General features: G+C 38.1%; 5 protein-coding genes across 6 annotated transcripts; 3 read left to right on the top strand and 2 right to left on the bottom strand.

The window, feature by feature from the left end:
• Window positions 1–975: 975 nt before the first annotated feature.
• LOC131160970 (UPF0481 protein At3g47200-like) lies at window positions 976–3,644 on the bottom strand. Its single transcript, XM_058116838.1, has 2 exons — window positions 3,516–3,644; window positions 976–2,439 (listed from the first exon to the last, which is right to left on the bottom strand). Exons 1-2 carry the CDS (start codon window positions 3,642–3,644, stop codon window positions 976–978), a joined length of 1,593 nt encoding a protein of 530 aa, XP_057972821.1.
• Window positions 3,645–15,335: 11,691 nt separating this feature from the next.
• Window positions 15,336–18,355, bottom strand: LOC131160175 (UPF0481 protein At3g47200-like). 2 transcript variants are annotated; one of them, XM_058115560.1, is made up of 2 exons: window positions 18,025–18,355; window positions 15,336–17,176 (listed from the first exon to the last, which is right to left on the bottom strand). In XM_058115560.1, exon 2 carries the CDS (start codon window positions 17,031–17,033, stop codon window positions 15,627–15,629), a length of 1,407 nt encoding a protein of 468 aa, XP_057971543.1. In that variant the 5' UTR covers window positions 17,034–17,176; window positions 18,025–18,355; the 3' UTR covers window positions 15,336–15,626. The 2 variants fall into 2 exon arrangements, with proteins under 2 accessions (XP_057971543.1, XP_057971544.1); XM_058115561.1 differs by having other exon boundaries at window positions 18,008–18,340.
• Window positions 18,356–35,260: 16,905 nt separating this feature from the next.
• On the top strand, window positions 35,261–63,199 carry LOC131160109 (uncharacterized). The gene is made up of 3 exons (XM_058115452.1): window positions 35,261–35,297; window positions 35,878–36,965; window positions 62,912–63,199. Exons 2-3 carry the CDS (start codon window positions 35,879–35,881, stop codon window positions 62,947–62,949), a joined length of 1,125 nt encoding a protein of 374 aa, XP_057971435.1. The 5' UTR covers window positions 35,261–35,297; window position 35,878; the 3' UTR covers window positions 62,950–63,199.
• Window positions 63,200–71,509: 8,310 nt separating this feature from the next.
• On the top strand, window positions 71,510–131,655 carry LOC131160062 (uncharacterized). Its single transcript, XM_058115377.1, has 21 exons — window positions 71,510–71,863; window positions 71,961–72,045; window positions 75,233–75,272; window positions 75,381–75,629; window positions 77,959–78,058; window positions 78,140–78,214; window positions 78,798–78,896; window positions 80,981–81,097; window positions 81,210–81,325; window positions 81,490–81,589; window positions 92,309–92,667; window positions 93,074–93,404; window positions 102,012–102,226; window positions 116,056–116,274; window positions 117,529–117,715; window positions 121,271–121,521; window positions 125,063–125,155; window positions 125,228–125,329; window positions 125,652–126,009; window positions 130,492–130,629; window positions 130,709–131,655. Exons 1-21 carry the CDS (start codon window positions 71,732–71,734, stop codon window positions 131,231–131,233), a joined length of 3,891 nt encoding a protein of 1,296 aa, XP_057971360.1. The 5' UTR covers window positions 71,510–71,731; the 3' UTR covers window positions 131,234–131,655.
• A 6,410-nt stretch (window positions 131,656–138,065) lies between these two features.
• Window positions 138,066–139,914, top strand: LOC131159807 (UPF0481 protein At3g47200-like). The gene is made up of 2 exons (XM_058114979.1): window positions 138,066–138,897; window positions 139,095–139,914. The coding sequence occupies exons 1-2, from the start codon at window positions 138,168–138,170 to the stop codon at window positions 139,766–139,768; spliced, it is 1,404 nt and encodes a 467-aa protein (XP_057970962.1). The 5' UTR covers window positions 138,066–138,167; the 3' UTR covers window positions 139,769–139,914.
• Window positions 139,915–144,179: the final 4,265 nt, after the last annotated feature.

The following is a 144,179-nucleotide window of genomic DNA, read 5'->3' as shown; positions in this document are numbered from 1 at the left end:
AAGATCATTATTATGCTGAATTATTGTGCTAGTATGTTCAACAATTGTGTTGAATCATTGTGCTGGAAGAGTTGATTAATTCAGCATCTATTCAGCATTATTGTGCTGAATCATTGTGCTGGTGAGAGTTGATTAATTCAGCATCTATTCAGCATTATTGTGCTGAATCATTATGCTGGTGAGGGTTGATTAATTCAGCATCTATTCAGCATTATTGTGCTGAATTATTGTGTTGGTGAGGATTGATTAATTCAGCATCTATTCAGCAGTATTGTGCTGGGTTATCGTGATGGTGAGGGTTGATTAAATGCATAAAACATAAAACTCAAATACACGGCAACATAACCAATTAAGTACACGATTAATTATAACCTAGGGGTAAGTGCACATGAAATGACACTAGGTGACTTGGTCATCCCAATTATCAGGCTAGTTAATACTGTCAAAAATTATGAAAAAAAAATAAAAATTATAACTCAAATTCTCTACACTTAATTCGCCATATCCTGTTCTTACAGATGACCAAGTTCCCAGATTCCTACTCCATAGAGCATCTCAAATTTAATCCCATGTCAAGTATGTAAATGCTTAAAAATTTAGGTCCTACTTCTGCATAGTGCACTTAACTGTATACATGAGAAGAAGACGAATAAATAAAAATAAAAAACTCACGCTTATAATCCAAGCCAATATCGATCCAAACTCAATTTTTTTTATTTATTTATGTTTTTACAATAATTTGTCAAACTTAATTTACATATAGAAACTTGAGAAAGCCATATTCTCTTCTGTATACAAGTCTCATGTTGAACAAAAAATGGCACTGTATGTATACATAATATCTATACATAGGCTTCCAACTGTCAACTTCCAGAGGTGGCAATCTCATTAAGCCCCTCTCAAGGCTTCTAACTGTCAACTTCGGGTGGCAATCTCATTAAGCCCCTTGCTCTTCTTCTGATCCCTACATGGCCATTATCCTTGGCGGGGATAAACAGTGAAATAAGTTTGGGTGGAAGTCAAGAAAATGACATAAGCAGCTGCAAATAATGCAACAACAGTCCAGGGGCTGCTGAAATAATCATGCCACGCCTGAGCTATCCAAGTCCTGAGCCTACTATCGTAGTGCTCCTGAATCCTCCTGCTAACATTTGGAACAACAGACCAGTCCGGTGAAGCCTCTGCACCCATGCAGCAAATCATTTTTGACACTGTTTCATCGCACGAAAAGGAGCTGAGAATCTTCTGTGATCGCAGCTCTTTCACATCGTCAGCGCCATCCACGAGCGAATCCAGAAAATAGATGTAAGCAGAAACCTCGAAACCATCTGTTGCGTTCGGGGCTGTTTCATAGGCTATCATATTTAGAAAGAGATGCACTGTTACATCGTCAACTACCATTCGAGGAAGCGTTAGCTTCCCAAAAAGGCTCCAGTAATTGGAGGTGAAAGTAATGTCTCCCAAAAAGTTCGTATTGCTGCATTTGAAGCAAATCCCTTTTGCTTTGAGCTCCACGGCTGAGCGGAAGGAGTTAAAATATGTACATTTGTCATTTTTATATGCATGGTTTTCTTTCTTTTCTCTCTTGCCAATAAATTTTCTCCTCAACAATTGTAGGAGATGAATGGGTTCTTCAACAGCTGGTTTATGACTATAATCTTGTTCTCCATGCCTTGCCACTTCTACTGTTGCATTGAACTGCTTTAGGAATTTAGTAATAAGATTTTCCAAACTAATGCTCACTTTTCCCCTTTCATTTTCTTGTTTCTTCACGCTCATGAGTGCCATGAGAATGGCATAGGGCAGTTGGTTCTCCAGCAAAATGATGTCCATGAAGAATGATCCAAAACCTTTCAAGCCTACTTGTTTAACAAAAACATCCAAACAATGAAATTTATTATGTGCAACACTGTCGATAAACTGCAGAATAAAGCAGCCATCAAGAAACATCATGTCTGCAAATTCTTCATCATTGTAATCTCTGATTGAAATATCAACATACCTTTTCCTGGCCTCGTCACTCACCTCTAAAATCTTGTTATAGAATTCATGAGCTTGGCGTCCACTGCTGGAGATGAACTCCAATACCACTCTAGGCTTTAGCCCTTCTGCTACCTCAAGCTCTTTCTTTCCATGGTGATAGGGGCCGATGGAAACCACTGAGGGGTTAAAGTATTTGTCGTTCTCTTTGTTCCTTCGCATCAATGGGCAAACTTTCTGCATATGGCATTTTTGGCAGGCCTGAGTTCCTCTTTGCTCCAGTCCATTGATCATTTCGGATTGAAGCCGCCTACTGTAGATTTTGTCTATATTGATCACTGGATCTCCACAACCACATGAAACAATACTGTCTTGACGCACACGGGCAGCCTCTATTCTGATCATTTTTCTCTTCTCATCAGATTTCTCTTCTTTGGTAGTAAAATCCCCAATTCGTTTCTGCCTTCAATATTAGCTTTTATACCAATATGAATGGACTAATCCAATGTGTGGCTAGAAGAGTTTGATGATTCACGTGCAGCAACTCCTGGTCGGCTGGGGTCATTTATTAGCATGTGAATTGCCATACTCATACCTGAAAGTTGCATCAAAACTTAACGTTGATTCAGACAGGAGAGCCCCATTTGAAATCTGAATCTGGCATCGGTCTCACGGGATATATATGTCTGCATAATCTACTCTAAGCAAACATACAATTATTAAATGCTACTTGATATTAACTAAATTTTCATTTATTTAATTAATTTACCCTTGAAATTATACACAATCATTCACCCATTAAGCGATTTGTTTTGCTAACTACAGATTCCTTTTAGGCTATTTTGCAAAGGCTGTGTAGTAAATATAGATCGTGATTATAACAAGTAATTGCTCTGTGCTACGGATGATGTTGTTGCAAAGCATCTTTTCCATATTTTTGCCGGCAGAAACATTTCATGCCAGAAAATCAAAAGGATTTCTTGTAGAAACATAGTTTTGTGCTATATATTTTGCAAGTAACCTATTGATCCTGTTAGGGTGTGACTGGTATTGGTTAGGCAGCCACACCACCCAGCAGCTTATGTTGATTTTGTTGAGAAGACCAGCAGCCCTCCACCAAACTCTGCCTCCTTCTGTGACTTTCCCCCTCCCATTTGTGTATATATATGTGATGTATGTGTGTGTAATTGATAGTGGCAAGGTTGTGAGTTGCATGCTGTGGTGTGTGCAGAGAGAGGGAGTTGCAGAGTGTGGTGTGGTGGTGTGCTGAGTAGTGTGAGGCAAAGTGTGTGTTGTAGAGAGAGAGAGAGTGGAGTTGAGGGCAGTAGCCTCCTCCTCCTCCTTGTAATTCTCCTAGTTATAGTGGATTGTGTGTGCTTCCGTAGACATAGGTCACAGTGGACCGAACCACGTAAATCTGGTGTTGTATTGTGGTTGTGTATTTTTCTTGTGCGATTGTTGCTCATAGATCCACCCCTCAACAATTGGTATTAAAGTGAGGTTGGAGCAAAATCGCCAAATCGGAGAAAAATTGCCGGATTGGAGCCTCTGCCCACTAGCTCAAAAGTCAGTTTTGAGACCACCATCGCGTTCCTCTCATTAAGACAAAGCCAACGGCGGTAACCGAAGCTCGAATGGAGCTCAGCCAACGCCGCACGTGCCATCACGCGCCACCAACGTTCAAAGGATGCCACCACGCACCCCCACGCACCGATAGGTGATCGGCAAGTGGGCTCATGCGCCCTCACGCACCGGCAGGTGATCGGAAGGTGGGTCACGCGCTACCACGCGCCCGCGAGCGTCTGAAGGTTGAAGACGCTGACGTCAGTGTGGCGCCATCCGAGATTCGTGACACATCAGCAACTGGGACCCACGGTGGGCCCCATAGGACACGTCAATAGGGGGCTGGTGCCACATTAGTAGGTGGGCCCCGGTGCCACGTTAGAAGATGGGCCCCACAGGAAGGTGGGCCTTACAGTGTCACGTCAATAGACAATGTCAAGTAACGGCGTCAGTGATAATTAACTAGGTCAAGAATATTCCATTACACGAAGCAATATTCCGTTAAGTTTGACCCAAATTGACCATGACCGAGCTTTTCGTAGCCATTTCGGGTTCTTTTTTCGAACGAATTGTACCATTTCAAAGGTTTTCAACCGTTCTAGAGCCATTGGCGGTGTCTGGTTTGTGATATTTGAAGCAGAATGGCAAGTGTTGGCACTTCATAATTTGAGGTGGAGAAGTTTGATTGGCGAAACAACTTCAGCTTGTGGCAGAGCACGGTGAAGGATATTTTGGTTCAACAAGGCTTGATCAAGCCGTTGATCGGGAAGAAGCCAGATGATATCAAAGATGATGTTTGGACCGATTTGGAGATGAAGACGGTCAGTACTGTAGTGACCTGAAGAATAATAGCATTTTAATAATAATAAGAGGGAGAGAAAATAGATATAGAAACAGAAGGAGGTAGTAGACTTCGTCGACGAATACAGGGACTCGTCGACGAATTTACTGAAAGACTCGTCGACGAGGTGACATGTCTCGTTGACGAATCTCGGAGTATAAATGGAGGGAAACCGAGATATTTTATCATTTTTCACCGAGCTCTCTCTCTCCTCTCTCTCTCTACGCCACTCTCTCCCTTCTCTCTTTGATTCTGACCCCACCAGTCGCCGAATTGACGATCTGAAGCCACCACGACACTTCTGACGGAGTTCTCTGCAAATTTATAGAGCAAATCGTCGGGAAAATAAAGTTGGATTTCATCCCAAATTCAGGGTAAAGCATTTTAATCCCTTTTTGGCCTTATGGTAGTTATAAGAAATAATGTAGGCAGGAAAATATTGATATTATGTTCTGGCATATGTTGGTTTTAGGATGTTGTGTAGGAGGCCCTACGTGTGTTAGGCCAATTTATCATAGGGGTTTTTCAAAGTTAAGGTAAGGGAAATATGCTATATTAGGTATTTCTTAAAATACTATACAGCTTATTTAATTATGAAAATTATGTATTTATGTATGGTGTGGCTTGTGAATATAAATATGGTACGAGTATATGTTTTACGAATGCTAGTTTCATGATTTTATGGATTTCAGTACCATGATTATGTGAATTTCAGTACTATAATTTTATGGATTTTTAGTACCATGATTATACGGATCTCAGTACCATGATTACACGAATATCAGTATTATGATTATGCAGTTTTAGTATTATGATTATTCAATTTTCAGTATTACGACATATGAATTACAGTACAGTTATGCAGCATGGTTATTATGAATACTTCAGAATCATGGTAAATCAGATAGATATATATAGAAATATATTATATGATATCAGACCCTATTGGACTTGCAGTTACAGAGCACGGTACCGTTGCTACAGACATTATGTTACTTTATGAGTGTAACCACCTATTCAGATAATATGTGGTAAGGTCGACCACCTAGGCCCTTGAAGAGGTTAGGCTCCCCATCCAGATATAGGTTGAGGTGGGCAGGTCGACTGACGAAGTACAGTGATTTATTCCTGGTTGGCCAACCAGGGTAAATCCAGCCTACGAGCCGCATAACCTTGTCATGAGGGGGCATGTCATGACACAAATAGCCATAGGGAACAGTTTCAATTACTATTAAATACGTACTAATTTACAGAAACAGGGACCCTACTTATGTACACTAGAAGTATTTTGAATTATAACCTAAAATACTGCTATGTTAAGCAACATGGGAAGGGGTGGTGTATTTTATTATTTATACTATACTTTTGTATTCAGATATTCATGTTTATATGAAAACAGATTTCATGATATATATAGTAGCTCATTTGCCACACACTAATAATAGCATATTTCTTCTTACTGAGCATTGGCTCATCTCAGTATTGAAACATTTTTCAGGTGATCCAGGTAGGCGAGCAAACCAGGCTCGCCGATATAGGAGCGTCTGTAATGCCCTATCAGCGAAGTGAGTATGTTTTGGGAGGATTTTTGTATACCCTAGCTAGTTAAGGGTAATTTGGGGATTCAGTGATATGTGTATATTTTGGGGAACATGGTAGTACTTTGGTATTGAGTGGTATTGGTTTTTGTATCATGTACATATTTTCATATGATTATGTCTATGCGATTTATGTTTCTCGCTGCTTAGGTTTATAGATGAGTTTATCTCAGTAAGGATATCAGAGCATGTAGATTATCATAGTATATAAATAAATAAATAACAGTTTATTAAGCAGGTTGTTACAGTTTGGTATCAGAGCCTAGGTTTGCTAGGTTCTGTAGACTTTAGAGTGCAGCAGAAGCAATACTAAAGTATAGGAAAAGAATTTGAGTTTGTTCTGTGTCTGGGTACAGGATTACCGTGGTGGTTTCTGTGTTTTTCCTGTGGTGACGATTTCAGGAAAACCATAGTAAACTATTGTCGGGTCATGTGTCTAGGTGACAGAACTGGATATTGAATTAAAGTCAGGGAAGGAAGTTAATTGTGAGTTGGTACAGGATAGGTCTGTATAGGAAATAAAGTACTTAAGTGTGTTTCTTGTTTTCAGGATGGACCCAGGAAATAGTGGCACGAATGCTGGGGAGGACATGCCAAGACCTTCCAGCGTAGGTGGAGGAGATACAGATGTTGTACTGCGTAGTGTCACTCAACAGGTGATGGCTGAGATGGCTAGGAGCTCTGGGGAGCGTGGCTATTCGATTGAGCAGTTTACGCGTATGAAGCCCCCATCCTTCGCTAGAGGAGATGACCCGAATGTAGCTGAGAATTGGGTCTAGAATATCAAGGAGACGTTGGCAGTGCTTCCATGTACGAACGAGCAGAAGATAGCATTTGCCACATTTAAGTTGACAGGGGAAGCGAAGCGCTGGTGGAGAGCAGCGCGTCTGATAAAGGAGCAGAGGCTGGTTCCAATTCCAGTGACGTGGGACCGATTCAAGGATATGTTCTTCTAGTAGTATTTCACTGCTATCGTTCAGAGTGCGAAAGCAGCAGAGTTCTTACATTTGGTATAGGGGCAGATGTCGGTATCCCAGTACGTGGCTTGGTTTGTTGAGCTGTCGCATTTTGCTCCACATCTAGCACCTGATGAAAAGAAAAAGAAGAGAAAGTTTGAAGAGGGACTAAGACAGAATTTGTTTGAGCAGGTGATTGGTTTCAAGGCTCAAACATTCACTGAGGTTGTAGATAAAGCTGCGATCATTGAGAGTGGTATTCAGAGGGGTGTGGCAGCTTAGAGTCAAAGGAAGAGGCCTGCGCCTTAGGGTTTTCAGGCTGGCTCCAGTAGGGGTCCATGGAGAGGAGGCCGTGATAGGGGTGACCAGAGGCAGATGGCAGGACCTCGTGGGAACCAGGGTGCGCAGACATACCCGGTTTGTCAGATATGTGGGAGACATCATTTGGGAGAGTGCCGGGTACGCAAGGGTGTATGTTATCATTGTGGGAGACCCAGTCACGTGATGCGTGAGTGCCCAGGTTAGCAGGAACAGGTCCCAGCTCCCAGACCCTATCAGGGAAGACATCAGGCAGCACGGGGAGGATACCAGACACCTCGTGGTGGCCAGTAGAGGAATGTGGCCCCAGAACGAGTATACGCTCTGACGCCAGGAGATGCAGAGGCTGCTACGGATGTGGTGACAGGTACATTTACTGTTTCATCATATCCGGTTATTATTCTCTTTGACTCGGGTGCTACTCATTCTTTTATTTCTGCATCTTATGTTAAATTATGTGAGAGTGAGACCCAGTCATTAGATATAGCATTGTCGGTAGCTACGCCATCGGAATCAGTGATCAGATGTCAGAGGGTACTTAAAGGCTATCCGATAGAAATTCAGGGGAAAGTACTACCGGCAGATTTTATTGTGTTTGATATGTGTGGGTTCGATATAATATTGGGCATGGACTGGTTGGCTGCCAATCACACTAGCATTGATTGTTTCTAGAAAGAAATAATTTTCAAACCTCCTGGAGAGTAGGAATTTAGATTCATTGGTTCACGGGTACGTGCTCCAACACAACTGGTGTTCACCGTGCAGGCAGGCAGATTACTCTTGGATGGAGGTCAGGGGTTTATAGCTTTTGTGAAAGAAGCATCTGAAAATGAATTGAAGATTGATAGCACTCCAGTGGTACAAGAATTTCTAGATATTTTTCTAAATGAGCTACCAGGGTTGCCTCCTGTGCGCGAGGTAGATTTTCCTATAAATTTACCTCCAGGGACTACGCCGATCTCTAAAGTTCCCTACCGTATGGCTCCAACAGAACTGAGAGAATTGAAGGAGCAGTTGCAGGATTTGTTGAACAAGGAGTTTATACGACCCAGTGTATTGCCATGGGGAGCTCTAATGTTGTTTGTAAAGAAGAAAGATGGGTCCATGAGGATGTGTATTGACTACAGGGAGATAAACAAGGCTACTATTAAGAATAAATATCCTCTACCCCATATAAACGATTTGTTTGATCAGCTCCAGGGTACGCGAGTATATTCCAAGATTGACCTCAGATCTGGGTATCATCAAGTGAGAGTAAAAGCGGAGGACGTTGCGAAGACAGCCTTTAGGACCCGGTACGGGCACTATGATTTTCTCGTTATGCCTTTTGGTTTGATGAATGCCCCGGCTGTGTTCATGGACTTGATGAATAGAGTTTTTCACCAGTATCTAGATCAGTTTGTAATAGTTTTCATCGATGATATATGATTACGCGTGCAAACTACGTAATTGGGCACTTTAACCCGGTCTTTACAGCTTATATTTTTAATTAAATATCCAAATTTGTCCAATATTTTAATAAAGTGCCGAAATTATCATTCTTGAGTTTTATTGTGTAATTCACGAGTTTTTGATAATTTTTTATCGCAGTCCCGGGAACTAAAACTGACACCTGTTCGTATTTCATGCATAACTTTTTCGTCCAAACTCCGATTGAGGCGATTCAAATTTATAGAGAAAGAGGAAAAGATTATATACAACTTTTGTGTTTTGAGTTTTGTGAGAAACTATATTCAAAAGGGTCAAATATTGCGGTGAACAAAGAGCAAAAATGTGACTTGGCCATGCAGGCCGGGTCGGGTCAAGTTGTCGGGTCGGCTTGGCTAAACCGGGTCTAGGGCTTCCCCCAATCTCTTTTAAATTCTTCTTCTTCTCCCCCAGCTTTCCTAGGCAGCCCGAGGGCTTTCCTCCTCTTCTCCCTTCTTCCAATTCCCTTTCTCTTTATCTTTTCCTTCTTGGTTTTCTTCCTGTCCTTCTGTTCTCGCTCTCTTTTTCTCTTTTCTCTATTCTCTGCTCCAACCACAACACTGCCTCATCCTCTACAAAACACCAGCAGCTCCAACTCCCTCAGCATCCCGAGCACCAGCCACCAGCAGACCCCTTGCGGCCACAACACGACACCAACTTCTCGACCACCACAGCAGCGGCTCTTCTCCAACAACTTACTGGCAGGCAAAGCTCAAGGCTTCCCTCTGCAGCAACCAAAGCTCCATCTCCAGCCCCTCCATAGTACCAGCCGAAGCCCACACCAGCAGCAGCAATACCAGCAACAGCAGCAGAGCTTTGAAGACCCCAGAAGCTCCTCCATAGCACAGCCAGGCTAGCCGAGCACCACTCCAACTGCAACTCCCATGGCTCTCTCTATCTCTCTCTCTTTTTCTGTCTCTTTCTTTTATTTATTTATTTATTTACTTTTTTGTATTGAAAGTTGGACATGGTTAAATTAGTATTAAGGTTTATTTTAGATTTTAAATAATTGTTAAGTTGTTTTTGCCTTTGGAAAATTAAATTAGTTGTGTTTTTTTGTTCAAGATTTATTTTTATTTTTTTGTAGAAACTCAATTTAGATTAGGTTCGGTTTTATCAAAGTTTGTATTTTTCTTATGGTTTTTCGTTTTATTGTTGCAGTGAGCCACCGTGGAATTAATTTGACCCCAAAATTGTGTATTGTGAGCATGAGTGGCTGAGTTCGGTAACTCAGGTTGTGGGTCAAAGTCGTTTGCTTTCTATGGTTTGTTAGTTTCCCTAAAATATTATTGCTAAATTTTTATTTGGTTAGAACCGAAAATTGATGGCATCGTTGATTAATCACTGGCTCTTATTTCTTGTTTTGTTGTTGACGATAGGCACATCAAAACCTTGATTTAATCTAGGATTTTAATCAACTAATTTTTACATAAAATTCGGTTGATGCTTAATGAGAGTTTTTATTTTCTTCCATTTGGATGTGACCAATTTACTCGATCTTTAGTAATAAAATTTCATCTTATTAATGCCTTGATTGGATTAACAAGAAGAGGAGTAAGACCTAAGAAATTAGTAAACGGTGGAAGCAAATAGACGTTGAACCCATAACCCGAGTGTTTCGTAAAATTGTTTCAGTTAATCTGTTTAGTTTTGGTTACGTTATTAGATTACATTTTTGGAAAATTGATAAAATTTCAGTTTCATTTTGATAGTTTACTCAAGCTTCTCTCACTTTGTTTACTGTTTTCAAAATCGTAAAAGATCAAAAAGATTTTCAAACCCCATTTTTCAGCAACAGGATTTCATTAAACTTGCATAAATACTTTGATACTCAGTGGTCCCTATGGAATACGATCCTGGACTCATCCTTGATACAACTTGATACTTCTGCAATTGGAAGCACAACTCAGAACGAGTCAAGTTTTTGGCTGGTGTACTCGAGGAGTTTTGAGGAGCATAAGGTGCATTTGAGGCAGGTGCTGCAAACTCTCAGGGAGGAAAAGCTTTATGCTAAGTTTAGCAAGTGTGGTTCTAGCTTGAGAAGGTAGCATTTTTAGGCCACATCATTTCAGGGGATGGTATTGCAGTGGATCCCAACAAGATTGACGCAGTGGTAAATTGGGCTAGGCCGAGAAATGTGCAGGAAGTCAGGAACTTCTTAGGACTAGCAGGTTATTACCGTCGTTTTGTTGAGGGATTTTCAGCCTTGTCAAGTCCTCTCACGCAGTTGACTAGGAAAAAGGTCAGATTTGTGTGGGATGAAGAGTTTGTGCAGAGCTTCTAGGAATTCAAGCAGCAGCTCGTCACTGCACCAGTTCTGACGATTCCATCGAGAGGTGATGGTTATGTTATCTACAGTGACGCATCCTTGAAAGGGTTTGGTTGTGTGTTGATGCAGCAGGGTAGGGTGGTGGCATATGTGTCCAGACAGCTGAAAAAATATGAGAAGAACTACCCTACTCACGATCTAGAATTGGCTGCGGTGGTACATGCACTGAAAATCTGGAGGCATTACCTTTATGGTGAGAGGTGTGAGATATTTTCTAATCATAAGAGCCTAAAATATATCTTTACACAGAAAGAGCTGAACATGCGGCAGAGAGGTGGTTGGAACTCATTAAGGATTACGACAACACCATCAGTTACCACCCAGGTAAAACAAATGTGTTAGCTGATGCATTGAGCCGTAAATCAGGAGACACAGCACAGTTAGCAGTGGTAGTTCAGCATCCAATTCAGATGGACTTAGAAGGACTTGGTGTGGAGTTGGTAGAGGATGATCCTCAGGCGCTTATGGCCAATTTAGTTATACAACCCACGTTATATGAAAAGATTAAAGCTACTTAGAGAGATGATCCAGAGTTAGTGGAGGTGATAGCTAGAGTACAAAATGGTCAGGGGGAAGAGTTTAGTATTTCTGATGATGGAGTTCTAAGATTTCGCACCAGATTGTGTGTGCTACAGATGATAGCACTAGGAGGACGATTCTAGAAGAGGCATATAGATCTCTATACACTGTTCATCCTGGCAGTACGAAAATGTATAGGGATTTGCGAGATTCTTTCTGGTGGAGTGGCATGAAGAGGGAGATAGCAGAGTTTGTGCAGCAGTGTTTGGCATGCCAGCAGGTTAAGGCTAAGCACCAGAGGTCGGCTGGTCAGTTGTAGCCACTTTTCATTCTTGAGTGGAAGAATATCAGAAGGATTGGATCTATGAAGCTGAAGACGCTTGTTGGAGCAGTTTGTATTTTGGATGACGTAAACTTCATTTCAAGGATGCGAAAAAATTTGATCTCCTTTAGTCGGTTGGATTCTAAGGGTTGTCAAATCTCTATCGCAAGTGGAGCAATGGAGGTGACCCGACGTGATTTGATGATATTTACTGGGAAAGAGTCTCATGGGTTGTATCAGTTGATGGGAACCACAATGGTTGGTGGTTTCACCTCAGATGATGATAGCTGCACGCCATCAGAAAAGAACAGACGAGTTTGGTTTGCCGATGAAGAAGGCGGTACTCTTTGCATGGTTTAGACGTTTGAACCAAGTTATGACGATTTTCCTTGATCGAGTTTGTATCAAGGTGGAGTTGTGGACTTGGGAGTTGATATTCGCCAAGGTGAAGATTGTTAGGGTGTGGCTCATATTGGTTAGGCAACCGCACCACCCAGGTGCTTATGTTGATTTTGCTGAAAAGACCAGCAGCCCTCCGCCAAACTCTACCTACCATCTTTGAAATTGCGGCCACCTTCTATGACTTTCCCCCTCCCATTTGTGTGTGTATATATATATATATGTGATGTATGTTTGTGTAATTGATAGTGGCAAGGTTGTGAGTTGCGTGTTGTGGTGTGTGCAGAGAGAGGGAGTTGTAGAGTTCGGTGTGGTGGTGTGCAAAGTAGTGTGAGACAGCGTGTGTGTTGTAGAGAGAGAGAGTGGAGTTGAGGGCAGTAGCCTCCTCCTCCTCCTTGTAATTCTCCCGGTTATAGTAGATTGTGTGTGCTCCCGTGGATGTAGATCATAGTGGACCGAACCACGTAAATCTGGTGTTATATTGTGGTTGTGTATTTTTCTTGTGCGATTGTTACTCATAGATCCATCCCCCAACAGATCTGATTAACAAAGAATTTGAAAATTATATTTGCAAATACAGATACTTCACAAACCTGCTATTGCCATCAGCAAAGGCATTTAATTTCAATGATTCAATCTGCATTTTGTAATTTATGTCTTAAAATAGTGCGCGTAAAAATAGCACAATTGAAGAATTGAAGAGTTGAAGAAGGAAAAAGGGAATCGAAGACTGGGAGTTACATCTCAAACAAAACTTTGGAACAGATTTGTCTCATTGCCATCGATTAGGAATGTGTTTTGTGCTTCCTTTCTCAAGATCAATCCGAAAACGAATCAATACTTCCATTTTAGCTGAGCAGCCCAACAGATTCATATGCTTCATTTCTCCATTTCTGTGTATTGTACGAGATTGGAATCCCCAATTATTTTAAATATATATATATATATATATATAAATTTACTTAAATATTTTATAAATGATTTGGCTAAGTTACATTCTAAATTACTAAAATATCAATTATAATTCTTGTAATTCAATAAATGTATTTTTATATAAAATTTAGTAATATAAATTATTAAAATATATTTATAGTTGTTAAAATAATAATTTTCAATTAAAAGTATGTAAAATTATATATTTAAGTTAATTTTTTATATTTTTTTAATAATATATGAATGAAAATAATTAAATTATAAAATATAGGAATAATACTAAAACTAATAGCATATTTTGTATTTCTGTTGAAATAATATTAATATGTAAAATTATATATTTATCTATAATTTTTTAACAATATATGATTGAAAATAACTAAATAACAAAATATAGGAATAATACTAAAACTAATAATATATTTTATAATTATTACCATATAATAAACATATTTATCTATAAAAGTTAATTGTATAGTTTATTAAACTATAATTTATAAATTAGAACGAAAGTCGATTCTAATTTTCCTAAAAGTTTTTATCTGCAATTGGGAAATTGGATATATGCATCTTCTTCCCAAAGGCAATGGTTCTATGGGTCTTGGTTTGGTAAAGGTCAGGGATCACTTAGGGAGATTTGAGTGAGAAGAGTGAGCATGGTGAGAGATTGGTGGCTTCTCCTTGCATCGTTGTTCTATCGATAAATGCTAATATAAAATTCATCAATTTTACGAGAAAAAGGCTGGGTGTTGACATTATGGACTTCTATGACAATATCAAGATGGGTGAAATAGAATGGATTCCACCTACTTGATCCAACCTTATCTTGCCACATGGGTCTGTGCTAATCACGGGGTCTTGGCATTAAGCATTACTCATTTCTTCATTACTATTTGAGACCTATAAATAAACACATATGCCAAGTTTGAGTAGCCGCCCTTCCCATAGCGATAGCAACCAATGGAAACCGAGGACTAGTTGGTATATTTATCACTTATTTTTGCACCAATGCTATGACCATCTCTCATCAGGCGATTTTTTTAGATGCAATTACTATGTTGTTGACTGCATTCTCTATGCTGAACTGTAAAGGCTTGTTAGGGACTAGGATCCTATCTAACTTGGTCGAGGTAGATGCAAGGAGTGTAAGTGAGTTAAGCTTACTTGCGAGTTAGTCAAACTTGACTCGCCCCTTGACTCGATTTGATTCTACTTGAGTTGAGTTGATTTCGATTTACTTGAGAATTTTAATAAGTTGAATTCGAGCTTACTAATAGTATTCAAGTCGAGTTTTCAGCCTAATTGAGTTTATAATTTTATAATTTTTATATTTATATCATATATATTTTATAAATATATTTAATGCTTTATTTACAATATATATCTATATATGTTTTTAATATAAATTTATAATCAAGTTCAACTTAATCGAGTTGAGCTCGAGTTTTATGAACTTGTAGCCGAGTTGAGTTTGAATTTAATAATTATGAAATCAATTGAGTACGAGTCGAATTTCAAACTTAGCATTTTCAAGTTGAGTTTGAGTATTTTACTATGTCGACTCGACTCGACTCGAATACGCTTCAAGGTAGGTGGCTTGACACTTGCCTTGCAAAAGACGCACAATATCTTCTCGAGTTAAGTCGCCATATTTTGCTCTTAAGATGATGGTCTATGAAACTCAAATCCATTGCCCCTGCCATTATTTATGAATACAAACATGAAAAGGGTTGTTCTTTGGCACCGCAAACATTATGGCCTTCCTGTTTGTGGTCTTCATAAAGCAAATGGTTGGTATAGTACATGCATATGAACTTAGTAAGTCTGCAAATTCGGAATGAAGTGGCTCCTGCCATTGTTTTTAAAACACAAGTATGAGATACACAGTTCTTCAACGCTGCAAACATTATGAATTTTCATATAACAAAGGCATGGTACATGCAAATGAACTTGATAAGACTGCAAGTTTAGAATGAAGTTGCTCGTCAAAATAGGACACGCTTAAAGTTTGGGAGGATATAACTTCATTCCCTTGTCGAGTTTAGTATAATGAATGAGAAGAAGGGGAATAAATAAAAATAAATTTATGCTCATAGTCCAAGCCCATATCAATACAAACTCAACTTTTTTAATTTTATTTAAATTTTATAAACTTGTAGAAAATTCTTAATACTCTCTGTTGCAGAAGAAATACCATACAAGACTTTTGTTGTATAACAATAAAAGAAAATAAGAACTTGTAGGCTTCTACCATACAAGCAAATTAAGTGCGTCTATACAGATGCCTCCAATATTTCATTAGCAGAATAATATTAGACTTACACACAGGCTTCCAATTGTCAAATTCCGTTAGTGACAATCTCATCAAGCCCACACTCTTCTTCCGACTAATACACAGCCACTAGCCCTGAGGGGGATAAACCGTGAAATAAGTCTGGGCAGAAGTCAAAAAAATAACAAAAACAGCCACAACCAGTGCAACAACAGCCAAAGGGCTCCTGAAGTAATAATGCCACGCCTGCGCCATCCAAGCCCTGAGCCGACTATTATAGTGGTCCTGAATCCTCTTACTAACACTCGGAACAGTAGACAAGTCTGGCGAAGCCTCTGCACCCATGCAATAAATCATTTTTGACACTGCTTCATCACATGAAAATGAGCTGAGTATCTTCCGCGATCGCAGCTCTTTCACATCATCAGCGCCATCCACTAGCGAATCCAGAAAATAGATGTAAGCAGAGACCTCAAAACCATCTGTTGTGTTTGGGGCTGTTTCATATGCTATCATATTTAGAAAGAGATGCACTGATACATCGTCGATTACAATTCGAGGAAGCATTAGCTTCCCAAAACAGCTCCAGTAATTGGAAGTGAAAGTAATGTCTCCCAAAAAGTTGGTGTTGCTGCATTGAAAGTGGATCCCTTTTGCTTTGAGCTCCAAAGCTGATCTGACGGAGTTAAAATATGTATATTTGTCATTTTTATGTGCATGATTTTCTTTTCCTTCTCCCTTGCCAATAAATTTTCTGCGCACCAATTGCAGAAGATGAATGGGTTCTTCAACAGCTGGTTTTTGATTATAATTTCGTCCTGCAAGCCTCACCATTTCTACAGTTGCATTAAACTGCTCTAGGAACTTAGTGATAAGATTTTCCAAACTAATGATCACTTTTTCCCTCTCATTTTCCTGGTCCTTTACACTCATGAGTGCCATGAGAATGGCATAAGGCAGTTGGTTCTCCAGCAAAATGATGTCCACGAAGAATGATATGAAACCTTTCAAGCCTAATTCTTTAACAAAAACATCCAGAAACCGAAAATCATCATGAGCAACGCTGTCAATAAACTGCAGAAGAAAGCAGCCATCAAGGAACATCATATTGGTAAATGCTTCATTGTCATAATAACCAATTGAATTCTCGAGGTAGCTTTTCCTGCTGTCGCCTGTCACCTCTAAGATCTTGTTATAGAATTCATGAGCTTGGCGTCCACTGCTAGAGATGAAACCCAATGCGACTTTAGGCTTCAGTTCTTCTGCAACTTCAAGCTCTTTCTTTCCATGGTGATAAGGTCCGATGGAAACCACCGAGGGGTCGAAGTACTTGTCATTCATTTTGTTCCGTCTCATCAATGGGGAGACCTTCTGCATACGGCACTTTGGGCAGGCTTCAGTTCCTTTCTCCTTAAGTCCAGAGATCAATGCAGACTGTAGCCGCTCACTGTTGATCTTCTCTATGTTGATCACTGCCGCTCCAGAAACATACGGACCACTGTCTTCACTCACACGGACAGCGTCTGGTTTGATCATTTTTCTCTTCTAATCAGACCCCTCTTCCTTGGAAATCAAATCCTTGATTCATTTCTGCCTTCAAAATTAACTTGTATACCAATACCAATGGACTAATCCAATATGTGGCTATGAGTGCTTTGCTTATCCATGTGTAGCAACTCCTGGACAGTTGGATTAACCATTAGCATGCAAATTTGTCATACTCATGTCTAAAAGTTACATTAATTTTGATTCAGACAGGAGAGACTTATCCAAAATCTAAAAGCTCCTTTGCTTGTGATGGCATTGGTCTCACGGGATACATATTTCAGCATATCCACGCGGAGCAGTTATACAAGTACAAATGCATTTAATTCAATCATTAGATGCTGCTTGAAATCAAATTAATTCTCATTTATTTAACTAATTTACCCTTGAAATTGTACTCCATCTTTCACTCAGAAATTCAACAACAACATCAACAAACCAAACCTTAAGTGCCAGTAAGTCTGGTAGGCTACATGAATCCTTTCACCCAGAAATTTAAGCGATAAATGGATTAACATGCTATAAATTGCAGAAAACAACCATTAGGCTGTTTGTTTTGGCGACTACAGATTCCTTTTAGGCTATTTTACTAAGGCTGCGTGATGGCTATAGATCTTGATTTTAACCATCATTTGCTCTGTGCTACTGCCGTGGTAAGCTGGTAGCTAAACATCTTTTTCATATTTTTGCCCAAGGCAACACTCCAAGTTAGAAAATTAAAATTATTTATTTCAGTAACATATTTTTGTGCTAGATACTTTGCAGTTACCTAATACTACCGATTGATCCAATAAACAAATGATTTGAAATTACATATATCCTGAAAATACATAAAATTCGCAAGACCAGCAAGTGCCATCAGTAAAAGCATCCAATTTCACTCTACATTTTGAAGTTTATATCTTAAGATAGTACTCGTAGAAATAGCAGAATTGAAGAATTGACCGAGAAAAAGATGAATCTACAGGGAATTAGAAGTTACGGGGACTTGGCATCTCAGAACAGAGTTTTGGATCAGATTTGTCTCCCTGCCCCCGTTTTGGAATCCGTTTGTATGATTCCTTTCCCTTGCAATTCGTCCAAACTGTGCTGCGCAAACCAAACTCTCGTATAATCTATTTTTTAGGTCTGATTGAAGAATTTGAGAAATTTGAGACGCATGCGTAGACTCGTCGAGTGTTATCAAGCTTCCATGGCCGCCTGAAAATGCCGCCGGGTAGCTCTTAATCCATCCAAAATATCTAGCACAAAAACATCTTACTGAAATAAATAATTTTAATTTTCTAACTCGGAGTGGCGAGGCCGACCACAGCGATGGGAATGCCATAATTTTAGATATTTTGTCGGACCTGAAGGTCTATAGTCACTACACGGCCTTAGTAAAATAACCTAAAAGGAAGTTACCAAAACAAACAGCCTAATTATTAATACCATGTTAATCTATTTATAGCTTATTAAAATAGCTTGAAATGAGATAATAATTAAAGATTTAATAATTCTGCATTTGTCAAGTGTTTTCAAGCTTCCATGGCCGCCTGAAAATACCACCGGGAAGCTCAAAAATCATCGTTGAGTCGGAGCTCCATTTCTTCTGGAAAAGGTAGAAAGAAAATAACCGCACCTGGGGAGATGATCGACCTATTTCGTAGTTGTACATAAGACAACGTCAGTTACATAAACAGCTCCTTGAGACGGCTTCTACCACCGTTTCCTCCTCCACCAACCAAAAAATGCTTATACAAACTTACCGCTTAAAATAAGTATTATTTAGTTCTAGCCATATGTACACACACTCCACGACTTTCTATTTTGAAATTTTTTTTAAAAAATATGAATTAAATAGTATAAATATATTTTGAATTAGTTGTAGATGGATATAGGAATATTTTGAGATAATTATGGGTAGTTGTATGAATAAATTTGACATAATTATATGAGTATTTTGGAATAATTATTAGTAGTTAAATGAATATTTTGAAATAATTTTTAATAGTTATAGGGATAAATTTGATATTTTTGAAAGATGACGGTATTCTTAACATAAAAATTTTCATTCCTTAGTCACAAAGATATGTGGCCTTTTCTCTTTTCATGCTTTTCCCGGAGGTCTGGAGAATGTCCCTTGGTGGAAAAAAAAAAGTGAATGAAAGATCAAGACTTACTACTGAATAGATACCTTTGGCAACAAATTTTTCATGCTTTTCCCAAAGGTTTGTAATATAGAAATTGCTTAAGTAAGTTTCATTGATACGAAGATGTCCTATATATAAGGACTATACAACGGTTACAAATTCAAAATTCAAAAATATTCAAATAACATAACAATAAGATCTCACGCTATCGGATATAAAAAATATTCAAATAAAGTAACAAGAAAATCCTAGGCTATCGAATAGCAGATTTACAAAAGATAAAATACAATGAATCTGGTCAAGGAAATCAAGATGGTTACAATTACATGATTTCCTTTATATGTCCCCGCAAGATAGATGTGTCATTAGATAAATCGATCTTGGTGCACAAATTTTGATATTTCTGGCGTGAAAAAGCTTCAGTCAAGAGATTTGCAAGTTGGTCGTGTGTGTTGACATGGGAGACTTGTAGCATTCTTATGGAAACCAGATCACGAACAAAATGAAGATCAATAGCAATATGTTTCATCCTCAAATGCATAACGAGATTAAGACTTAACTGAGTAGCACCAATATTATCACAAAAGAAATATAGAAGCTTAGTTATCTAAATACCAAGCTCATGAAATAATGAGCGAATCCAAATAAGCTCGGAGGTAGCTAAAGCAAAAGCCCGGTACTCTGCCTCGATAGAGGAAATGGCCACTGCATGCTGCTTCCGCGTGCTTCGGGAAATGGGACAATCACCCAAAAAAATAAGGTAGGCAGAGGTGTAGGATCTAGTATCCCTATTACCTACCCAATCTGCATTAGAGAACCCTTGAAGAGCGAGATTTCCAGTGTGTTTGGCAGCAGTCCAATGAAGCTAGGGCGATTTATGCATGAATTGAGCCAACTTGTTGACTAGGAAAGCAATGTCAAACCGACTAAAAGAGAAATTGGAGAGATACTATAACTCGGCGGCACTCGGTCTAATCAGTAGAAGAAGATCCATCATGAAGTTGAAGAAGATCCTTGGTGATAAGTGGAATCATCACTGCCTTGGCACTGTCCATCTTGGTGCAAGAAAGAAGATTCTGAATATATTTTTATTGGGTCAGGAACAACCCAAGTTTGACTGAAAGCACCTTGACACCAAGAAAATAATTTAAGGATCCAAGGTCCTTCGGAGAAGCACAATGACCAAACTGATGAATAACTTTAGAGATAGCAACATAATTACTTCCAGTGAGTAAGAAATCATCTACATATACCAAAAAAAATAGTGTAACTCCATCACAATTATAGATAAATAAAGAGGAGTTAGATTTGGACTGCTGAAATCCCAACTGAAGAAGACAAGTGCTCAGTTCTTGATACCAAGCGCGAGGTGTTTGTTTCAAGCTATTGACTTTTTGAGTCTCATCCCGTTTTGATAATGACAAATCACAACATCTCATTTGTACGTTAAGTGAATGAACATGTTTAAGTTTTAGTAAGCACAAATGACCGATGCAAAATGGAAGCCATGAAGCACTTACACAAGCACCTCATTTGGCATATTCCATGGATATTTGATAAACAAAGCTTGAAGACTTGTATTTTTCAGTTGTATTGTACTTAGGTTTAAAAATTGCATGCATAAACATTTGATTTAATGTGAAGCTCTCCAATGACCATAGATTGACCCTAGGAACTCAAAATCTCATGGAAAACTTTTTTTTTTATTAAAAATGATAAACAAAATCAAAAGGTTTGAAATGGTTTTTGAAGTTGAAAGAAAGCTTAAACTCAATTTTCTTACTGAAGTGAAGAAATGACTAAAACCTTAATTTTATAAAGAGCTTAGTCGATCGGATCATAAGCTCAGTCGACCAGCATTCATGCAAGGATGATTCAGCAGACCAGATCATACGCTCAGCTGACCGAATTGCACTAAAAAGAAAATCGCCCTTGGGTCGGTCGACCAAACCTCGGGTCAGTCAATTGGAACTCTCGGGTTTAGGCTATTTTGAGCCTCAAATAGTCAAAATTTTTGAAATAAAATTATATTTTATTCTCCAACGGTCATATAACAACTATAACTTGGTTTTGCCCATAAATACCTTGCCAATTCACTTGGAGAAGGTTAGAAAAATCACATTGAGAGTCTGCTTGAATATTCTTTGATTCTTGTTCATATTTCAAACTCATTTTGAATATCAAATTCAAATTTGTCCTACTCTTATTTTGAAAACATTTTTGGAGAAAATCTTTTAAGTTATTCTTGAAAGCCTTGAGCATATTTTTACACTCACATCTATTACATCAAAACCTTACATTTGATATTTCAAAAGGTTATTTTTGAGAAAATCATTTCCATAATACTCCATTGAGCTTCATATTTCAAATCATTTGAGAATGCATTTAGAAAGATTTTCATTGTACTAATCAGCTATTGAAGGAGCATTCATTGTACGCAAAAATTATTTTAAATCATTTGTATTTGTGGTTCGGGTTTTGAACCGTGCCAAGTGAGGGTATATTACTTGGAGAGGTATCTCCACCTATAAGGAGGGATTATGGTGTGTATCGTACCGAGTGAGGGGATATTGCTCGGAGAGGCTTCTCCGCCTGTAAGGAGGGATTGTAATGGCAGCTCTGCCCTGGTTTAAAGGAGTAAGATAGTGGAAATCCTCAGGCGGTTTGCTTGAGGCAAGGACGTAGGCGGATATAGCTGAACCATGTAAATCTCTGTGTCATTCTCTCTAACCCTACACTCTTTATATTTCTGCATGTGTATGGTAATATTTATATTGTTGTGAATGTTGTACATGTTTTATATCTATTGTTGATATTGACTGAAAATAAATAGTTAGCTAAAGTTTTTAATAATTCAATTCACCCCCCTCCCCTCTTGGGATTACACCAATCCTCACACAAGCCATACAAAGACTTCTTTAACTTGCAAACATGAGAAGACATATCAGGATCAACAAAACTCGGAGGCTGAACCATGAAGACGAACTGAAGTTAGCCATGAAGAAATGCATTATTAACGTCTAGCTGTTGAAGTGACCAATTTTCCTTAACAACAATGGAGAGGACAGCTCGAATAGTCACCGACTTCACAACAAGGTTGAACATCTCATTATAATCAAAATTATGTCATCGATGAAATCTTTTGGCCACCAACCTCTTTATTGCAAGAAATACTACCATTAGGATTTCGTTTGATTTGAAAAACCCATTTGCATCCAACGGGTTTGACGGTTAAGCTTGGTGGAATAAGCTTATATGTGTCATGTTTAACCAAAACAGTGAACTCCTCTGACATAGCATGCCGCCACTTGGGATCCTTCAAGGCCCGAGACACACACGTGGGCTCTACACGTTAAGGAAGAGGATGTTTTGTGGCTAGGTAAAGGTGTTTGGTGTTACGACCCGAAAATTATGCTATTATTATTATTATTATTATTCCACATATTAAACTTTGATACCATAAAATATAACAAAGTCAACTCGGACCAAAGTGGGATACCAGAGATATACCTATCCACACATACATATTATCTATGCAGCGGAAAACTTAATGAACATATCCTCATATACAATACCAGAGTTCTATTGTCTCCATAAATATACATGTACATCCCAAAAAGAAACCATAGAATATCCTAGGGACACAAAAAATCCATCTCCCAACTCGAACACTTACCTTGCAACTAGGGCAATACTAAAGTCTCCTCTATCTCGGAGCTCACTCCGCTCGTCGGCTTGAATTTCCTGAAATGTTTGAATTTTGGGGGAGACATCTCTCAATAAGTGGGATAGATTAACATCAGTATGTGGCAACATGAGTTCTATTGTGTTATAAATATATTCTGTACATAATTAACTGCATCTGATAAATCAAGTAATTCCGTTCTGTATAAGTTTGAAGAAATCATATTTCAACATATGTATATTGTGTCATAATAAATTTTTGTATACATGTAAATCGTCTATTATATCTATATAATATTGAAATTATCCCCTGGATGGATAGCTAGTTGTTATCATATATTACCCTCACATTATTAGGTTATGCAGCCTGTAGGCGGGACCTAGCAATGGTTAGCCTACCATGCTAAGAAAAAATTGACTCATCTGTAAGTACAATTGGCTTGTCCTACCTAGTCCGGACTGCCAGGGGGCACACTACTCTACACTGGGCTCAATCGACTATCCATTCACTAACACTCTATATGAGACGTGTGGTGGCACTAATCACAACTGGTAGCGACGGTACCATGCTTTGAAATTAAACTAAACCATTAGGGTTCTGCTATCATATAGTACATTTCGTAAAAAACTGTAATATAACTCGTTTCATGTTTTTGTGTAAAATCCGTCATATTAACATTTCTGAATAAACTATTATATATATACATATATATATATATATATATCTAATTACGGTACTGGGCCCGCTGAAATATCAGGGCATCTGAGCCGGCTGAAATATCACAATATACTGAAAATATCATAATTTATGTACTGTTTATAGTTTTTATAAAAAAAAATCATTATCAAATCATGTTTGTTCTGTGTAATCATAAAATAATGTGACATACTAATATTTGCAATGAAATATTTATACTCATGCCACACAATTTGAGTATTATTCTATAATATGCTAACTGTTTAGGAAGATTATATTTTTCTGAAAAATAATATTAAATCTGTTTCCAAGGTTTACTGTCATGACCTGCTCATTTTTACACATTTCTTTTTTTTTTTAAATAATAATATCAATAGCACATCTTCCATATTCTAATTCAGCAGCTCACAATCCACTTGGACCCATGGGTACCAGGGATATATCAGAACATACAGTAGAAGCCCTAGCAGCAGAAAACATACAATAATGTACATCTCAATACCATATATTACAATATACCAGAGTTGCTATAATCCACAATGTTTCCCTATATACATCCCAAAATAAATCTAGGGACATTTCCCACCAAATATAACTATCCCTACAAAAAGAAACTTACCCTTCAAAAAGGACAAATATCCAGCACTAGGTCAGCGGGGCTTTTCCCGCTCTCCTATCAGGGGCTCCTGAAAAGTTTAAAAAATTAATGAGTGAGACACCTCTCAATAAGGGAAATAAACTAATACTAGTGTGTGGCAACATGAGTATACCATGTTCTACATATACCATACATATCATATTCAGTACTGTTTATCAAATCTGAGAAAACATATGTATATCAAAACATGGCAAAACATACTGCATTTCATAAGCATATCTCATCTCATATCATAATAATAACATAAAAACATCCTTGGTAGGTTAGCTGGCTGTTGTCATGTATTACCCCCACATGACTGGGTTGTGTGGCCCGAAGGCGAGACCTGACAATGGTTGGCCGACCACTGCCAAGTCAAATAGTAGTCTGTAAGTCCGATGGGTTTGCCAGACCTAGTCCGTACACCAGGGGCGATAATAGCCGAAAAATTTTGGCAGAGTGCCGTTTGTAAATTGAACTTTCCAAAAGATATCCGGTATAAGTATAACCTATTTGAGTTTAGATTTCCTAGCAATTTATCCACAACTACTCAAACAGTTCAATATGATCCTGTTACAGCAAATAAAATATGAATTATAAACATGAATTGGACAAGTTGTGCAATAAAGGTATACGGTGTGCACATAATCAATATAACTGGTGATTACAAGGTTCAGATGACATAGCAAACCTGATTAAACCAGAAATATACACAAACCATTTAACAATGAAACATATCATAAGACCCATGAAATCTCTATGTTGAGGAAATACGTCCCAGACCCTTCCCATGTGATTAGATATGAAGCACTGGAATTGAGCGAAACTTTAGTTTACGAGGAAGTGCCAGTGCAGATTCTTGACTGGAAGGAACAGGAGCTACGCACGAAGAAGATTCCACTGGTAAAAGTTCTGTGGCGCAACCATGCCATTGAGGAGGCTTCTTGGGAACTAAAGGATCAGATGCGCCAGAGATATCCGCACTTATTCAGTGGAGTTAGAGTTGAGCCAGTTAAGTGAATGGAATATTGTTGTAGTTTTTATTTGTATAGTGTAACATAAGATAGATAAAGTTTTTAGTTTTGAAACATGAATGGTTTTGGGAGAATTTTGACTAGTTGTAATCTTCCAGAGCCCTCATTGTAACCACGGTATTCCTTCGCCATAAGTGAGGGTAATCAATAAAAATTGAAAGTATTTTCACTAAGAAAGGGAAATAAGGGAATGGCAAATTTCGAGGACGAAATTTTTATAAGGAGGGGAGAATGTAAAAACTCCAAAAAACAGAGATATAAAAAAATTAGTGGATTAATTTCAAAAAAAAAAAATTAAAAATTAAATAAATAAATAAATAAATAAATAAATAATTAAATTTTTAATTAATTAACTAATTAATTAATCGGATTTAAAAGAAAAAGAAAAAAAATTAATTAATTAAAATTTATTTTTATTTTATTAATAAAATATATTATTATTAATATTAATTAAATATATATGTTATTATTATTATTATTATTATTATTGTTATTATTATTATATCCTTCCTTCAGGATCATTACTGAAGGAAGGAAAGAAACTTTTCTTTCTTTCCTTTGTGCAGGATCTGTGTCAGGACCCCATCTTTCTTCTTCTTCTTTCTTGTTTTTTCTTTTCTTTTTTTTTTATTTCTCCTGCAACGTGAACTCTCATTCTCTCTCCCTCTCTCTTCGATTTCGTGACAGATTTTCGCCCGATCGAAAATCCGAAGATACCACTGGACTCCATTCGCTGCTGCCGTCATTTTTACCGAAGCAGATTGGTGGTAGGAGCGGCATAAGCATATTCCCTGGGGTAAGCCATTTCCCCCTTTTTCTTTAATTTCTTGCAAAATATAAGCCCAATTGACGAACGGACACCACCACGAGAATCTAGGGATGATTCTCTACAAGTCTAGTGGGACGGAATTCTCATGGGGGTGTCGGGCCAAAACTCCAAATTTGGGGTGCGGCGATTATTAAGGGGCTTATTTTTAATTAATTAGCATTAATTTAGAAATGCTAAAATATTAAGCATCTGCGACTGAAATAGGATTTCTGAAATTTAGGGCTCGGGTGAGCGCCGCGGGTGTAATTTTGGGACCCGCAGGCAAAATTTGGAAAAATTAAGTAGGAATATTAAATAATAGTTTAAATATTAATTTGAGGTATATGGAGCCTAAGGAAGGCTAGATGAGTATTATTTTGGAGAAATAGATTAATTAATCTGGGGAAAAATGTAAATTGCAGGAATTAAATTTCGGGCGCTAAGGGCGTGAAATTTTGGGTCCTAAGGAATTTCTCAATAGTCAGGTAAGGGAATAAACTAAAACAGTAATTTTTCATACAAATTATTATTGATTATGAGTAAATTTATTTTCAGAAAAGCATATGTTATATTGTGTATTACGCATGAAATGTACGATTGAGAAAAATACTGCTATGATGATTAAAATGTATATGTATGTATGAGATGTAAATAATTCACGTTTTTAGAATATGAAGTATGACTTTTAACAGCATTTGTGTGGCATGAATATTATTTTATGTGAAATGTATTATGATGTGAAAGATTTTACGAACCAAGCATGATTTCAGGCATTTATGAAAATATGAGTTATGTTGTGATGGTTTTGACGATTGTGTGATAAATGAGATATTTTCAGTATATATATATACCTGAAACAATTTTGGCGCGAGGCCATATATTTATGTTATCGGCACGAGGCCGTATTTATGTTTTTGGCGCGAGGCCATATATTTATGTTATCGGCACGAGGCCGTATTTATGTTATCGGCACGAGGCCGTATTTATGTTATTGGCGCGAGGCCATGTATTTATATTTTCGACACGAGGCCGTATCTATGTTTTCGGCACGAGGCCGTAATGATGTTACGTATGATCATGTATTATATGTTTTCACAACCAGGATGTTAGTTTAGTTCAGACCAGGAGCTCGGTACCGTAGTTATGGGTTCATTTTGGCACGAGGCCTTATTAGTGCTACCGTCCCACGAGGGGATGGGAGATGGATAGTCGATGTGGCTTTGAGTAGAGTGTGGACGTCCACCTGGCAGTCCGGACCAGGGTGTGGCGGGCTCATCGTACTTACAGAGATATTTGATTCGGCAGTGGTCGGCCAGCCATTGTCGGGTCCCGCCTTCGGGCTGCACAACCCGTCATGGGGGGTAATACATGACACCAGCTAGCTAGTCATCCTGTGTTTATTTTCGGTACTACAGTTATAACAAATGATTTTATGTATGATATGAATTATTAACAGATGTGAAAATATATGTTTACCCAGTACGATATGATGATGTTTATGGAGTTATGAAATGTACTATATACGTATAAATGCATTAAATATTCATGTTGCCACACAGCTGTATTTAGTTTATTTTCCCTTACTGAGAAGTGTCTCACCCCCAATATTATTACATTTTTCAGGAGTCCCTGAGAGACCGGCGGGTCAAGGCCGCCGTTGAGATTAGTGAGATTACCCCGTGAGGAGGGTAAGATTTTGTACTAGGGTTAGAATTATTTTGTGTTTGACCCTAGAGATATTTTGATGTGTATGAGGATGTATAGTAGTACAGTATCATAATGTTATAGAAAGCTCTGGTATTATGTTTTATGATTGGATGTTTGAGATTTTATGTTTACTGCTGCTAGGTTTTCCGCTGTGTTTGACAGGTGTCCCCGCTACCCACGGGTTCGGGTTGACCATTTTATTTATTATATGATATTTTATGTTAAGAAATTGAGGGACGTTTCATTTGGTATCAGAGCCTAGGATACTAGGTTCTGTAGACTCTAGAGTGCAGCAGTATTAATACCAGAGTATAGGATAAGGGGATTTGAGGTCTGGTTTTGTAGTCTAGATGCAGGACTTCCGTGGTGGTTTGTATGATTTTCCTGGGGTGACGATTTCAGGAAATTCATTGTAAACTATCGTCGGGTCGAGTATCTAGGTTGCAGGATTGAACCTTGAAATAAGATCAAGAGTGACGAGTTAATTAGGAAAATATACCATATGAGCTGAGTGATATGTATAGAGAATAAGGTTTTGAGTTAAGTTATTTATTCTTTCAGGATGGACCATGGTGGAAATAGTGCCCACGCCAGTGGGAGTGAGGGTGCTGGACCCTCAGGCGCTGCGGGTAGTGATTCAGATGCAGTCTTACGCAGCGTAACACAGCAGGTTATGGCAGAAATTGCCAGGAGTTCGAGAGAACAGGGTGGTCCGTCTGTAGGCCACGGTTGTACGATCGAGAAGTTCATAAAGATGAATCCTCCAGTTTTCTCAGGAGGAACGGATCCTGCAGTCGCTGAGAATTGGGTGCAGGAGATGGAGAAAATATTTGCAGTACTGCAGTGTTCAGAGGAGCAGAAGGTGCTGTTTGCCACCTACAGACTGATTGGAGAGGCCGAGAGATGGTGGTCAGCAGTGAGATTGTTAGAGCAGCAGAGGACTATACCTGTAGAGATGACTTGGGAGCGATTTAGAGAGATATTCTTCGACAGGTATTTTCCAGCCTCTTCCAGGGAGGCTAAGATTACGGAGTTCCTGAATCTGAAGCAGGGACAGCTGTCAGTACAGCAGTACGCGGCGAGGTTCATCGAGCTATCTCGCTTCGCCCCGTACATTATTCCAGATGAGACGAAGAAGGTACGACAGTTTGAAAGAGGCTTGAGGAGAGAAATTTACAAGCAGGTATCGATATTGAAGTTGCAGGACTTCACCGAGTTGGTTGACCGAGCCACTATAGCAGAGATTGGTGAGCGATTGGAGGCTGAGGAGCAGAGGCAGAAGAAGAGATCCATACCTTCTGATTTCCAGCAGGGAGCTGACCGTGCTGCGTGGAAGAAAGGTGGCTATTATAGGGACCGGAGACAGAGGACAGGGAATCGCGGTTTCCAGGGTGTACAGCCATCTGCCGCTTGCCCTTCTTGCGGGAAGAGACACCTGGGAGAGTGTCGTGCTGGGCGAGGTGTCTGCTACAGGTGCGGGGAGCCAGGACATATGATGAGGGAGTGTCCGACACAGATTGGTATTGTTCCTAGACCTGCACGAGGAGGTTACCAGGCACCACGAGGAGGCCAGCAGAGGAATACGGCCCCAGCCAGAGTTTTTGCTTTGACACCGGGCGACGCTGAGGCGGCAGGAGATGTGGTGACAGGTACTGTTTCAATACTGTCATTTAAAGCTACTGTTTTGTTTGATTCTGGGGCGACGCATTCATTTATCGCCTGGGATTATGTTAAATTGTGTGGGTTTGAGCCTCAGCAGTTAGAAATTAGTTTGTCTGTTGCTACGCCAACTGGGACCGTAGGGGTGTGTAGGAAGGTACTCAGGGACTGTCCAGTGGATATTCTAGGGAGGTATTTGTTAGCTGATCTGGTGATTTTAGACATGTATGGGTTTGAGGTAATCTTGGGCATGGATTGGCTAGCTGCCCACTACGCTAGCATTGATTGTCATCAGAGAGTGGTAGTGTTTAGACCTCCAGAGGGACAGGAGTACAGATTCGTGGGATCACGTGTGCGCACCCCACCTCAGTTATTATCTGCTATTCAAGCGTGTAGATTGCTATCAGAAGGTTGTCACGGATATTTAGCCTATGTGAAGGCTGTATCAGAAGGGGAATTGAGGGTGGAGGATATCCCAGTGGTGAGAGATTTTCCTGATGTATTTCCAGAGGATTTGCTGGGACTACCTCCTGATCGTGAGGTAGAGTTCGTTATTGATCTGGTTCCGGGGACAGCACCGATTTCGAAGGCGCCGTATAGAATGGCACCGGCAGAGCTGAAAGAATTGAAAGAGCAGTTGCAGGAGCTGTTAGATAAGGGGTTCATTCGGCCCAGTGTGTCACCCTGGGGAGCACCAGTTTTGTTTGTGAGGAAGAAGGATGGCTCGATGAGATTGTGCATCGACTATCGAGAAATAAATAAAGTAACTATCAAGAATAAATACCCGCTCCCGCGTATTGATGATTTGTTTGACCAATTACAGGGGACACAGATCTTTTCAAAGATAGATTTACGCTCCGGGTACCATCAGGTGAAAGTCAGGGCGGAAGATGTTCTGAAGACGGCATTTAGAACACGGTATGGTCACTATGAATTTCTAGTTATGCCGTTTGGGTTGACGAATGCTCCTGTGGTGTTTATGGATCTTATGAACAGGGTTTTTCACCAGTACTTGGATCGGTTTGTGGTAGTATTTATTGATGATATACTGGTATATTCGAAGAGTGCAGAGGAGCATGAGGAGCATTTGAGTATAGTGTTGCAGGTGCTGCGAGAGAAGAAGCTATATGCAAAACTCAAGAAGTGTGAGTTCTGGCTGGAACAGGTTACCTTCCTTGGACACGTTGTATCCAAGGGTGGTATTTCTGTTGATCCGAGTAAGATTGAGGCGGTAGTTGACTGGGTACGACCAAAGAACGTGCACGAGATCAGGAGTTTCCTAGGATTGGCTGGGTACTACCGCAGGTTTGTTGAGGGCTTTTCTCGATTGTCAGGCCCGTTGACCAGATTGACTAGGAAAGGAGCGAAGTTTGAGTGGTCTGATGAATGTGAGCAGAGCTTCCAGGAGTTGAAGCAGCGACTCATCACTGCGCCTGTGTTGACAATTCCTTCAGGAGAAGAGGGGTTCGTAATTTACAGTGATGCGTCCCATAAAGGGCTCGGATGCGTGTTGATGCAGCGGGGGAGAGTGATAGCCTATGCCTCACGACAGTTGAAAGAATATGAGAAGAACTACCCTACCCACGATCTGGAGTTGGCGGCGGTTGTTTACGCGCTGAAGATTTGGAGGCATTATCTATATGGGGGTAGGTGTGAGATATTTACTGACCATAAGAGTTTAAAGTATTTCTTCATGCAGAAGGAATTGAATATGAGGCAGAGGAGATGGTTGGAGCTAATAAAGGATTACGACTGCACTATTAGCTACCACCCGGGAAAGGCTAATGTCGTTGCTGATGCTTTGAGTCGGAAATTAGTGGAATCATCTGTATCTGCAGTGGAGATTCAGCATCCGATTCAGATGGATCTGGAGAGGCTCGGTGTGGAGCTGGTAGAGGGTGATCACCAGGCATTCATTGCTGACTTGGTTTTGCAGCCGACTCTACAGGAGAGGATTAAAGCAGCTCAGAGGAATGATGCAGAACTAGTAGAGCTTATGGAAAAGGTACAGGATGGTCAGGAATCAGAGTTCAGCATTTCAGATGATGGAGCCCTGAGGTTCCATACCAGGTTATGTGTTCCTGCCGATCCTGAGATCAAGAAACTCATTCTGGAGGAAGCACATCGATCCCTATATACTGTACATCCGGGTAGCACTAAAATGTACAGGGATCTCCGAGAGTCCTTCTGGTGGTGCAACATGAAGAAGGAGATAGCTCAGTTTGTGGGTCAGTGTTTGACGTGCCAGCAAGTGAAGGCTGAGCATCAGAGACCGGCGGGATCGTTGCAGCCACTCCACATTCCTGAGTGGAAGTGGGAGCATATAGCGATGGATTTCGTCTTAGGATTACCGCCAGCATTGCATGGACAGGACGCTATTTGGGTAGTGGTGGATCGATTGACGAAGACTGCCCACTTTTTGCCGATTAGAGTTAGCTACTCCATGGACAGATTGGCTGAGTTATACATCCAGGAGATAGTTAGACTCCACGGCGTCCCAGTGTCCATAGTTTCAGATAGAGACCCACGGTTTACATCTCGTTTTTGGAAGAGTCTGCAAGAGGCCATGGGTTCTCAGTTGTCGTTCAGCACAGCTTTTCATCCTCAGACAGATGGACAGACAGAGAGGACGATACAGATTTTGGAGGATATGCTGCGAGCATGTGTGCTGGATTTTGGAGGTCGTTGGATGCAGTATTTGCCATTAGTTGAGTTTGCGTATAACAACAGCTACCAGGCCAGCATTGAGATGGCACCATATGAGGCACTGTATGGCAGGAGGTGTCGATCCCCATTGTACTGGGATGAGGTTGGTGAGAGACAGGTATTGGGGCCAGAGCTGATACAACAGACTCAGGATAAAGTCAGACTCATCAGAGACAGGATCAGGACAGCGCAGAGCCGGCAGAAGAGTTATGCTGATACTCGTCGGCGAGAATTGGAGTTTGACACAGGAGATCACGTGTTCCTGAAGGTGGCACCGCTGAAGGGTGTTATGAGGTTCAGGAGGAAGGGTAAGCTGAGCCCTAGGTATATTGGACCATTCGAGATTCTTGAGAGAGTGGGTCCAGTTGCCTATCGTTTGGCATTACCACCGGTCCTATCTAGGATCCATGACGTATTCCACGTTTCTATGTTGAGGAAATACGTCCCAGACCCTTCCCATGTGATTAGATATGAAGCACTGGAATTGAGCGAAACTTTAGTTTACGAGGAAGTGCCAGTGCAGATTCTTGACTGGAAGGAACAGGAGCTACGCACGAAGAAGATTCCACTGGTAAAAGTTCTGTGGCGCAACCATGCCATTGAGGAGGCTTCTTGGGAACTAAAGGATCAGATGCGCCAGAGATATCCGCACTTATTCAGTGGAGTTAGAGTTGAGCCAGTTAAGTGAATGGAATATTGTTGTAGTTTTTATTTGTATAGTGTAACATAAGATAGATAAAGTTTTTAGTTTTGAAACATGAATGGTTTTGGGAGAATTTTGACTAGTTGTAATCTTCCAGAGCCCTCATTGTAACCACGGTATTCCTTCGCCATAAGTGAGGGTAATCAATAAAAATTGAAAGTATTTTCACTAAGAAAGGGAAATAAGGGAATGGCAAATTTCGAGGACGAAATTTTTATAAGGAGGGGAGAATGTAAAAACTCCAAAAAACAGAGATATAAAAAAATTAGTGGATTAATTTCAAAAAAAAAAATTAAAAATTAAATAAATAAATAAATAAATAAATAATTAAATTTTTAATTAATTAACTAATTAATTAATCGGATTTAAAAGAAAAAGAAAAAAAATTAATTAATTAAAATTTATTTTTATTTTATTAATAAAATATATTATTATTAATATTAATTAAATATATATGTTATTATTATTATTATTATTATTGTTATTATTATTATATCCTTCCTTCAGGATCATTCCTGAAGGAAGGAAAGAAACTTTTCTTTCTTTCCTTTGTGCAGGATCTGTGTCAGGACCCCATCTTTCTTCTTCTTCTTTCTTGTTTTTTCTTTTCTTTTTTTTTTTATTTCTCCTGCAACGTGAACTCTCATTCTCTCTCCCTCTCTCTTCGATTTCGTGACAGATTTTCGCCCGATCGAAAATCCGAAGATACCACTGGACTCCATTCGCTGCTGCCGTCATTTTTACCGAAGCAGATTGGTGGTAGGAGCGGCATAAGCATATTCCCTGGGGTAAGCCATTTCCCCCTTTTTCTTTAATTTCTTGCAAAATATAAGCCCAATTGACGAACGGACACCACCACGAGAATCTAGGGATGATTCTCTACAAGTCTAGTGGGACGGAATTCTCATGGGGGTGTCGGGCCAAAACTCCAAATTTAGGGTGCGGCGATTATTAAGGGGCTTATTTTTAATTAATTAGCATTAATTTAGAAATGCTAAAATATTAAGCATCTGCGACTGAAATAGGATTTCTGAAATTTAGGGCTCGGGTGAGCGCCGCGGGTGTAATTTTGGGACCCGCAGGCAAAATTTGGAAAAATTAAGTAGGAATATTAAATAATAGTTTAAATATTAATTTGAGGTATATGGAGCCTAAGGAAGGCTAGATGAGTATTATTTTGGAGAAATAGATTAATTAATCTGGGGAAAAATGTAAATTGCAGGAATTAAATTTCGGGCGCTAAGGGCGTGAAATTTTGGGTCCTAAGGAATTTCTCAATAGTCAGGTAAGGGAATAAACTAAAACAGTAATTTTTCATACAAATTATTATTGATTATGAGTAAATTTATTTTCAGAAAAGCATATGTTATATTGTGTATTACGCATGAAATGTACGATTGAGAAAAATACTGCTATGATGATTAAAATGTATATGTATGTATGAGATGTAAATAATTCACGTTTTTAGAATATGAAGTATGACTTTTAACAGCATATGTGTGGCATGAATATTATTTTATGTGAAATGTATTATGATGTGAAAGATTTTACGAACCAAGCATGATTTCAGGCATTTATGAAAATATGAGTTATGTTGTGATGGTTTTGACGATTGTGTGATAAATGAGATATTTTCAGTATATATATATACCTGAAACAATTTTGGCGCGAGGCCATATATTTATGTTATCGGCACGAGGCCGTATTTATGTTTTTGGCGCGAGGCCATATATTTATGTTATCGGCACGAGGCCGTATTTATGTTATCGGCACGAGGCCGTATTTATGTTATTGGCGCGAGGCCATGTATTTATATTTTCGACACGAGGCCGTATCTATGTTTTCGGCACGAGGCCGTAATGATGTTACGTATGATCATGTATTATATGTTTTCACAACCAGGATGTTAGTTTAGTTCAGACCAGGAGCTCGGTACCGTAGTTATGGGTTCATTTTGGCACGAGGCCTTATTAGTGCTACCGTCCCACGAGGGGATGGGAGATGGATAGTCGATGTGGCTTTGAGTAGAGTGTGGACGTCCACCTGGCAGTCCGGACCAGGGTGTGGCGGGCTCATCGTACTTACAGAGATATTTGATTCGGCAGTGGTCGGCCAGCCATTGTCGGGTCCCGCCTTCGGGCTGCACAACCCGTCATGGGGGGTAATACATGACACCAGCTAGCTAGTCATCCTGTGTTTATTTTCGGTACTACAGTTATAACAAATGATTTTATGTATGATATGAATTATTAACAGATGTGAAAATATATGTTTACCCAGTACGATATGATGATGTTTATGGAGTTATGAAATGTACTATATACGTATAAATGCATTAAATATTCATGTTGCCACACAGCTGTATTTAGTTTATTTTCCCTTACTGAGAAGTGTCTCACCCCCAATATTATTACATTTTTCAGGAGTCCCTGAGAGACCGGCGGGTCAAGGCCGCCGTTGAGATTAGTGAGATTACCCCGTGAGGAGGGTAAGATTTTGTACTAGGGTTAGAATTATTTTGTGTTTGACCCTAGAGATATTTTGATGTGTATGAGGATGTATAGTAGTACAGTATCATAATGTTATAGAAAGCTCTGGTATTATGTTTTATGATTGGATGTTTGAGATTTTATGTTTACTGCTGCTAGGTTTTCCGCTGTGTTTGACAGGTGTCCCCGCTACCCACGGGTTCGGGTTGACCATTTTATTTATTATATGATATTTTATGTTAAGAAATTGAGGGACGTTTCATTTGGTATCAGAGCCTAGGATACTAGGTTCTGTAGACTCTAGAGTGCAGCAGTATTAATACCAGAGTATAGGATAAGGGGATTTGAGGTCTGGTTTTGTAGTCTAGATGCAGGACTTCCGTGGTGGTTTGTATGATTTTCCTGGGGTGACGATTTCAGGAAATTCATTGTAAACTATCGTCGGGTCGAGTATCTAGGTTGCAGGATTGAACCTTGAAATAAGATCAAGAGTGACGAGTTAATTAGGAAAATATACCATATGAGCTGAGTGATATGTATAGAGAATAAGGTTTTGAGTTAAGTTATTTATTCTTTCAGGATGGACCATGGTGGAAATAGTGCCCACGCCAGTGGGAGTGAGGGTGCTGGACCCTCAGGCGCTGCGGGTAGTGATTCAGATGCAGTCTTACGCAGCGTAACACAGCAGGTTATGGCAGAAATTGCCAGGAGTTCGAGAGAACAGGGTGGTCCGTCTGTAGGCCACGGTTGTACGATCGAGAAGTTCATAAAGATGAATCCTCCAGTTTTCTCAGGAGGAACGGATCCTGCAGTCGCTGAGAATTGGGTGCAGGAGATGGAGAAAATATTTGCAGTACTGCAGTGTTCAGAGGAGCAGAAGGTGCTGTTTGCCACCTACAGACTGATTGGAGAGGCCGAGAGATGGTGGTCAGCAGTGAGATTGTTAGAGCAGCAGAGGACTATACCTGTAGAGATGACTTGGGAGCGATTTAGAGAGATATTCTTCGACAGGTATTTTCCAGCCTCTTCCAGGGAGGCTAAGATTACGGAGTTCCTGAATCTGAAGCAGGGACAGCTGTCAGTACAGCAGTACGCGGCGAGGTTCATCGAGCTATCTCGCTTCGCCCCGTACATTATTCCAGATGAGACGAAGAAGGTACGACAGTTTGAAAGAGGCTTGAGGAGAGAAATTTACAAGCAGGTATCGATATTGAAGTTGCAGGACTTCACCGAGTTGGTTGACCGAGCCACTATAGCAGAGATTGGTGAGCGATTGGAGGCTGAGGAGCAGAGGCAGAAGAAGAGATCCATACCTTCTGATTTCCAGCAGGGAGCTGACCGTGCTGCGTGGAAGAAAGGTGGCTATTATAGGGACCGGAGACAGAGGACAGGGAATCGCGGTTTCCAGGGTGTACAGCCATCTGCCGCTTGCCCTTCTTGCGGGAAGAGACACCTGGGAGAGTGTCGTGCTGGGCGAGGTGTCTGCTACAGGTGCGGGGAGCCAGGACATATGATGAGGGAGTGTCCGACACAGATTGGTATTGTTCCTAGACCTGCACGAGGAGGTTACCAGGCACCACGAGGAGGCCAGCAGAGGAATACGGCCCCAGCCAGAGTTTTTGCTTTGACACCGGGCGACGCTGAGGCGGCAGGAGATGTGGTGACAGGTACTGTTTCAATACTGTCATTTAAAGCTACTGTTTTGTTTGATTCTGGGGCGACGCATTCATTTATCGCCTGGGATTATGTTAAATTGTGTGGGTTTGAGCCTCAGCAGTTAGAAATTAGTTTGTCTGTTGCTACGCCAACTGGGACCGTAGGGGTGTGTAGGAAGGTACTCAGGGACTGTCCAGTGGATATTCTAGGGAGGTATTTGTTAGCTGATCTGGTGATTTTAGACATGCATGGGTTTGAGGTAATCTTGGGCATGGATTGGCTAGCTGCCCACTACGCTAGCATTGATTGTCATCAGAGAGTGGTAGTGTTTAGACCTCCAGAGGGACAGGAGTACAGATTCGTGGGATCACGTGTGCGCACCCCACCTCAGTTATTATCTGCTATTCAAGCGTGTAGATTGCTATCAGAAGGTTGTCACGGATATTTAGCCTATGTGAAGGCTGTATCAGAAGGGGAATTGAGGGTGGAGGATATCCCAGTGGTGAGAGATTTTCCTGATGTATTTCCAGAGGATTTGCTGGGACTACCTCCTGATCGTGAGGTAGAGTTCGTTATTGATCTGGTTCCGGGGACAGCACCGATTTCGAAGGCGCCGTATAGAATGGCACCGGCAGAGCTGAAAGAATTGAAAGAGCAGTTGCAGGAGCTGTTAGATAAGGGGTTCATTCGGCCCAGTGTGTCACCCTGGGGAGCACCAGTGTGATACATGGATATCTTATATCATTAATTATCAAATTAATCATATCATTTTACACAAATACATATATCATGAAAATCATCGGCCCCTACGCCAGTATTACACATTTTAACATAGCACGGCCCGTACGCCAGCAAAACATAGCACAGCCCGTACGCTGGCAAATCACAGTCACATAGCACGGCTCGTACACCGGCAAAACATAGCACAACTCATACACTGGCAAATCACATCAACACAGCACGGCCCGTACACTACAAAACATATAAAAATCTTAGCCCGTACGCCGGGAAAACATATAAAAATCTTGGCCTGTACGCCGGTTTTCCATCATAAAAATCCATATCATCCACATTCCTAGAAAACAGTATTTCACAATGTTTTTACTCATGCCACACAAACGGATTTTCACATTTTCAACATACGATCATTTTCACAGTATTTTGCAAATATAAAACATATATATATAAATATTTATTTTTCCTGAAATCAGATGTTATATATATATATACATGCATTTTCTCAAAACAAAACTAGTTTAGTTTATCCCCTTACCTGATTCCTGAAAAGCCCTTAAGAAAATCTTCCTCGCACCCGCAGGGTTCTCAACTCAATACCCCTGAAAATGAAAACTCCCAGTATTAAAGTTCAGTATTTTCGTACGTACAACATTTTCTATAACTACCACAAAGTCAAATTTGCCTTAAAAAGTCTTATCTCAATTTAGGGATGATTCTTGACTTGATTTCACCAACGATCCGCTCCAGCAGGTTTGGAGAGAACTTCCCCAGGAGCGTCGTGGTGACTTCGGATTGTCGATCTGGAGTAAATTTGGCCCGGAATCGAAGAGAGAGAGAGAGAGAGAGAAAACTGAAGGGGAGAGAGAGAGAGAAAAGAGGTAGCTTCGTTGGTAAGTTAAAAAAATTCGGAGTTTTGTATATATAGATAGGGGATTTCGTTGACAAGCCCGTCCTTCGTCGACGAATTCTTTATTAATTTCGTCGAAGAAATTCAGTCCTTCATCAACGAAATTCAGTCGGCTCATACCCCCCTCTCGATATTTCTTTTTCGACGAAATTCAGTCTTCGTCAACAAATTTTCTTAAGCCTTCGTCAACGAATCCCCTGTATGCATCGACGAAGCCCTGCTGATCCCCTTTCTGTTATTCCTTCCAAAGTTCAATGTCATCTTCCGGTTTCCATTTCCCTTTCTTTATTATTTAAATTTCATTTTAAATTCGGGTCGTTACATCTACTCAATTCAAACATCAGATTTTTCCCAAAAACTTACATTAATACATAAATATGATTCTCATAAATTTGAATATCCAGATAATTCATATATATAGTTTCTGAATCAAATGTTGTATTTTAACCGGTAAACTTTCTAAAAATACTTGACATAATCTATCCCCTTACCAAATTCCTAGAATTTTGCCTGCAGAGAATTATATATTATGCCTACGGTGCCCGCACAAAGCATGTATCCATGAATCCTAATTCAATTAGCTCAATCCCATCATATTTACCATTTTAATACTCCTAAGCCCATACTCCTTCAATAATTAAAAAAACTTGAAAAACAGCTTCCTTACCCTAGTTTTGGAGTGGTGCCTGAAATGCCCGATTCATGAAACTACTCCGGTTAAACTGCGAAGAATCGCCGTCGGGATCCAAAAATCACATTTATCAGCTAATTTGGGCTAAAATTAGAAGAGAAATCGAGGTAAGAGAGGGAGCTAGCCGCAGCCCTTGGAGAGAGAGAGAGAGAGAGAGAGAGTGAGATTTAATTTTCCTTTAAGAAAATAAGCTGCAGGACCTTACATATAAGCTATTGAAAGACATAACTATCGGCGGTTTCCTCGAAACCGTCGACGATTTGGATTTTAACCCTTCTGTTTTTCATCGTTTTACTGTTACTCGGTCGCGGTTACACAAAATCATTGACGGTTTTCTACGCCCCCACTAAACCGTCGACGGTTTGGTCTACACCAAACCATTTTCCCTTTTTTTGCATAATTGTTTTATTAATATTATTCTCTAGGTCTCTACATTTGGGTTTATGAATATTATTCATAGATTGGTTAGTCATGGTATGGGTACAAGTGGGTCAGGTTTAGGGGTGGAAAAATAGGTCAAGACTCGATGGGTGACTCATGACCCGCTCGTTTAAAACAGGTTCGAGTTTTATACAAGTTGACCCATTTATAAATAGGTCAACCCAGAACTGACCCATTTATAAACGGGTTAACTTGGGTTTGGGTCGATGCCACCTACCGAGTGACCCGTTTATTTGTCTGGCCCTGCTATATAAACACCCCTTGCACATAAAAACCTAATTGCTAATTTGCTATCTCGCCGCCTGCCTATGAGCCTATCCACTATTTCACATTTCTGAATAAACTATTATATATATATATATATATATATATATATATCTGATCACAGTCCTAGGCTGGTTGAAATATCACGGCATTTGGGCCAACTGAAATATCACATCTTGCTGAAATATCACGATATACTGAAAATATCATAATTTCTATATTGTTTATAGTTTTTCTAAAAAAATCGTTATCAAATCATGCTTGTTCTGTGTAATCATAAAATAATATGACATGCTAATATCTGCAATGAAATATTTATACTCATGCCACACAATTTGAGTATTATTTTATAATATGCTAACTGCCTTAGAAGATTATATTTTTCTGAAAAATAATATTAAATCTGTTCACAGGGTTTACTTAGTTCAAAGATCTGATTTTCCCTAATAAATTACATTAGTACATAAATATGGTTCTTATAAGTCTGAATATCCAGATAATTCATATATATAATTTATTAATCAAATACTGTATTTTAACCGGTGAACTTTCTAAAAATACCTAACATAATCTATCCCCTTACCTAATTCTTGGAACTATGAATGCAGGGAATCCAATACTATGCATGCGGCGCCCACACAAAGTCTGTATCCATAAATCCTAATTCAATCAGCTAAACCCCAATATATTTACCATTTTAATACTCCTAAGCCCATTCTCCTTCAATAATTAACAAAACTTGAAAAATAGTTTCCTTACCCCTAGTTTTGGAGTGGTGCCTAAAATGCCCGATTCATGAAACTACTTCGGTTAAATTGCGAAGAATCATCGTCGGGATCCCGAAATCACGTTTATTAGTTGATTTGGGCTAAAATTAGATGAGAAATCAAGGTGAGAGAGGGAGCTAGCCGCAGCCCTTGGAGAGAGAGAGAGTGAGTGAGTGAGTGAGATTTAATTTTCCTTTAAGAAAGTGAGCTGCAACACCTTACATATAAGCTACTGCCAGACGAAACCGTTGATAGTTTGGTTTTTAACCCTTCTTTTTTTCACCGTTTTACCATTACTGGGTCACGGTTACACAAAACCATCGACGGTTTTCTGCGCCCACACCAAACCGTCAATAATTTGGTCTACACCAAACCATTTTCCCTCTTTTTCCATAATTATTTTATTAATATTATTTTCCAGGTATCTACATCCTCCCCTCCTTATAAAAATTCCGTCCTCGAAATTTTCTATCCAATACTATTGTCCTTACTTAAAACAAAACCATCAAAAATTTATTAATCGCCCTCACTTATGGCAGAGGAATAGCGTGGTTACATTTACGGTTCTGGGAGATTACAATAATAAAATCAAAACTCTCCCAAAAACCATCAAAACCAAAAAATATTACATTCCACTAATTAACTTGCACAAAAATTTACTTACATACAAAGAATTCTTACCTGAACCATTACCTTTTCCAAGCTAATGTTGGATCCCACTAAATAGATGCGGGTACTTCTAACGCAGTTCTTCCTCTAGCTCCCACGAGGCTTCCTCAACTGCATGGTTCCTCCGTAATACTTTCACTAGTGGGATTTTCTTGGTGCGTAATTCCTGCTCTTTATAATCTAAGAGTTGAACTGACACTTCATCATAGGATAAGGTATCACCAATCTTCAGTGCCTCATAACTTATTACGTGTGATGGATTTGGGACGTATTTCTTCAACATGGACACATGATGAAATACATTGTGGATTCTGGATAGTGTTGGGGTTAATGTTAACCTGTAGGCAACTGGGCCAACTCTTACCAATATCTCAAACAACCTAATGTACATAGGGCTTAGCTTTCCCTTCTTCCCAAATCTCATTACCCCTTTCATTGGTGCAATTTTCAAAAACACATTATCACCTACATCAAATTCCAACGCTCGTCGACAGGTATCTACATAGCTTTTTTGTTGGCTCTGAGCTATTTTAATTTTTTCCTGAATAAGCTTGATTTTATCAGAAGCCCGTTGTACCATCTCTGGCCCCAATATCTGCTTTTCACCAATTTCATCCTAATATAGTGGAGATCGACACCTCCAACCATACAATGTCTCATACAGGGCCATCCCAATATTGGCTTGGTAGTTATTATTATAAGCAAACTCCACTAGTGGTAGGTACTAAATCCAGCTGCCTCTAAAATCTAGCACATAAGCACGCAGCATATCCTTCAATATCTGTATAGTTTTCTCTATCTATCCATCGATCTGAGGATGAAAGGTCGTTCTAAAAGTCAATTGGGATCCCAAAGCTCTCTGTAAACTTTTCTAGAACTGAGATGTGAAACATGGATCTCAGTTAGAAACGATGGACATAGGCACTCCATGCAGTCTGACTATTTCCTGTATATATAGCTCTGCCAATCTACCCATGGAGTAGTTAACTCTAATGGGAAGAAAATGGGCAATCTTTGTCAATCTATCAACGACTACCCATATGGCATCCTGTCCATGAAGTGTTGGTGGTAACCCTGAAATAAAAGTCTATAAAAATATGCTTCCACTTCCATTCGAGGATTTGAAGTGGTTGCAATGGTCCCGCCGGTCTCTGATGCTTAGCCTTCACCTACTAGCATGTTAAACACTGCACTATGTATTCAGCAAATTCTCTCTTCATATTGCTTCACCAGAAGGATATCCACAAGTCTCTGTACATTTTTGTACTTCCTGGATGTATTGTATATAAGGAGCGGTGCGCCTCTTCCAAAATAGTCTTTTTAATTCCGGCATCATCGGGTACACACAACCTACTACGAAACCTCAGAGCTTCATTATCTGAAATATTAAAATTAGCTCTCTATCCACTTTGCACTCTATCTATGATCTTTACCAATTCTGCGTCTTACATCTACACAATCTTAATTCTCTCCAGCGGAGTCGGCTAAAGTACCAGATGAGCAATTAATGCTTGGTGATTACCCTTTACCAGCTCTATACCAAGTCTTTTTAAATTCATCCTGATATGAGGTGCAGTTACTATTGTTGATACGGATGCGCACTCTGATTTACGGCTCAACGCATCAGCTACCACATTAGCCTTCCCTAGGTCATAACTCATGGTAAAATCGTAATCTTTAATCAATTCCAGCCACCTCCTCTACCTCATATTCAACTCCTTCTGTGTGAAGAAATACTTTAAACTCTTATGATCTGTAAATATTTCACACTTTCCAACATACAGATAATGCCTCCAAATCTTTAATGTGTACACCACTATAACCAATTCTAAATCATGCGTAGGGTAGTTCTTCTCGTACTCTTTAAGTTGACGAGAAGCATAGGCTACAACTTTCCCCTGTTGCATTAGCACACATCTGAGCCCCTTCTAAGATGCATCACTGTAGATTACGAATCCACCATCTCCTGATGGAATAGTCAAAACCAGTGCAGTGATGAGTCGTTGCTTCAATTCCTGGAAGTTTTGCTCACAATCGTCATTCCATTCAAACTTGACATTCTTCTTTGTTAGCCATGTCAAAGGCCCTGATAGCCTAGAAAATCCCTCTACGAACTGGCGATAATATCCCAGCAATCCCATGAAACTTCTGATCTCTTGAACATTTATCTGTTTCGCCCAATTCACCACCATTTCTATCTTGCTTGGATCTATAAAGATAGCATCCCCGTATATCACATGCCCGAGGAATGTAACTTGTTCCAACCAAAATTCACACTTCTTGAATTTGGCATACAGTTTCCCTTCTCTAAGTACCTGAAATACTAGTCTCAAATGTGTCTCATGCTCCTCAGAACTCCTCGAATAAACCAATATATCATCAATGAAAACCACTATAAACTTGTCCAAGTATTGATGGAAAACTCTGTTCATAAGGTCCATGAATGCAGCAAGAGCATTTGTCAGTATGAATGGCATAACCAGAAACTCATAGTGGTCATACCGAGTTCGAAACGCTGTCTTTGGAACATCCTCTGCCTTGACCCTCACTTGATGGTACCTAGAGCGAAGATCAATCTTAGAATAGACTCGTGTTCCCTGAGACTGATCGAACAAGTCATCAATACGGGGAAGAGGATACTTGTTCTTAACTGTCACCTTAATTATCTCTCTATAGTTGATGCACATCTTCATCGTCCCATATTTCTTCTTTATGAATAGAACTGGCGCTCCCTAGGGCAATACACTAGGTTTGATAAATCTTTTATCCAATAATTCTTACAACTGTTCTTTTAACTCTCTTAACTATGCTGGAGCCATTTTGTAGGGTGCTTTAGAAATCGATGACATCCTTGGAAGCAAATCGACGGTAAATTCAATCTCACGGTCAGGAGATAATCTAGGTAGCTTCTCTAGAAAGGCATCTAAAAATTCATTCACTACTGGAATATTGGTAAGTTTCAATTCTTTCTCTAGCATTTCCTTCACACAAGTTATGTACCCCTGACATCCATCCAGGAGTAGTCTCCTTGCTTGAATAGCTGACATTATCTGTCTTAAGGAACACACGTGCGACCCTATAAATTTGAACTCCTGCTCTCTAGGAGGTTTGAATATCACCTCTTTCTGATAACAATTGATGCTGACATAATTAGCAGCTAGCCAGTTCATTCCCAAAATCATATCAAACTCATGCAAATCTAACACTACGAGGTCAACTAGTAGCACTTTCCCCTGAATATCCATTGGATACCCTTTAAGTACCCTTCAACACCTTACTACTGATCCTATCGGTGTGACTACTGATAACTCGATATCTAACAACTGAGTTTCTACCACCACATAACTTGATGTACCCCATAGATACAAAAGAGTGTGTGGCCTCTGAATCAAATAAAACAATACCTTTAATTGAAAGCATAGTAATAATACTTGTCACCACATCGCTGGTCGCCTCGACATCTCCTGGGATCAGTGCATAGACCCGCATCTGCGCGGCTTTCCTTTACTAGCCACCTCAGGGTGCCTAGATATTCCCCCAAAATTGTCTGGGAGCGAGAGCATCGCTTAGCTGAGCATGACAGTCTTCGTGCCATGTGACCCAGTCTACTATGCTAATAGCAAACATTCATTCCTGCTCGACATCCTCCCACATGCCTCCTGCCATATCTAGGGCAAATAGGATAAGTCTACTCGCCTTGAAACCCACAACTTCCCATCTCCTCTCTCTATCCCCCGCTGTATCTGCCTCTTCTCCCCCGGTCCCAGCTAGTACCCGCCTGAAATCCAGGAGGTGTGGGCCTCTTCCTCTGACTCTGCACCCCTCTGCCTGCTCGTCTCTGCAACGGTGGCCTTATCTACCAGTTCTGAGAAATCCTGCTCCTTTAAAACTACCACCTGTTTATAATTTTTTTGCCTCAAGCCTCTTTAAAATTTTCTTGCCTTCTTTACCTCATCTAGGACTATGTACGGGGCAAAGCAGGACAGTTCAACAAATTTTGTCGCATATTGCTAAATTGTCAGGTGTCCTTGGGTCAAATTCAGGAATTCCTCCACCTTAACTTCTCTAGTGGTGGTGAGGAAATATCGGTCGAAGAACATCTCCTTAAACCGGCTCCAAGTCATGGCTACAGGTACTAGTCTCTGCTCCTCCAATAATTTCACAATTATCCACCACCGCTCAGCCTCATCGGTCAATCTAAATATGGCATAGAGAACTCTCTGTTCATCACTGCAGTGCAACACTATAAGTATTTTCTCAATTTCTTGAATCCAATTCCCCGCTAGAACTAGGTCGGCTCCCCCTGAGAAAACTGGAGGGTTCATACGAGTGAACTATCTGATCGTACAGCCCTGATCAGCGGGTGGGCAGTCTTGTTCTTTAGAATTTCGTGCTATTTTTGCCATCACTTGTTGGGCGACACTGTGCAATACCGCATCAGAATCGCCGCCGCCCATACTGGAAGGCCCTGCACCATCACCACTACCAGCATTCCTATTGTCATTCCCAGGGTCCATCCTGAAAATAGAACAACATAATCTTAGAATCCTAACTTCATAACATAACTAGTACATTAATTCAACTATGAACCATAAAATATCTTTTTTCCACCAATCAACTTAACGTCTTATCCCCAATTTAAGATTTCACCTTACCACTCAAAAACAAAAAACTGACGATAGTTTACCATGGTTTTCCTAAAATCGTTATTCCAAGAAAAACATAGAAACTAGTACAAAGTTCCTGCCTTCGGGTTGTGAGACAAAACCCTAAATTCTCATCTTAACCTCCAACATTGACTCACTAAAGACCTAATCTACCCATTTCCTGTCATCTTCAAGATCAATTCCCATACTCTGATATTGTTTTCCGCTGTGCACTAAAGTCTACAGAACCTAGCAACCTAGGCTGTACATAATTAACTGCATCTGATAAATCAGATAAATTCGTTCTGTATAAGTCTGAAGAAATCATATTTCAACATAAGTATAATGTGCCATAATAAATTTTTGTATACATGTAAATCATCTGCTATATCTCTATAATATTGAAATTATCCCCTGGATGGATAGCTAGTTGTTATCATGTATTACCCCTACATGATTAGGTTGTGCAGTCCGTAGGCGAGACCTAACAATGGTTGGCCTACCATGCTAAGCCAAAACTGACTCGTTTGTAAGTATGATTGGCCTACCAAACCTGGTTCAAATTGTCAAGGGTGCACACTACTCTACACTGGGCTCAATCAACTATCCATTCACCAACACTTTATCTGAGACGTGTGGTGGCACTAATCTGAACTAATAGCTACGGTGTAACGACCTGCTTAATTTCCATAAATTTTTTTTTTCCATGATAATAAAATCAATATAATAAATCTGGTCAATCATAATCAACCTGAACCCATGGGTACCAAGGATACAACATAACACAATACGAAAGCCAAAGCCACAGGAAACATAAAATCATAATTAACTCATAATACCATATTCAATAACATCTGTCACAATACCAGAGTTACTATATCCACTGTATTTACATATATAAACTACCCAAAAGAGTCCTAGGGTCATTTCCCACCAAAATCCATCCAACCCTACCAAAAAGCTTACCCTTCAGAAAGGGCAAATTTGCAGAAACTATCTCAGCGGAGCTTTATTCGTTCTCCTATCAAGGGCTCCTAAAATGTTTATGAAATTTTGGGGTGAGACACCTCTCAGTAAGAGAAATAAGCTAATACTAGTGTGTGGCAACATGAGTATTACACTGTTATACATAAAATCATATACATAAGCATAACCAATAAAACCGTATATATATATATATATATATATATATAAAATTTCTGGGAAAACATGTATAATCATAACAAGGCAGAATATACTGAATTTCATAACATAATTCATCTCATATAATAATGATACAAAAACAACCCTGGTAGGTTAGCAGGCTAATGTCATGTATTACCCCCACATGACTAGGTTGTGTGGCCCAAAGGTGGGACCTGACAATGGTTGGCCGACCACTGCCAAGTCAAACGTACAGTATGTAAGTCCGATGGGTCTGCCAGACCTGGTCCGTACACCAGAGGCGCTCACACTTCCTAAAACCACATCGACAATCCGTCCTCACGCTACTTCGTACAGTAGCGTTAACACAATATCATGAAGATCACGAACACGTAGCAGCAGTACCGTGCAAGTGCTAACCTAGACCAAGTCAACCAGGTTTTGATAACATATAGCATATAATGAAACTGTGATACATGGATACTTTATACTATTCGTTGCCAAATCAATATCATCACAACATTTGTGCATATATATATATATACATCATGAAAATCATCGGCCCATACGCCGATATTTCATATTTTACCATAGCTCAGCCCGTATGCCGGTAAATCATACCTATAGCATGGCCCGTACGCCGGCAAATCATATCCATAGCACGGCCCGTACACCGGCAAATCATATCCATAGCATGACTCGTATGCCGGCAAATCATATCCATAGCACAGCCCATATGTCGGAAAATCATATCCATAGCACGGCCCGTACGCCGGCAAATCATATCCATATCATTTTTCATATTCCCAGAATACAGTAATTCACCATAAATTCTACTCATGCCACACAAATGGATATCATATATATATTCAGAACATATTATCATTTTCAGCAGTATTTCCCAACATAATACTCATATATATGTTATATATACAAATATTTTCATGAAATCAAATGCTATACAATTTCACTATAAATTTTCACAAAACAGCTAGCTTAGTTTATCCCCTTACTTGGCAACTGAGAAAGCCCCTATAAACAGTCGGTCTAACACCCGTAGAGTTTCCTAATCAATACCCTGAAAGTGACAACTCTCAGAACTAAACTTTAGTATTTCTTTGTAAATAACATTCTTATAACTACAGAAAGACCAAATTTTGAATAAAAAGTCTTACCTACAATCAAGGATGAATTTCAGACTATCCCCACCGACGATCTGCTCCGGCAGATATGCAGAGAACTTCACCAGGAATGTCGTGGTGGCCTCAGATCGTCGAACCGGCAAAAGATCGGCCTAAGATCTTAAAAAGAAGAGAGGAGGGGCGTAGAGAAGAGAATAAGAGGAGTATTTGTGCCGGAAATGGCCAAAAAAATGAAGGTTGGCCCTATTTATACATTGTGCTTCGTCGAAGAGCCACATCATCTCGTCGACGAGGCAAGGAAGATGACTCGTCGGACAAACTCTCTCCTCGTCGATGAAATTCAGAATCACCCCAAAACCCTCTCTCGGTATTTTCTTGTCGACGAAGGTCTGCTTTGCCCCCTTTTAATTTCCTTTTCTCCCTTCCTTTTATTATTTAAATATTATAAATTCTCTGGGTCACTACATTCTCTCCTCCTTATAAAATTTCGTCATCGAAATTTACTATTCATGTAACTCATCATTCCTTAAAACAAAACGACCTACTTATTTTATTACTTACCCTCACTTATGACGGAAGAATACTGTGGTTACATTCCGAGTCCTGGAAGATTACATATACAAAAGAAAATTCTCCCAAAACCAAAATACCCCTTACTAATTATTACATGTACCTGCAAAAGAAATATTATCCAATTACTTACATTTACCCAGTTAAACCTTTTGGGACTCCCAAGAAGCCTCTTCCACTGTGTGATTCCTCCACAAAACTTTTACCAGAGGAATCTTCTTGTTACGTAACTCCTGCACTTTCTTATCCAAAATTTGTACTGGTACTTCCTTATACATCAGTGAATCACTGAACTCTAATTCACCATAACTGATAATATGAGAAGGGTTTGGGATGTATTTCCTCAACATAGATATGTGGAATACGTCATGAATTCTGGATAACACAGGTGGCAAAGCTAAACTGTAGGCCACCGGCCACATTTTCTCTAAGATCTCAAATGGACTGATAAGCCTAGGGCTAAGTTTTACCTTCCTCCCAAATCGCATAACCCCTTTTAACGGAGCTATTTTCAGAAATACATGATTAACAACATCAAATTCAAAATTCTTGAGGCAATTATCAGCATAGCTCTTCTGTCGACACAGAGCTGTACTGATCTTTCTTCGATGAGCTGAACCTTATCACGCGCTTGCTGAACAAGCTCTGGCCCCACTACTCGCCGCTCATCCACTTCATCCCAAAATAAAGGAGAACAACATCTCCTACCATATAGAGCATCAAATGGTGTCATACCAATACTGGCCTGATAACTATTATTATACGCAAATTCCACCAGCGGCATGAACTGAGTCTAAGTACCCCCAAAATCTAGCACGCACACTCGAAGCATATCTTCTAATATCTGAATTGTCCTCTTAGTCTGCTCATCTAACTGATGATGGAACGTCGTGCCGAAAGACAACTGAGACCCTGGAGCCTCCTACAAGCTCTTCCAAAAATGTGACGTGAAACGCTGGTCCCGGTCTGACACAACAGACACTAGCATGCCGTGGGAACAGACTATTTTTCAAATATAAATCTCTTCCAGTCTGTCCAAGGAGTAGCTAATCTTGATAGGAAGGAAATGGGCGGTCTTGGTCAAACGATCTACTATCACTCAAATCGCATTATGGCCATGCAATGCTGACGGCAGTCCTGAGACAAAATCAATATATATATATATATATATATATATATATATATATATATGATCCCATTTCCACTTTAGGATAAATAATGGCTGCAACTGCCCTGTCAGCCTCTGTTGCTCAGCTTTTACCTGCTAGCACGTCAAACACTGGGCTACATACTTGGCAATTTCTTTCTTCATACCACTCCACCAGTACGACTCCCGCAGATCCTTATACATCTTTGTACTGCCGGGATGGACTGTATACAAATATTTGTGAGCTTCCTCTAAAATAGTCTTTCTGATCTCAATATCGGCAAGAACGTATAATCTGGAATGGAACCGCAAAGCTACGTTGTCTACAACATTAAATTCCTCCCCCTGACCACTTTGCACTCTATCCATCATCTCTGCTAATTTTGGGTCTTCTTTCTGAGTAGCTTTAATTTTTACCTGCAGAGTAGGTTGCACTACTAAACTAACAATGTAAGCCTGAGAACCACTCTCAACTAATTCGATGCCAAGTCTCTCTAGATCCATCATGATCGGATGCTGGATCTCCATAGCCATCAAAATTGATTCCCTTAATTTCATACTTAACGCGTCAGTTACCACGTTTGCTTTCCCTGGGTGATAACTAATGGTACAATCGAAATCCTTTATATGCTCCAACCACCTTCTCTGCCTTATGTTTAGTTCCTTCTGCGTTAAAAAGTACTTTAAACTCTTGTGGTCGAAAAAGATCTCACACTGCTCGTCATATAGGTAATGCCTCCAAATCTTCAATGGGTGTACTACTACAACCAATTCAAGATCGTGAGTAGGGTAGTTCTTTTCATATTCTTTCAACTGTCTAGAAGCATATGCCACTACCCTGCCATACTGCGTCAATACACAGTTCAGTCCTTTCAAAGACACATCACTGTAAATGACATAATCCTCACCCCCTAATGGGACGACCAATACTGGTGCTGTGACTAATCTCTACTTCAATTCCTGGAAACTTTGCTCACAACTGTCGTCCCACTCAAATCTGACATTCTTCCTAGTCAGTTGTGTCAGGGGCCCTGATAATGCTGAGAATCCCTCAAAGAAACGACGGTAATACCCAACTAACCTCAAGAAACTCCTGATCTCCTGGATGTTCCTCAGTTTAACCCAATTCACTACCGCCTCAATCTTACTGGGATCCACAGAAATACCATCTCCAGAAACAACATGCCCCAAAAACACGACCTTCTCAAGCCAAAAATCACATTTATTGAACTTAGCGTACAACTTATTTTCTCATAGCATCTGCAGAACCTACCTCAAATATGCCTCATACTCGTTATAGCCCCTCGAATAGACCAGTAATCATCAATAAAAACAACAACAAACTGGTCTAAACGTGGATGAAAAATCTTATTCATCAAATCCATAAATATAGCAGGAGCATTCATCTGACCAAATGGCATAACAAGGAACTCGTAATGTCCATACCTGGTCTTGAAGGTCATCTTCGAGATGTCTTTTGCTTTCACTTTCACCTGATGATAGCTTGATCTGAGGTCAATCTTCGAATACACCCGCGTACCTTGGAGTTGATCAAACAAGTCATCTATACGGTGTAGAGGATACTTGTTCTTGATTGTCACTTTATTAATCTCTCTATAATCTATACACATCCTTATAGACTCATCTTTCTTCTTCACAAATAGAACTGGAGCTCCCCACAAAGATACACTAGGTCGTATGAAGCCTTTATCAAGCAGATCTTGCAACTGATCTTTCAATTTTGCCAATTCCATTGGCGCCATTCGATCAGGTACTTTGGAAATCGGCGTTGTACCTGGAAGTAGATCGATAGGAAAATCTACCTCACGATCAGGTGGCAAGCCTGGTAACTCCTCTGGAAAAACATCTGTAAACTCTTTTACTACATGCATGCTAGCAAGTTTTAATTCATTCTCTAACATTTCCTTCACAACTGCCACAAACTCTTGACAACCACTCGGCAATAGTCTCCTGGCCAAGATAGCAAAAACTAGCTGAGGAAAAGATTGCACTCGCGACCCTACGAACCTAAATTCTGCTCGTCCTGAAGGTCTGAATATCACTCCTTATGAATGACACTCTATGCTGGCAAAATTAACTGCTAGCCAATCCATGCAGAAGATCACATCGAACTCGTGCATATCCAGCACTATTAAATCGGCAGACAAGATTTTCCCCTATATATCAACTGAACAACCCCGAAGCACCCAACTACATCTCACTGCAGACCCAGTTGATGTAGATACCAATAGTTCACTATCTAATAACTGTGTTTCTACCCCACATAGTCTAGCGCATTCCAAGGATACAAACGAGTGTGTTTCTCCTGAATCAAACAATGCAATAACTTTCAAAGAAAACATAATAACCATACTTGTCACCACGTCGCCTACCGTCTCAGTCTCTCCCAGTGTCAGGGTAAACACCCTTGCTGGAGCCATATTCCTCTACTGGCCCCCATGTGATGCCTGATATCCTCCCTGGTACAATCTGGGAGTAGGAGTTGCATCTGGTGGTGTAGGGCAATCTCGCACCATATAACCCTGCCAACTGTAGCGGTAGTAGAGAACTCCACTGACTTGGCACTCTCCCTAGTGTCTCCTTCCATAAGTCTAGCAGACTAGAGGACCCTGTATTGCCTGAGCCTCGGGACCTCCAGTCTCCTGTCTCTATCCTCTGCCATGGTTTCCTCTCCCCCACTGATTCTATTTAGGACCCTGTTGATAGCCCAAAGATGCAGATCTCTTCTTCTGTCACTGCTTCTCTGCATCCATACGCTTACCAACCTTTGCCAAGGTTGCCCTGTCGACTAACTCAGCAAAGTCCTGGATTTGCAGCGCCACCACCTACTTGAAGATACCTCTCCCCAAACCTTTCTCAAACTGCCTTGCCTTTTTCACCTCATCAGGTACTATATACGAAGCAAAGCGAGAGAGTTCGATAAAACGCGCTGCATACTGCTGGACTGATAACTGTCCTTACTTCAGACTCAGGAACTCCTCCACTTTAGCCTCCCTAACAGTAGCTGGGAAATATCTATCAAAGAATAACTCTTTAAACTGATCCCAAGTCATGACTATCGGCATCATCCTCTGCTGCTCCAGCAATCTCACAACCATCCACCACCTCTCGGCCTCCCCTGTCAGTTCATAGATGGCAAAGAGAACCCTTAGTTTCTCCGTACACTGCAACATGACCAAGACTTTCTCGATCTCCTACATCAAATTCTCAGTGGCTAAAGGATCGGCCCCTCCTGAAAATGTTGGAGGATTTATCTTTGTAAACTTCTAGATAGTGCATCCATGGCCAACCGACGGACCACCCTGCTCCCTAGGGCTCCTAGCGATCTCATCCATAACCTGCTGAACCACGCTACGTAATACCGGGTCAGAGTCAGTCCCAGTTGCACTCAAGGGCCCTACTCCATCACTGCCGCTCACATGTGCACTACCCCCTCCTAGATCTATCCTGAAAACAACAAATGCATCTTAGGAACCCTATACTTATAGCTTACACATCTAACATAATTCCCCATCCTTACTACCTCAACTCATTCCTAACTCTAATCCCACATTCTAAGAACACAACCCAACAATAGCTTACTATGGTTTTCCTGGAATCGTCACCCCAGGAAAAACACAGAAACTACAACGTAAGTCCTGCCTCTAGACTATAGAACAAACCTTAAATTATTTTCCTATACTCTGGTATCGTTTTCACTGCACTCTAAAGTCTATAGAACCTAACAACCTAGGCTCTGATACCAAACTGTAACGACCTGCTTAATTTCCATAAATTTTTTTTCCATGATAATAAAATCAATATAATAAATCTAGCCAATCATAATCAACCTGAACCCGCGGATACCAGAGATACAACAAAACACAATACGGAAGCCTAAGCAGCAGGAAACATAAAATCATAATTAACTCATAATACCATATTCAATAACATACGTCACAATACCATAGTTACTATATCAACTGTATTTACATATATAAATCACTTAAAAGAGTCTTAGGGTCATTTCCCACCAAAATCCATCTGAATCAACCAAAAAGCTTACCCTTCAGAAAGGGCTGATTTGCAGAAACTATCTCAGCAAAGCTTTATCCGCTCTCCTATTATGGCCTCCTGAAATGTTTATAAAATTTTGGGGTGAGACACCTGTCAGTAAGGGAAATAAACTAATACTAGTGTGTGGCAACATGAGTATTACAGTGTTATACATAAAATCATATACATAAGCATAACCAATAAAACCGTATATATATATATAATTTCTGGGAAAACATGTATAATCATAACAAGGTAGAATATACTGAATTTCATAACATAATCCATCTTGTATAATAATAATAATAATATGAAAGCAACCTTGGTAGGTTAGCTGGCTAATGTCATGTATTACCCCCACATGACTGGGTTGTGCGGCCCGAAGGCGGGACCTGACAATGGTTGGCTGACCACTGCCAAGTCAAAAGTACAGTCTGTAAGTCCAATGGGTCTACCAGACCTGGTCCACACACCAGGGGTGCTCAAACTTCTTAAAACCAAATCGACTATCCGTCCTCACGCTACTCCGTACAACAGCGTTAACACAATATCGTGAAGATCATGAATACATAGCAACGGTATCGTGCAAGTGCTAGCCTAGACCAAGCCAACCAGGTTCTAATAACATATAACATATAATGAAACTGTGATACATGGATACTTTATACTATTCATTGTCAAATCAATATCATCATAACATTTTTGCATATATATATATATATATATATATATATACATCATGAAAATCATCGACCCGTACGCCGGTATTTCATATTTTATCATAACTCGGCTCCTACGCCAACAAATCATATTCATAACACGGCCCGTACACCGGAAAATCATATCCATAGCACGGCCCGTACGCCAAAAAATCATATCCATAGCACAGCGCGTACGCCGACAAATCATATCCATAGCATGACCCCATACGCCGGCAAATCATATCCATAGCACGGCCTATACGTCGGTAAATCATATCCATATCATTGTCATATTCCCAAAAAATAGTAATTCACCATAAATTCTACTCATGCCACACAAATGTGTATCTTATATATATATTCAGAACATATTATCATTTTCAGCAGTATTTCCCAACATAATACTTATATATATGTTATATATACATATATTTTCATAAAATCAAATGCTATACAATTTCACTGTAAATTTTCACAAAACAACTAGCTTAGTTTATCCCTTTATCTGGCAACTGAGAAAGCCCTTATAAACAGCCGGTCTAATACTCATAGAGTTTCCTAATCAATACCCTGAAAGTGACAACTCCCATAACTAAACTTCAGTATTTTTCTGTAAATAACATTTCCTATAACTACGGAAAGACCGAATTTCGAATAAAAGGCCTTACCTACAATCAGATACGAATTTCAAACTATCCCCAGCGACGATCCACTCCAGCAAATATTCAAAGAATTTCACCAGGAATGTCATAGTGGCCTCAGATCGTCGAACCGGAAAAAGATTGGCCCGAGATTTTAGAGAGAAGGGAGAAGGGGTGTAAAGAGGAGAGAGAGAGAGAGAGAGAGAGAGAGAGAGAGGAGTATTTGCACCAGAAATGGCCAAAAAATGAAGGCTGACCCTATTTATACACTGGGCTTCATCAACGATCCACGTCATCTCGTCGACAAGGCCAAGAAGAAGACTTGTTGATGAACTCCTTGCTTGTCGGCGAAATTCAGAATCACCCCAAAACTCTCTCTCAGTATTTTTTCGTCGACGAGACACACCCTCGTCAACAAGTCCAATACGTTGCATCGTCGACGAAGGTCTGCTTTGCCCCCTTTTTAATTTCCTTTTCTCCTTTTATTTTATTATTTAAATATTATAAATTCTCTGGGTCACTACATACGATACTGTACTCTGAAGCTAAACTAAGTCATTAGAGTTTTGCTATCATATAGTACATTTCATAAATAACTATAATATAACTCGTTTCATGTTTTTGTGTAAAATCTGTCATATTAACATTTTTGAATCAATTGTTATATATATATATATATATATATATATATATATCTAATCACGACATTGGGCCGACTGAAATATCGCGACACTGGGTCGGCTAAAATATCACGGCATCTAGGCCAACTAAAATATCATGATATATTGAAAATATCATAATTTCTGTAGTGTTTATAGTTTTTCTAAAAAAATCGTTATCAAATCATGCTTGTTTTGTGTAATCATAAAATAATCAGACATGCTAATATCTGCAATGAAATATTTATACTCATGCCACACAATTTGAGTATTATTCTATAATATGCTAACTATCTGGGAAGATTATATTTTTCTAAAAAATAATATTAAATCTGTTTCCAGGGTTTACTTAGTTCAAACATCATATTTTTCCCAAAAACTTACATTAATACATAAATATGATTCTCATAAATCTGAATATCTAGATAATTCATATATATAATTTATAAATCAAATGCTGTATTTTAACCGGTAAACTTTCTAAAAATACCTGACATAATCTATCCCCTTACCAAATTCCTAGAACTTTGCCTGCAGGGAATTCAATATTATGCCTACGGCGCCCATACAAAGCCTGTATCCATAAATCCTAATTCAATCAGCTCAACCCCGGCATATTTACCATTTTAATACTCCTAAACCCATACTCCTTCAATAATTAACAAAACTTGAAAAACAACTTCCTTACCCTAGTTTTGGAGTGGTGTCTGAAATGCTCGATTCATGAAACTACTTTAGTTAAACTGCAGAGAATCGCCACTGGAATCCCAAAATCACATTTATCAGCTAATTTGGGCTAAAATTAGACGAGAAATTGAGGTGAGAGAGGGAGCTAGTCGTAGCCCTTGGAGAGAGAGAGAGTGTCACGCCCCGAACCCGGAAATGGGACCCAGGGGTGAGTTTAGTAACCTAACCTATCTCTGTATCAATTAAAAACATACATGATACTACATACAAAGAAGGTCTGACCCCGTGGGGTGAACGAATGCCCTATATACATACATACAAACATCCATACTCATCAAAATACGCAGCAAAATATGGTCTTTTATACATAACCAGTATTATACCAGAGTCTATACCATACAAGGATATACATCCCTACGAATACCACACATACTATGGGCATCTACAAAATCCATCACGACAACCCGGTTACCAAAAACTCGTACCTATCAGGCACTAGTAGTAGCTAAATGACACCCCTCGCTTCTGGACGCTAGGATGCTAGTTTCGGCTACCCGAAGGACCTGAAAAACATTTGTATATATTCGGGGTGAGACACCTCTCAGTAAGGGAGAAAACAGATTATATCAGTGTGTGGCATACCAGTGTCATTTTACATACTTCATAACACTACGCATACGATACAGTTGAAACAATTCGTACAATTTCAAAAACAATTCCATACATTTCCATACAGTTCCAGTATTTTGACAAAAACCATTCCAGTTCATACGATACCCAAATACATACATACATACATACATACATACATACATACATACATACGGTTAGTGTCGTCACACTAGTTCGCAACTACATAAGGTCACCTCGTCTCATAGCGATTACATTGCTACCTACGCAACTACGCTGCGACGATCAAGGCCCAATAGTGAATCCATTGCTTCATATGCAACTACATAAGGTCACCTTATCTCACAGCGATTACATTGCTACCTATGCAACTACGCTGCGACGATCAAGGCCCAATAGTGAATCCATTGCTTCATACGCAACTACACAAGGTCACCTAGTCTCACAATGATTACATTTCTACACATGCAACTACAAAGATCTACGACTCAGGCCCAATAGTGAATCCATTGCTACATACGCAACTACACAAGGTCACCTAGTCTCACCCCGATTACATTGCCACGTGTCAAACTACGCTGCAAAGACCTAGGCCCACTATGAATCCATTGCTACATACGGTGTAGATCACATCCACCGGTGACTAGCCGAAACATACTGGCGATATCTCACACCCCGGATATAGAGCTCGCCACTCTCGCCCACGGTAGTTAACCGGTATGTGGCGCAATGTACGGTAATTAGCCGCCACATAGCTATTTCGGCGTACAGTAATTAGCCGCCACTAGCCGATTTCACAAAACCTGGAATCATTTTAGAACTCAATTTCCTATACATTTCAGCGTACGATAATAAGCCGCCACATAGCTATTTCACAAATACCTGGAACAATTTCATACATCCATACATACCACACTTATTTGGTTTACGGCAAATCATATCATTTACAATTTCAAGTATACAATTTATGCAAATATGGATTACAGTCACCTCAATAATACAGTTTAAACAAGACGAACGGTTTTCCAAACAAAGTAGAGATGATACCCGAAATCCCCAATTTTCTCGAAAACTGTAACCCAAAAATCCCGCATTTTTACCCAATAAATTTTTCCAAATAAGTAGTCAAAACATACATACGATCATAGCCTACAGGCTTACCGATCCTGATTTCAAAAATGGACTGATATAAACAAAATCCCCTTACCTTAACCTGAATTCCAATTACGAACTCTACAGTCCTCAAAACTACGAACCGAGATTCCAAAACCTGCAAACCACAGTACATAACATACTTACAAACCGTACTACTACACATATACTGAATCAGAAATGAAAATCAGGCCTTACCTCAATTTTAGCTCGAAACCCGAAATCCTCTGAAACGAGATTCCAATTTGCTAGAAATGTAGAGAATCCTTCACTGATCCTTGCAGTAACTTTGGATTTGCAATTCCGGGGACAAACGGCGAAGCAATCAAAGAGAGAAAGAGAGAGCTTCGAATCTTAGAGAGAGAGAGAGAGAGAGAGATAATCCATAACTTAGCCAAGAAGTAACCCAAAAGATCCTTTTATAGACCTTTGACCCGAGGGATTTCGTTGACGAAATGGTAGCTTCGTCGACGAAAAGTCAAGGATTTCATTGAGGAATCAGAGAATTCGTCGACGAATCCCAATATTTCCAATTTCAGCCTCTCGGCTTTTCTTCGTCGACGAACCTTTGAATTTCGTTGACGAAAAGTCTTCTACCTTCGTCGACGAATTATGGCCTCGTCGACGAAGTCTGCAAAATTTCCATTTTTACCACTCTTTTACAATATAAACCCACATCTCACGGTTCGGGTTCTTATAAAGAGTGAGATTTAATTTTCCTTTAATAAAATAAGCTGCAAGACCTTACATATAAGCTACTACAAGACGAAAATGAGCTGCAGGACCTTACATATAAGCTACTACAAGACGAAACAGTCGACGGTGAAACTGTCGATGGTTTAGCTTTTAACCCTTCTGTTTTTCATCTTGTTACCGTTACTCGATTGCAATTACAATAAATCATAGATGATTTTCTGCGCCCCCACCAAATCGTCGATAGTTTGGTCTACACCAAACCATTTTCTCTCTTTTTCCATAATTATTTTATTAATATTATTTTCCAAGTCTCTACATTTGGGTTTATGAATATTATTCATAGATTGGTCAGTCATGGTATAGGTACGAGTGGGTCAGGTTTAGGGGTGGAAAAATGGGTCAAATCTCAATGGATGACTCGTGATTCGCCTGTTTAAAACAGGTTCGAGTTTTATACAAGTCTACCCGTTTATAAGTGGGTTAACATATAATCGACCCATTTATATATGGGTTAACCCGGGTTTGGGTCGGGCCACTTGCCGGGTGACCCATTTATATGCCTGGCCCTGCTATATAAACATCCTTTGCACATAAAAACCTAATTGCTAATTTGCTATCTCGCCGCCTGCCTATGAGCCTATCCATTATTTCACATTTCCACTTTTGCTACACTCCACTGTCGTGCGCCCTTGCCCATCTGGTCGTCTGCCCAGCACGTCGTGCGCCCTTGCCCGTCTAGCCGTCTACCCAACACGCCGCATGCCAAGTCGCCAATTCTATCTTCCAACGCCTTTGCCTAGTTGTCTGTCTGCCTAGCTAAAGCTCGCCATCTCCCTCAGTGCCTCACGGCACTCGAACAACCGGACGGTGGCCATTCTAGAGACGCTGAGGTGAGCTACGGTGGGCCTCACGCTCTCCCTCGGCCTCTTGGCTCGCGCTTCTATGAGTTGAGGTGTGATCCCAAGAGGAGGGTGAATTGGGTATTTAAAAATCTTATACAAAAGTTTAATCAATTTTTACTATGGTTTTCACAAGTGATCTAACTACTCAATAATAACAGTATTTGTAACAACCTACTTAATTTCCATGCATTTTTTTTTATAATAAAAAAACTAATATAATAAACCAAGTAGATCATAATCCATCTCTACCCGTGGGTACCAGGAATTCCTCAGACACATAACACGAAAGCCTATGCAGCAAGAAATCATAAAACCATGTACATGCCTTTATATTATTTAATACAATACCAAAGTTTACTTTATCCATAATACACATCCCAAATCAACCAAAAATCAACCCTAGGTTCGATACCCAAAAATCTGTCGGACCCCAGCCAACGACTTACCCTTCAGACAGGGCAGGTTAACTGTAACTGTAAAAACCCCAAAAAGAGATATAAAAGATTAATAGAATGATTCCAAAAAAAAATAAAAATAAATAAAATAAATAAAATAAATTAAAATTAAAATAAAAATAAAAATAAATAAATGAAAAAAATATATTAATTAATTAAACGAATTTAAAAAAAAAGAAAAAAATTAATTAATTAAATATTATTATTATTATTATTATTATTATTATTATTATTATATTTATCCTCCTGAAGCTTGTTGAAGCTTCAGGAGATTCAAACTTATATATATATATATATATATATATATATATATATATATATATATTATTACTATTCTTCTTCTTCTTTTCTTTTCTTTTCTTTTCTTCTCTGCAACTTTATAAACTCTCTCTCTCTCTCCTCACGTTCTCTCTCCCTCTCTCCTCAATTTCGTGGCAGATTTTCGCCCGACCGAAAATCCGAAGATACAACTGGACTCCATTCGCCGCTGCCGTCATTTCTACTAGAGCGGATCGGTGGTAGGAGCGGGTAGGCATATTCCCTGGGATAAGCCATTTTCCCCTTTTTCTTTAATTTCTTACAAAATATAAGCCTAATTGATGAACGGACACCACCACGAGAATCTAAGGATGATTCTCTACAAGTTTAGTGGGACGGAATTCTCGTGGGGGTGTCGGGCCAAAACCCCAAATTTAGGGTGCGGCGATTATTAAGGGGCTTATTTTTAATTAATTAGCATTAATTTATAAATGCTAAAATATTAAGCATCTAGGACTGAAGTAGGATTTCTGAAATTTAGGACCCGGGTGAGCTCCACGGGTGTAATTTTGGGACCCGCAGGTAAAATTCAGAAAATTAAGTGGGGATATTAAATAATAGTTTAAATATTAATTTGAGGTATATGGAGCTTAGGGAAGGCTAGATGAGTATTATTTTGGAGAAATAGATTAATTAATCTGAGAAAAATGTAAATTGCAGGAACTAAATTTCGGGCGCCAAGGGCGTGAAATTTTGGGTCCTAAGGAATTTCTCAGTAGGCAGGTAAGGGAATAAACTAAAGCAGTAATTTTTCATACAAATTATTATTGATTATGTGTAAATTTATTTTCAGAAAAACATATGTTATATTGTGTATTACGAATAAAATGTACGATTGGGAAAATACTGCTATGATGATTAAAATGTATATGTATATATGAGATGTAAGTAATTCACGATCTTAGAATATGAAGTATGACTTTTAACAGCATATGTGTGGCATGAATATTATTTTGTGTGAAATGTATTATGATGTGAAAGATTTTACGAACAAAGCATGATTTCAGGTATTATGAAAATATGAGTTATATTGTGATGGTTTTGACGATTATGTGATAAATGATGTATTTTCAGAATATATATACCTGAAACAATTTTGGCGTGAGGCCATATATTTATATTATCGGCACGAGGCCGTATTTATGTTATTGGCGCAAGGCCATGTATTTATGTTATCGGCACGAGGCTGTATTTATGTTATCGGCACGAGGCCGTATTTATGTTATCGGCACAAGGCCATATTTATGTTATTGACGCGAGGCCATGTATTTATGTTATCAGCACGAGGCCGTATTTATGTTATCGGCAAGAGGCCGTATTTATGTTATTAGTGCGAGGCCATGTATTTATGTTTTCGGCACGAGGCCGTAATGATGTTACGTATGATCATGTATTATATGTTTTCACAACCAGGATGTTAGTTTAGTTCAGACTAGGAGCTCGGTACCGTAGCTATGGGTTAATTTTGGCACGAGGCCTTATTAGTGCTACCGTCCCACGAGGGGATGGGAGATGGATAGTCGATGTGGCTTTCAGTAGAGTGTGGACGTCCACCTAGCAATTCGGACCAGGGTGTGGCGGGCTCATCGTACTTACAGACATATTTGATTCAGCAGTGGTCGGCCAGCCATTGTTGGGTCCCGCCTTTGGGCTGCACAACCCGTCATGTGGGTGTAATACATGATACTAGCTAACTATTCATCCTGAGTTTGTTTTCAGCACTACAGTTATAACAGATGATTTTATGTATGTTATGATTTATTAACAGATGTGAAAATATATGTTTATCCAGTACGATATGATGATGTTTATAGAATTATGAAATGTATAATATACGTATAAATGCATTAAATATTCATGTTGCCACACAGCTGTATTTAGTTTATTTTCCCTTACTGAAAAGTGTCTCACCCCCAAACTTAATTAATTTTTCAGGAGTCCCTGAGAGACCGACGGGTCAGGGCCGCCGTTGAGCTAGTGAGATTACCCTGTGAGAAGAATAAGATTTTGTAATAGCGTCAGAGTTATTTTGTGTTTGACCCTAGAGATATTTTGATGTATGTGAAGATGTGTAGAATGCTCTAGTATTATGTTTTATGATTGGATGTTTGAGATTTAATGTTTACTGCTGCTAGGTTTTCCGCTTTGTTTGACAGGTTTCCTCGCTACCCACGGGTACGGGTTGACCATTTTATTTATTATGTGATATTTTATATTAAGAAATTGAGGGACGTTACAGTAACTACCTCAGCGGAGCTTTATCCGCTTTCCTATCAGGGGCTCCTGAAAAGTTCATATAATTCGGGGTGAGACACCTCTCAGTAAGGGAAATAAACTAATACTAGTGTGTGGCAACATGAGTATTTCGTGTTATACATATACCATACAGAAACATATTTAGTAAATTGTTATATCATATCTAGGAAAACGTATATTGTCATAGCATGGAAGAACATATTGCATTTTCATAAACATAATTCATCTCATATAATCATAATACGAAAACAACCCTAGTAGGTTAGCTGGCTAATCTCATGTATTACCCCCACATGACAGGGTTGTGTGGCGTGAAGGCGGGACCTGACAATGGTTGGCTTACCACTACCAAGTCAAAAGTACAGTCTGTAAGTTCGATGGGTCTGCCAGACCTGGTCCGTACACCAGGGGCGCTCACACTTCTTAAAACCACATCGACCATCCGTCCTCGTGCTACTCCGTATAGCAGCGTTAACACAATATCGTGATGATCACGAACACATAGCAACGATATTATGCAAATGCTAGCCTAGACCAAGCCAACTCGGTTCTGATAACAAATAACATATAATGAAACTGTGATACATAGATATTTATACTATTCGTTGCCAAATCAATGTCATTACATCATTTTGCATATATATATATATATATATATATATAACATCATGAAAATCATCGGCCTGTACGTCGGCAAATCACTTCCATGGCACGACCCGTACACCAATATTTCATATTTTTCCATAGCTCGGCCCATATGCCGACAAATCATATCCATGACACGGCCCGTACGCCGACAAATCATAGCCATAGCACGACTCGTACGCCGGCAAATCATATCCATAGCACGACCTGTACGCCTGCAAATCATATCCATAGTACGATCCGTATGCCGACAATACATGTAAAATTCTCGGCCCGTACGCCGGTTTTTCATATAAAAAAATTCATATCATTATTACATTCCTAGAAAACAGTATTTTATCATAAATTCTACTCATGTCACACGAAATAGGTTTCATACATATTTAAACATTTCATCTTTTACAGCAGTATTTTCCCAAGCATAAATCATATATAAATATATTTATTTTCCTGAAATCAGATGTTGTAATAACATACATACATTTTCATAAAATAACTAGCTTAATTTATCCCCTTACCTGATTCTTGAAAAGCCCCTAAAATACTCAGTCCCGCACCTGTAGGATTCCCCACTCAACACCCTGAAAATCACATCTCCAAGAATTAAAGTTCTATATTTCTACGCGTACTACGCTTTCTACAACTATCAAGAAACCAAATATTGAGTAGAAATTCTTATCCTGAATTTGGGATGGTTTCCAACTTAACCCCACCGACGATTCCCCCCAGCAGACTTGAAGAGAACTTTGCCAGGAGCGTCGTGGTGGCCTCAGATTGTCGATCCGGCGACTGACGGGGCCAAAATCGAAGACAGATGAGTGAGGAGTTGCAAGGGAGAGAGAGAGAGAAAGAGCGGCGCTGAATTTCTACGTTAATCCAAGATTTTGAACTATTTATACTACGGCCTTCGTCGACGAACCACGTCACCTCGTCGACGAGGTCAGGAAGAAGACTCGTCGATGAACTCTTCCCTCGTCGATGAAATTTAGAATCTCCTAAACCCCCTCTCGGTATTTTCTCATCGACGAGACACGTCCTCGTCGACGAGCCCAATTGTAACTTTGTCGACGAACGCGAATCTTTTTCCTTTCAAATTTCTATTTCCTTCCTCTATCCTATTATTTAAATATTATAATTTCTCTGAGTCACTACAGTATTCACGACATATATATATATATATATATATATATCAATATAAATATTCTTAAGTATAAAAGAGTTTTTGCTATGATTTCAATAAGTAATCAAACTACACAATGCATGAAAATAATACTTTTCACCAGATATATATGAATGTAAATATGCTTAAATAAAAAATAGTTAAGAAAGAGAAAGAGAGTGACACTGTATTTTACAAGGTTTGGCAATCCATGCCTATGTCCTTGCCTTAAGCAATCTAGTTGAGGATTTCACTATATGCTCCTTCAATAGGTTGAGAACCTCTCTCCTTTAGTAGGCGGAGATGCCTTACTCCTTCAGTCGGTGGAGATGCCTATATCCTTCAGTATGCGGAGATGCCTCTCTCATTCAATAGGTAAAGATGTCATTTACTAAGTGGAGACGCCTTTCTCCTTTAATAGTCGAAGATGCCTTTACAAACTCCCAAGCGAAAAATCCACTTTTGATTGTCAACGATTCACCCTCATAATTGTCAAGATACAAAGAAACACTCAAAGTAAAGTTGTACAGATAAAATTCTCTTAACAGAGCAGTTGAGTACACAAATTAAAGCACTAATACACTCTCAGTTGAATATTGAAATGAAGCTCAAAGAGTAGCTAGGGTTTTATGGTTTTTTAAAAGCAATACACTTGGAAGATGAACTCAGAAAAATTCTAAGCAATAGTGGCGTTAATCACAATCAATCTCTTAGCTAAACACGTTTAGGGCTAGGTATTTATTTATAAGAATGAATTCTAGCCGTTAGGTGTAACGCCCCAACCTGGGTTTGCCAGGGAGCACTGCATGTCTTCTCCTCCACCTAGACCAGACAATAGGGGGCGGGCCTTATCGGACTAATGACTGGCCCCACGAACCAACACGTGTCCTTTTCAGTGTGTTTTGTCCTCACTCACACACTTCCTGAGAAAACTTCCCAGGTGGTCACCCATCCTAAGATTGCTCCAAGCCAAGCACGCTTAACTATGAAGTTCTTATGGGAAGGCTCCCGAAAAGAAAGGTGCACCTTGTTGATAGTAGTAACATCTAGTTTTTTAAGCCTTTCATCCATGGGGTATCACATTCTCCCCCACTTATTGAATGCAACGTCCTTGTTGCGAACCCACATTTTCAAACTCAGGTGATGTGAATCTCGTCACACTTTCGGCTGGGTGTTGGTTCTGATACCATTTGTAATGTCGCCCCCCTGTTGTTTGGTCCAGGTGGAGGAGGAGAGATGTAGTTCTCCCTAGATGACCCAGGTTGGGGCGTTACATTAGGCGTGTTTAATGGCTTGATAATTTAGAATCTTAGTGATTTTATGGGCGTTCTGATAATTATTGCGCAAGCTTCGGTTGACCAAACCAATTTAATCTGGAATTTCCAAAAAGGCAGTACCCACTCGATTGAATGAACTCAAAGGTTCGGTCACCCGAACCAACTGAATTTGGAAATTTAAAAAGGCACTAGCCATTGGGTAGACTAAACCCTAAGGTTCGGTCGCCCAAACTTCATAGAGCCAGACTAGTGTTCATACAGTATAAATTTGGTCAACTGAGCACTTTGCCTCAGGCGGCCAAACATCTTGGAACTAAAAAATCCTTTATTTTACATTCCAAAAATGATTTTAACATTTTCAAATAACTTTTGAACTTGTATAAAAATATTTTCCAATAATTTTAAAGTACTTAGGGTCCAACTAAGTCACCTAAAAGTTTTGTCACAAAGTTCAAATAAAAGTGTACTTACATAATTCCTAATTGCAATTACATAACAAAATTCTTCATGTCTTTAAGCTTGGTCTCATACAAGTTTCATGTTTATAGCCAAATACCATCGTTTTGTATGCTTCATGACTTTCCATGTTGCATATGGTATTGTGCTTTAATATCTAAATACATGTATACACACTTAATAATACAATTAGACGTCTTGGTTTGTCATTATCAAAATGGGAAGAAACCTGAATAAGCCAACAGCTTCTCACGCTCTCTCTTGGTTCTCAAGCTCTTCTTTAGCTTCACGCTTAGTCACCTTTGAGGCTTTCTCTCAACTCTCGCCTCTCACGCTCATGCTCAGTCGCTCACAATCATAGATCTGTGTTTGTTCAGATCTGAGATCTCCCTAACTCCCTCGGCCTCACACTCACAAACACCCATTTTTTAAATATTTTTTTTTTTAAAAAAACACTCCTTCGTGCAATCTGCATGAATAAATGTTTAATTTTTTAAAAAAATGTTTGAATTTTTTTTAAAATAAATAAATTATACTTTTAAACAGGTGATCCGTTTATAACCCGTTTATTAAATGGGTGGGTTCGAGTTTATATAATGGTCACCCATTAATAAACGGGTCAACCTGAACCCAAACCCATTTACGACCCACTCGAACCTAACCCGTTAACCCGTTTTGCCACCCCTAGCTGAGTTGGAGTTGCAGGCGTGGCGGGTGGAGTTATTTCTGCTGGCCAAGATTGTGCAGGGGAAGAAAATGGCTAGGAAAATGGAGCCGGAGCTACAAGAGCACTGCCCATCACTATGGTAGGAGAGGAGGGTATCGGTCCATTGAAAGGCACCATTGGTATGGCAAGATCTTGTGTGTTAACACCTGAAAATGACAGAAAGGGCACAATGACATAGGCAAAGGAAGAAAACGAAAAAAAAATACACTCATCAAATACCACATGTCGAGATAAGTAGATGCGAGATGTATCAAGATCCATACACTTATAGACACTTTGTGAGCTTGAATAACCTAGGAAGAAACAAGGCATTAATTTTGGTTGTAGTTTACTTGTGGTATGAGGCTTTAGCCATGGGTAACACTGACAACCAAAAATTCTCAACTTCTTGTAATCGGGTAGGTGACCAAATAAACACTAAAATGGACTCATATTTTTTAAAATACAAGTGGGCATACAATTTATTAAATAAATCACTGCCTGTAACGCATTGGACCAATAAAATGGAGGAAGACTCACCTGACTCAGTAAAGTTAGGCCTGTTTCGATGATGTGACAATGCCAACACTCACTTGTACCATTGTGTTGAGGTGTATGAGGAGTGATGGTTAGCCAACTAATGGAATTATAAGAAAGATATTGTCGAATAGCAGGATATTCCCCCCATTATCTGAGTATAAGTGCTTGATTTGAAAGCCAAATTGTTTTTCAACTAGCCCTTTGAACTTACAGAAAAATGGAGCGAACATCACTTTTTCGACGGATTGGAAACAACCAACAATACTTGGTAAATGATCAACAAGTAATGCATAAAAACGAACCCCATCAATTGAAGTGGAAGACATAGGCCCCAAATATCTGTATAGATATATTAAAGAGGATGGGTAATAATAAGAGAAGTGGAAGAAAAAAAAGCAATTTGTGACTTTTATTGCATTGACAAGCAGTGCAAAGAGATGTTAGAGAGGTACAAGACACTACAACCGGAAGAGAAAATCGACGAATAACGAAATCAACAATTTTATTTGACGGATGCCCAAGTCATCTATGCCAAGTATCAAATGTTGTTCGTTCACCAATGAGTGTTAAAATAGAAGACTTGAGAGGGGGAGAAGCCATCATCATTTAATAGACACCATCTTGACATTTACCGCGAAAAAGAGTCGCCACCGTGCTCCGATCCTTCATAAGAAAATGAAATGGGTGAAACTCAAGACAAACATTATTTGAACGAGTGAAATTATGAACGGAGATCAAATTCTTGTGAATATTAGGAACACAAAGAGTATTAGTTAATGTAAAGGGCTTCAAGGAAGAGGCAATAGTCATAGTGCCAACATGTGTGACTCACAAACCTAAGCCATCGCCAATGACGACCTCATCCGTGCCATCATAATCTGAGTGACGAGATAAATTGGTAAGATCAAAGGTAATATTTGTGGGAAGCAGCTGAATCCACGAGCCACTTCTTGTCGTTGGACTCGCTATAAGTGACACAATTTAGAACTTCTCACCGAAAATCGAGCGACAAGTCTTAATCGAGTGGCCTACTTTGTCACATAGCTAGCAAACAATATGGGGCTTACCAGACCTCTCTTTGTGACCATAGCGACTAGATTTGGTGCGAATTTGACCAGAGGAACCTATGCTGGAGCGTTGGTTGCAATTAGATTTGGAAGCAATAGTGCGGTGTTGAGTGGCGTTTGCAGTAGCAACCAAGGCGGAGTTGGAAGCTTCAATACGTTTCAAGTAGCTTTCGTGACAAGCCAACATGTGATGAAGCTCTTCAAACGTAAGGGAAGTCTTAAGTGCCTAAATAGTTGCTGCAATATCACATAATTTAGGACCGAAGCCGTTGAGGACATAAAAAGTGATGTCATCCATTGAGACGAGAGAGTCAATCACTTCAGGTTCATCAACAATAACCTTGATGACATGGAGATACTCCAAGACCGAGCGGGACTCTCGCTGAATGAGACTCAACTCCTCCATAAGATACATAACACGAGTACGTAAACAATTGACATACAATCGTTGCAACTTAGACCATGCATCACGAGCAGTGGACGGAGCAAGAATGAGTAACATCACTGATTCGGAGACATATGCAAAGATGACGTGAAGGATCAACTTATCTTGCCTGAACCAATGCCAGAAGGCCGAATTTGGAACATCTGAAGAAGATGATATGGCATAGGAGGTGTTGGTGGGGAGCGTCGGTGATGAACAAATAGTGGTACCGTCAAGATAGCCCTGAAGATCATAGCCAATGAGTAAGGGCGTCAGTTGGGCACGCCATGAAGGAAAGTTGGAAGGCGTTAGCTTCAGGGGAAGTTGGGAGCTGGCATTGATGGCAACAAGATGAGTGTCACCACTGCTAGTAAGCTCATAATTATTGACAATCATAGACTCAGGGGGATGCGATCATGAGAGAAAAAAAAACTCGTTTAGAGGAAGGTGCTTTGATACCATATAGAAATTGCTGAAGTAAATCTCATTGATATGAAGATGTTCTATATATAAGGAATGTACAGAGTATTGCGGTTACAAATTCAAATTTCTAAAATATTTAAATAACATAACAAGAAGATCCTAGGTTATCGGATATAAAAAATATTCAAATAACGTAACAAGAAGATCCTAAACTATCGGATAACTATTTATAAGAGATAAAATATAATGAATCTGGTTAAGAAAATCGAGATGGTTACAACTACATGATTTCCTTTAAATGTAATGGATAATACATTTGATAAAAAAACATTATCAATAGAAATGGGTCATTTTTTGATATATATAAAAAAATACTGTGACATTTCATTTCTTACAGTGTTTTGAAAAATCCACTTTATGGCAGTATAGATATTTGAGACATATTTATTATATAAATGATTTAAAAGAATTTATTCGAAGTGAATTTTAGTAATTGATTAAATATTACTGTCATTAAATATTGGTGAATTCATAATTTTAGTCCATAATGTAATTTGATGATAAGTTGCTAGTAATAATTACTTTATAAACTAATATATTTATTAAATTATAAGGATATAAATTATATTGTTGATTTTTATATAGTTCAAATAGTTTATGGTTTGGTTACTTTGATTCTTGTTTTATTAAAATATATGCACTGCTTTAGTAAAAATTAATACATGTAATTTAATCAATTAATATTTATATTTTACTAATTTAATGTAATTCATATAATTTAAATTAAAACAATTTTAACTTAGTTGCATTTTCTTATAAGTTTAACTTATTTTGCATTCAAGACGACCACAAATTATTAAAGGATAATATATATATAAAGCCAAAAGGTGAGCACTGGATGATTGAATGGGCAATGGGCATCATGAATTTGAATTCCAAATTGAAGTAGAATGTTTGAGCGGAATAAATTAATTAATTAATAGGTTTCTTAAACAGTTAAACACACCCTTTTAGAAATTAAATTGTTTGGAAAAAAAAATCAATAGTTAGAAATTAAAATATTAAATTATGAGAGATCATGAAAAAATTTGACTAAAACAGAAAAATAATGCTTAAAATGTTCATTATTATTTAAATTTGGCTTAGGAACTTCAACTAAATGAATTTTTCAACTTTATTTTTTTTTCTCTCATTGACTGAATGTCTACTAATGAAAACAATATAATAGAACATGTATGAAATCTAATAGTCTTATTTAGACACATTAAAATTTAAAGATACATGACTCAGTAAGTCGGTCGGATTGCTCGATAATAATAGTAGCAAATCAATTACAAAATTAATAATTGTACACTATAATTTAGGTAATATTTTTCTCTGAGTTAAAAAAATAAAACTAAAATAATACCATACAACATGTATATTGCAGGGAAAAAGTAACTATTTGATCATATTTCACAGAAATATTTCATTTGATTTGCAAAGAAAAGAATATAATAATAAGGAAAGAGAAAAATTAAATGAAGATTAAATTTCTTAAACGACGTCGTTTAAGGGTAGGCGTTAATCTCTTGCTGCGCAGTCCCATTCGTCGTCGTCCTGCTCCCTCTTTCTCATTGTCTGTGATTCATTTTTCATTTTTCTGGATCTACTCTCTCTCCCTCCCCCACCTCCCTCTCTCTCTCAACTGCCATGAATTGTAATCGTAAATACTCTCCGATTTCATCTATGAGATGATTTTTTTGTAGAAATAGACTTTCAGTTCACCGGCAACCAAGTTCTTCGGAAAAGGGGAAAAAGAAATGCTGCGCCTGAGAGCTTTTCGTCCGACGAACGATAAAATCGTGAAGATTCAGTTGCACCCCACGCATCCATGGCTCGTCACGGCCGATGCATCCGATCACGTTTCCGTGTGGAATTGGGAGCACCGCCAGGTTTTTTTTTTTCTCCTTCAATACTTTGTCCCTAGCTCCTTTTTGATCTACGCATCTGTCTACAATTTGCTCAGTGTCTGATTATTCTCCAATTCAGGTGATCTATGAACTAAAAGCTGGTGGTGTTGACGAGAGGCGTTTGGTTGGTGCCAAGTTGGAGAAGCTTGCCGAGGGTGAATCAGGTAGAAATGCTTCTTTTTGCCGTGTTGAACTTGCAGACAATTGAACATTTGATATATATATTTTTAAATCAATTTGAGGCACTATGAGTCAATTGTGCTTAGTATGGGGCGATAAAATTAGCTGAGATTGTAGTGCGAATAACTGATAAAATCTTAAGTTTCATCCTCAGTTGTACCATATGGAAGGCTTTAAGTATGCTTGTTTCCTATCTGTTTTGGCCTTGAGTGTGCTTCTTCCCCATTACAACCTAAAAGAAAAATTGAAATCCACTGTCTTTAAGAGCATGCTTTGCACTAGACTGATAACTTTGCTATATAAATTGAACTCAATATTTATAGTTTCATGATCATTTGGAAATAGTTCAGGGTTAGTTTAAATTTTTTTATGGCCCTATTTTAATAGCATATCTATGCACTCTTTTTTGGAAAGGATAGAGTATATAGCTATGAAATTTCAAAATTTTAGTGGGGGCAATTGGCCGCACGAAAAAAGTGTGGCTCCAACTCTATGCACAAGCCTCCCTCTAAAGTGGTGCCTAGTGAAGCTAGGATGTACGTAGATTCCATAGTATTTTTTGTCACTCGTGAGAAAATGAATCTCCGACACAGGATTCCAAAGTCACATGACGAGCCTATGTATTTGCGATATATTAATAGGAGGTAATGATAATCTTTTTTCTTGCACTTGTAACCTTCTAATTGAACATGCAATTTGTTTGTCATGATCCGTTTAAAAGTTCATTATTTTTCATGGTTATGGTAGTGGATTTCTATGTTATTTTAACCTATCCTCATTCTAATTTGTTGAATTTTGATGAACAATCGTAGTGCTCTCTATGTGTGTGCGTGTGCTTGTTTTTTTCCTTTTTATTCAATCATATTAATTTTCCTGATTTTTCCATTGGAATTGTAGACATGACAGATTCTTTGGGTAGTTTAACCCTTATTCAGTCATATCAAGTTTCCTGAATTTTCCACTAGAATTGTAGATCATATTTATCTTTTAGGTAGTTTATAATAACAACAACAACAAAATCAGGCCTTAAATCTTACTAGGTGGGGTCGGCTACATGAATCATTTTCCGCCATTTTATGCGATCTTGGACAATTCTTTCGACAAATTCAGGGCTATTAAATCTTTACTCACTATCTCATCCCAAGTTATTTTAGGTCTACCCCTACCTCTTCTACTACCCCTCACAATAGCTAACTCGCTCTTCCTCACTATTGCACTATGTGGCCTACATTGCAAATTTGCAAGTGTCTGAACCATCTGAGTCACCCTTCCCTTATCTTATCTTCTACAGGAGTTATGCCTAACTTAATACGAATATATTCATTTTTTAATTTTTCTTTCAATGTTATACAATTCATCCGTCTAAGCATTCTCATCTCGACAACTTTCACTTTTTGGATCTGTTGTTTCTTAGTTGCCCGACATTCTGATCCATATAGCATAGCTGGTCTTATAGCTGTCCTATAAAACTTTCCTTTTAATTTTAAGAGAATTCTATGATTACAAAGCACACTTGAAGTACTTCTCCATTTTACCCACCTGCTGTAACTTTATGCATTCCATCCTTTTCAATTTCTCCTTCAACTTACATAATAGATCCAAGGTATCAAAATCTATAAGTGCTATTCTACATCATCAAGTTTAACTTTGTCTCCAATATTCCTCCTACTATTATTGAAATTACATTTCATATATTTTGTTTTATTTCTACTTATCCTAAAGCCTCTAGATTGTAAAGTTTCTTGTCATAATTCTAACTTAGCCTCTACTCCACCCCTAGTTTTATCAATCAATACAATATCATTTGCAAATAACATACACCATGGAACCTTATTTTGGATACTCCCAATTAGTTGATCCATCACTAAAGCAAAAAGGTAAGGGCTCAAAATAGATCCTTGATATACACCTATTGTGATTGAAAATTCTCTAGTCTCTCCACCTATAGTCTTCACACTAGTCATTACTCTATCGTACATATCCTTATTGACATCTGTTTATGCCATATGCATATCCTTCGTCTTTTTCCTAAACTTTTTCATTAATCTTCTTAAAAGATATATAGATTTTATAGTAGATCTCCCAATCACAAAACCAAATTGATTTTCTTTATGCAGTTTATAAATGAAAAAAATATTTAAATAGATAGAGACTCAGAGAACAAATCCAATGTTTGAAGTTAACTTTAACTTGGTTAAACTGCCTTTTGGCATGCAACCCTAAGGCTGCATGCATCAGACCATATCAAGACCTCACACTGAAGGGACTTGTGAGGCTGGTGCCACGGCTGCCCACTAATGAGTCTGATTTTTTTGACTGGTACAGAATTGTGTTTTTAGCGTGCTTTTAAACTTGGACTTGGTAAATCTGTCGGGTTGGTTGGACTAGTTAGACTGGTGGGTGAAATTGGTTGTCAAACTGGTGATATTTGTGTGTGTATTTTACAAAGACTTTCATTAGAAATTATAATGACCAATTATAGTTAGAAACATGTAAAAACAAAGCTTAGACAACTGTTGTATCACTTTTTCTATTATTTAACAATAATTGGAGCTTTTTCTTACAAATATTATTATTGTTAAGATTGGATAGTGAGATAAATGTTGGATTCAATTAATATTTATTTTAAAAATAAAAGAATGAAGGGTATAGTCACTATATATATAGCACCCATTGTGGTTTGCCCCTTCCCTGGACCCCACATACGCGGGAGCTTTGTGTACCGGGCTACCTTTTTTTATTTTATTTTTTATATATATTATTTTTCAATATATTTTACAACTGCCATGAGTTGCCACAGTGGTAAGTAAGTACTTGAGTGTGAAGACGCTCTTTGGTTTGAGCTCTATAACCTGCAGTTTGGCTTCATTTTTTCATTCTCTTTTTTTAATGAGGGATCAGGTTAAGCTGTCTGGATAATGGGGTCTGGCTGGTTCAGGCCAAGTCACCCGGTTCTGGGCTGTTTGACTCTGGTTGACTGCAAATTTGGTTTACAGGCAGCACTTGGACCAGCTAGATGACTGATTCTGGTTCAACCTGGTTGAACCAAGACCATGGTTTTAGGCCATCTTTTTGACACACTTGTATGACTATGATTTTTGTTTATTTGTTGTTAATAAATTATATACTGATACAACTTCTACTTTTGTCTTGTTCATACATGGTTGGTAGAGCCTAAAGGAAAACCTACGGAGGCCATGCGAGGGGGGAGGTAATGGATATTGGTATTTGCCCGTTTGTATTATTTTTGACCCCTCTAGATTCTGTGCCTTCTTTCCTTGAAACTCAAGTTTGATGTGGAGGCTTGTTGTTCCTCAAGTGTTAAGCAGGTCAACTTTTATGATGATGATGTACGCTTTTGGCAACATTGGTGTAACCGCTCTGCAGCTGCCGAGGCACCATCAGCTGGCAATCATGTCACTTCAGCATTTAGTTCTCCTGCTCCATCAACAAAAGGGAGGCATTTTCTTGTTATCTGTTGTGAAAATAAAGCCATATTCTTGGACTTGGTGACAATGCGTGGCCGTGATGTACCAAAGCAAGACCTCGATAATAAGTCCCTTCTTTGGCAAGTGTTATTAAACATTTAAAACTAGAACATTTATTTTCCTCCATAAGTATTTGCATACAATTTGCTTAAGTTGGCAATCAGTTCGTTGATATCTTCATCAGCATCTCCAATATCATCCTGGATCTATAAATATCTCGTCTCCTAGATCTCTAAACATGATTTTGATGTCTTAAATTTCCTTGAATATTTCAAAATTTTTTTTGATAGCTTGGTGTTGATGTCTTCTTGATGTTTGTGTGTTCTTCCAAGCTTCTTTCCAGCTTTGATATTCTTATGTACATTTTCTTGTTAGATGTTAGCTGTGCTTCCATCAAGCGTTCTTGCATATTGAGTCGGATGCAATTGAGTTCTAGATGCTTTTCAGTTCAGATGAATATTGCTAGAAATTAGTTTTAAATTATAAGGAAAGGTGTTGACAGATCCAGTCATCCAGATAATTGACGATGATGTAAAACCTAGTATGCTAATGCTTCGCACAAATTTTTTTATTTTTTAAGAGGTTCCTTATTGAATTGCACCAACGAATTTTCTTTTTGTTGTTTCGAGAGAACATTAGTCAACATATATTGATGTAACATTACTTCTTTATTTTTTTTAATCCCCTTTTGTTTAATAGAAAAGTCTTTAAGGTTTTGATTGAATAATTCTTTTTTTTCTGGAGATGGGGTGGGGAGTGGGGGGGGGGGGGGTGGGCTGGGCATGGGTTGGGGGTTGTATTTTAGGGCTGGTGATAAGTTTGACACAACATATTGTCTGTTTGAACCGTGAAGGGCTTACATCTTGGAATTCTCCTATTGTCACAAAATTGCATTATAGTGCTTTCAGCTATTGCGCTGCTTTGGGTGAAGGAAAAACCTTAGGATTTCATGAGATTATGCTTTATTTGTCATGTTGTGGTGCATTTAGTTGGAGAGGAATATGAGATCCTTAGGGATTTTGGATAATTCTCTCTCTTAATTTGCTTTGGAATGTGGTGTTTTTCTTCGCAGTACAGTGGTCATCATATTAGGAATTCCTTTGACTCATATTCCTCACTTTGGGGATGAATTTGGGATACTCATATTTAACAAGATCAGTTAGCAGCTTTGATATTTTAAATTTTTAATTTGTTGTCTGGGTGGAATTCTTATCCTTTGTCTTGTGTATTTTTTTACCTACGTCTACGTGTCTTGTTAAAATCTTTCTTTATTATGAAAAAGAAGAACTATTAGTTTTCTTCATGTTGGGTTTCTATTTGTTTGGCTGTGGGGAAAGTTTAATAAATGGTTTCCGTTTCAACAGTAGATTCTGTTGGTTCTCTACTATGAATCATGTATATGGATGTGGCTATGGGTGTGATAGGATATGGATGCTATGATACAATACAAGTGCAGCAGTTAGACAATACTTGACCAACTAGGAGATGATACAGGAAGAGTAATCAGTAAACATATTTTTGTTATATCAATGCCATTATTTTGTTAAATATTTCATTATCCTATACATAAAAAAGTTTACCACAAATCGTTTAATGATTTTGTTAAGCATATAAGTATGCTAAAAGTTCTATATTATTCTATTTTATGCATATATTTATAAATTTATTAATTTATATGTTTAAATGTGTTTTTAATCTTCAACATGTGTTTAACATGTATCTAAAGCATGTATAAAAATTTTATTTGGATATGTATCTGAAAGTGTAGAGTGAGTATGTATCTGTATCAGATATGGCGTGGGGATATGGCTGTTTTTAGGAGTATATGCATTACATAGCTGGACTCATGGGTTCACTACTATTGTTAAATCATATAAGTGTGCTAAAAATTCTATATTACTCTCTTTTAATGCATTTGTTTATAAAGTTATTTCTAATTTACATGTTAAAAGGCTTTTTTTTTTAATTTCAACATGTGTTTGACATGTATCTAAAGCATGTTAAAAATTTTTACTTTACATGCTGGATATGTATCTGAAACTGTAGAATGAGAATGTATCCATATCAGATGCGGTGTGGGGCAGCTGCCTTTAGAAGTATATGCATTCTGTGGTACATAGCTTGATTCCGAGGTTCACTATTCTTGTTATGCTTGTAAGTGGACAATATTGCAATTTTGTTCCTCAACTAATAGTTTTTAAAATTTATCTGTTATTTTTGAACTATAATTTGTTTGGAATGCATTGGACCAACTACTCTCCATTTCCCGAGTAGCTCAATCTAGTAGTTTTTATGTAGGTTAGGATAAAATTTCCTCTTCCTGCCATTTATGAAATGCCTAATTGACTAATATTCTTTCCGAAGGATATTTATCATGCAAGTTGCTAAAACAGTGATTTTCTGTTGCAGTTTGGAGTTCCTCTCTAGATCTGCTGCAGGTGATGGTCCTCTTGTTGCCTTTGGTGGTTCAGATGGTGTGATTAGAGTTCTTTCAATGATAACATGGAAGGTTTGGAATTGATCCTGTTGTTTACCTATTAACTATTATTATTTCCATTATCTGTAGTTGAGACTGCTCAATTCTTTGCAGCTTGTTCGAAGATACACCGGAGGTCATAAAGGATCAATTTCTTGTCTGATGACCTTCATGGCTTCTTCTGGCGAGGTATTCCCTCACCCTGAATGGAATTTGTGTCACATGTAAAAAAAAACTTGCTGCTAGAATTTTACCAATGAGTTTGAAATTTACCTTCGTTGACAATTGGTCATTGATAATGAGACTGCACTTCCCATGCTTCAAACCCCATGGGATTGCACTGTCCAAATGTTCTTAAAAACAATGTGTGTGTCAGACTGCAGCTTCATTGCATGTAAAGAGGTAGACAAACGGATGGTATATAGGGGCAATGAAGTGTGAAACCATGACTTTCTGAAAAGCAGAAGATCGATACTGAGTAAACTGCCCCTTGGCCATAAAGGCTTAAGATATCAGTAATGGGGCGATACCTATGTCAAGCGAAGAAGAAGATTTTTATCATTTTATCATTATCTAATTCGTTTCACTCAAACAAAAGCATTTCACTTGGCTTGTATATGCATATATGCATAATAAACAAACAAATATATGCACGCACGCACGTACATGCACACACACACAAATATGCATGTATTTATTATGGATTTTTAAATTTTTAATGCTGTTATGCAACATTAGAAGTTTCTTATATAAAATTTTGATTTATTCCCAGGCACTTCTGGTTTCGGGTGGTGGTGATGGTCTACTTGTATTATGGAGTGCAGACCATGGTCAAGATTCACGAGAACTTGTACCCAAGCTGAGCTTGAAGGTACACATTATCCTTTCTTTTCTTCACTGGTTGAGCTACTTCAAAATTCTGAACAGTGATCCCGTTGATCTTAATAGTTATTCATATGAATTTGTGATTTCTTTTACCATTCTGGCTCTTCCGATGCGTTTACATGTTTATAAGGTTCTCGGTGCATTTGTGGGTGTCTAACATGGATGTCACTTACGGTTATTTAAGCTATTAAAAATACTATCCCAACCCCATGAACGATCTCTTTTTTCGTACAAGAGATGCTCCTGGGAATCCAACACCTTCGTCATTGGGTTGCCTAGGACATCTAGTTTAGCTTGTATTAATGTGAGTGGCGCTAGATCTTTGAAGTTGTCCTCTTGAGTTGGTTGTTGTATTCTACAGTGGCCTCTTACTTATTTAGGTGTGCTTTTTGGCGGCAATCATAGGTTGGGTGGGTTTTGGAATTCTGTGGTGGAGAAGGTCTCTAAGTGTGGATGGGCGGAAATATGACTTATTCTATTTTTAGGGGGCATATCACTCTTAGTGAAGCTTGTCTCTCTAGTATTCCTCTCAATTTTTTGTTTAGATTTCCTGTGTGGGTTGCTAGAAATATTGGGTCATGGAAGACTCTTGTGGCTGGAATGGGGGAGAAAAGGGCTCATTTGGTGAATTGGTAGTTAGTTTGTAGGTCTAAAAAGGAGGGGTGGTGGTGGTTTGGGACTTTGTAGATTGGTGTCAGAAAACATTGCTTTAATGGGTAAATGGCTTTGGTGTTTTCCTTTTGATGACTCTTCCCTTTGGCACAAAGTTATTAAAAGTAAATTGTTAAAGTAAATTTGGCTTGCAGGGAAATTGGTTGGATGCTAATGTAGGGTTAAGATGTTCTCTAAAAAGCTCTTGGAAGTGTATTTTGCAGATATATCCTATTTCTGCTCCCTGTACTAGATTTATTTTGGTAATGGGTTCTGCATTCAGTTTTAGAAAGACATTTGGATGGGTGTTTCTTCATTTTGCATCTCTTTTCCCTTGCTCAGGCTGTCCTCTTTGCACAATGAACCCATTTCCTCGTCCTCCTATTTGATTTGGGATGATTTCTCTTGGAACTCTCATTTTTGTAGGGCTCGTAATGATATGTTGGAGCTTGCATCCTTTTCACATTCATTTGGGGGTAGTTGTCCTTCTGGACTATTGGTTGTGGGTCCTTGATTCTTCAGGGGTGTATCCTTATTCCTTGCAGATAATTTTTTGAGTATTTGACACATAAACATCTCTTTTCCACTTTATTGTATTATTTGGAAGGTCAAAGTTCCTTATAAGATTAAGGCTTTTTATTTGGGTAGTAGTCAGAGCACGGGGCCTTTTAAGGCTTTGCCCCCAGATGTTTATTGCTTGTGTGTTGACAGCTCATTATCTGTTTCTCACTTGTTTCTTCGTTGCTCTTTTCTCATGGAGGGTGTGGAGTAATTTATTTATTATATTTTTTGAGAGCACTGGGTGTGTCCCAAGTCATTGGAGGATCTTTTGTCCATCTCTTTTCTTGATGTGGGAGTAGAGATGGTTCAGCATTGTGGTGGTGTTTTTTTTCCTTACACCACTCCCGACCCTGTTTTATGGGGGATTTCTTTGGAGCATAATGCATGTATATTCACAGGAAAGAAGATGTGTTTGGTGCTTCAAAAACAAAAATGATACACTTTTTTTTTTGGGGCTTGGGGGAATAGGGTTCAGGATTTGGCTTCATTATGGTCTTTTTCTGCTGGTTGTTTCAGAGGGTTATCATTTTCGGATTTACAGCATGACTAGTGGCAGTGCTGTTTTGATTTTTTTTTTGCCCTTTTAGTTCTTTATTTTCTAAGGAGTATTTTTTATCCACCTTTTTTCTAATTTTTCCCTCTTTTTGTCTTCAATTTTCTTTTCAGGTTATGTGAACATGACATTTAAGAGCTTTATGCATGTTCTTTCCTTTTTAGTTGTGGTGTGTATATGTATCCCTGAGTGTGGTCTGTAATCCAGTATTGGTTCTGTTTCCTTGTTACATGCACTATGCAGTATGGTTGATTTTTTTAATTGAACTACTAAACATTAATTTACTTTCTAATCTGTAACTAAAGGCACATGATGGTGGGGTGGTTGCTGTTGAGCTTTCTAGAGTGATTGGTGGTGCACCGCAGCTTATTACAATAGGTGCAGATAAGACTTTAGCTATCTGGGATACGATCTCTTTCAAGGTGCGATACTCACCTCAGATACTTCTTGATTTGAGTTGATGAAAGGAAATCTTTTCATGGGTGGTTTCGCTTTCTCTTTTTCACTCTTCTATTTTATATTTTTCTTACTCAGGAGTTGCGGCGTATTAAACCTGTTCCAAAGCTGGCATGTCATAGTGTGGCATCTTGGTGCCACCCTCGAGCTCCTAACCTTGATATTTTAACTTGTGTTAAAGATTCCCATATTTGGTATGTGTGCTGCACTGCTTCTTTTTTGTTGCAATATTCATTTAAAATTTATTATTCAGTTATTCTCTGACTCTTAGTAGGCAACTCCAAATTTTTAGATGGGGATAGATGGATGAAAATTGTAGTATTATGTGACATCAGAATGTTGTGTTAATGTTTGGCAGGGCTATTGAACACCCCACTTATTCTGCTCTTACGAGACCACTGTGTGAACTCTCCTCGCTGGTCCCTCCACAAGTACTTGCACCTAACAAGAAACTTAGGGTATGTAGCTATTCCTTGAGCTTTTGTTGATTCTAATGGGAGCTTTAACTAGAAGGTTCTATAAAGTTACCTTGGTGATTCATGGAAGGAAAACTCTGAGTTTTGAACCTGTTGCTGTCAAGTTTTAGCCATTTATAAGTAGTACTGTAAAATGACAGGTTACCAATGCATAATTTGGATAGTTGAAACATGCTAACAGCATAAATAGCTCAAAGAGTACAAATTTTTTTTTTCATAGAATTCATACAGGTTTCTTTTTCATTTTCCTACCTTTTTGTTTTTGTTTTGTTTTGTTTTTTTGTTTTTTTTTGTTTTTTTATAAAACCTTTTCCTTTTACTAGGATATTTCATTTACCCAATGCTGTTCATTATTCTTGGCTCAATCTTTATACTCCCACACTCATGGAAGTGGCATCAATAAATATATAAACTTCTAGACTTCATGAAATACTTAAAAATGTGAGTTTTTAAAATGTTTGAGAACATACTCTTATTCATGTTTTCACTGCCACATTTTTTTAAACTGAAAAAGAAGAATATTATAAGTAGAGAATGAATGTATAAGACAGGAGATAATAATATTATAAATTTATAATGATGGAAAGGCTCTGAATAGGGGTTTTATTGGTTAATTATATCTAGTTTCATGGTGTGATCTTCCGCTTTTTGTGTTTTTTATTTTTCTTTCTTTCTTTTCTGTTTTTTGGTGGACTCCTTGTCCCTGCACATTGTACCTTCTTTATTCCCTATCTTATAGTCTCTTTTATTATAAAAGAAAAAGAAAAAGAACAATTCCTCCTATAAAAAAATTAGAAAAGCTATAAAGTTAATCCAAATACAAAACAGCTAACCAAGGTTTGGGGGCTCTCCTCATGATGATGACTCTCCTTTTGCAACAATGAGTCTCCTCGTGACATGGCCTCTCGTGATGATGACACTCCTTTTGTGTCACTTTTGCAAGTGCAAATATGGCAGATTCACTCTCATCGACTAACCTAAACCTGCAACTCCCTTCAACCCCTGTCTTCATCCTCTGCCATTTCCTCCTCCCGCTGTGAACCCTAAATCTCCTTCCTCTCTTTCTTTCTCCAACCTGCAACTCCCTTCAACCTCCCCTCTCCTTTCTCCCTCTCCTCTCCCCCTCTCCTCTTCTCGCTTTAACCCTAAACCCCCTTACTGCTCACTGTGCAGACTCCTTTCCTGCAGCTCTATCAATGTATTTCGCAAAATGAGCGGTGATGGTCGAGAGAGTCCTTCCGATCGGGTCATAGAAGGTGAAAGCACCAACATCATCAGGCTCACAGAATACCACAGAAGCAGACGAACCTCCATTTTTCTGGGGGTTGAGGAGTTTGCCTGGTTCCCTCTTGTCTGGTAGGACTTCTGGGTGACGAGAAGAGATAACCTCAAGACCTCTTCTTGGTTTCGTGGGAGGAACAATGAGGAGTCACTATTGCTGCAACTGAACTCAAATAAGCATGGCTGATTTCTTTTGGTAACCAATTGTGGGGGATGGAGAAACCTGGTTTTTCCAGAGGGTCATGATTCAAAGGGCTGTATGAAAATTTTTAGTGCAGCAGCTGATCTTGTCTGTCAAGTGCTTTCAAGACCTCCGTGCTCAGGACCATTGTTCATGGAGAAGAAGGTACCAGCCTTTACTGAAGATCCTGTTCCATCGATTAAGTCCACTCAAGTCTGTTCTTACCCGCATTGTGGCAAGTCCATAAAGCTGATATCGAGTAATGACCCATTGCAAGGATCGCAGGGGGGCAGGGCAAAAGACTGCCAGGCCCAAACAATTCTCTTCCTTTGCTGATTTTGGGGTGGACCTGAGCATCTTAAACTTGGAGGGTTTTTCCTTTGATCTCCCTCCCCAAAGACGTTCGTGACAATACAGCCCAACTCCTTCAGATCCTTCAAACTCCATGAAGGTCTGGCCAAGAGAGCAGAGAAGATGGTCTGTTTTGGGGAGTCTACCCCTTTGCAGAACCCCCCCACCGGTTATCAGCATCTCCTGTGGCAGAGGACAACCTGGAAACAGAGCCCCCGAACTCACAGGCTGCTGTCAATGATCTTGCCTTGGTTTCAGCCCCCCAAAATCACATTGAAGCTTTGCATTTCAATCTCTTCTTCTTCCTTTTTTTTTTAACCTATCTGTTTCAATCTCAAGCCAGTGGCTGTAGAGCATAATCACAACTTAGAAATGCTGACTGGTTTGGACTGACATAGAAACCACCACTTTAAGGAGCACGCTTCTGATTGGGTCTTATGGTAGGTGAAGCTGGTTTGCAAAGCCAATGGTGTGTCCTTTGATGGCTTTGAATATAGGGCTATGAGATTGTTCGAAGAAATTTAAGGAGAGAGGAGGTACAATCCAACTCGTAAAAACCTTTGGGCAGCAACAAAAAATTGGATACCAGTGGGAAGCTTAAACACTTGGAATGTTCGGTGAATTGTGACAAAATAAGAGGATGCTCAGTTATGGTGGAAGCAAGTAGCAGCTATGGTTGGTTAGTTAAGCCATGCTAAGGAAAATCATTTCTTGGAATGTGAGGGGGTTCAATGACTATTCCAAAAGGATTCTTATCAAGTCCTTTCTCAAGGATTGGAGAGGCAATATTGTTTGCTTATGAGAAACCAAAGTGGTGACAGCGGATCTGTTCTTATTAAGGGACCTATGGAGAAGGGAGACTTGTGGTTGGATCTCCCTTGGTGTAGAGGGTAGTGCAGGGGGTATCCTTATCTCGTGAAATCTCAATGTTGTGGAGCTGTAGTATCATTCCATTAACTTTTACTTGGTTTCATGTTTGTTTAAAAATCTTGAAAACAACTTTTGGTCGATGGCCTAGGCAAAGGACCCTCTCAACTTCTTTTCAGGACTGAGGTTTTGGAGATTAGAAGTAGGTGGGATGCACCTTGGATTACTGGAGGAGATTTTAATATGGGGATTTTATGAAAAGAATTGGAGGTGGGTTAGAGAACAGATGCATGAGAGAATTTTTGGATTTCATCAATGTGACTGCTCTCATTGATCTTCTGCTCATGGGTGGCACCTTCACTTGGTCCAATTCTAGAGAGCCACCTTCTTTTCTCAAGGATCGACAGATTCTTACTTTCGGCAGATTTGGAAACTCACTTCCCTAAGACATGCCATAGAATCCTTCCTAGGATTATCTTGGACTAGTTTCCCATTCTTATTGACACAGGAGGAGTTAAATGGGGGCTGGTCCCTTTTCGTTTTAAGAACATGGGGCTAAAGCATGATGGTTTTGGGGATCTCATTGAACTTTGGTAGTCTTTGCTTTAGATAAAGGGGAAATCTAGCTTTGTGCTAGCATCAAAATTGAAGTGGTTGAAAGAAAAGCCAAAGGTGTGGATTAAAAACACCTTTGGAGATGTCCAAGCAAAAAAGAATTCTATCCTTAACGGTATCATGGATCTTGATGAATAGGAGCTGGAACGAGGGCTTAGTGCAGATGAAAAGGCCAAAGGAGTGTCATTGAGGAAAGAATTGACCAAGGTTGTTTGCCTTGAAAAGATTTTTGGGAGACAAAAATTTAGAGCCTTATGGCTAAAAGAGGGGGATCATACTAGATTCTTCCATTAGACAACGAATGCGCATCCCAGATTGAGCACCATCTCTAGTATTGATATTAGGGAGTGCACCCTAGTAGAGGAAGAGGAAATCACAAAGAGCATTTGTCTGATTTGTAAAGTTTTTTACTTCGAGCTCGAAGAATGGAGACCTGTGGTAGGCATAGTCAACTTTAGATCTTTGAGCTCTTCAACCGCAAAGTGGTCTTGCTACGAGGAGCAAAAGAGCCATTTCAGAAGTTATTGGGCACTTCCATCATGCCTTTGTGGCTGAAAGATAGATCATGGATGCTGCCCTTATTGCTAATGAAGTTGTCGATTCTTATCAAAAGGAAGGAAAAAGTGGTGCGGTGTGCAAAATTGACATGGAGAAAGCCTTTGATCTCATCAATTGGAATTTTCTCTTTTATCTCCAAGGAAAATGGGCTTAGTGGGAAGGTTGGTGCCGTTGGATCACTCAATGCATCAATGCCCAAGCTTCTCACTGCTTATAAATGGCTTCCCTTCTGATTTTTTTTGCTCCTTAAGAGGTTTGGGACAAGGGGAGTGTTAAACTTCATGCTGAAGAAAGCTATTGAAAGAGGGCTCATTAATGGTCTTAGAGTGGGCAAGAATGGAAGATCCAAGTGTCATATCTTTGTTTGCGGATGATACTATTATCTTCTGTGAAGGTGACCCCCTCCATATTCTCAATCTATGATGCATTTTAGCAAGGTTTGAGGCCATCTTAGGCTTGAAAGTAAATCTTGGAAAAAGTTCCTTTCCTTGTTAGCCTTCTAGTTTGCAAGTTGGGATCTTTCCCCATCAATTATCTTGGGCTCCCTCTTAGAGCCAAATTTAGAGATCAAGGAGTGATGGGCCTCATTATTGGAAAATTTGAAAAAAGATTGGGAGGATGGAGAAGGAACTTCTTGTCTAAAGGTGATATACTTACGCTTATTAGAAGTAAGTTGACAAAGCTTCCCGTCTTTTTCATGTCTCTTTTATCTCTTTCAACTTTAGTTGCCAAGAGGCTGGAAAGAATTTAGAGAAGGTTCTTATGGGGAAGTGTGGGAGTAGAATTCAAATTCAACCTTGTCAAATGGGGCATGGTCAAACAATCCATTCGCGCTGGAGGTTTGGACTAAAATCCCTTCACATTTTTGATAAAGCACTTCTCTAAAAATTGTTGTGGAGATTTATGAAAGAGAAAGACCATCTTTGGCGGGATATTATCACCTCCGAAAATGGGTTAGAGCATAACAAATGGATTACTCAAACTGGCAAAGAACCATATGGTGTATGGGTATGGAAATTTATTAGGAAAAGCTGGGATGGCTTCTTCCATTTTATCAGCTTTCAAGTGGGGAATAGGGACAACATTTACTTTTTGCATGATGTGTGGCATGACCAGGAGGCCCTAAGTGCTTTATTTCTTGCTTGGCCTGCGATAAGGAAGCTCTCATCACTCATCACTCATCACCTTCAAATTTCAGAGTAAGGGATCTTTTGGAACATTTCCTCTTGTAGGAACGTGCAAGATTGGGAAATCCACCATCTTTTTAATTTTTATAGCCTTGTCTACAACTTTCAACACCAAAACATTACCAATCAACCAAAGTGGAATTTATGGGAAGTTTTTACCAATGGAAACAAATTGTAGCAACCGGCCTTGGACCCATATTTGGATTAAGGCTACCTCTACATTGGTAGCTTTTCTTGCTTGGGAGGCAACATCAACAACAACAACAACAAAACCAAGCCTTAGTCCCACTAGGTGGGGTTGGTTATATGAATCCTTTTCCGCCAATTTATGCGATCATGGACCATTTCTTTTGATAAATTCAAGGATATTAAATCCTTACTTACTATCTCCTCTCAAGTTATTTTAGGTCTACCCCTACCCCTTCTACTGCCCTCCATAGTAACTAAGTCATTCTTCTTCATAGGTGCACTATGTGGCCTATGTTGCAAGTATCCATACCATTTGAGTCGTCCCTTCCTTATCTTATCTTCTATAGGAGCTACACCTAACTTACCATGAATATGTTCATTCCTTAACGGTAAAATCTTAACCCTGGATAATTTGCAGAAAAAAAGGTGCTGATTGTCTTCCATAGGTGCTCCTTTGAATGGCTGATACAAAATCAGTTGTGCATATCCTCTTTCATTGTCTTTGGACAAGGAACCTTTGGAATATGGCTCCATAAATGATTGGATAAAGGTGGGTTACTATCGACTCAGTGGGTGGGGGAACTTTGGGCATGGAAAGGGATTTCGGCAACGAAGGAGAAGAAAAAGGCTCTCTCTCATCCCTTTTGCAATTTTTTGGTGTGCTTGGGAAGAAAGAAACAAGAGAGTATTCAAAAACCCTTTCAAGCTGCTTAAGACTAGTAAAGAGCAGTGGACTATTGCGGTTTTTTAGATTTTTGTGACATCCTATATGAGGGATGACTTTGTGTAATCTAGGTTGGTATTCTTTTGATGCCCTTTTAATAAAGTCTTTTTTGCTAAAAAAAAAATAGCTAACCAATCATGTTGAACAACCTCAGAACTCAGAAGACATTCCCTTGAGACAACTAGTGGCAACAACCCATAATAAAGCCAAATATTGAATTTTAACCCAAAACGAAGACCAAGAATTTTTTTTCCATTGGAAATACGGTGTTCCTTTCCATCCAAACACCACACAGCACAACATACAACCCACATCTCCAAAGAGCTGATTTGTTTTTGCTTTTTTCGAACCTTGAAGAAGAAACGGCCAACATATCCTCCATCGATCTAGAACAAACACATCTCTCCCCAATAAACCAGTCTGTTCCAAATCCTCTAGGAGAATGAACAATGCAAAAACAAACGAGAGGTAGATTTAGAAATCTCAAGACAAAGGAGATGATATTGTATTAATTCCCATGGTGTATGTTGTTTGCAGATGATATTGTATTAATTGACGAAACTAGGGATGGAGTAGAGGCTAAGTTAGAATTATGGAGAGAAGCTTTGGAATCTAGAGGCTTTAGGATAAGTAGAAATAAACATAATATATGAAATGTAATTTTGGTAATGATAGGAGGAATATTGGAGACAAAGTTAAACTTGATGATGAAGAAATAAATAGCACTTGTAGATTTCGATACCTTGGATCTATTATGCTAGCTGAAGGAGAAATTGAAGATGATGTAATGCATAGAGTTAAAGCTGGTTAGGTAAAATGGAGAAGTGCTTCAAGTGTGCTATGTGATCGTAGAATACCCTTAAAATTGAAAGGGAAGTTTTATAGGACAGCTATAAGACCAGCTATGCTATATGGATCGGAATGTTGGGCAGCGAAGAAGCATAATATCCAAAAAGTAAAAGTTGCCGAGATGAGAATGCGTAGATGGATGAGTGGTATAACATTGAAAGATAAATTAAGGAATGAACATATTCGTGGTAAGTTAGGTGTAGCTCCTATAGAAGATAAGATAAGGGAGGGACGACTCAAATGGTATGGACACTTGCAACGTAGGCCTTATAGTGCACCTATGAGGAAGAGTGACTTAGTTACTGTGGTGGGCAGTAGAAGGGGTAGGTTTAGACCTAAAATAACTTGGGAGGAGATAGTGAGTAAGGATTTAATATTCTTGAATGTATCAAAAGAAATGATCCATGATCACATAAATTGGCGAAAAAAGATTCATATAGCCGACCCCACTTAGTGGGACTAAGGCTTGGTTTTTTTGTTGTTGTTGTACTCATCCATCTTAGTATTTGCATTTCGGTGACTTTTGCTTTTTGAAATGTTGTTTCTTGGTCACCCAACATTTTGATTCATATAGCATGATTAGTCTTATTACTATCCTATAGAATTTTCCTTTTAATTTTAACGGTATCCTACGATCAAATATTTCTTTTGAGACACTCCTCCATTTTACCCAACTTGCTTTAACTCTATGTACTATATCCTCTTCAATTTCTCCTTCCAGGTAGCATAATAGATCGTAGATATTGGAAACTGCTAGTGTTGTTGATTTCTTGATTATCAAGTTTAGTCCTATCTTCAATATGCCTCTAATGCAATTACATTTCGTATTATCCATTTTCTTTCTACTTATCTTAAAACCTGCATAATAGATCCTAGCATGTGTTCAACTCCACTCCTTATTTCATCAATTAGAACAATATTATCTGGGAACAACATACACCAAGGGATCTCATCTTGGGTATTCCTTGTGAGTTCATCAATCACTAAAGCAAGTAGAGATAAGGGCTCAAAGTAGAACCTTGGTGTACACATATTGTGATTGGAAATTCTCTGGAATCTCCACTTGTAGTATTACTAATAACACTAGTCGTTACTCTATCATACATATCCTGAAGGACATTAGTATACCTGTTAAAAACTCCTTTCTATTAATGGACCCACCAATGCACTTCCCTTGGTACTCTATCATAGGCTTTTTTTTAAGTCAATAAAGACCATATGTAACTCCTTCTTTTCCTTGAACTTTTCTATTGACCTTCTTAGAAGATAGATGGCTTTTGGTATCGATCTCCCATGCATAAAACCAAATTGGTTTTCTGAGACCCTCGTTTCTGTTCTTATTCAATTACCCTTTCCCCAATTTCATATATGACTTCCCACAATTTCATATATGACTCAAAAGTTCAATTGCGCAATAGTTATTATAGTTTTGAATACCACCTTTCTTTTTGTATATAGATGTTAACGTGCTTTTCCAACATTTCTCCTGCAGTTTCTTGGTTTCTATAATAGTGTTAAATAGATTAGTTAGTTATATACTTCCTTTATCCCCTAGACACTTCCTAGCTTCAGTAGATATGTTATTTGGTCGTATAAATTTCCCACTTTTCATCTTTTCTAAAACCATCTTAACTTCAGTGACTCTAATTTTGCGAATAAATCACAATTCTTTAGTCTTTTCCTCATGAGTTACTTGCAGGTTTAGGCTTTCAACTGGTTTTTTGTTAAAACATATTATTGAAGTATCATCGCCACCTCTCTTTTATGTTTTCTTCTTTGACAAAGTCATTATCATTCTAATATTTTATACATTTTACATTGCTTAAATCCTTGCACTTTATTTTTCTAGCTCTAGACAGTTTAGATATTCCTCTTTCCCTTTTTTTGTATCTAATCTAGTATATTAATTATCATAAGCTCTATTTTAAGCTTCACTAATGGTCTTTTTTGCCTCTTCTTTTTTCAAAATTTTCTATATTTCTACAGTTTTTCAGTGTTTTATAATTGGTTCTTTTTGTCTCTATAGCTTCTTAGGCATCTTGGTCCCACCGCTAACTTCTTTTGCCACCCAAGAATCTTCCTTTGGATTCACCTAAGATCTATTTTGCTATCTTTTTACTACTGCTAGCCATTTTATTCCATAGAGTGTCCGTATCTACCTTGTTCCCTATTGTCCATTGACCATCCTTGATCTTTTTATCTTTGAATTTTACTATATTCTCTCCCTTTAGATTCCACTATCTAATCCTATTGCACTGATTTATGTTACTCTTTTTCTTCTATTTTTTTGTACAAATATCTAATTCTAGCACTCTATGCTGTGAAGTCAGGCTTTCACCTAGGATTACTTTACAATCCTTACAAGATAGATGATCTCTCCTCCTACATAGGAAAAAATCTATTTGACTTTTATTTTGTCCACTCTTGAAAGTTATTAAGTCTTCTTCTCTTTTCTCAAAGTAGGTATTTATTATAACAAAATCATATGACATGGCAAACTCTAAAATCACACCACTAGACTATTTTTATCTCCATACTTATGGCCTCCATGTATCTTCTCATATCCTTTAATTTCCTTTCCTATGTGGCCCTTTAAATAAATTCCTATGAACATGTTTTCAGGCTATGGTATACCTTGTATAATATTATCCATATCTTCCCAAAATAGTATTTTACGGTTTTCTATTAAGCTTGGTTGGGTAGCATGTACACTAATGACATTTATTATCTCTTGGCCTATAAGTGTCTTGATTTTTATGATCCTATCGCCTATTCTTTTAACATCTACTACATTATTTTTAAGGTCTTTATCTGCACTTGGTTCGCACCCCATTCTTATGTTTTTCTTTTCCATTCTACCAAAGTTTAAATCTTGATTTTTCAATTTCTCTAGCTTTCTTTCCCACCCACTTAATCTCTTGGAACTAGATTATGTTAATTTTTCTTTTTATCATAGTATTACCTAACTCCATGTTTTTTCCTGTGAGTATCCCTATATTCTAGGATGCTAACCTGACCCTACTTTCCTGTACTAACTTCTTAGTCGTATCCCATTTAGGGAAACCTGGCCTCCCCCCCGGTCTGTAGTTCGCTCCACTTGGATGGTATAAGTGCAACGTATCACTTGTAGGTGGTGCACCTATGAATATTTTGTAAGGATTTATATCACAAAAATTTGACAAGTTTTTATGCTGGCTACCAACTACCTAATGCAACCCTCCTCCTTTATTTGGGCTTGCGACCAGCTGTGCGTGGAAGGCCACACAGGTGGAGTATAATCATCTAAGAGCGCCAAAGGATAAAAGGCTAGTAAAGTATTTTGTTGTAGTCCTGCACTTAAAATTAGACACGAAGTTTATGCATATCTCAAACAAAGCAATTAAGCAAGTTGTTTGGGAAATATAATGTTGTAAAAAAAAAGCTTATGTTTACACTGAAATTATACTATTCTAGTAATTAACACAAGTTGTTTTGGATTCAGTAAAAAAAGGTATATGATTTCTTTTTGAGCCAGGTCAACAAACTCCCAATATTTTAATTTTTAAATTGCAATGCTTTGATCGAACTTACAAAAAACATTAGTGTTTACATGAACTAATTGCATTGAGAATAATATTGAGGGTGCAAATACCTCTTAGCCCAACAGGGAAATTAAGGTTCTTGCTTCAAGACCTGATCTGAACTGAAAAAATAATTGTACTTTGTTATTGACTGCATAAATGCGTACCTTTTATTTTGTTTAGAAACAACATAATCAAATTCCAATACAAAATGGGGTTCTTTGATGGAATGTGGTTCATAACGTCCCCAGAATCTGCTTTTTATGTGTTTACTGAGAACTTTTGTTTATCAGTTTTCTTGAATATACTAGTTCCAACCCTCTTTAGTTGCTGTTGTAGGTCTATTGTATGGTTGCACATCCTTTACAGCCACATCTTGTTGCTACTGGAAGCAATATAGGTGTTATTGTTAGTGAGTTTGATGCTAGGTCTGTTCCAGCTGTAGCTGCCCTACCAACACCAGCGGGAAACAGAGAGCATTCAGCTGTATATGTAGTTGAAAGGGAACTGAAGTTACTGAGTTTTCAGTTGTCTAGCTCAGCAAATCCATCTCTTGGAAGTAATGGCTCTTTATCTGAAATGGGGAGGTCCAGGGGAGACTCATTTGAACCATTACATGTCAAGCAGATCAAAAAGCACATCAGTACACCCGTCCCGAATGATTCATACTCAGTTCTTTCCATAAGCAGCTCGGGAAAGTAAGTCACCTTTGACATTTTCATTGTACTTTGTTGATGTTTGTTTTTGAAATTCCCATATTTTAATTTGAACCTCTCAATTGGTGATTTTTGATTAATGGCATGAAGTTGCATTAATATCTTCGCATATTTTATTTAGTTGATGCATGTAGATCAGGCTTATACAATTAATATGTTGGAATTCATGCTTAGTGGCCAACTATTACTTCATCTTAGTAACTTTGTTTTTATGTATGTGTTGCATGCAAATTTAAGAAATTTTAGCTGGATATTTAGCTTGTACTTTGACTTCTTTTTGAATTGAGTGGTTTAAGAATGATTGATGGGGTTGCTTACTTAAATTGGTGGAAGGAAAATCTCAGCTCTCATTATTATTATTGCTTACTTGCGAAGTATTTGGTTGCAGGTTTCTTGCAATTGTGTGGCCTGATATTCCTTTCTTCTCCATCTACAAGGTCAGTGACTGGTCCATTGTTGATTCAGGCAGTGCAAGGCTTTTGGCTTGGGACACATGTCGTGACAGATTTGCTCTGTTGGAATCTGCTTTACCTGCAAGAATTCCAATAATTCCTAAGGGAGGCTCATCAAGAAAGGCAAAAGAAGCTGCTGCAGCTGCAGCACAAGCAGCAGCAGCAGCTGCTTCTGCTGCTTCTGCAGCCACTGTTCAAGTTCGTATTTTGCTGGATGATGGGACATCAAACATATTAATGAGGTCTATAGGTGGTCGCAATGAACCGGTATTTTTCCGTTTTCCCGAATTTAATTTTTAAAATTTGATGCCTGATATTCTCATGCTAGTATAATTCCACTGTTCTTGACATTGTTTTTCATGCTAGCATGGTAAGGTTTGTAATATGGTCGTAAGATGCATGCTAGGAGAAGTAATGTTGCAGTTAAGTTATTCAATACTACTTATTATTATTATTATTATTATTTGATAAAAAATAAGATATTAAGAGAGAGAATATACAATCAGCGGAGGATACTAAATCCTCAAAAAGAAAAAGAAAAAGAACAAAATAAAGAAACAAAAAGAAAAAGATAGAAAAACCCAACTAAAAAACAATAACTAAAATCAGTGAAGAAATCCCTTCTTCAAACTGTTTCCATCATGGTTCATTGAACACTTTGAATTAGAAAATTCCCTCTTACCCTTCTTCATATTAGATTTACCACCATCAAGCCCAACGTCGTTTCCTCGATGATCAGACAAATTGAGGCCCAAGTTATCCAACAAACTCTGAATTTGAAGGTCCTTCACAGAAATTTCTTCAGCTGTAGTAGGCAGAATTCCATCTTTTTCCTTTTCCTCTTCATTAGATACACCATCCTAAAAAATATTAATACCATCTAACCCTTCTACAGGAGTAGGCGGCTCATAAAATAAATCCTTGAGACGATTATAAGAAGAGTCGAAAAAATAACCATGGCGATCCCGAATTTTATCCAAAAGTAAGCTGCAAGGCACTGTCACAATCAAAATCACTACTGTCTGCACTATTATTACCCAAGTTCGCTCATCTCTTACTATCCTTGCAGGTACTAGCCCTCTCACCAATTGGATTCTACTCTATACTTAACCGTCCTTTTGAATCTCTCTTAAGGATTTTCTTTTTATTATTTCACTGGAAGAATCTTGAGTTTCTTCAAGATGTTTTCTCATTTGAAAACCCTTTTCCACTTCCTTTCCCTGTATGTAATCCTTTTGATCTCTCAGATTGTCTGAATTAGCTCTCTTACCATCTTGGATTCCTTCCAGGCCCATAACAAAATCCTGAATTTCATTTTCCCAAGAATTAATATTCTTAGATGAATCCCTTCAATTTCATTCTCAGAACCCTGCCCACTAGCATATTTTCTTATGAACAGTAAAAAATCACCCTCTAGAATATTATTTGAATCTTTTGAAACCAACCTTTCTATTACCACCTCCTCCTCTTTTCTGTTATTGGAACAACTACTCCCCTCTCCCTATTGATCACCATGGGTCTGGTTTGAGGTTGAGTGGAATGCTAATGCAGTCGCAGCTTGTTTCTGCTCTGAAGGAAGATGGAATCCTGCCGCCTCACAGGAGACTATGGGCTTCATTCAGATTGAGGGCCTGAGTAGGAATAGAAGTTTGCGCCTGCACATTCAGTTGGCCCCACTGAGCCTTAACTGAATTGTTTTCTTTCTCATTAAGCAAGCCCAAAGTAGGATCATAATTCTGAATTTGGGCCTCCTTGACAGAAAGGCCCATCAGCTGTTGTAAAAAGAGCTATATTGCTGTCAAACAACTGGCCCAGGTCTAAAGTTATCATTAATGACCCAGGCCAAACCCATTTAATCTTCATCAATCCTTCGTCCAAGCAGGAAACCCTAGCTGCCTCTGAATCAGCCCCCCGGTTGGAATCCTTGCCCTTAGTAACTTTGACTGATCGAATGAAGCAGGCCGAAGGGCTTCTGCTTGTCTTATGGAAATTGTTGATCGAAGAATTTGAAGGTTTTCCTTTTGAGTTGTAATGTGTCTGACTGGATGGTGGATGTGCTTTAATGGTTTCAAAAATCCCATGACCCTTTGCTCTTGGATTTCCTCACTTTTAGATCAATTTAGATTGAAGTTTCTTTAAGAGCTAATTGGGTTAGGGGTGTACAAAAATTACTGGAAAACCGAGAACTGCAACGAAACTGAACAGTTTCACATTTTGGTTTGGTTTTTCGGTTTCGGTTTTCAGTTTGGGTATTTAATTTTTTTAAATTCAGTTTGCGGTTTTGGTTTTGGTTTTGGTTTTAGAAATAAGCCAAAAAGAAAAAAACGATAATTGAAACATATATATGTTATTTAAATTTTGTATATTAAATATTCTACTTTATCTTCTTTTTACCATTTATTTCCAGTTCTGTAAATATTTATATTTATTAAATAAAAATTATTGCATTCTGGTTATATATATATATTAAATAAATCTTTTGCTTTAAATTTATTACATTCTAAATATTAGTGTCTTTCCAAATAGTGGTTTTAAATGCATTTCAGTTGACAAATTTCTGTGGGGAAGGGCGTTTATATAGTTGTAGGGAGACCCAGGAAGATTTCATCTTCAGATGTGGGAATGGGAATTGTGAAGTTGAAGCGGGGAGAGAGGAGAGTACAGAGCGCTGAATGCTTGGGACTAGGGAGATGGTTGTCCCACATCGGAAGTTCAAGAAAATGTCAGCCCTTGGGTTTCCTTTAAAAGCCACTGCCTGAGGAGGCCCTTATTGCTCATCCCAGCCTTGCCTGTGGGCCTGCTCATTAGTGGGCTTGGCTTGCAATTTACGGAAAGCATTCATGTTGGGCTTGGCCAGTATATATTTATTAAGTAAAAGTTTTATGCCCTTGTTTTCCCTTGGCATCTGGGCATTCAGTTAAACACTGAACCGAACTGGATAACTGCATTAACCATTTTGGGAAAAACCAACAGCATCGGTTCAGCTTCAGTTTTTAATTTGAGAAACTGATTTTCTTGGTTTGATTTTGGGTTTAGCCTAAAACCGAACCGAAGGGAACCAATTACACCCGTAATTGGGGTAATACAAATTTGGGCATCTTGAAACTGATGGGGAGGTAATATGGATTTGGAATGGTTCAAGGAAGCTGTTTCTATTGTCTCTCACATATGTTATGGTTAAGGGTGAAGTGGTCATTAAACGGGTGAAGCAGGTCATTTGGCATATTAATGCATGTGAGGTTTTAACAGTGTGATCACTTGATACTACAGATTTTTTTCTTTCGCTTTGGTGTTCTGCTTTTGGTGGGTTTAGAGCAGTGCCTTCTGTTGATAGGGAAAGAGAGAGGTTGGCTTTACTTCATTAGTCTTTTACTTTGTTCTTTTGGTTTGTTTTAGGAGGTTATTTTGTCCTCCTCTTTTTACTTTTGTAACCTCTGTTCTTTTTTTTTTTTTTTTTTATTCTTTATTACTGCATCTTACATTCTTACATTTTTATCATTTTTTTTTTTTTAAATTGTGTGTGTGTGTGTGTGTTTTTTTTTAAAATCTTTCTTTGATTGTCAGAGGGAAGGTAAATTTGGGTGTAATAATTTCTAGTGGTGTAAAGCCCCTGAGAATTTACCTATTCATTTTAGATGTCCCTGTTTTGATCTCTCTCTTGGATTGTTGCTTCCTTATATTCTATAGGTCCACTAGGTCGACCTTTGTTCCATGGATTGTTCTTGTTGGATTGGTGCGTGTTTGTAACTTCTAGTTTTTGGTTGTTTTCAATGATTCTATCTTCTATTCTTACATGATTATTAAAAAAAAAAAAAAGGCAGCCCAGTGCACAAAGCTTCCGCGTATGCGGGGTTCGGGGAAGGGGCGGACCACAATGGGTCTATAGTACGCAGCCTTACCTTGCATTTTTGCAAGAGGTTGTTTCTACACCTCGAACCCATGACCTCCAGGTCACACAGCGACAACCTTGTTGTTGCGCCTAAGCTCCCCTTCATGATTATTCATGCATAAAAATTTCTTGTTTAAATTTAACATGTAACATGCCTGCATCCAAGCCTCTCCACTTTGATTGAAGTTTCTTTAATAGTTTCAGACAGGAATCTTCTTCTTCTTCTTCTTCTTCTTCTTCTTCTTATGAACAAGGATGAGGAGAAGGAGATTATGATTCATGAACCATAATTTCAAACAACTTTCTGCTTTTAACTATGAAGAAACTTTCCGAGTCAATTACTAATTGGCCTCTAATTCTTCTGAGAAAAAAAGATTAAATGCACGGGTGTCACGATCCGACTATTTTCACACCGTTGTGAAGGGCCGTGCGGCGCTAGCTAAAGCACTCTTGCTTAACTAGCTAGCCTATCGTTTACCAACATTCATCCATGAAGTACTTTCATTAACATTCATTTAGATAGCAGCGGAAACAATAATCAATTCATGAAAGCCGTGGCAAGCAAGCAGTAAACATTGAAGCAAACGTAATTCATTAACAAATCCTCTATTGACATGTTGTACTTAGCGAGGGAGGCAAGTAGGCTAAGCACGTTGACAATTGCTGTTGAGTTTTAATGACTGATGAACACTCACCCTCCCCTAAAGAGCTTTTTGGGCTATTCTCACTCTGGCACTAGGAAACATCAAAGTGACCGAGGAGTCATACTACCTTATTTGACTTACAATGAAATAAATACTGGAAAATAACCCTACACTAGTATTTACATGATGGAAACCCATCCTAAGCACACGAGATAAGCGATCACAGGCAAGCATAATGCCCTGAACAAGCTTTGCTTGTGACATTCTCCCCCACTTATGCGGTTGACGTCCTCGTAGACTTTTGGTGATAGGTACACTTCAAATTTGTCCACAAGTTGCTTCAAATCTTCCGCAGAAATCCAGCGGATTTCTTTGTCATCAAGGCACTTTCACTTCACTAGGAACTTCTGCCGCTTCTTCCTTGAGAATATGAACTTTCTATCTGCAAGGATCTCTTCAACTTCATGTCTGTCAAGTTGCACTGTCTTCGACTCTGCGCTGTTTGACTGACTTCTGCTCAGGTCGTTGGTGTTGGCGTTGAATGGCTTGAGGCAGCTGACATGAAACTGCGGTCTTCTCTCCTGATCTACCCACTTCTTCATCTGCTTAGAAGCTTTCTCCAGATAGGCTTGGGCAAACTTTGCATTCAGTCTCCATTCTCTGGGGAAGATGCACACCTTGGGACTCTTTTGTCCGTACGGCTCGCCCACTGTGTGAGGTAACAACAGCAGCTGGCCTGTAACAAGCTCAATAGGGCTCTTGTTGGTTGTTGAGCGCCTTTAGGCATTGCCACAGAACGGAGCCACATCAAGTTGTTGCACGCCATTCTTCTGGTTGTCATTGACAAAATGGCTCAAGTACTCATCTAGCAGCTCTCTAAATCTCTTCATCTGTCCGTCTGTCTGTCGGTGATAACTCGAAGAGATGTCAATATGTGACCTGAATATCCTGAAAAACTCTGTCAAGAAGTTGTCAGTGAACATTAAATCTTGGTCACAAATAATAACTTGGGGAAAACCCCAATATCCCATAATAGTCACAAGGAACAATTGTGTCGTCTCCTCTGCCAAACAGTACTTTGGTGCGGCCATGAAAGTATTATACTTCTTCCGCTCCCCCTTGTCTTGTTGGCAAGTGAGACAAATTTTGGTATAATCAACCACATCATCCCGCGTGTGCGGCCAATAATACCTCCCTAGTAGTCCTGTCATTAGAGTCATTCTCCGCGAATACCCCTCAACGAACTTCTTGCAATATTTAGTAAGGCCAAGAAAGGAACACAACTCCTTCACTGTCGTGGGGATCTTCCGTTCTTGAATCATCCTTACCTTCTCCATACCCCTCCGTATACGACCTTGTTCAACCACTTGACCAAGGAATTTGTTGCTCCGTCGAGCGAAAGAGAAATTCTCCTTCTTCACATCCAGACTGTTACCCCTCAGCCTGTCAAACACCTTCCGTAGATGCTTTTCATGTTTCCTCTGAAACAACACCGATGCTCCCAACGGTGTTTTGGAAGGGCGAACACATCCCGCTTCCAATTCATCAAGCTATCTCCCCAACTCTACTATCTCAAGAGGCGCAATCCGACATGGCCCTTTAGCAGGTGGTTTCACTCCTGATAACAACTCGATTTTATGCTCTATAGTCCGTCGTGAAGGCAAATTGTGAGGCAGCTTATCCGGCAACACCTTCTTGTACTCATCCAACACCGTTTGGATGGTCGTAGGCTCCAGCTCTTGGCCTACTTCTTTGTCTACCACCACCGTGGTTAGACGTGTCTGCTCACCCTGACCCAATCCCTCATTGAGTTGTATGGCTGAAAAGGACTTCTCGTCGTCTCCTTTCGTTGCAACGACTTGCACCATGCACGAGTGATCTCCCATCAGACACAAGGAACCATGCGAAGGCATCAGCATTGCCCTCGTCCCCCTTAGGAACTCCATTCCTAGAATGACTGGAAAGTCATCCAATGGCACCGCTGTGAAATTTGCATGACCTTCCCACTGTCCAAGCTTTACAGCCACTTGCTTGGCTACTCCTAGAGTAGGTTGGGCTACAAAGTTAACTGCTTTCATGCGTCCTGTATCATTCTCTAAGGATAAGTTGAGTCTCCATGCTTCCAACTGCGAAACAAAATTATGAGTAGCCCCCGTATCCACCATAGCTCGAGTACTCTTCCCATTTATCCTCAAGTCCACAAACATTAACCCTTTTGCTCGTGTAACTTTCGGTGTTTTTGCCTACTTTTCCAATGTGTTCACCAGCCGCACTGAACCCACCCTCGGGGCATCATCCTCTTCCTCTTCGTCTTCCACTGCCTACTTTGCAATGGAAGCCTGTAAAGCAGTAAGTGATGCTTTGTGAGGGCACTCAAAAACTCTATGAGGTCCACTACACAAGTAGCACAAAATTTTATTCTTCCCCTTTCCATTGCGTGTGTTGAACCCTTGAGACGAGGAAGCTTCCTTTGAGGTTGATGATTTAGAGTCTGCTCCCCCACTCTTGGGTTTGCCATTCTTGAAAGACTTTCCATTGTTTCCCTCTCCGCCAAATCGTTTGGACGAAGCGGTATTATCACCAACGTAGTCAGTCAAGCGTTCTGTAACCGCTTGTGCAGTTGACAAGTCTTCAACCTTTTGCCTATGAAGTTCTGTTCTTGCCCACGGTTTCATCCCCTCTAGAAAATAGAACAACTTGTCCTTCTCCGACATATCCCGAATATCCAACATTAAAGCAGAAAATTGTTTCACATATTTGCTAATTGACCCCGTATGCTTGAGATCTCTCAGTTTTCTCCTTACATTATACTCAACATTTTCAGGAAAGAATTGGGCCTTGAGCTCTCTCTTCAAGTCTGCCCAACTATTAATTACACAACTTCCATTTTCAATTTCTCTGTACTTGGTACGCTACCATAGTTTGGCATCACCAACCAAGTACATGGTTGCAGTATCCACCTTTGCCTGTTCTAAGGCCATCCTCACAACGCGAAACTACTGCTCCACATCAAACAAGAAGTTCTCTAACTCCTTGGCATCTCGGGCACCCCCATACGTCCTGGGTTCTGGCACCTTGGTCTTGCTAACTTCTGAAGTGTTGGAGTTCCCCATAGCAAGAACCATCATATTCATCTTTGCATCCAAATCTGCCATCCGGGTCTGCAAAGTTTCTACAGTGTGGTGAAAGTCCTCTGACATTTCACTTGTCAAATTTGCTTGATGCTGTTGTGATCCCATCACTTCATCAACAAGTCCCCTTAGTTGGGCCATCTCATTGGCCATATTGTTGGTTGTCTCTTCAACCTGTGCTTCCAGTGCACTAATTCTTTTAGTGTTGTTTGGTGCCATGGTCACTTACCAAAGCTTCCCAAATCCAACAACGAAGGCAATCGAATTCACGTAGCAACTCAACCTTGGGCTCTCACCAAGTGTCATCGACTTGGCTCTGATACCAAATGTCACGGTTCGACTATTTTCACACCGTTGTGAAGGGCCGTGCGGCGCTAGCTAAAGTACTCTTGCTTAACTAGCCAGCCTATCGTTTACCAACATTCATCCACGAAGCACTTTCATTAACATTCATTTAGATAGCAGCGGAAACAATAATCAATTCATGAAAGCCGTGGTAAGCAAGTAGTAAACATTGAAGCAAACTTAATTCATTAACAAATCCTCCGTTGACATGTTGTACTTAGCGAGGGAGGCAAGTAGACTAAGCACGTTGACAATTGCTAGTGAGTTTTACAATGATTGATGAACACTCACCCTCCCCTAAAGAGCTTTCTGGGCTATTCTCACTCTGGCACTAGGAAACATCAAAGTGACTGAGGAGTCATACTGTCTTATTTGGCTTACAATGAAATAAATACTGGAAAATAACCCTACACTAGTATTTACATGATGGAAACCCATCCTAAGCACATGAGATAAGAGGTCACAGGCAAGCATAATGCCCTGAACAAGCTTAGCTTGTGACAACGGGCATTGACAACCAAACTACTCGGAAATCTTCATGAAACAAGTCCCAAAACTAGTTCCATTAGGGGTGATTTTTTCATGAATAAAATGTAGTTGTATGAAAGCTTTTATTTATTTATTTTTTAAATGCATATATATATATATATATTTAATTGTTAATAATCTAGATGCATTGATTAAATAGTAAAATATATCTGCCTCTCTTTTCTTACTGCTATGTTGATTGCTACAAGTATAAAGTATTACATGTTCAACCCTAATGGTTTTTTCTGTTGAACTTCTGGATTTTGATTGTGATTGTCATGGTTTTTTCCTAGTAGTATTAGGGGTTTCTTTCTGATGCCTACATTATTGCTTCTAGGTAATTGGTTTGTATGGGGGTTCACTACTTGGTATCGCGTACCGAACATCTAGGAGGATTAGCCCTGCTGCGGCAACAGCTATATCGGCAATTCAGTCTATGCCGTTATCAGGATTTGGAATCAGTGGTCATTCATCCTTTACCACTATTGATGATGGCTTTTCTTCTCAAAAATCTCCTAGTGAAGCAGCACCTCAAAACTTTCAGTTATACAGGTTAGAAGAATAGCTGTTTAATGTAGGCTGCTGGTTTTAGTTTTATTTCATGATTTTCAGAAACTAGTTTGGAACTACATGTGATTTTGGCTCTGAAATTTTTTAATGTTTCATGTCATCCCATGTTTGTTAATGTTAAAGCTTGATATACATTGTTGGCCTAGAACCTAACAACTTAAGCTTTTAGGTAAAGTGGTTGTCTAACATGGTGTCAGGAGGTCCTGAGTTCTAGTCTTGTTGCCTGTGTTTATTTTGTGGTGTTCAAAAAACTATTTATTTGCTATAATGGGTGTTATTTGTCATGTGTTTATCTCTCCACCTGCTGTTGGGCTGCACATGTGGGGGAGTGTTAAAGCTTGATATACATTGTTGGCCTAGCACCTAACAGCTTAGGGCCTGGATGTTATCGTTGTTGTTTTCTATTTTCTATTTTTTTTTCTCCACAGTGAAAAAAATAAATTATAAAAACGTGTTTGTTTTCGTTGTCAGTTTTTAGTTTCTGTTATTGATTTTTCAGTTGTTTGTCAAAAAACTGAAAATTAGATTTTATGGTTTTCAGTTGTTTTGGCAATCTATTGCCAGAAATTTTAACATCTAGAAATATTTTTTTTTTTGGATTAAATTACTCATTTTATACACTTTTAAATTAAAATCAAAATTAAATGATCATATGAATTTGAATGTAATTAAAAGAAAAATATACATAAATTTTAAAAAATATTAGTAAAGCCAATTACAAAATACTTTTACTATTTTTCAATTGTCATGTCCAATAAAAGTTTTGTTGTAGAGTAAAATTTGAAAGTAGAACAATTAAATAAAATAATTATAATAAATTTTGTTTTTATTATAGTATTTTTTTAAATATGTATTATTTGTAATTTTATTTTTTAAGTATATTTTTATTATATTTTGATTTAAAGATTAAAATGAACATTTTTTTAATTAAGTTTTTAATTTGTATTAGATTTATAAATGTTAACCAAATATGTTGCTGGTTTCTAGTTTTTAGCTTCTCTTTCTGGCTTTTGTTTTTCTAATTTTTGACAGCAATACCAAACTGCCCCTTAGGCTTCTAGGTAAAGTCCTTGTCTAATAGTTAAATTTTAGTGATAATGCATGAAGTCGTAATCATCAAGTTGCTACAGCCTCAAAGTTGCTTTATGCCATGGTTATAAAATGGAGTGAAATGCGGTCACTTAATTTTGGCTAGGTGGGATTGGCCTTGTACCATTATAGAACCTCAGCCTAAGGCCAGTACCATTATTGAACCTCAGCCTAAGGTCAATGCAAGGCCGAAAATGTCCTTCCTTTACGAGCTAAGTCTTTCATGTACATCCAATCAGGATGAAGTTGTGTTTACCGTCTGGATGACTGACAACAACAACAACAACAAACAACAAAACCAACCCTTAGGCCAACTGAAATTATGTTTAATTTATCTCATTGCATTTCTTTAAAGGGCGAACTTGAATGTAAGACAGGCCAATAAGTACAATGTGCCAAGAACTTTTAAGGATCTTTGTACTGGGCTGGGCTCTAAACAAGGGACTTTGCCAGGCTTCTCTGGTGTAAAACCTTTTGATTTTTCCTTTCAAGGACAAGGGCTCTTTCGTGTGTGAGAGCCGAGAACTTTTTTTGTTTTTTTTTTGGGATAAGAAATATAACTGAGTACTATAAGAGGAGAACAAGATGTCCTCCAAAGATCAAGTGAACAACTGGAGAAAGACAGTAAATTACAATTCTGCTGCCCTCCAATCTCAAACAAGATCTAGCAATGACAAACCCCAAAAAACTGAGAAAGAATGGGGCCAGAGAAAGGCCAAGAACACTACTCTATCCCATAACATACTAGAAGAGGTTGTGCAATCCTTGAAAGTTCTTGCATTCCTCAATCCAAAAGGTCCACAAAATAGCAAAAACTGCACTACTCCATAAGGCTCCTCCCTTCCTGCCCATGCTGGAACGCCATTATCTCACAAGCAAAAATTTGCACACTGTCAAGGTGGCACCCAAGCTTCACCAAAACAAGAAAATAGAGCACTCCAAAGACGGATTCCCTCCTGCAGTGAAGGAAGAGGTATGCATTTGTTTCATTGGGTTTGCTGCACATCAAGCACATATCAGGGCCCAGAACCATTTTGAAGCCAGGCTCATCCTTTTATGCTGCAGCTGAAGGACTTGAATGCTCGATGAGCCCTAACCAAGAATCTTATCCGGCCATTAACCTTGTTCATGTAGACGAATCTGCAGATAACAAAGGAACCGAGTCTGCGTAGAAGAGAATCTGGGTGAAGAAGACAACTGACGGACCCTTCAATGAATCCGGAAGAGACTGTAATATTCATTATTATTTCTACCCCATTCATTGGTCTGGGTCTGAGTTTCTTTCATAATCTAACCATTGTCCCAACCAATGATAATGCTATTTCGGAATGCAATCCCATTGACATTACCAGGCCTTGAAGAGTTACAATCTTTGGACAGTTACAGTAAACAATTTAAGGAGCTTATCTCTAATTGGGTGAAAATCAAGATGGTGAGTTAGGCTATTGAAGTACCATTTGGCATCTTTTAAGAAATAGCTTTCAGTTTCTTTGAGGAAATAGTAAATGGAGTGTAGATGTAGAAAATAAGGCATGCTTTAAAACAAACATGAGTAGCACTAAGAAAAAGGAAATAAATAGTGGGCTGGAAAAAGATGGGGGGTCCAAAAAACTGGAAAAGCAACATCACTGAGGAAACCATGATGGAGGCTATTGACAGGAAATTATCTGCATTGTGCGAGGAGTCAAGAATTGCCATGGGCTTATCTTGTGGTTAATGTTTGTGCAGACATAATTTTTGTTATTTGGAAAGAGATGTAGTCAACCTGGTTGACAGTGAAATTGAGATTTTTAATGTCACTTGCTTATTCAAGAATGTGGAAGACAAATTCACTTGGCTTTTCTCAGGTATTTATGGGTCATGCAGGGTGTTGGTTTTACGGCTGGGGGAAGGGGGGGGGGGGGTTGAGAAGAATCTTTTAGACAACTTCTATGGAATGAGCCTTTTAGCATTGGAGCAAGGTTGGATGCTACTTGGGCTAATGGGTGCCATTTCAATATGGTGCTTTTTGTTTATGAAAGAAGTAGGGGAGGGGGGACTACGGAAAATGCTATTATAAGAGAACTCCATTTCTTGAATGTGAATGCCCTTATTAGCCTCCTCCTTGTGTCTGTATCCTTTGCTTGCTCCCATTCTTGGGGGACCCCTTCTTGAAGATTGACTGATTCTTAATAGTATGGACTAGGAGAGCATTACCCTGACATCACTCAAGAGCTTCTCCCTAGGTCTTCATTTGATAACTTCTCTATTTTTTTTTGGTACTGCAGGAGTCCTTTAGGCGCAACTCCCTTTTGCTTTAAAAACATATGGCTTAAAAATCTTATCACATTGTGGTGGTCTGGTCTTCAAGTTGAGGGCTTTGCAACCAATGTGGTTGTTTCTAAGGGGGCTTTTATTTGAATATCCTTTAAATTGAGGCTGGGATCTTAGGTGTCTTTTGTTTAAAACATAAAATTAAGTGTCAAGTTCAAAACTTTGAATTCAAATTTGAATTATTGAGCCAGAAACAGAATCTGAATGTTGAATTATTTTAGCAGTATGGTTACAAGCATTTAGACGTGTGGTTTTCTGATTTTAACCCTCTGAACTCTTTAGTGCCAAACTTTTTGGTAAAAATGAAGAGGTAAGTGGACAAATAAAAGAAATGATGTTTGGATAAATGAATTTTGTTTCCTTCTTTTAACAGAATTAATGTTTCTTAGGTCATATTTTTTGCATGATAATTATAAATTCATAACATAAACAGCATAATTCATCGATGTTTTTAAAAGTCTCAATTGAGGCTCCTAAAATGCTTTGCCTCAACTAAAATACCAAATCTGAAGAAGGCACACATTACATGTTGAGGCTTATGCATTCGTACAAAACTTGCCATTTCTACCCTTTTGGTTGCGGCCTATGCATTGTGGGGGTGTGATTTTCAAGTTAGATTTAGCTAGAAATTTAAACTCCAATGTTTATACAAAAGGAATGTCATAATATGAGTTGATTTTTAGAACAATTGAACCTCAAGTTTTCCAAAATAATTGGGACTTGAGAGTTGTATCTTAGATCTTGACAATAGTTTGAACTTTTTGATGTTATAACTAACTCTAGTCATGATTTACATAATGAATTCAGGATTTTTGAATGGCCAACAAGTAGTTTGCAGCTCGTATATATGTTAAAACTTGAGATACATTGTTGGCCTACAACTTAACAACTTAAGCTTTTAGGTAAAGTGTTAATCTAACAAGGTATCAGAGCTACTTACCAAGGGGTCTTGGGTTCAAGTCTTGTTGCTTGTGTTTATGTGTGGTGTTTAAAAAAAATTATTGTATTCCCCATCATGGGTATTGTTTCACACTCCACGCGCTATCGCGTTGCACATGGGGGTGAGTGTTAAATCTTGAGATCCGTTGTTGGCCCTCAACATAATAACTTAAGCTTTTGGGTAAGGAGGTATTCTAACTATATATATATATATATATATATATATATATATATATATTAATTACATCATATTTGTGGTTTTCTTCATTTTTTATGTATTTTTAAAATATATGTAATTTATTTACATATTTAATCTAAAAAAAAATTTCTCAAAAAGCTTTTGCCCCAACGCCTTAAGGCTTATGCCTCGCCTTTTAAAACATTGTAATTCATTGTTAGACATAATTAATATTTATTATTTTAAATTTAGCAATTCAACCAGATCAAGTTTATCATAAAATTATCAAAAGGCAATAATCCTAATAAATAAAAATACTTTATCTAACATTAAGTGTGTGTGTGTGTGTATATATATATATATAATTTTTTGCTAAGTAAAGGAAGTATATACTAAAAGGGCATTAAGGGGATGCCAATGCAAAGTGCAAAAAATCAACCACCCTAACGGGTGTCACAAAAATAAAAAAAATTACATTAAACTCATTTGCTACAAGTCCACTATGCCAACTAGTAACTGCAGTAAACCATTGCTCTTTGCTAACTGAAACATTGAGATTGAATTTTTGAAAACTCATTCTTTTTCCTTACCACAAGAAAATTGCGAGAGGAATAAGAAATAAAGCCTTCCTTCTTGTCCTTTGTTGCCCGAGTCCCTCTCTAGGCCCAGCGTTCCCCTCCAACAGCTCTAGTGGTAACCCATTGTTGTCTAATAAGAGTCAAAGAGACTTTCCAAAGATTTATAGTCTAGGGACAATGGAGAATGATATGGTCGATTGATTTTGCCTTAGCCATGCAAAGAGCACATTTGTTGGCAATGGAGAACCACCTTCTTTGCAAGTTGTCAAAGGTCAAGAGCTTGCTATGAGATGCTTCACAGGAAAAAAGGCAAATTTTAGTAGGGGCAGCTGTCTTCCATAATTCGGACCAAGGGGGTTGAATGTTGTTCGACTCTCGGATTAAAATTTTTCTGTAAATCGATATGACAGTGAAGACCCCCTTCTTGTCCAAGGACTAAACAGGAGGGTCATGACTATTTTGAGGTTGGATCTTGTGAAGATGATTGTAGAAATTAGTGAGCTGGTGACGTTCCCAATCCTCCACATTTCTATGAAAGGGGATATTCTAGAAAAATCCTTGAATTGATGCTTGAAGTTGCTGACTATTGCGAGCATATTTATTGCGAGTTATGTTGTAAATGACTAGAAATGAGACACGAAGTACCTCTAGATAACTCCGCACATCATGCCAAAAATAAATGTTGTATCCACCCCCACTTGAGATCTAATAAAGAAGAAAAAGTTATCCAACCTTTCCTAATGTAATTCGACACCCTTGTGCCGTGTGGTCCTTTGCTAGCTTGGGAGATCCACCCATTGTGCTCAAGACCATATTTTATTGCAACAATTTTTCACCAAAGGAGATCTTTCTCAGTCAAGGATCTCCATAACCATTTTCCAAGAAGGGCTTTATTGAAGATGTGAAGGGACTTTAAACCCAAGCTTCCTGAGCTGATTGGTTGAAGCCCCATTGACATAGTGGAATTTGAATTCTACCCTTGAAGGAACGTCCTTTGGATCTCTTCCAATTTTTGGCGACAGAAATTGGAGTGGGAGGAGTGACATGAAGTGAATTGGAAGGTTTGTTAAGGTGCTTTTAGTAAGAGTTAGTCTTCCTCCTATTGTCAAAAAATTACTTTTCCATTTTGCTAGCTTTTTCTTGAAGTTCTCAATGATGGGGTCCCAGACTGCTTTATCTTTAAGTTTGGCTCCAAGAGGTAACCCGAGGTAGCGGATGAGGAAGGATCCTAATTTGCACCCCAATAGACCTGCAAGGAGAGATCCTCTTGAACGGTTGCTGATGGGAATAATTTTAATTTTTTTGAGATTAACTTTCAAGTTTCAACCTAAAACAACCTCGAATGCTACCAAAATGCAATGCAAATTTAGAATGTATGGAGGGTCATCCTCACAAAAAATGATGGTGTCATTTGCAAATAAAAGGTGAGAGACCTCTAAAGATCTTCCTTGACCCAAAGACCTTTAAGGGGTTCTCTATCAATGGCTTTTTCCAACATGAGGCTTAGTTCTTGAGACAAAGGATCCCTTTGTCTCAGATCTCTGGAGGAGCCAAAGAAGTCAGAGGGGCACCCATTTATGAACACTAAGAATCTTGGAGTACTTGTGCAATGGGCAATTCAATTGAACCAACGCTCCCCGAAACCCATCTTTCTAAGAAGATAGAGTAGAAAGTCCAGTTGAAGTGATCAAAAGCTTTCTTCGTATTTAGCTTACACGCCATACAACTTCTCCTCTCTTTGATAGGTATCCACCACCTCATTAGCATGATTTATGCATCCGTGATCTGTCTTTTGGTCACAAAGGTATGTTGGTGATGCTCGATAACTTACGGAATGGCTTTTTTGATCCTCTTAGCAAGGACATTAGCAAGAATGTTATACATACTCCCCACTAGGCTGATTGGATGAAAGTCCTTGATCTTAAAAGCCCTAGGTTTCTTCGGAATTAGAGTAAGAAATGTGGCATCAATGTTGCGCACGAATCTACCTCATCTAAAGAAGTCCTCAAGTGCCAATAAGGTTCTATTTGAGGGTGTCCCAATTAGGTTGGAAAAAAGGATAAGGAGAAACCATTTGGGCTAGGTGCTTTGTCACCATTGCAATCTCTAATAGCACGGAGGATTTTAGCTTCTTCAAAGGGTCTCTTTAGACACTCCATGGTAAAGAGGCTAAGCGATTTAATTAATTTCCTGCACAACGAATCTTGAAGTAAAGGGCTTTCTAAAACTCTCAAATGCCCCTTTGATTTCCTCTTCCTTAACCTAAGTGTTCTCTTTGATTTCAATGTTCAAAATGGTGTTTAGCCTACGGTGAGCATTCACACTCTGGTGGGAAAATTTAGTGTTTCGATCACCTTCCTTGAGCAATAAGGTGATCTCTTCAAGGCTAATGATCTTTGACAATTCCTTCTTCAAAGGTACCCTTTTTTCCATAGGTGCTCTTATTCCATACCTTGAGCTTTTCTTTTAACCCCTTTAGTTTTGATGTTAGCACAAAGCTAGCATTCCCCTTAACCTAAAGAGAGGACCACCATTACTTAATGAGATCTTTGAAACTGTTGGGCTTTAACTACATGTTCTCAAAAGCGAAAAAGGGTTGGTCCCTATTTGACACATCCCATGTCAATAAGAATAGGGAAGTGATCCAATTTGGGCTTGGGAAGGAGTCCATGAGTGCTTTTGGAGTAGTGAATACCAATTTGCAGAGATAAGGAATTTGTCAATCCTTGAGAAAGAAGGTGGCTTTCTCGTGTTGGACCAAGTAAAAATTCCTACCATGAGTGGAAGGTTGATGAGGGCATTCACATTAATGAAGTTCAAAAACTCTCTCATGCAACTGTTCTCCACTTTGCCCTCACTTCTTTCATGGGGAAAAAGCACCATGTTGAAATCTCCACCGAATATTGATAACCCAAGGAGTGTTCCAACGACTTTTAATTTTCAAGAGCTTTGCCCAAAAAAAAGTCTATGGGGTCCTTCACCTGGGCTATAAAATCTGGTGAGAGTCCAAAGAAAATTGTCATCTAGGTTTTTGAGCAAACATGAGACTGAAAAGGAGTTGATGGAATGATCCAGCATCTCCACCACATTGAGATTCCACATAACAAGGATGCCTGCAGTGTTTCCCACAGCACCAAGGGAAACACCCATCTGCGGGTCTCCCATCCCCAAAGATCTCTGAGTAAAAGAAGATCCATATTTTCCGCTTTGGTCACCTGTAAACAAACAATATCACGTCTCACCATTCCTTGAGAAAGGACCTTATTACACTTCTTTTGGATTTGTTGTTCAGCCCCTTCATATTCTAAGTGAGGATTTTCCTTAACATTATTTAACCATGCAACCCTGGCTGCTTCTTGCCTCTTCCAAGTCTGTACAACCTCCCAATTTATTATAATTAACTGAACTTCCAGACATTTTAGCTCCCTGTTTGTGTCCAATTTCCTGTTGGGTTGTGACTCCTCCCTTCTCTTTTTTTCAATATCCTCAAACAATCTCAAAGACCTATCTTCAAACCCCTCAAAAGATGCCCCAATAGTTTGCCTAGCCAATTTCACCTTCCATAACACCCAATCGGAGACCTGTTCCTTAAATTGTGTGCTCTCTGGATCAGAACCAAAAAATGCCAGGAAGTAGGGGCTGTCCTGCCCGTCTGCAGTGCTGGGCCATAATGCAGAGTTGCAAAGGGGGGCGGCGGGGTGGGGCTGGGATCTTACGCATTGAAGTTAAAAATAAATTTACCATAGGGTACCATCTCATACGGTTACTTTGCTCTTATTTTGCACTAATTGAAATGCAAATTCTTCATGCAAATTACTTACTAATGGGCCATGTGCTTTGTTATCGCCTTCATCTTCTTTATCTGGGGCCTTTCAAGTAGTTGATCAGTGTGTGAAAAGCAATCACTATATCCTGTAGAACATTAATGTTTAAAGGAGCCGTCCTCCTCAATATTGGAACCTTGTGAGCATGGTTAAACCTTTCCTCAGATTTTATATAGCGTTGACAAAAATCTCCCAACCTACAATGTGAAAAGGTGCCATGATTTCACGTGTCTTTGTTTGTGTGCATGGTGGCATGACAATGATAATATTTATCTATTCCACAATAATTAAAAAAAAGTAACAAGTGAATTGGAAATTAATATTCAATCTTTGCTATGGCTTTTTTAAAGTAAATGTTGGAAATACATACCATGAAGGGAAATGTGAGGCCAATTGATTTAGAAGATAAGATAAGGGAGGGACGACTCAAATGGTATGAACACTTGCAACGTAGGCCACATAGTGCACCAGTGAGGAAGAGTGAGCTAGTTACTGTGGGGGGTAGTAGAAGGGGTAGGGGTAGACCTAAAATAACTTGGGAGGAGATGGTGAGTAAGGATTTAATATCCCTGAATCTGTCAAAAGAAATGGTCCATGATCACATGAATTGGCGGAAAAGGATTCATATAGTCGACCCCACCTAGTGGGACTCAAGGCTTGATTTTGTTGTTGTATCTTGTAGTGCCCTTGTTTCATGTGCTCCTTGCAAACACCATGTTAAAATCTCAAATGGATGGGACATTTTGACCCACCCCCCCCCAATAGATCATTTGTTTCTTTGTCGAGACAACTGCATGTACTAAAGTTCCATTCAATGCACCAATCACTATGTCCATCAAGTCAAATATATGAATGAAATTTTAACTTAGATAAATAAACATGTTAGGTAAAATAAATATTAAATACATTGAATACTTCGAAAGAAGCCTTCTGTCTGGAACATTTGGATTTCTGTCAAATGTTTGTAGACACTATCATCTATTTTGCTAGTCTTGCATTTAACACTTTGCAGGATTAAACATAAAAAAGGGCAGCCCGGTGCACAAAGCTCCTGCATATGCGGGGTCTGGGGAAGGGGCAGACCACAATGGGCCTATAATCCACGTATGCAGGATTAAACATGAATAATATAATAGTGAATGTGGAAACCTATGCTTCATAACCGCATAATGTTCATTTTGGCCTATGGTTTGTAAGAATGTTACCATTTTTTACTGTATAGTAACAGGTCAAGTATTCACAAGCCATCCTCTTTTTGTAACATGGGTGCAAATAAGAAAAAAATACCTTCAGCCACCTTGGAGCTCTTTAGTATAAGAATGTCCAATCAGGCATGAGGTACAATCTATATTCATTTTAATTTGTCCTATTCATATTTTTGTATGTTATGGTATATTGCCGCGACATATAAAATGTCCTCATCCATCTATACAGTTGAATCTGTTATCTCATCATATGGAATAAAATAATAAAATTAGTGTAGAAGAGTACCATCTCAACATTAATGCTAACTTCTTATACATCCATAGCATCCCACATAGCCAGATAAAGTCAAACATACCACATGCTACTAACATATTAACCATCCTAAACATCCAACAAAGCCAAATGGAATCTATCCACTCAAGTTGTTGGCAATGATATTCAACACCTTGCTTATCTTGTCATCTTATTCAATCCACTTAGTCTTTTTGTTCTCTCTTTCTCTCTCCTTTTATTTTTCGTGGTCTATCTCCATGTGCAGCAGGGTTAGTTGATGACTTTGTTTCTGGGTTGTGGTATTCTGGGCTGGAGTTGATGACTTTGTTACCAGGTTGTGGTATTCTGGGCTGGTTCTTGTCTTATTTAGGGCTCTGCTTGGGTGCCAATCATAGATTGGTGGGGTTTTGGGATCTAGTGGTGGAAAGGGTGCCTAAAGGTTTGGATGGGCGGAAAGGTGTGTTATTTTAGCTATAGGCCGTATTACTCTTATTTAGGCTTATCTTGTTAGTATCCCTCTTTATATTCATCTATTTTTAGGCCTCCAATGGGGATAGCTAGAAATCTTGAGAAAATTGTAAGAGATGTTCTTTGGTCTGGGTTTGGAAAGAAGAGAGATCATTTATTTGGTTGGAATTTGCATGTAGGTCTAAGCAGGATCAGGGTTTGGGTCTTGGAAAGTTGGGGTCTAAAAGCAGCACTCTTATGGCTAAATGGTTATGTTTGTTTCCTTTAGAGGAGTCCTCTCTTTGGCATAGAATTATTTGAAGTAAAATTTGCTTGCCTGTGAATGGGTGGGATGCTAATTTCTAAACTATATGTTCTTCATAAAGCTTTTGTGGTGTATTTCTCAGATTTAAACTCCCCTTACCACGCCAAAAAAAAAAAAAAAAAAAAAATCCTCTTGCTAAATTTGTTCTTGAATTCATTTCTGGGAAGATATTTTGGTGGGTAATACTGCATTGTTCATATCCTTGTCTATCATTTGTCTTCAAGGTATAATGATGTTATTTCTTGCTTATCGTTTGTAGGACTCTTAATGATAGGGAGGTGGGGGAGCTTTCTTATTAGTTAGTGTTGATGGAGAATTGTCTTCCTTCCTTTAGGAGGGATAGTTGTTTGTGGTCCTTATATTTATCGGGGTTTTCTTGCAAATATTTTTTGATCATTTGACTAGTGATAATGTGCCCTTATTGTTCTATAAAAGTGTTTGGAAGGCCAAAATTCCTTCAAAGATCAAGGCTTTTATTTGGTTCGCTGTTCTTAATAGAGTTAACACCCACAATGTGATGCAGACTAGGAGACTTTTGAGGCACTTTCTCCTGACACATGGCCATTGTGTTTTAAAAATTTAGAAACAGCTTCTCATCTGTTTTTGCATTGTGCCTTTGTTTTAGAATATTTGGAATTAAGCTTTTTAGTTTATTGTGAGAGCATTGAGTTTGTTCATAGTTGGTGAAGGATTCATTGATCATTTAATTCTGGTTTTTGTAGAAGTGAGGATGTAGATGCTTTTAGGAGATGTGTGAATTTCACAGTGCCGTGGGGATTATGATTGGAACAAAATGCACAAGTATTTACAGGGAAAAAGTTGAATTCCTTCCACTCTAATGACCAGGCCCATTTTTCTGAATGCTGTTTTCAAAGCCCAGGAGCCTGGTGCTATAGTTCATGGGTCTCATCAACATTATAACAAGGGCCATGGGGGCTTATTTTAGGGGAAATCTATGCAGTAGAGAATGCCAAGAAGATTTAAGGGATAAATGTGAGGACGATGGGTGTCTTGGTTTGAGAAGGGAAAATTCTCTCGAAGAAACAAAGGGGGGAATCTCTCGGGTGCATCGGGAAATTCAATCAGCTGGAGAACAGATTAGGAGTCTTAATAATGGTTCGTGTCAAGAGATATATATTTCTGGGAATTTTAATGAAAATGAAAGTAAGATGGCTGTGGTTTCAAAGGTATGCAAGCGTCGCAGCAAGGAAGGAGGGGAAAGATAAGAAAAATATGCTTGTAATCAATTGTATGAATTCAAACTCATGAGGAGGAAATTTTTTTAAAATAATAGATGATGCTGGGAATTTTTATGTTGAGGAATCTCAAAACTGGACTAAGGTTGATATATGGATAAAAGTTTGAATCAAATTCAGAGGGAGAAAAAATGGGAGTATGTCTCAGAAAAGGATGGTGAATTTGATAGTGAGTTTTCTTGTGATAGTGGTTTATTATTGGAAGAGATTCATGAAAATATGGAATATGGGTCCAACTCTTCGGATGCGTTGGGTGATATTTCTTATAGGCTCCCTTCTCTGCTTGAAGGTTTAGTGGATGTTTTAATCTTTGAGGAGGGGGAGTTGGGTGAGACTTTGGTTGTGAGTAGTCAGTGTAAGGATGGCATATTTCCTCTTCCTATGGGGAAGTTTAGTGAGCAGAATGTTGCTGTGAGTAATCAGTGTAAGGATTTGGATGGTACTGCCTACTCCTGTGGTGAAGATTAGTGAGCAGGATGTTGCTGTTCAAAATCTTTTGGATAGAATGGGATTGTGGATGGCTGATCATGCAAGGAATGAAATTTGACTGGATGGAGCTAAGAATAAATCAAATAAAGGTCGGCGGGAATTAGCAAGGCATCAAAGCTCTATCAATTATGAAGGGAATGGATTAAAGAGGTTTTATTTATTTATTTTTTTTATTTTTATTTTTTAATAATTAGGGTTGATTTGGTTTTTTGTTTGTTTGTTTTTTATTTATTTTTCTAGGTTTTTATTTATTTTTTGTTTTTTTTCCCGGCTTGGAAGATCTCTTGCCCTCGCCTAGCTTGTAACTTTCTCTATTCTCTTTCTTAATATATTTCTTTTGCTATATGAAAAAAAATCTTCCATGCTGGCTGTCTTATTTGTATACTGTGGATCACATACATGTACTTGCTGCTGCTTCTCATGCAGTTGTATTTCGGTGACATTCCCTTGGTGTCCTTTAATGAATTTATCCTTTTTACTGATTAAAAGAAGTGTGATGTTTGTCTTCTTTGATGGATCTTTAATATATAAAGAAGATTGGTCATCTCGTTTAATCAAAGATACATTTAGTAAAGGCTTGGGCCTCAGATGGTAAGCTAAAGCTGCAGATTATACTCAACTTAGGTCCTAAAGTTAGAGCCTGATTTGTTGAACTCAAACTAGACCTTACTTGGCTCTCCTACATGGAAGGCTTGAAGAGTCAACCTCAACTCATCTTTATACTCATCTTTCTATGTACTTGTTTGTTGTAAAATTCCACCAGGTGCCCTGGTTTCATATATTTTTTTTTTTATGCTTCAATGTTTTCTTACTTGTTAATATTTCTCATCTCATTTCTTTTTCTTGTTCAGTTTCATTTTGATTTGTTATATTTAATTAAAATGTGATGTGCAGCTGGGAAAATTTTCAACCAGTGGGTGGTCTTCTTCCCCAGCCCGAGTGGACTGCATGGGACCAGACTGTTGAGTATTGTGCTTTTGCCTATCAACATTACGTAGTAATATCTTCGTTACGTCCTCAGTTTAGGTACTTGGGAGATGTTGCAATTCCCTATGCAACTGGTGCTGTTTGGCATCGGCGACAGCTGTTTGTTGCTACACCAACTACGATTGAGTAAGATTAATCCATACCTTAGCTTTATCTCCTTAATGAATCAGATTTTTAATGCTTGTATTTCTCGTTCAGCAAAGTTGTAGTTGACTTATGGGGTTTAGTGTGAGATTATAATTGAGGATGAAGAAATAAGTAAAGGAGTAAGAAGAAGAGGGAGGAGGGGCATAGCTGAATCTATATATAGATCTATCCTTATGTTATCATTCCTAGCAAATAAATGGCTATTGTCTGAACTGTCATTGTCAAATTGCTACATAAATCTGGGCAAAGGATGTGGCCTAGAGCTTGGTTCATCCCAGATTTCAAATTTTGTGTTCTCTTTAAGGCTCAACCTTTATATGTGCCTTGAACTGAAACAGTGAAATGTCAAACTTAAGCAGATGCAGTGCTAAATGGAAGGGAATAATAATGTATGTTAGAATTTATTAATTAGGAACTGAACTTGTAAGCTATGCCATTATTGCAAAAAACATAGTTAAAAAGAATTAAAGAAGGAAAAGACGGGCCATAGATTATTGAAATTGTGTTTTAATCTCTGAGAACTTGCTGTCTAGTTCTCCGTTGTTGGAATTTAGCATTTGTTTCCATATGATGTAGAAACTGGACGTTGGCATGGCATATTTTAGATAAAAAACATAATTCTGTAATCATAAAAAATATGGTTATGTTGAAAGTGGTTGCTTTTTTGAAATTTAATAAATTAAAATGTAGAAATTGTTTTAAACATTAGGAAATCTTCAAATATTTCTAAATCTTTTGACTGAAGCTTCTGACCAAATTGTTAGAATTTTTGTTTAATCGCCATGGCAAAAATCAATCATGGCCAGTCTAGTGAGTTCTACAACTTCTGAACAGTGGTGAAATGAACCTAAGGTAAGTGACATTCAGCTGTAGTCTTTAGTTCTGAAACTCTGTTCGTGCAATGCTATATTTTTCTGTCAAATTATTAATGAGATAGCTAGTAAATTGAAATACATGTGAAACATCAACAGTCATTAAATGGTTAGTTGAGTATTTTACTCTGTTTAAGTTAGGTACGAAGAGTTGAGAATCATTTAAAACACAAACCAGACCCTGGTTTGATATCTGTATGAGGAAGTAGGCTTCTCCTTAAAGCTTCTCTAACCCACTTATCCACCCAACCTTCCTCCCTTGCCTAACACCATAAGCAATTATCTTTTTCATTTTACTAAAACATTGTTGATTGTCCTTTGGCCTTTCTAAATTATCTCTTTGTCATGTTATCTTCTTCAGATGTGTTTTTGTGGATGCTGGAGTTGCACCTATTGATATAGAAACAAGAAAGATGAAAGAAGAGATGAGATTGAAAGAGGCACAGGCAAAGTCTGTTGCTGAGCATGGAGAGCTAGCTTTAATCGCTGTTGATGGTCCAACAACTGTTAAGCATGAACGGATAACACTGAGGCCCCCAATGCTACAGGTTGAAATATTAATTTTTTTTATCATTTAATTTTTTTTCTGCTCAAAATTCACTGGTTTAGTTTAAAATATCAATTCTAATTTTTTTCCTCTGGCTTTCTGGAGAAGTCTGATACAATTTTATAGGGTTCCAATTATGGTTTCCTGACTAAACCAATTAAAAAAATAGTTTGCTATTACTAAATGCAGTATGAAAACCTTCCTGGAGTAATTTCATACAGAATATAGAAGCCAATGTAAGACCGAAGGATGAAATAGAATTTGTTGTGAATGTAAACACATTTCTATTAGTAACCTGCTGTCATTGTATGAATAAGACTTTCTTCACTTGGATTCTTGGAATGCAGTCTTAAATGGAGTCAATACTACTAATTTGTTTCAGAGGAGAAGACCAAATGCGGTACCGTCTTCTTATGTGTGTGTGCACTTAATTATAGGAAGGGAGACTTGTTCTCATTTTTTGTTTGTTTTGCATGGTCCCTTCTCTCGAGTATGTGATTGATTTCTTTGGGGTTTTTTCTGGGGCACTTGATTTGTCCACCATCTGTTTGGAGAGCCTATGTCTTCTTTTATTTAGGGGTTTTGGAAGGAGGGAGGCTATTTGGATGAGTGGGGTCTTTGCGCTTCATTGGTGTATTTGGTTTGAGTGAATGCCAGAATCTTCAAGAGTTTTATTTCTCTGGTTAATTGTTTTGGAGCAGGGTGGTTTTTCTTGTGTCATTTTGGTGTTTGACAAATGGTTTTTTATGCCATTGATTTTTTTTTTGGGGGATAAACAAACAAAATAAAAATTATAGGTAAATTAAGGAATGGAGTACAACATGGAGAACAAGGCATTCTCCAACAGCACCAGGAAAATGACAAAAGAAAAGGGAAAAAAATGAAGAAAAATATCCACAGTTCAATGCTAGTGAAGCAACACAATCCAATCTAGCTGTCTGTTGTCTAGGGGAACACCCTTAAAAGAACCATTTGCATGACACCAAATCTTTGATGTTTTATCCTTATGATGTAATTGCATTTCCTTGTCCATGCCTTTTTTTTTCTTTTTGTTTGGAGGATGCCTTATGCTTCTTTATGTATATTTCTTCTTTCTTGTTTTAATAATATTCTTTGCTTATTAAAATAAATAAAAAACTAAATAAATAACAATTAAAACAAACTTCTTGCAGCCAGGAATAATCAGCATTCTAAAATTTAGAAGCATCTAAGACCTCAGTTTTTTAAACTTTCAATTTTCTTTACCAGATCATGCAACTGTACTTCCTCCCATTTCAGTCATTGAGCTTGTATAAGTATGATAAATTTGATCCTTGTTTCCAGATCCATTAATGAAAATAATGGCACTTAGGTAGCAGGCTAGCAGATAATGGACTCGTTATTTAATTCTATCGCAATCCTGCACATTTATTCATTTACATATTCTATTTTAGTCATTAAATTTTTAATTTTTTTTTTGGTAAGTGATAAATATTTTTCAAAAGATATATCTATTGTCGCCTATACTCATGGTTATCTCATTCTATCAAAAGCTCATATTCACAATTCACAGTCAGATCACCACCAATAAATGTGCAAGTTGTCCATCTCTAGTGCAAGTTGTATAGAACACACACCAAGTGTGTACTTCAAGCAATTTAGTAAAGCATTAAAAATATAAATTTATTGTAGGATCTTACAATCTATCACTTTGTTTTTGGGTCTGAACATACAATCCTACCGTGATCACAGTCGTAGCAATTTTATATTCTATATATGATCTTGATTGTTTGGTAAGCTAGGATTATATGACTGCTTGATTGTACATTTACAACTTCTCCATAGCTATCAGCCTATCTTTACCACTGCTCGATGTCAACTTGTTTTCTGTGATTGCTGGATACATGGATTTCCATTAAATGTGTCAATACCATCTTCGATCATCTTAAGAGACGTTCCCAAGCAAGTCCTGTGGCCAATTATTAAACCCAAGAAACAAACTCACTCTTGTCCATTACGCCTTCAAAATAAAATTACCATTCTCTACCAATCATGGAATCATTTGGGTGTCCATCAACCATCATTATTGCATAGTTGAGAAGCACTACCAAGTACCATCACTGTTGCTCAATATTGGTTCTGCAATTTCTAGGGTTTAATGAGCCCAAATGTGATTAAAGGACGAAGCACACGTGGTGCTTGCTTTTTTTCTCTGCTCATGTTTAGTGGGCTCCTGGGAGCCACATTGTTTACAGGTAAATGATATTTTAGTCTTTAACTTGTGTTTATTATATAAAACAGGATTTTGGTATGGATTTCCTTTTTTCTTTATTTCATCGTCGACTTTAATGCTTAAATATATTTTGCATTTTATTATTTGCTTTCTGACCATTCTTGGACACCACTAGGTCCGTTATGCATTCATAAATAGCCATTAAAAGTGGCCAAGAACACCACTCTATCCCATAATGAACATGGACAAGTTAAGCGCCCCTTAAAAGTTCTTGCCTTCCTCTCATGACAGAGTCCAATGATAGCCAAAACTGCTCTGTTCCATAAAACACAGCTCTTTCTGCCTGAACCAAAATCCCAATAACCCACTAGCAAGAGATCCCTTATGTTCCAGGCTCCACCAAAGCTTCATCGAGATGAGAGCATTCAAAAGATATAATGCCACTTTACAATGGAAAAAAGTGAGCATTCGTTTCATTGGAGTCGCCACGCATCAAGCACTGTTGGGACTGAGAGATATGTAGGGCCTTCTTATCTGTACCATGTCATGTATATTAATCTTGTCCTGTCTCATTGTCCAGATGAAGGTCTGAATCCTTGAAGGAACCTTAGCCTTCCAAATGATATGGGTAGTTTGCTATGCTTCATAAGCAACATTTAATGGAATGCACGAAATTGTTTTAAGCAAAATCTTCTTTTTATTTTATTTTTTTAGAACATCTTACACTCTTCGTTGCATCTCTTTTCTATTCTTGACAAAATTTATTTTCTATACAAGGTTTTCAAAAAATTTAATGACGGGAGAAAAACAATTGAAATTTCCGACGTGTGCAGGATTAAGAACAATGACCATTAAAATAACTCATTCTAATGTTTTATTAACAGATTGTGATGGAAATGCCTGATTGATAAACTTGAAGAGGTTCATAACTGAAATGGGAAAATTTGATATACTTAAGAGGTTGACGACTGAAATGGGAAAAATTAAACTTTCATGAAATACATTTGAGGTGCAAGTTCAGTGACTTCTGGAATAATGTACCTGCCTAGAAGTGTAGAGAACATGAACATGAATAAGCGTTTCGATCTGGATTGATTGTGCACTCATAAAAAATGATGCAATTGCCTGACTAATTCTTATCTCGCTGTTTTATTATGCATGAGAAACATTTTCAGTTTTTTTTGGATGAACTAATTTTTTCCATTTTTGAATCATATCATTTATCTGACTAATGAAACAATGCCTCTGGTTTATGTATATATTGTTTATACATATTTATATATGTGTGTGTGTGTGTGTGTGTATAGATATGAAATCTTAGTTGAATCTTTTATTTTCTGTCAGGTAGTGAGGTTAGCTTCTTTTCAGCATGCTCCTTCTGTGCCACCATTTTTGACATTGCCCAAACAGTCTAAAGTTGATGGGGATGATTCAGCAATAATGAAAGAGTTCGAAGAAAGAAAAGTTAATGAAGTCGCTGTTGGTGGTGGAGGGGTGTCAGTTGCAGTTACTCGTTTTCCTTCTGAGCAGAAACGTCCAGTGGGACCTCTTGTTGTGGTGGGAGTTAGAGATGGAGTTCTTTGGCTGATAGATAGGTAATTGATGTCTTGACTATGTTTCAAGAATCTTGTGGTAAATATTAATAAGCTCGTTCCCCCACAGCCTCATAGTTAGAATCTTATGATTCTTGATTCGATTCATATGATTTGTATCAACTCCACACCAAATCAATTCGAATCTTACTAAAGAATCTAAAACCTACTGATTCATTGCCGAATCTATCGATTCACATGATTCTAGACCTATCATATCCTGACAAACCTGACTAGTTTAAAGCCCCCAAAATAACATTTCTTTCTTTTTTCTTGCTTTTGTTTTTACACTAATACCTTCCATTCTTTGTCTATGATAATTTTTGTGCTAAAAAAGAGAAGAAATAAAATTTCACATCTTGTATTGCCTTCACAAAATCATTCTTTACTCTAGGAGTATACTATTCAGCTATTAAGAAGGGAAAGAACACTCAATGGCTAAGGTGGTACTCATGATCCTTTGTGTTATTAAGATTCAAGAGTTGGTTTTTGTGGTAGTTTGTTAAGTTATTATCATATTTTTCTATTTAGTTTGTGAAAGAACATACATGAAATTTTTTTTTTTTAATTGTTGACAAACACAAAAAGTTCAATTTTTTATTATTTTTTCTTGATTCCTTCACTTAAATAGCATAAAGTTATTTTTTTTAATTAATATTTCTTGACTCTTTCTCTTAGTTTTCATTTGCTTAGGGAAAGTACACACATGAAACATGGTTGTTTTAATTTTCAAAATTTGTGTACTTTACCATTTTTCTTGTTGTTTATATATCAATATATGCACATCATTTAAAATTGATTTTGGAAATTGTACCAAATCTTACTATTTGATTGAATTCTATATGGATCAGAATGTTGGGCGATGAAGAAAAAAAATCCAAAAAGTAAAAATTGCCAAGATAAGAATGCTTAGATGGATAAGTGGTATAACACCGAATGATAAATTAAAGAATGAACATATTTGTGGTAAGTTAGGTGCAACTCCTATAGAAGGTAAGATAAAGGAGAGACGACTCATATGGTATGGACACTTGCAACGTAGGCTGCAAAGTTAGGTGTAGCTCCTATCGAAGGTAAGATAAGGAAGAGACGACTCATATGGTATGGACACTTGCAACGTAGGCCGCATAGTGCGCCAGTGAGGAAAAGTGAGTTAGTTATCGTGGGGGACAATAGAAGGGGTAGGGGTAGACCTAAAATAACTTGGAAGGAGATAGTGAGTAAGGATTTAATAGCCCTGAATCTATCAAAAGAAATGGTTCATGATCGCATAAATTGACGGAAAAGGATTCATATAGCCGACCCTACCTAGTGGGACTTAAGGCTTGGTTTTTTTGTTGTTGTTGTTGATTTGAATCTTGATTTGACAACTATGCACACTCCACAGTTCTCCCAAAAAAAATAAAAAGCAGAAAACTGAAAAAAATAAAGAAAAAAAAAACCTTTGCTATCTATTGGAAGGGTACTCTATTCCCATGGATAGGAAGTTTGACATCTTTTATTTTCTGTACAAACAACGTTTCCAAAACAAGTTGTCCCCAAGGGCTGGTGGGTTGGGACAGGGAGATAATAAAGTTCAAAATCTAAACCCCCCCACCTCCCACCTCCCACCCCCCGCCCCCCTCCGCCCCCCCGCCAAAAACCAACTTTCAACCTTAACCGTGTCTAGTTCTTAATTCATCCTATTGCTCTTCAATGCACATGGTCAAATCATCTTAATCAGTTTATTGTTTCCATTCCTGTCGTTTCACATATACTCATCTTTTCCATGTTTTCATCTTTTGCCCCCTTTTCTTGCCATTGTCCATATTTCAATTATGCTCATCTGGTGAACTGTTATTTCTTAAAATCCCATCATTTTGTTCTCTATAGATGTCTCTTTCCCTTCAATTATGTAGGTTCAAACTAGTTGAACATCGTTCTAGTATTGTGTTTGTTTTGATGGCTTGGCTAGGCTAAGCATTCTTCCCCTATGTTCTATTGCAGCAAAGGTGTGGGTTAGTACCGGCAGACGGAGGGCCTTAGTCCATTTACATGGTATAAGACTGGCTGGTCCTTACCCATGGGCTAGCAGTGGCAAAGCATGAAAAGGATTAGAGTTCTTTCGTTTTCTTTTAATTTTTACATATTATTTTTTTTATTAAGGGTATTTTGGTCTTTTGAACGATTTGCTTGTTCTTTATAAATAATATAACTATCCAAACATGGGGAAAGGATGACCATCATAGCAGTCCAGTCCAGTGCTACCCAGTTCAGTCCAGTCCAGTCATAAACCATCGCCAGCGAAAGAAATGCACCCTAAATTCACTCCTTCCTATCATTCATCCCAGTCTAATTGTATTGCATAAATCCTCTCATTCATTCTTTACATGTGATCAAGCCTAGGTAATGAGATTAAACACATATTGTTTTTAGCCGTTGTCAGTCTTAAAAATAGTCATTGCTCTTTTGAGTTTAAAAGTAATGCACTCCATATAAATTATTCTTGGTCCTATTTATTTTAAATCCTATTTACATAAAAAAATTTCTTTATAATTCTTAATTAGATTGCCACTCCGGTTTTATCAATTAAAACTGTGTCATCAGCAACTGACCTGCCCTATGGACCTATTTCTATTTCCTGTCAACTCATCCACAATAAAGACGAAAGATTGGCTTGAACAATTATTTAAGTTATTTGAAATATGTTTTTATATGTCCTCTTTTCTCGGAATTACTGCAATCTTTTCCAAATATTTATACTATATCCTCTGTCATGACAATAGATTTATATGGAATTTCTTAGTCAATATGACAAGGTCTTTCTCTATCACTCCATATTAAGCACCTGTAAGACTGCTTCTGTCACTTTAAACACTCTAGTCAGATGCCCTGCAAATGGCTTGAGGAAACAAGGGGAATTGGAGTGGAAAGAACATCATATATACCAATAGAGCAAGTGACAGCACTTATTAATGTCCAGGAATATCTTCAAGAAGTTATATGCAATATGCCAGCTGCCTAAATCCCTATGCTACAGCACCCAGACACTACCAAATCAAGGCTAGTTCCAACTGCTGGGTCAGTGCCATTGCAGCAATACAGTATTGGACAAGTGAGCCTAAATTGGCTTACATCTCTCAGCCCCAAAAAAAAACTGGAAGAAAAGAGTAAAACAAGCAAGCCTAAACTTTATTCCAAGTTCTCTCTAGCCTAAATTATATTCCTTCTCTCGTTCTAGGAAGAATTGTGCATACAAGTGAAATCACTGAATGACATCCAAAAACACCATTACCCATATTATTGGTTCATTTTCTTTTTTATGTGTAGATTGCTTTTTTCGTTTTTAATTTTTTGAATTTTTCATTTTATTTATTTATTTATTTAGTTTAATATGGAAATTTAGCCTTGTGTTTTAATCCCAGCACAGGCGCTTGATGGCTTGCATAAATATCTTATTTTCTAATCTACTTATAACTGTCAGTAATATGTCTAGCTTATATGTGATGAAGTAGCAAAAATAAGGAGAAAATCATGATTCTATGACTCGAATTCTATTGCATAGGTACATGTTTGCCCATGCTTTATCACTGAGCCATCCTGGCATCCGCTGCCGATGTCTTGCTGCATATGGAGATGCTGTTAGTGCAGTGAAATGGTATAACTTTTCCCCTTCCTTCGTGGATGTTACCATGATTGTACCTATTCTAAATGGTATTTTCTTGTGCAGGGCAAGTAGGCTGGGCAGAGAACATCATGATGATTTGGCACAGTTTATGCTTGGGATGGGTTACGCCACTGAAGCACTTCATTTGCCTGGAATATCTAAGAGGTATTCTATTCAGAATTACCCTTTAGAATTTCTGTTTCAATCATTGCTTTTCTAGTAACTTGGTGTGTGTAATGAGGAATTTTGACACGTTGGACATCATTAGCCCTATCCATAGTTACCTTGCATTTTAATAGGATGCCAATGTGTCAGGCACCACATATTGTGTTAAACAATAAGACACTTGACCTTTCAAGTTGCAACACGAGTTGGGATTATTCTATAGCTGCTGCAGCTGCCTGTATTTGTTAATTTGGCTGTGGCAAGAAAATTCCAGTTTATGCTGTAGCTTTGAATTTAATAATTTGTTGTTTATGTTTTGCAGATTGGAGTTTGATCTGGCAATGCAGAGCAATGATTTGAAAAGAGCTCTTCAGTGCCTTCTTACAATGAGCAATAGCAGGGACATGGGGCAAGAAAATTCTGGGCTAAATTTAAATGACATTCTTAGTTTAACAGCTAAGAAGGAAAACCTTGTGGATGCTGTCCAAGGAATTGTGAAATTTGCAAAAGAGTTTTTGGATCTTATTGATGCGGCAGATGCTACTGCACAAGTTGACATTGCTCGTGAAGCTCTTAAGAGGTTAGCTGCTGCAGGTTCAATGAAGGGAGCTTTACAAGGTCATCAGTTAAGAGGACTGGCTTTACGCATGGCTAATCATGGAGAATTGACACGGCTAAGTGTATGTTATGTTTAGTTTTTCTTCTGTTGCATTCTTCTTAAACTCTTTGATGCATGTTTTTAAAATTTATTCTTCATATCTTTCATAAAAATCCATTAATTTGTAGATTTAAAGATAAATAAGTTCGTATACATTTAAATAGTTGTATGCCCCTTCCCACCAGGGGGGTTATTTATACGAATCCTTTGTTTGCCATTCTATTTGATCCAGGTAGCATACTCCTAAAGCTGGAGGGATGTCAAATCTTTTCTTACTTCCTTGATCATGTTTTTCAAACTCCTTTATCTCCTATTGGTTTAGACCTTAGTCAAATCACTCTGCCAGCAATATATATATATATATATATATATAGAAACACACACACACACTTGATATTTTAAGTTTCTCACTTAATTTTTTCTGGTTTACGTTGAAAGTGCTTACCCATCTCAAATGCCATTCTTTCTTCTCAAAGTGCTAGTTGTAGCTTGCTGCCATTCTTTCTTCTATAAGTGCTTACACATCTCAAATGCCATTCTTTCTTCTAAAACTGATAGAAGTGCTTACCCAATCATATTATGCATTGATCTTGATATTTGCATCTTAGCAACAATTTTCTATTTGTGTCTGTTATTAGTTTGTCAATATTATAACCCATACAATGTAGCTGGTTTTATATAATTGTCTTGTAAAATTTTATTTTTAAATTTTATAAATACATGGTAATATTTAATCTAATTTGCCTTCAAGAAAGTAGGTGGGTGGAGGAAAAAGCTAGAGAAATCGATATACTAGAAAAGAAAAACATAAGAATGTGGTAGGAATTATTGTAGATAAAAACTTAAAAGATAGTATTGTAGATGTCAAAAGAGTAGGGGATAGAATTATAAAAATCAATATGGTCTTAGGCCAAGAGATAATTAATGTCATTAGTACTTATGCTCCTGAAGTAGGCTAAGTAGAAAACTGTAAGCGAGAGTTTTGGGATGATATGGATAATATTATACAAGGGATATCAATGACTGAGAAAATATTCATAGACACATATTTGAATGGACATGTTGGAAGGGATGATAGAAGTTGTGAGAGTATATATGGAGGATATGGATATGGAGACAAAAATGAGTCTGGGGAGACAATTTTAAACTACATCATGTCATATGATTTTATTGCAATGAAAACTTACTTTAAGAAAAGAAAAAACACTTAATCAAAAGTGGACAAAATAAAAGTTAAATAGATTTTTTCTTAACTAGGAGGGCAAGATCATTTATCATGTAAGGATTGTAAAGTTATCATAGGTGAAAGCTTAATCCCATAACATAGAGTTTTAGTGTTAAATGTATGTATTTTAAAAAATGGAAGAGAAATCATGAAATAAATGTGTGCAAAAGAATTAGGTGCTGGAACCCAAAGGGAGAAAATATAATAAAATTTAAAGATAAATTGATCAAAGATGGTGATTGGACTATAGATAATGGTGTAGATACAAACACTCTTTGGAGTAGGCTAACTAACTCTTTTAAAAAGATAGGAAAATATATTGTAGGTTAATCTAGAGGCAGATTCTTGAATAAATAAAAAGTTGTTAATGAGATTAAGAAGTCCAAAAAACTGTAAAGACAAAAAGAATTTAATATAAAACATGACAAAAATGTAGACGCATGGAAAACTTTGAAAAGTATAAAATGCAAAAAAGGCCGTCAATGAAGCTAAACATAGATCATTTAATAATTTTTATGCTAGATTCGATACAAAAGAAGGGGAAAGAGACATATTTATACTCGCTAGAGTTCGAGAAAGAGTAAGAACATAGGTAATGTAAAATGTATAAAAAGTGGAGATGATATTGTCTTGGTTAGGGAAAAAGACATAAAAGAAAGATGACGAAATTACTTTAGTAAGCTATTTAATGAAAATTAAGTAGAAGACTTAAACTTAGGATTAACAAATGAGGAAAAAGACTAAAAATATGAAATTTATTTGCAAAATTAGAGTTAACGAAGTTAAGTTTGCACTAAAAAAATGAAAAATGGATAATTTATAGGACTAGATAACATCTCTATTGAAGTTTGGAAATGCCTAGGTGATAACGCAATTATATTGTTAACTAATTTATTTAACATGATTATAATAATTAAGAAAATGTCAGATGAATGGAGGGAAATCACTTTAATACCTACAAAATAAAGCGGCTATTCAAAATTATAATAACTATCTTGAAATTAAACTTATGAGTTATACAATGAAACTATGGGAAAGGGTAGTAGAACAAAGATTAAGGTAGAAATGAAGGTATCATCAATTTGGTTTTATGCTTGGGAGATCTACTATAGAAGCTATATATTTTTTAAAAAGATTAATGAAAAAGTTTGGGGAAAAGAAGTGATACTTGTATATGATTTTTATTGACTTAGAGAAAGCGTATGATAGGGTACCTAGGGAAGTTCTAGGGTGGGTCTTAGAAAAAAAAGGTTTAGGTAGGAGGTATATTGATGTCATTAAGGATATGTGCGATGGGATAGTGTTAGGGCTATAGGTGGAGAGACTAGAGAATTTCCAATCATAATAGATGTACATCAAGGATTTGTTTTGAGCCTTTATCTTTTTTGATTTAGTGATTTATGAACTGACTAGGAGTATTCAAAAGAAGGTCTCATGGTGTATGCTGTTTGCAGATGATATTGATGAAACTAGGGTGAAGTAGAATCTTAGTTAGAATTATGGAGAAAAAATTTATAATTTAGAGACTTTAAGATAAGTAGAAATAAAACAGAATATATGAAATGTAATTTCAGTCATAGCAGAAGGAATATTGGAGACAATTAAACTTGATGACGAAGACATCAATAGCGCTAGTAGATTTTGATAGCTTGGATCTATTATGCAAGCTGAAGGTGAAATTGAGGAAGATGTAATGCGTAGAGTTAAAACATGTTGAGTAAAATGGAAAAGTGCCTAAGTATGTCGTGTGATCATAGAATACCCTTAAAATTAAAAAGAAAGTTTTATAGGAAAGTTGTAAGACCAACTATGTTATATGGATCAAAATGTTGGGCGATTAAGAAAGAACATATCCAAAAAATAAAAGCTATCGAGATGAGAATGCTAAGATGAATGAGTGGTATAACGTTATAAGATAAGGAATGAACATGTTCGCGGTAAGTTAGGCGTAGCTTCTGTTGGAGATAAGATAAGGGACGAACAACTTAGATGGTTTGGGCACTTACAACATAGGCCACGTAGTGCGCCAGTGAGGAAAAGTGAGTTAGTTGAGGGGCATTTGAAGGGGTAGGGTAAGACCGAAAATAACTTGGAATAAAATAGTCAGGATTTAATAGCCCTGAATTTGTTGAAGGAAATTGTCCATGATTGCATGAATTATTGGATAAGGATTCTTGTAGCTGACATCACCTAGTGGCCACTTAAGACTTGATTTTTTTTTTTGTTTATTTGGTGCACTCTTGAAAGGTATTAATTTTATTTCTCTTTTTGGCAAGTAATATTCCTTCAATACATGTTTGTACAGTTTGACAATGATAGGATGTAGTAAGCTCTAAAAGCATTTCACCTGCTGAACTTTCTTTCCATTTCCTGTCCTTGTGTGCAACCTCTCATGACTCTTATTATCTTTTCCTATGTGACCATTTAAATCGACTCTTGCAAAATTTTCTCATGGGGCGGTATCCCTTTCATAATATTACCCATATGTTCTCAAAAAATGTTTTTCAATTCAAGTAAGTGGTAAGCCTAGTTGAGGAGCATAAACACAAGCCAAACTAAAAAAGAAAAAAAAAAGAATAATATTTTGTGCTCTTAGCCTACAACTGACTTAATTTTAAAATTTGTAATGTTACCTACTTCTTTCTTTACATCTGTGGCACTATATTTAGCCTTCTATCTATAATGATTCCAAGTGGACTTTGCTAATTGTTTATATGAATTACTATTTACCGGTTTGCTTGTGTGGGATTGTGGAGATTTAGGGTTCATTTCCTTGCGATCAAAATTCCTGCTTTTTGTGTTTCTAGGCATGTGAAGTTAAACTTAATCATGTAGATTTGGGCCATTGAAGAAAAATTGGAACAATCACCACAATGGATGTTATGGTATCAGCTTTCAGATTTCTTGGGATTATACTCTCATAATCTCAGTTTTAAGCCATCATTTCATGTAACAGTTGCCTTTTTATTTATTTATTTATTTTTATTTTAACCGCCCCAACCTCCATGTATGATGATGATTTCAACAACCGGATTTATTGATTAATTTCAGGAGTCAATTTATCATAGGAAAGTAGAGATTACTCCTGGCATTGTTATCAGATTTCAATTTTGTAAAGTTAGTGCTTCTCTTGGTGCTATGTTCAGTTTGTTTATTGCATGGTTGAAATGCTATGATTACTTGGTTATGTTTACATATAATTTCTTGGTTATGTGTTTGCAACTTTACATTTGACCCTGTTACTCTTCTTCATGTGCAATTACATGCATTTCCCTGCAGGGTTTGGTGAATAATTTGGTATCTGTTGGGTCCGGACGTGAAGCAGCATTTTCAGCTGCAGTTTTAGGAGACAGTGCTCTTATGGAGAAGGCATGGCAGGATACTGGAATGCTTGCTGAGGCTGTGCTCCATGCACATGTATAAATTGTTTATCTGCTGTTTATTTTTAATCTTGTGTTTTGTACTTGATCTGACCAGCTTCATGATTACCCTGCAGGCTCATGGGCGACCATCACTGAAGAACTTGGTCCAAGAATGGAACAAAATGCTGCAGAGGGAGATTGAGCAGACACCAGCATCAAAAACAGATGCTGCTGCTGCATTCCTAGCTTCCCTTGAAGAATCCAAGCTTACAAGTTTGGGTGAAGCTGGAAAGAAACCGCCAATTGAAATTCTCCCTCCAGGGATGACATCTCTATCTGCTTTTCTTTCTGCTCCGAAGAAACCTACTCCTGCAACTCAGAGTTTGCAGCAACAGCCAGGCAAGCCGTTGCTATTAGAAGCACCTCCTCCTCCTGCAGCAGCTAGTGCCCTGCCTGTATCAGAGTCGAGTGAACCAGCATCTGAGAGTAAAACTATTTCACCATCACCTAGTGACCCGAATTTGGTTGCTCCTGCAGAAAGTATCTCAGCAACATCTGTAAGTAGGACACCACCACAGGAAGTTGCCCCCCAAGGGGCAGCAGATGTTATGGGGATGAGTGTTCCTGCCACGCTGCCCATGACTGATCCACTCGCTTGAGAGGCAATAGTGTTCTACTAGATATTCTATTAATCATTCTTTTGGTCGGCAAATTTTTTGAACTCCATGGCCCCCCTTGCCCTTTTGGCCTCGAGGAACCATGCAGTTACAAAATTTAGGCAGCCAGAGCAGAATTTTTTTTTTTTTTTTCCTAGCTCCTTGCAGTCGCCTATTTGCCCTGTCTGTGTATGAGGTAGATTTTGGCTCTGTTGTCCTCTCACAGCCAATTCAACTTGATAGGAACATGTTCAAGGCTGTAGTTTTCTCGCATCTCCTTCCTTTTGCCAACCAATCCCATCCGATCACTCGTTTTCTTGTCCTTTTCATGTGAAGTTTCTGAGAGTGCCGACTAATGTGTTGTTTGTAATATATGAGTGAAGTGTTATTTCAGTGTAATATATCTGGGAATCCCCATTTTTTGAGCTTCTTGGCAAGAGGGTTTTGTTGATTTCTGTGTGAAATTGGTTTTGGGATGAACTTGAAGCCGAAGACTCTGAAATACACGTTTTTTCATAGTAGGTGGATAAGAAAATGTTGACATTGAGTATGAGCATTTTTGCCCCATGGTTTTAATTTCGACAAGGCTAGAATGGCAAAATACTTCTAATTTGTGCAGGTGATAAAATCCAAAAGAGGGTGTAGACAGGGGGTTAGCCTTCGTCTCTCCATTGAACTTTGAGCTACGTTTAAAGGAGGAAACATGTCTTTTAGGTGACATTCCAACAATTAAACTATGAGCTATTCTTCATGCTCAAAATTTTAGATTTTAATTTTAGGAGGCCCAAAAAAAGAGGAAACATGAGTTGCTTATGGAGTTCACTTGTTTTCAATTTGTGCACGTGTGTGTGTATTCTTTATTTTCTTTTTAAGTTTATTGTTATCTTTGTATTTCTTTCTATTAATTCTTAATTATTACCTCGAAATTTAATTAAGGGATTAAGTGAACATTTTGTTGGCATGCTATGACCACACTGTCTATTTAATATGTTTTTAAAAATGAATTGGGTATCAACAATTGAAGATATAATTATAAAATTTGGATATGGAAACTACTAAAAGGACAAAACAGGTCCCACAAAATTAAATGACCTGTGTTTGCCCAACAAATCTAATAATAATAATAATAATAATAATTGTCGTTTTCTAAGGCCAGGCCTAATAATGTGGACTTCATGAGTTTTTAAAATACATCGGACTTTTTGGATATTTTTGTGGTCTTGAAAGTGAATTAATACCAAGGTATAAGTGTCTAAAAAATATTTAGACTTCCTATAAGTATTTAAACCCAAACAGAAGTGTTTTTTTTTTTTTTTTTTGAAATTGTAAAAAATGTATCTTTTGTTGTAATAAGAATTTAGAGCATGTGACATGAAAAAGTATGCGAGGTGACCTTATTTTTGATTTGGCAATTCACAATTTTATCATTAAGAAAAATGTTGGGCATGTTGGATTTTTTTTTTTTTTTTAACGCCTGGTGTCCTTTGTCGGCATCTACCAAAGCAAGCCTTGGGATGCACTACAGTAGAGACTAATCCCACGCCCCACGGTTCTCACCCCAAGGCCCTGCAGGGAGGTAAATCAAGATTTGCTCAACGAAATAGGAATCGAACCCGGGACGCTTACTTGGGTCATAGGCACGTCCGGGTTTGTCCTTGCCACCTGAGCCAGTGCCCGAGGGTTTCAAGTGTTCCTTTAGTTGATCATATAACCAAAATTGAATGGAATTTACCAATTGGATGGTGGGAGTGTAACTGGTATACCTGGAGTATAAAGAATAATTTCTCCAATAGTTATCTAAATTGGGGTCAATAATTGTTGGTTTTAAACTTTTAATATGAAAATATGGAGAGTGGACCAAGAGAAACAAAAAGGGTCCATGCATGAATGAGTGAAGGTGAATACCTTATCCAAAGATTTAGTCATCCATGTGATCCAAAGTTCATATTTTGTCATTTTATAGGTGACCAAAGATTCTTGTTCTAAGGATTTGGCTCATTTTATTAGTCTATGAACACTCGACATAAATAGTAAGAGTTGATCATCAGAGGCAATTACCATGGGGGAAGGCAATGATTTGGTGTCCATGGAGGAGGGAGTAAAAGCATATCACACTACTTCAGCTTCATCTCTGCATGCCAAAGAAGAGTTTATTAATGAAAGATAATATCTTGGATGAGGGTTTAAGGTCCATAATCCACCAAGACCTCAAACATAGAGAGCTTCTGCTACAGAAGCCCCAAATGCAAAAGGTCTACCCGCTGATGCGGCAGAGAAAGGAGAACGACAGGTTCTTCGACCTTGCTGTGGTTTCCATCAGCCCTTACTACAACAGTAAAGAAGAGCTGAGAACAACAGAAGAGCTTAAGCCTAGAGTGGCTTTGGAGTTTGTCGCTGAGACCGAACGTCGCCCTTGTTGGAGGGTAGATCTATGAGCAACAATCGCACACAAGCAAAAATATACAAACAAGAATGGAACACTAGATTTACGTGGTTCGGTCTACTGTGACCTACGTCCACAGAAGAGCACAAATCCACTATAATCACCGAGAGAATTACACAAGGAGAAGGAGGAGGTTATTGCCCTCAACTCCTCTCTCACTCTCTCTTCACTCTGCCTCACAACACAACACCACACACTCTCTGCAACCCAGCTCTCTGAACTCTCACAATGCAGCTCTCTGCATGCACACACACACTGCAACTTTGTTGCACTCAGCTGCAACTCACCACACCACACACACACAATTACAAACACATATATATACACATGGGAGGGGGAAGAAGTCAAGTAAGGCTACTGCAAATCAAAGGTGGTAGGCAGATTGTTGGTGGCCATCCATCTCCAACTTCAACAATTTCAGCTGGGTGCAACTGCCAACACACATACGAGCCACACATCCTAACAATCTCCACCTTGACGAGTATCAACTCCCAAGTCCGCAGCTCCACCTTGACACAAACTCGATCAATGCAAGTCTTCATAAGTTGGTTCAAACGTATGAACCTTGCAGAGAGTACCACCTTCTTCATTGGCAAACCGAACTCATCTGTTCATTTCTGACTATGTACCGCTATCATCATCTCAGGTTAAACCACCAACCACTGTGGTTCCTATCAAGTGATACATCCCACGAGACTCCTTCTCAGTAAATATTATTGAGTCACATTAGATCACTTCCATAGCTCCACCTGCGACAGAGATTTGGCAACCCTTAGAATCCAACCGACTAAGGGAGATCAAATTTCTTCGCATCCTTGAAACGAGGTTAACGTCATCCAAAATACGGACCGCTCCGACAGGCGTCTTCAGCTTCACAGATCCAATCCCTCTGACATCGCATGAAGACCCGTCACCGAGTGATACCGTACCGTGAACTTCTTTGAAAGAAAGAAAAAATTCTTTCTTAAAACAAACATGAACTGAACTCCCAGAGTCCAAAACCCATCCATTATTGTTTAAACTTCCATGAGCATTCATGTTCTTCTTCATCAAGTTCCGGCACTCTCTCTTCATATGGCCGTACTTTTTACAGTATCGACACTGCACATTTCTTCGACTGATTTGTTGATGTGAGCTACTCACTGTTACAAGGGCCTCGTCATTACCATGCCATGTGGCATGTTCCGATACATTGACACCGTCCTGTGTCTTCTTTTCTTCTTCGTATCTTTTTTGATCCTCGTAGTCCCTCTTGAAGTGCCCCTTTTTATCAGAACAGTAACATACGACCTCGCTCGTATCTCGTCCTTTTGATTTCGAATGCCATTGCTTACCTCCGAACTTTCGATCTTTGCTTCTTCCTTGTCTCTCACTATTAGCCACTAAAGCTTGCTCACGAGACGCCACAATTGGCTTTCTTAATGTCTCAGAATCTTGAAGTGATGCCATCACATCATCCAACTTCAAGGCTTCCTTCCCCATGAGCAATGTAGTTACCAGACCATCAAATGAAGCTAGTAGAGACGATAATAGTTGAAGCGCCTTATCCTCTTCATCAATCTTTATGCCAAGGCTCAACAATTGGGTCAAAATCTTGTTGTAGTCGTTTATGTGATAAAAAAGACCGCTTCCCTCGTTCATTCGAAGTTGATACTGTTTCTTTTTCAGAAACAATTTATAGGTAAGGGACTTTAACATATACCTTTGCTCCAATTTCTTCCAGAGCTCCATTGGTGAAGTTTCGTCTAACACCGAATATTTAACTTCATTTTCTAGACACAATCGGATTGTACTGACCATCTTCATCTTTAATTCGGTCTAGTCATCATCTTTGAAATCGTCTAGCTTCTTCCTGATCAACGGCTTGATCAAGTCTTGATGAACCAAAATGTCCTTCATTGTGTTCTGCCATAAGCAAAAGTTGTTCCGCCCATCGAACTTCTGCATCTCAAACTTTGAAGTGCCAATATCTGCCATTCTGCTTCAATTCTCACAAAACGGACACCACCAATGGCTTTGAAATGGCCAAAAACCTTAGAAATGGTTCAAGCCGCTCAAAAAATCGACTCGAAATGGTTTCGAAAAGCTCAGTCAAACTCTCAGTCAAACTAGTCAACAAAAGTCAACTATTCTGTTAATTTTAACGGAATATTCCTCCGTTAACAGAAATACCTGACGGCGTTAACGGCCATTGATGCCGTTTGATGACGTGGTGCTGTGGTCACCCTGCTGACGTGGTGACGGTCCGACCTCCTGTGGGGCCCACCTGCTGATGTGCCTGTGGGTCCCACTTGCTGAGGTGTCATTGGGGCCCACCTCCTATGGAGCCCACTTGCGTCTCGATTGCTGACGTGACACTATATGGCTAATGACGTGTCATTGTACGACTACTGAATTAAAAAATAAGCTAAATATTTTATAATTTTTAAAAAAATTTAAAAATAGAAAATAGGGAAAGTTTTTCACAACTAAATGTACTCTTTCTCTTTTTGGGCTTGGGTGTAAATTAATATTAGGGTATAAGTGTCTAAAAATAAAATTTAGAGAGATTTTGTTTGTTTTAACTGTTAAGAAACTTACGAGAATTTTTTTTGTTTATTTAAATAAAATTATGTTAGAAGTTCATGCGTTTTGTCCTAATAGTAATTGTAATCTAACAGTTACTATGTTAGTAATTAAAAAAAGTTAGATTCATGTGTTTTGAGTACATCATTTGTATTCATTTGGTAGATGGTACATCGGAATGAAATGAAATTTATTTCATTTTTCTTTCAGCACCCAAATCTCAACCATTTCATTTCACAAAGCAAACGTGAAGTGTGGTAATTAAACGTGTTGTTGCATGAAGAGATGAACTCTAGAAGTTTGCTCCCAGAGGCATAGGCTAAACTGAACTATGGGAAGAATTGATAAGCCTATGTGGATCAAGCTAGGATAGGATTACACCTAGAAGGTTAGACTTGTCTTCAAGACTAATTTGACTTGAGCACCCTTTTTATTTTTTAGTTGGATGTATGGGAGCAGCATCTAATCTCATTCAAAAATTGCATCAACAAAATGGCTAGCAAGGATATGAAAAATGGTTTCTTTCCCAAACTAAGTCAATAGATTTTTGAAGAAAAGTGGTTTTTTTCCTAAAATTTATTTCAAAGGGATCTATAAAAGGCTAGCAATATTAGTTATCTGACAAATATTAGTTTTGTTTCTTACTTTTTTAATGCAGAGGTAAAGCTCTTGAACATAAAGATTGGTACATGCGCTGAGTATTTTAATATGACTAAAAATTTGAAAAAAATAAAATATTAATAATGTGTAAAATTAAATTTTATTTATAGATTTAATATACTTTTTATTTTCTTTCTCATTTTTCTTGGTAACTGAACATGAAAATGAGGATTCCTTTATATATATTTTTTCTTTTCCTAATATTTTTTGAGTTCCAAATGGACCTAAGAATGAATTTCAACCTTCACGCTATACTTCCAAATAAGGAATTAAAAATTTCATAAACATCAATATTGAATTTTTGAGATGCCTATAGTTTCCTTTTCAAAACTTGTCTTTTTGTCAAATTGAAAGGAAAATTTAAATTTAAATTTATTTATTTAGACTATTCAAAGTTTTGAAGCCTTAAAGTAGGTTTCAATCTTCTCATATTTAAGACTCAAGCTCAGATGCTTGAGCTCTCTGTCTTCGACCTTCTTATATTCTAAAAGATCAATATGAAGAAATGTAAAAACAACAGCAGCAGCAGCACCATCATCACCACCAACAAGAACAGCAACAATAGTAATAATGAACTCCCAGGGTGTGGTTCATGTGGTAGTGCGAGCTGCGGGAGTGCCTCTCACGAGATCAAATGTTCAAACCCTTTCGGGCTCGTTTCCTTCATTGAATTCCTGAAATTTACTTCCATTTGGAGTTGTGGGATCGGCTTCAAGGGGCGTGGGATTAGTCACGCGGACCGTAAAACGGACAGGTAGAAACCCGGTGGGTAATCCAAAAAAAAAACAATAGTACTAATGGAGTCAAAAAAATAAATGGGCCTTAGAATTAACTAATATGAACTCAATAACCTCCACCCCCACAGTTCTCCAGGCCGCTAAGGATCCTGCAGTTATCAGTTTTAATTTGACATCTTGAGGCACCAAACGGGCTCCAACCTCCCACATGTTCTCTGTCATAGGATAATTCTCAGACACATGTATTTTGGAGTTTTTTATTATTATCCTTTTCTTTGTATTTGTAGTTAACATTTTTTGTACTTATTTATGTATTTATATTTTTTATTATGATATACGGTAATAAAATTTATTTATTTTTTATGTGTAATAATGGGACAAAATGCGTTGTCGACAACTGCCTATAGTACCAATTTCTCACCCACCAAACATAATGTGAATCTCCCCAACCATTGGTGCGTGTATATAAGAGAAGACTGCGAAGCATGGGCGTGAGGGTAAGAATTGTTGTTCAGGGTCAGGGGTAATTGTAATGGCAGAAATTCAGGATTTGGAGTCCATGGAGGAGGGAATGCTAAATGGAGATCACTCTGGTCCCTCTGTGGTGGCAGCTGCAGCTGCAGCCGCAGGCGGCATCATCGAAAATAATGCTAATGTCTTGGATAAGTGTTTAATTGGGTCCGTAATCGACCAAGGCCGCAACCACAGTGATGCTCAGCGGCAGGAGCCCCAAATGCAAAAGGTCTCTCAGCGGATGCGGCAGAGAAAGGATAACGACAGGTTCTTCGACCCTGCTGTGGTTTCCATTGGCCCTTACCACCACGGCAAAGAAGAGCTGAAAGCAGCAGAAGACCTTAAGCCCAGAGTGGCTTTCGAGTTGACCCGGCGTCGCCCTGAGGATTTCTACAAGAAGATCTCAGAGAAGATCTCAGAGGTCTTAGCGGAGGCAAAGAGTTGCTACCTTGAGGATTCAATCAACAACTACGACGACGATGCGTTCTTGAAGATGATGTTCCTCGATGGTTGTTTCATTTTGCATTTTTGGGAGCATCCTTCTTTGTTCTATAGACATTTGGGTCGTAAGAGTGCATCTGCACTGTTCACTGACATTATTTTACTGGAGAACCAGCTCCCTTTTGTAGTTCTCCAAGCTTTCATGGACTTGATGTACCCAGAAGATGGAGGAGAAGGTCTCATTAATTCCAGACTCAATTTTTATTTGGGATTTGCCAAAAGAAGAGCGACATGGCGGGGAAATGAAGGTAACCAAAGCCAAAACTCTGTACACTACAAGAATTTTTTAATCCTGTGATATGTCAAAGTTAGTTGCGTTTGAAATGGTTAGCAAATGTGAAAAGGCCACATCAATTGTGAAAAAATCTTCTCCTGATTTTTTTCCCATTGGTTTCATGTAGTTTTTCTTAAATTATTGTTACTCATTTTATGATTTTATTCATAGGTGACAAGTTCCTGCATCTCCTACAAATCTTGCGATCGAAATTGATTTTTGATATAAAAAGCAATAGTGATCAAACTAGAAGTCCCAAAGACGGGGGCAAAAAAGAATTTCGTCTACGGCAACACTTCTTTCGTTCCGCAATTGAGATAAAAAGAAAAGGGATCCATTGCAAACCTAGCAATACAAATTTCGTGACAGATATTAGTTTTGTTTCTCACTTCCTTTATGCAGAGCTAAAGCTCCCACAAATAACTATTGGTCCATATGCCAAGCATGTCTTTTTTAACATCATCGCCTATGAAACAGCCCCGAACACGCCTACTAAGCTCGAAGTTTCAACCTACATATTTTTCATGGATTGTTTGATCGATGGAGTCGAAGATGTAAGAGAGTTGCGATCCCAAAAATTGATCCGCCACTACCAAAGCAGCGACGAAGAGGTGGTAAAAATGTTCATTGATACGGGAGCAGAGACGATGTGGAATTTGTATTTGCTGGAAGAAGTCATTAATAAAATTCAGAATCACTATGACAAACAGATTAATACATGGGTTGCTCAAGTAGTACACGACCATTTCAGTACCCCATGGAGTGTGGTTGCCTTCTTGGTCGCTATTTTTGTTATTGTTTTGACTATTGTCCAAACCTATTTTGCAATTTATCCTCGTTCTTAATGTATTGATCAATCATCTATTCTTATATAGTTGTGTTAAACAGTAATTCTAGTATGAAAGTGAAAAGATTGTGGTTGAACCCATCTTTAAGGTTGTAAAGTTTTAGTAGTAATTGAACGTTCTTATTATGTGTGCTTCTAAGAAAATTCTCACACCTATTTTTCAGTCTTTAACATATACTCCTTCAACGGCTTATTCTAACTTATTAGACACAACGACAAAGTAATAACAATTTTTTAATCAAACTAAAATATGTATGATGATATTTTAAGATGTTGAAGATAGATCATAGAGAAATTAAGAGTTGTGCTTGTAGTGTTGTGCCGGGCACCCCACCTGTGTCAAACACTAATACTATAACTAATGCTATTGAAAATATAAAAAACTAAAACAAATACAAAAACTAAGAATACAAAATAGTAAAAAGAACAAGACAATGATTTAACGAGGTTTGGTATAGAATTACCAACGTCCTCGGGCACCGACAATCAATCCACTACTTTTTGTCAAAGTGTAACTTTGCGGTGTATTTTACAAATGGAGAGTTGAACTATTTATATAGCTTCAACCTCAAGTCCAAAAAACACTTCTCACCAATATGGGACAAACAAAGAAAAAAATTCAAAAAAACTTATTCTAATATTTTCTGGAGTTCCACATCATCGGCGCCTTTAAAAAATATTCATACTTGCAAACAATGTTTGAACTTGATTGTTGTCACAATCTTGGTCAACATATCTGCGGGATTTTCAGCTGTAGGAATCTTCTAAAGAAGTATCTTACCTCCATCAATAATACCCCGCATAAAATGAAACTGAACGTCGATGTGCTTTGTTCGTGCATGATAGACTTGGTTCTTTACCAAATGAATAACACCTTGGCTATCACAAAATACAACAATGTGCTTATGAACAACTCTCAAATTTTCAAGTAAACTCTACAACCAAATAGCTTCCTTAACAGCCTCTAAAGTTGCCATGTACTCTGCTTCTGTTGTAGACAAGGCAATGGTAGACTGTATGGTAGGCCTCCAACTCACTAGACCATTAGCAAATGTAAATACATATCCAGTAGTTGATTGACGTTTATCTAGATCACCTGCAAAATTAGAATCCACATATGCAACAACCCGTTGTTCAATAGTATTATTTTTCTCAAATACTATACCAACATCAATCGTATTCATATTATATATTTCAAAATCCATTTCACAGCTTGCCAATGTTGTAACGACCCGAAATTTCTGCTCTATATATATATAAATTACCATAATAGCTTTGATATCATGATATACTCTCAAAGTCAACCTGAACCCATAAGTACTGGGGATTTACCTGGTTATACATACATATCACCTAAGTAGCGGAATCAAAATACACTTTACATATATACAATACCAGAGTTTTACTGTTCCTACATACACACATATATACCCTAAAAATCCATCATGAGTTTGACCTGACTACTTACCCTGCAACTGGGTAGTACCTATGTACTCTTCTATCACGGAGTTCGCTCCACTCGTCTGTCGGGATTTCCTAAAATATTTGTAATGCTGGGGTGAGACAACTCTCAGTAAGAGAAATAGACTAATATCAGTGTGAAATAATGTGAGTATTATCATACTATAAACATATACTGCAAATATTGTAATTGTAATATATACTTATCTTAAGATGTAACTGATATCATATGAGAATATCTACTTTTAAACATAATATATCATAATGAATTTTCACATCTTTAAAATCATCTGTTAAATTTGTATATTACTGAAATTATACTCTGGATGTAAATCTATGTATCATGACTCCACCCCTCATGATCCGGGTTGTGCGGCCCGAAGACTGGACTTAACGCTGGCTGGCCTACTAGGTTAAGTCAAACATAACATAATTATGCACGATTGCTCACCCAACCTGACATGCCCATCTTACTACACCGTCAAACCTCTAACAGATCAGTAACATAGTGGGTATACTACTACACCACTTACACTTTTGGGCTAATCGGCCATCGACCCATACTTCTTGAATCGTGTGGTTGCACTGTCGGCTATACCCAATCTGGTCCGCCTAACCTATTACAGCGACACTCTCTAGGGGTCGGCACTCAGTGGGTATCCTACTACATCGATCTGATTAGTTAGTTATGGTGCCGTGCTCTTATTATACGTAACCATTCGAGTTCTATTACTAGTTAATACATTTCACATAAAATATTTCTGTTCATAAACATCATTTTCACAATTCTGTAATAAAATCTGGCTTTTACATACTTCTAAATAAAACTGTTATTTTATAAAACTGGTCACGACATCTACGCCGGCTATCATATCTCGGCATTTGCGTTGGCTATATTATCATGGCTTCTGTGCCAGCTGAACTATCATGGCATCTGCGCTGGCTGTATAATCATAATATATTGAAAATATCTTAAAAATCTGCATTGTTTATGATCTTCTAAAAATTACTGGAAAATCATACATATTCTTTGAAATAATAACATTTCTAATACTTTGATATTACATTAAATTTATACTCATGCCACACGAGTGAGTACTATTCGGTACTATACTATAACATGCTATAAAACCTGTTTCCTCTGTTCAACACTAGTGTTCCCAAAAATACATTAATTCATAAATAAATTTCTAAAAATACCTGACTTAATCTATTCCCTTACCCGTTCCTGTTAAGCTTGCTGAAACTCTTAATTTATGCTCCGCGGCATTCGAAGCTCAATACCTTGAGATTACATTTTCCCCAAATTAATCAACTAAATCTCCAGAATATTTTCATTTAATATTCTCTAGGCCCTAAATGTAAAAACCCCAAAAAGGGATATAGAAGATTAGTGGAGTGATTCCCAAAAATAATAATAATAATAATAATAAATAAATAAATAATTAAATAATTAATCAGATTAAAAAAAAGGAAAAATAATTAAAACTTATTTTTATTTTTATTAATAAAATATATTATGAATATTAATTAAATTTATTATTATTATTATTATTATTATTATTATTATTATTATTATTATTATTATTATCCTGAAGCTAGAAGCTTCAGGAGATTCATTTGTGCTTTTGGTTTTCTTTTCTTTTCTCTTCTTTCTTCTTCTTCTTCTTCTTCTTCTTCTTCTTCTTCTTCTTTCTCCTTTCCTGCACGCATACACTCTTTCTCTCCTCTTAATCTCTCTCCCTCTTTCTTCGATTTCGTGGCGAATTTTCACCCGATCGAAAATCGAAAGATACCGCTAGAATCCATTCTCCGCTGCTGTCATTTCTACCGAAGCGGATCGGTGGTAGGAGCGACGTAGACGTATCTCCTGGGATATGCCAATTTCTTATTTTTCTTTAATTTCTTACAAATTATAAGCCCAATCGACGAACGGACACTACCACGAGAATCTAGGGATGATTCTCTACAAGTCTAGCGGGATGAAATTCTCGTGGGGTCGTTGTGAGTAAAATCCTAAATTTGGGGTACGAGGGTTATTAAGGGGTTTAATTTTAATTAATTAGTATTAATTTAGAAATACTAAAATATTGAGCATCTAGGGTTAAAGTAGCATTTCTGAAATTTAGGGTCCAGGTGAGTGCCGCAAGTGTAATTTTGGAACCCGCAGGCAAAATTCAGAAAATTAAGTGGGGTTGTTAAATAATAGTTTAAATGATAATTTGGGGAATATGGAGCTTAGGGAAGGTTAGTTGAGTATTGTTTTGGCGGAAATGGGTTAATTAATCTAGAAAAAATGTGAATTTCAGGATTTGAGTTTTGGGCGCCAAGGGAGTAGGATTTGGGTTCTAGCGAGACTCTCAGTAAGTCAGGTAAGGAGAATAAATTATAACAGTATTTTTAGAATTACCGTTTAAATTAATATGTGAAAATATGCTTATGGTATTTTTTTCAAAAATTATTAGGATATAAATATTAGATAAATTGTGTGGCATTTGAGTGATTTTAAATTGTGATATTTTGAAGTGTAAAAATAATACGTTATGAATATTAAATGAAAATTGTGTGGCATATGACCTGTGTTGAAAAATGTGAAATATAACGATGGGTATTTTCTAAGAAAATATTGAAATGAAAATGAATGATATGATTAGTGGAAAATAATGAAATGTGACATTTATTTGTGAGCAAAAATTATTTGCATGAGAACTGAGTTTGTACAAATTATTGATATAAGTATTTTGGAAAAATGTGAAAAACACGTGAGATATGATATATGTTATTACGAAATGATGAAATGTGCACAAAAAATGATGAGAATATTTATATTGAATTGAATTGTGATATACTGGAATATGATTGATGAAATGCCAATACCGTATAATGATTGTGGGTATGTGGTAGTGAACCCTAATAGATGATTATGATATTGAGCATGGTACCGTTGC

Source organism: Malania oleifera, chromosome 7 (genome assembly GCF_029873635.1).
Source record: "Malania oleifera isolate guangnan ecotype guangnan chromosome 7, ASM2987363v1, whole genome shotgun sequence".
Classification (NCBI taxonomy): domain Eukaryota; kingdom Viridiplantae; phylum Streptophyta; class Magnoliopsida; order Santalales; family Ximeniaceae; genus Malania; species Malania oleifera.
The sequence above is the reverse complement of the archived record's forward strand: the minus strand, read 5'-3'. Positions and strand labels throughout refer to the sequence as shown.

Excerpts from the sequence above, each read along its gene's own strand:
- LOC131160970 (XM_058116838.1), bottom strand. The coding sequence starts at position 3,644 with ATGGCACGTGCGGCGTTGGCTGAGCTCCATTCGAGCTTCGGTTACCGC. Across the intron at positions 2,440-3,515 it reads TGGGCAGAGGCTCCAATCCG|AAACGAATTGGGGATTTTAC; the intron begins GCAATTTTTCTC and ends TATTGAAGGCAG.
- LOC131160175 (XM_058115560.1), bottom strand. The coding sequence starts at position 17,033 with ATGATCAAACCAGACGCTGTCCGTGTGAGTGAAGACAGTGGTCCGTAT.
- LOC131160109 (XM_058115452.1), top strand. The coding sequence starts at position 35,879 with ATGGACCATGGTGGAAATAGTGCCCACGCCAGTGGGAGTGAGGGTGCT. Across the intron at positions 36,966-62,911 it reads GGCAGGAGATGTGGTGACAG|GAGTCCCTGAGAGACCGACG; the intron begins GTACTGTTTCAA and ends TTAATTTTTCAG.
- LOC131160062 (XM_058115377.1), top strand. The coding sequence starts at position 71,732 with ATGCTGCGCCTGAGAGCTTTTCGTCCGACGAACGATAAAATCGTGAAG. Across the intron at positions 78,215-78,797 it reads TCATGGCTTCTTCTGGCGAG|GCACTTCTGGTTTCGGGTGG; the intron begins GTATTCCCTCAC and ends ATTTATTCCCAG. Across the intron at positions 121,522-125,062 it reads GTTCTTTGGCTGATAGATAG|GTACATGTTTGCCCATGCTT; the intron begins GTAATTGATGTC and ends TCTATTGCATAG.
- LOC131159807 (XM_058114979.1), top strand. The coding sequence starts at position 138,168 with ATGGCAGAAATTCAGGATTTGGAGTCCATGGAGGAGGGAATGCTAAAT. Across the intron at positions 138,898-139,094 it reads GACATGGCGGGGAAATGAAG|GTGACAAGTTCCTGCATCTC; the intron begins GTAACCAAAGCC and ends TTTTATTCATAG.